The sequence below is a fragment of the Vanessa atalanta genome, chromosome 28 (assembly GCF_905147765.1).
Source record: "Vanessa atalanta chromosome 28, ilVanAtal1.2, whole genome shotgun sequence".
NCBI lineage: Eukaryota > Metazoa > Arthropoda > Insecta > Lepidoptera > Nymphalidae > Vanessa > Vanessa atalanta.
Genome location: NC_061898.1, coordinates 959,103 through 1,080,998, shown reverse-complemented (window position 1 = coordinate 1,080,998; position 121,896 = coordinate 959,103). Strand labels below are relative to the sequence as shown.

At 33.4% G+C, this 121,896-nt stretch overlaps 5 protein-coding genes across 8 annotated transcripts; 3 read left to right on the top strand and 2 right to left on the bottom strand.

Annotated features, from left to right (window-relative positions):
- Window positions 1-1,324: 1,324 nt before the first annotated feature.
- Window positions 1,325-25,814, top strand: LOC125074577. The gene is made up of 14 exons (XM_047685917.1): window positions 1,325-1,402; window positions 1,696-1,868; window positions 3,922-4,147; window positions 6,458-6,599; window positions 7,407-7,525; window positions 7,956-9,914; window positions 10,394-11,152; window positions 14,728-14,946; window positions 17,919-18,061; window positions 22,207-22,348; window positions 22,786-22,977; window positions 23,304-23,506; window positions 24,179-24,334; window positions 24,993-25,814. Exons 2-14 carry the CDS (start codon window positions 1,804-1,806, stop codon window positions 25,036-25,038), a joined length of 4,371 nt encoding a protein of 1,456 aa, XP_047541873.1. The 5' UTR covers window positions 1,325-1,402; window positions 1,696-1,803; the 3' UTR covers window positions 25,039-25,814.
- A 1,421-nt stretch (window positions 25,815-27,235) lies between these two features.
- Window positions 27,236-37,207, bottom strand: LOC125074590 (uncharacterized protein PF3D7_1120000-like). The gene is made up of 9 exons (XM_047685941.1): window positions 36,976-37,207; window positions 36,171-36,338; window positions 35,538-35,637; window positions 32,348-32,470; window positions 31,368-31,463; window positions 30,338-30,458; window positions 28,808-30,025; window positions 27,903-27,989; window positions 27,236-27,605 (listed from the first exon to the last, which is right to left on the bottom strand). The coding sequence occupies exons 1-9, from the start codon at window positions 37,113-37,115 to the stop codon at window positions 27,562-27,564; spliced, it is 2,097 nt and encodes a 698-aa protein (XP_047541897.1). The 5' UTR covers window positions 37,116-37,207; the 3' UTR covers window positions 27,236-27,561.
- Window positions 37,208-37,496: 289 nt separating this feature from the next.
- Window positions 37,497-78,232, top strand: LOC125074597 (protein neuralized). 4 transcript variants are annotated; one of them, XM_047685952.1, is made up of 4 exons: window positions 37,497-37,856; window positions 75,152-75,324; window positions 75,748-76,860; window positions 76,973-78,232. In XM_047685952.1, exons 1-4 carry the CDS (start codon window positions 37,829-37,831, stop codon window positions 77,423-77,425), a joined length of 1,767 nt encoding a protein of 588 aa, XP_047541908.1. In that variant the 5' UTR covers window positions 37,497-37,828; the 3' UTR covers window positions 77,426-78,232. The 4 variants fall into 4 exon arrangements, with proteins under 4 accessions (XP_047541908.1, XP_047541904.1, XP_047541907.1 ...); XM_047685948.1 differs by lacking the exon at window positions 37,497-37,856 and adding an exon at window positions 54,888-55,305; XM_047685951.1 differs by lacking the exon at window positions 37,497-37,856 and adding an exon at window positions 55,642-55,774.
- A 3,304-nt stretch (window positions 78,233-81,536) lies between these two features.
- LOC125074630 lies at window positions 81,537-88,059 on the top strand. Its single transcript, XM_047686003.1, has 6 exons — window positions 81,537-81,869; window positions 82,206-82,697; window positions 83,549-83,660; window positions 84,503-84,633; window positions 85,773-85,959; window positions 87,368-88,059. Exons 2-6 carry the CDS (start codon window positions 82,206-82,208, stop codon window positions 87,544-87,546), a joined length of 1,101 nt encoding a protein of 366 aa, XP_047541959.1. The 5' UTR covers window positions 81,537-81,869; the 3' UTR covers window positions 87,547-88,059.
- Window positions 88,060-93,066: 5,007 nt separating this feature from the next.
- On the bottom strand, window positions 93,067-119,640 carry LOC125074657. The gene is made up of 6 exons (XM_047686036.1): window positions 119,619-119,640; window positions 119,362-119,420; window positions 97,048-97,140; window positions 95,710-95,798; window positions 94,941-95,068; window positions 93,067-94,180 (listed from the first exon to the last, which is right to left on the bottom strand). Exons 3-6 carry the CDS (start codon window positions 97,075-97,077, stop codon window positions 94,041-94,043), a joined length of 387 nt encoding a protein of 128 aa, XP_047541992.1. The 5' UTR covers window positions 97,078-97,140; window positions 119,362-119,420; window positions 119,619-119,640; the 3' UTR covers window positions 93,067-94,040.
- Between the last annotated feature and the right edge of the window lie 2,256 nt (window positions 119,641-121,896).

The following is a 121,896-nucleotide window of genomic DNA, read 5'->3' as shown; positions in this document are numbered from 1 at the left end:
TTTTAAAACGTTTCGTTTGACATTAGGGTTGACAACCGAGAAAGAAAATGACACAGAGTATATAATAAATCATAGGTAACGCTTTCGTTATAATTATATTATGTATAAAACAATGAAATAAATTAACAATCTTTCAAATTGTACTTGAAAATTCCGTGAGAATTGTAAATATTATTTAAAAACCATAACGGCCTTTACGTGACGTGATTTCTGCCACTTCACTATACTGTAATTCTGAGACAACACGAAAAAGAAACAATTCGCACGTGACATTGGCGAAATGGCCCAGTGGCTAGAACGCGTGCATCTTAACCGATGATTTCGGGTTCAAACCCAGGCAGGCACCACTGAAATTTCATGTGCTTAATTTGTGTTTATAATTCATCTCGTGCTCGACGGTGAAGGAAAACATCGTGAGGAAACCTGCATGTGTCTAATTTTAACGAAATTCTGCCACATGTGTATTCCGCCAACCCGCATTGGAGCAGCGTGGTGGAATATGCTCCAAACATTCTCCTCAAAGGGAGAGGAGGCCTTTATCCCAGCAGTGGGACATTTACGGGCTGCTAATGCTAATTGGCGAAATAATCTGTGCCCTCTTGGCACAAATAAAAGCCAGAATAAAAAAAAAACAATTGAAGTGAGATCTTCCTCCTTTTTTTTGAAGTCGGTTAACAAATACCACCCCGTTTCAAAGTCCGAACAGAGAGGTTGATTTATTTTTCGTCCGATCAGAATTACGATTCAACGGCGAAAGGCATTCACGCCATTCCACGCGGTCATGCTTTGTGCACTAAATATTTTTAATTTTCGTTTGTATATATTTCATGTAATCAATTTGTATGTTTATTACTATTAATTTTTGACGTGAACGGGCGCGATGAGATCATAATTTCTTGGTTGATTTCGAGCGCTACGTTTTCGCGACACCAGTCACAAATTTTGTCGTTTTTTTTTTAAATTTCTGTTAACACTTTATTAATCTACATACCTAATTAAATAAACACAATAAAAAATAAAAAAAATTACACTTATAAAAATGGCGCCAGAAAGTGACATTTAAAAAAAAAAGTTAATATTTTAACAAAAAAAAATACATGTATAAGTCTTCTGTGTGGAACCAAATGTTTGTAAAAAAATATTAACGGATAAAAATATCGTTAAGAAGGAAATAATCCGTTTTAATCCATTGCATTACACGGAAAACGGTATCATTTTTGTTTTTTTTTATCGCTAATCAATAATTATCAAGCATTATCTGTGCTGTTTTTGATAAGGTTGAAATGTATTCCTCAGTTTCTTTACTATTTTCATTCAAACGTGATGTGTTATTGTTCCTAATTATTCAATTTAATTGTACAAATTTCTCTTAAATCAAAAGTGATAGACTCGTTAAATAGATGTGAGTGCTTTTTTTTTCAATATACATCAAAGCAAACGCAGTTTTTAATTTTTAATTTATGTTTTTTAGAATACTATACGTACATTTAATATATTTAAAATAAAAGATTTTGGAACAAAATTTACGTGTACACTAAAAAAAAATAATGAGTTTAAGATAAATGCAAGATTTATTTCATTTTTGACGTTTGTTGTTGTTTTTTTTTTTATTACAAACATTTTTCTATAAGGTCATGGTATAATTATAAACATCTTTTTTCGTTTAGAAATAAAAAAAATTGAATTACATAACAGATATTATCCGAACGGTCACTCAACAGTCCAGCCATCGTTACCATTTATAGTGATGCAAAATTTAAACAATGCATATGAATTGATAATATCGACAGCGTAATCTTATCGATGATAAGAGGTAATTATATGGCTGAAATTGGTCATAGCACGTTACTGAAGTACTTCACAGACACGTAAGTAAATTTTTATTTAATTTTTAATATTATAATTAATTTTACTATACTTGCAACACCATCTAGGTCAGGATATCTCAACCTTTATGCAACCTTTATTTAATAGATAGGGGGAGGGGTAAATGGACCACCTGATGTTAAGTGGTTACCACCGCCCATAGACGTTGCCTCATTGCTGTCCACCAACCTTGGGAACTAAAATGATGGCTCACTCACGCACCTACTGTTTGGTGGCAGATTACCTTAAATGAGTGGGTGGTACAAATATCTACCACCATGTAATCGTGAGGTTCCTTTATGGTGAATCTTATTCTAAATCAAAATATACTTTTTTCGAGTAGAGTCTTACAAGAAATTTAGTACCGTCATTCAGCAAGGTTTTAATATCAAGCTACCACAATTCGGAATGTCGAAACTCAGTAGTTACGATTTTTTAATCAAAAACAATGTACGACTTATAATTAAATTCAGTTATATATTATAGTACAATGTCACTTATTTGGTTTTTTTTATTGTTTTTAATTACTTTAGGCAAATGTCGAATGTTCTGCGGCATTTGATTACAGAATCGAACATTCTGCCACAGAAAGTGCTGACCTTGTCAAGTCGAAATGTCGTTGTTAATAACTTAGGGTTATTACAAATTGCTCTGAAACTATTCAGTTGTTCAAGGCATATTAAAATTTAGCATTAATACTTAAATATACATTATTTAAGTAGAGGGGCTTAAGACCATTTTTAAATAGTTACGTCACATCACTTCAATTTAAAGCTACCGGAACACGGTAACTACAAGAAACTAAGTAATTATTCTTTTTCATTATGGTAGCGCTTTGTCCAAACCCGTATACAGCCTATTCCAATGTTAATAGGAATAAAAATAAACAAACCTTAAATTTACGTATTTAATACGATTTGCTACTAGCTCAGCTACATCGTGCACTACTAAGAGTTTATGATTAATATATCTCTATTTATAATACAACACTACTACACTTAACTACCTATTTCCACTTTAATTTTACTTCCGAAATTCGGATAACAGTTTCGTCGACGTTCAAAATGCCTTCTTTTCGCGAAGTGAATATCATAGATCAATCAAGCTCTCGACCAATGATATCGCGTCAATTTGCTGTCAAATGTTTTTTATTTGGCTTCTCTCCTCTTATGGTTGGAATAGAGTATAGGTACCACCGACTTATCAACCATTGTACCGCCAAACAGTATTGTTGTGTTCTTGTTTGAAGGTTGAATGAGATTGATTGTTTTCCGAAGGTTGGTAGCGCAATGGCGATATTTGTTTGCAAGTTGTGGGACATTTTGGAAGTGTCAATGAGGGTTACCGTTAGACCTATGTCTTAAAAGATGTTTTAGTATAAGTTTCTGATACGTTTGACGACCTCCGTGGTCGAGTAGTGTGTACACCGGTTTTCATGGGTACGCCACTCCGAGGTCCCGGGATCGATGTAGACAAAGTTCATTCGTTTTCTATGTTGTCTTGGGTCTGGGTGTTGGTACCGTCGTTACTTCTGATTTTCCATAACACGAGTGCGTTAACTACTTACATTGGGATCAGAGTAATGTATGTGATGTTGTCCGATATAAAGAATAGTTTTCTAAAAATTTTCCAAACTTTAGTTCAGGCCAATAAAAAGTTCTGACGATCATAGTCCTACATAGGTTTTGTTACTCAGCCGAATTCCAAGTGTAGTGAAGTTCTTGATGGCTGTATAACAAATTCTGTAATACATGATTTTGCGGGATTTTAACAGTTTACGCAACGCGCACAACGGAAGCTCTAGAAAGGAATGATTTTCTCTCGTTTTTGCAACATTTTTCATTGATACTCCGCTCATTATTGGTCGTAGCTTGATACTAATCAGACCAGGAGTTCCTGAGATTACCGCGTTCAATCAAACAAACAAACTCTCAAACTACATACATATATAAAGCTCAAGAGTTTGTTTGCAGAGCATATATATACATACATACAGATATATTTTACATGCTTATATTAAAAACTGTTTTCAAAAATAACGTTCTTAAATTACAGATCAAAAATGTCAGACTTAACAAGCGACGCTATCAAGTCGAATGTACCAGGAGAACAGAAGTTACGAGGAGTTGTATCAGCGACTGCAACTGACGTCGAACCTAATGACGATAGCAATAAAGTTGATTTCGTTCTGACGCCAGTCATGAGTACAGCAAAAGAAGAATTGACTTGGACGAAAGGGGGAATGAAATTGCAGAAGGTCGTCGTGAGTGGCGAAACATCGGTAAGATTTCAGCACCTGCTTAAGAAAACGCCGACGGTCGAAATAAAAATGGAGAAAGATGATTTTAAGAAATGAATATTTAAATTAAATTCAAATGATTGATTTTTATTTTGTTTTTTTTTTTTTTTAACGAAGTCTTTTACGCGGTTCGTAGTGGAACTGGCAGAAATCTTCACGTAACGGAAAAACGTTCATCCCCCCTTCAGGCCATTCCCTCTCTATCTCTTTCTGGTAACGGTTTTTTACAATACTAGCTGAACTTGCGTCTTTACCCGTGCGAAATTCTGCCAAACTCCGTTTTATCCCCTTAGGGGTGGAGTTTCGTAAAATCCGTTCTTAGTGGATATCTACACCCCCCATAAGGAACGTGCCAAATTTTAAGTTTGTAGATTTATAGTTTCTGAAATTACACGATTAATCAGTGAGTAGTATTTCGCTTTTATATATGCACACAGATTATTTTAAGTTAATCTTTAAATTTATTCAACTTCCACCCAAGCAAAACCGAGGGCAACAGCTAGTATTTATATATAATTTAATCCTGTAAAATGAAGATTCTAACTTTGCATGAACTTTAATCACAAAAGCCGAGTACGACCTTATCAACTTAGTTATTAAAAAGACGAAATAATCTTAAAAAAAAAAAAAAAACTATTGTGTATACATTGAGTTTAAACTTACCTGATTAAGTCATCCTTCTTTTGGCACCTTTAATTTAATTTAAATCACTTTGAATCGCACTAAAATATTCTACTGATACTATAATCGTTTCAATAACAAAACAACATCTACATATATTTGTGGACTCTTAAATATCCATTACGTTCACGACGATTTAAATTAACCCAATTCATTTTTATCAGTTGAAGGTCTCAGACATTATCTGATCATATCCCACCACGATCAAATGCATTTACAAACATCTGTATCTTACATTGACAAAAATCTTACACAATTAAGAATTATTACACTTACGTATTGACTTTCAAGGAAATAAAAACTACCCTCGGTTCGGTGACACCTCAGACTTGAGAAGAACCGACGAATGAAACTCAGTGGGGGTTTTTTTAAAAATTGTATTTCTTGTTTAAATGGTAACAATGCCGGTAACAATGCCCCATTATAAGGAATTACTGATATTCCTATTTACCCTCAAATTAAGCTTAAAGCTTGTACTAGGAGTGGGGACGACAAAAGCCCAATGGGTCGACATAGCAATAAGTCTTCGCTCTAGAAGTCGGCGACATCTTTAATCGAAGTTCGCCCTCACAGGAGGCGCCCTCAAGAAGCGGGCACTTTGAGCCTTAAGTGTTTGCCAGCATCCGTCAGTGTCTTCTATAACCCACACAGCTACAGTCAACTCAAAAAAAAAAAAAAATGTTGTAAAGCGATCAAAATTATAATTGTATTGAAAGCACTTTCATTCACTATTTGATCTCTCAAAATCAAAATCAAAATCACAATATAACTTTACCTACTTTATTCAATTAGGCCTTTAAAAGTACTTTTAAATCGTACAACACTTTTAAAGCGATATCATTGGTCGAGAGCTTTAATAATCTATAATATTCACTATGGATTTGCGAAAAAATGGCGTTTTGAACGTCGACGGAACTGTTATCGGAATATCAGAAGTAAAATTAAAGTGGATATAGGCAGTTAAGTGAAGTTCTTTTGTATTATAAATAAAGATATATTAATCATAAACTCTCAGTAGTGCACAATGTAGCCGAGTTATTAGCGAATCGCATGAAAAACGTAAATCTAAGGTTTGTTTATCTTCATTCCATTTTCAATTGGAATAGACTATAGAATAAATCATAAATAATATGGATTATAAAAGAAAATACAAAGAGTAATCTCACAATTATTAAACAACTAAAGTACAGAATCAATTAATTTAAATAATTACTTTTACACCTTGTGTGAAGAAGGCTTGGAGTGTTAACGCCGAAGCTCTGTTGAAGATATCATTCATTACAAGATTATATAGATGATAAAAAAGCGTGGAGCTAATCTTGTTGACTTCCAGGCAGGATGTATTATATACATATATAATTGTATTTAACCAACATAACTTTCCTAGAGTTTCTAGAATATACATTCCGAACCGGTGGAAGTTTCACATTATATAGTTTGTTAAATGACGATTCAAAAGTGCTCGTAAAAGCCTATTTGAATAAAGTATATTTTGATTTTGATTCAAACCACAACATGACAATACTAAGTATTGCTGTTTGGTGGTAGAATATAGGATGAGGTGGTACCTACCCAAACGTGCAAAAAGCTCTACAAATATTATTATTTCAGAACGAATCAACAACAGTAAACACAACAATGAGCGTAACGGAATCAACAGATATCAACACAGTTCGTACAGAAACAACGGAAGTTCATGTTACTTTGTCGTCAAAGGATTTAAATGACAAAAGCGATCAAGCTAAAGAGGAAGGTATGGAATACTTTTCAATTATATCAGCAAGGGCTCTTAGATCATCACTATTCTCACCCCACAACATGTATATGTATGTCCGCTAACACAGGTGCACTCTTTATGTCACGGTAGCATGCGTAAGCGATCCCGTGGCGCTCGCCGAAAGACGGAGAGGGTACCGCTGGTTTTTTAGTGGGTAAACCCGGCGTACCTAGGCGCACTCGGCGTCCAGAGCTCCGGGGAATCCCACAATCCCCCCCCCCCCACTTACCATCACGTGGTAGCGGGAAGCGCGTAAAGGATTTTTCCAGTGAGAAAAAGAAAAGTGCACTCTTTATTCTGTCACTCTTATGATCCGATGGGACGGTAAATCCGATACGAGCGGAAAGAGTTCAAATCAAATTAATTAAACAAATCAAATCTATATCTTTGAATTTTTTGCCTAATGATGTCCTAAGCTAATATTGTAAATAATTCGTATAGCTCTTTTCTGTAGAATAAATACTATTTAAATATCTACTGCATTACCCCATAACAATATTCCATGTGTTTAGCAGTAATAACTACTGTCCGTGAGTTTTCTAATTGTTTTTATTGCATAAATGGCACTAGTTAGTTTCCCTGCTAGGGCATACAGGCGCAAGACCAGCGGCTTTACGCGCTTTCCGAGGTACGCGAGAACACACGCTTTCAACTTCCAGACTTCGGTGTGTTACTGAGAATATTTCGACAGAAAAACCCAATAACACTTTATCGGTCTGAACCCAGAATCTATAATGAAATAAAAAAAGTAAACTAATTTCTTTATTTGTAATGCAAAAACAGGTGACAAAGAACACGACGATTCGAAGAAATCAACAAAAATACCGAAATTCAAATTAAGACGAGCGTTTGATAAGATCAGACGAGAAGAACAAATGCCGCAAGAGAAAATAGCCCACGAGGTATACAGGAACATACATGTTATATTAAACTATTTTTATCTATAATTGTAAATTATGTCATTGTAACGCTTGTAGTCAGCTTTGAACGATAACGTAAAAAAAACTAAACACTTTTAAAAGAAAGTAGTGCCGTGTAAATATCCCTGCTGGGCTAAAGTCTCGTCTCCGTTTTTTTTTTGTTTTGAGTGTATTCAAATACGCTTATTCAATGCGAGTTGGTGGATACTCGTGTGGTAGAATTTCATCGAAATTATACACATGGTTATATCCTCACGATGTTTTTTAGTCGTGCTTGTCTTGGTTTAAATCCGCAAGCATCGCTTAAGATGGCTCTCGGCTCATAATTATAAAACATCAAAAGAATACTGATCTTATACAACTAATTGAAGATACAACGTATTACTACTAAATATTAGTTTATCCTTTTCAGCCAAATCTTGGAATGAAAGTGCGATCTGCTATCCCTCGCTTGAAGGATGTCAAACATCAGCAAAACGCTCAAGAAAACTTGACAAAAAATGAAGAAGTACAAAATGAAAATTCACCAAAGTTAGACGACGAATTCGACAAACTATATGAAGAAACTATAGAAATGGATCCGTTTAATAATAACAGACCGGTGTCAGAACAATTTGATGAACTGTCCACAATGGAAACCAAATTTGAAGAAATAATTCACTCGTATGATGTTAACAAAGTTCAACACAACACAACAACGTCACAAGTTGTCACAGAGAAAGTCAAAAGTAAAATACCATTGCTTAAACGTAAAAGCGAGCAAGAAATTGAAGTTCGACCGCAAAACAGAAGAAGCTCACTCAAAAAGAGCCTTTCTATCGACGATCCTAAAGGTAAAATCCCTGTGGCCACAACAAAGGAGAAAACAATGAAAGCAGATGTTGAAAAATCCAAGATTATAAAAAGCAAAGCGTCGTCGGAAAGTTCTACATTAACGAAATCAGAAATTGTTTCCGCGACAAAACATAAAGCGGAAAGTGTTACGAAATCTTTCACGACACAATTAAGTACAACCACAAAAGAACTAAGTGTCTCATCAAAGGATAAAGTTGAAATAGAACGAAACACCAACACTACACCTAAAGACGTCCCTAAATGTAACATTCCTGTTTCACAGCATACAAAGGAAAAACATGAAACAAAAATATCTAATAACACTGAAAAGGTATCAGAACAAGTTATAATTGAAACAGGAACAGTTGTAATTGATGGCAAAAGCGTTAAAAATGATGGAGACGATATTAAATCTATAGAGAAAAATGAAACTCAATCAGAAGTGAAAACAACGGAAAACGTTAGCTCAAAAGTGTCTACTTCATTAAGCGAAAGTAAATCCTTTGATCAATCTTCATATACATCAGAAAACATCGCTGTTAAAGAAACTATTGACGCCATTAATGTAACAGAAATTTCAAAAATAAATGTTGAAATTCAAAACCTTGGTACAACTGAAGTAAAAGAAACAATCAAAGTGGCAACTCTGAAATATGACAATTCCCTTGGTGCTGAATCCGAATCATTATTAAACAATACTAAAAAAATACCTTCGAACGAAAGCACTGATGAAAAAAGTATTATTAATGAAAATTGCGATATTACAATAACGGAAGTTAAGAAAGTAACAACTATATCATCAAATACAACTGAACTAGCATCTAAGACAGAAAACGCAACATTAATTGAAAATAACGAAGCCCAAAAGTATTTAGATTCAAATCAAACTGTCACAAATCTAAAAAATGACATAAAAATAGAACAAAACAATCTTAACGAAGAAAAAGTAATCACTACTAAAATAGAAACTGAAAGTGTAAAAACATCCAAAAATCATTTAAGTGAAGGTTTCACAGAAAGCAATGATCAGCTACAGCGTGATTTCACTTTAACCAGCTCGAAACTTGTTAAATCGTTAAACACTAATGACAACATAAACATAGCTAAACACACTACTAAAGAAACGACAACAGAAATAATCCAAGTTCAAAACACGCAAGAAGAACAAGATGCTGTGGTTATTATTAAACAAGAAAATGCTGATAAACTAGACAAGAATCAAATTCCCGTAAAAGAAACAGAAGAAAAACAAACAATAAATGTTTCAGAGGGCGATCATATAAATACTAAAGAAACTAACTCGGTTAAAAATGGAGTTGTAACAGAAGAGAATGGAAATGATAAGAAATCTCTAACAAATCTGTCGTCTCAGATTAAAAATATTGACGATTTGGAAGAGGAAGATATTATAATCCTGAAAGGAAAAGTTAATCGAATAATAAGTAGATTAGACTCACGGGAACAACAAATAATCAAAACGGAAGTAGACGACATACCGAAAGATGTATGTGTGACATCGAAAATAGCTAATTTCGAAGTAAGTATTAGTTCGTAATAGTTTTAGTTTATATAAAGTCCTTCCTTGGAGATTAAGTTTGCTTCATCCCAAATTTCTTCGAAATCAGTTTGTGGTTTAGCTGTGAAAGCGTAGGCAGTGTTACTTCAACATTTTTATTATAGATTGTTGTGTTATTTTTTATATTAAAACTATAAGTATACTCACACATAGACATTAGCACGACATAAGCATTCTCTATTGCCATTGTACTGTCTGCGATTAGATGATATCACCTTATATTAAAATGTTCTGTAACCGCAAAACGCGCTTTACAAACACAGCAATACAGTTGACGTTAGCTCATCAAATAACTAAAGCGTATCTCGTTTAAGCCAGATAGACTAGAGCTTATAATAAAATTAATAGTTAATGCAATCACATAACTTATAAAGTCATTAATTTTCATCAGGAACTCATCTTTGACAAGTAATAACTTAATAACAATACATATTTTCCAGAAACCCAGACAAACAGACACCCTCCACGAAGATAATACAAATAATTTAGACGAAAAAACAAACGACAGAAGAGATAAACCAAAGATTGTTGACGAAATATTGAAATCTGATACTGGATTGGATATCAATCACAATAAATATAATACTAGCATAGTCGACAATAACATTGACGCTATAAAATATAATGACAATACATCCAAACACATAACAAACGATTTAGATAACAGCAATCCTTTCGACTACACTAATGCCATAGATAATAATAAATTTCAAAGTAATTATTACGCAGTTTACAACAAAGTTCACGCCTCAGTTGTAAACCGTCTAAACAGTATCGAGAAGAAATTCAAAGACACTGAATTTAGTGAAAAAACTGAAAACAAAATCGAAACAATAAACGAAAACGGAGATTATTGTAAAAATAGTACTAATAATTTAAAGGAAACTAAAAGCTTATCCGAACCGAATTTCTTCAGAAATAAAAAACCAAACGACACTGATGATGACGTGCTTACTGAGAAGGAACCAGTTCCAAAAGTTGATATGTACAAAGAATACAGGGTTAAAGATCTTGATGCAGACCAACGAGCTAAATCTCTAGCAGAATTAGATCTAGGTGATGCTGTGAGAGGGAGAGTTAGGCAGATGGTGTACAGGATGAATTCAATGGAGAGGATGCGGCTGATGAGGAGTGATACTGTTGAAAGGAAGGAGAAATTAAGAAAGATATCAATCACCGATAGAGTGGCTTTGTTCGAGGTAAGTTTTAGTTTCTTAACTAGTTCCTTGCTCCGACTTTGCGTGGATTACATTACAATCAAAAACCAGTAAGTCCTTAAATATATACAAATCTATACATATAATAAAATTGGAGTGTCTGTTTGTAATATTAAAATAACCCAATTTTTAATAAATGCATATGTATGTATACCCGGTACATATACCAAAATAACATTTTTTATACAATATTTGTCTGTCTGTCTGTTTGTTCTGTCTGTTTGTTTGGCTAATCCCTGGAACGGCTGAACCGTTTTCGACGGGACTTTCACTGGCAAATAGCGGATGTAATAAGGAGTAACTTAGGCTACTTTTATTTTAGAATTATATATAGAATAAAAATAAAATCACGCTGCAATATCCAAATAACTTAAATTCAAACAATGCGCACGAAGTCGCGGGCATAGCTAGTATTAAATAAAAATAGTACTGTATAAATCTTGAATCTCGAATGGTGAAAAAAATGCTAGTAGAATATCCCCGTTGAATCGCAATTCTGTTCCTCTGCACAAAAAACGAACCAGCCCTGTCACCATTGGAGGCAAAAAGGCGAGGTGTTATACTTTTAATGAAGCTTTTGCACTACTACTCCAAAGGCCAAGTTTTAAAGAAACAGCGATTGAAATACGCGATTCCAAGCCGATAATTGTAGGCTTTTGTTTTTATCGATATATGATATTCATAAGCAATATGAATTTATGCAAATTAGTCGTGGATTTTCGATGAAAAAAAAAAGATGTAGAGTTTGTTTATAATTTTTCTTTAGAGTACTATTTGAAGCCTAGTTTTTTTGTTGTTAAAATGATACATCATTTAGACAGATAGCTCATTTAATTTTCTTTATTTAAACTGAATCAACGTGGAGTAAAGTTTTAACTTAGGCAGTTTCCCTACCAATTAGTACGAGTAACAATTTTATAATAACATAAAATTGGTAGTTACCACACTCATCAGATATTCTAACCCCTAACTTAGTATTGTTGTGTGTGTGTTGAAGGGTGAGTGATCTAGTGTAGCTATAGGCACAAGGGACATAACATTTTAGTTCCCAAGGTAGTTAAACCTCCAGTGTCTATGGACGGTGATGACCACTTACCGTGAGTTGGGTCAACCTAACTTTTTAATAAAATTAAAACTCGTGTAATTTCGGTTCACTACGCTAAACGGCAAAATCTGTACTAAAAGTAAACATACACAAACCTTAAATTTAAGTATTCCTGTCGATTTGCGAATTGCAGTATTGTACAATCAGCTCCTGTTTAATATATCTTTATTTATAATACAACACTAATTCTCCTAAATACTGTCACCGTGAAATCGTAAATACCCTTAGACTATAATCTATCTCGCGAGATAGTGAACTGTCGAAATAATATGAACCGGAACATACTGATTACAGTTTAACGCATTTTTATTCGGTAGTTTATAATCTATCAAAGTAAATTTCAGTTACATTTTAACTCTAATCTAACCGAAATATTATTTAGTATAATAACTATCGAAAATGTATTATTATTATTAAATAACCGTTCACAAACTTTCGACAGTTAACAATTGCGCGAGATAGATTATAATCTAACGGTATTTACAATTTTATGATATTTATCTACTTTTATTTTACTTCCAAAGATCCAATAACAGCGCCATCTGTGGACTGTTGACGAGCTCCTCATGTGGGTGCGTTAGTTGTCGCGCGTTGCCCATAGATGGCGTTAATAAATTATAATCTTAATTAAAATATAATAATTGTATTACGTGGTATTAGTAAATATTTACAATAAAATATATATTCATTATATATTTTCTAAAATTCAAAGTTGGAATAAAATGTATGAAAAACATTAATATCAAATACTATTATTAATTTTAAGTACAGACTCAAGGGACCTAACATCTTACCTCATACTTCCCGAGGCGGTAGTGACCACTTACCATTTCTTATCAGCTTCACATTCAAATATTAATTGCTTATAGAGACAAGCATTAAATATTTTGGTAAAAAAAAATTCAAACCTCTACTTAGAAATCCTCTAAAATTTGATGACGTAACTTTAAAAAAAATATATATGAGACCAGTTTTTACCCGCAGCTTGTGCTACGATTTAGTAAGGAAAGGGAAGGGGGAGAGGTCGTAGTTTCAATTCTTAGATTATTTATTCTATCTAGATATAGTGTTGCACTACAAAAGAACCAAAACAAACGAGCCAACTTTATTATCTTGGTGTGCGTGATAGCTAATCTTGACAGTCGTCAAACGTCATTCTACTTTACTAGTGTGCGTGCACTTAGTGGCCAACCGTTGGACAGTATTTTCGACGCGTTCTCAGCTTTGACGATCTATATAGACATATATATAATCAAAGATTTTAGGTACAAATAGATTTTTGTACATCTTATCGTTGGGGTTTAAACTTCATAAAAAAATTTCATCAAATTCGGTTTAGCCGTAAAAGCGTAACAGACAGACATATTTTCACGTTAATAATATTAGTACAGATAGACATTTAAAAATTACTTTTGTATCTTAATAACTTCCAGACATTAAAAAAATCAAATCACATACAGACAATTCGATTTAATTTATACGTACACAGGTATAAGGAAAATCTGTATGTGACAACAGATACAACGCCCTTGTACTCGTTATGAATAATATACATGCAAAGATATATATATATATGTCTGCGACCATTACACGCGGTCGTAATACGCTTAGTAATTATCCAGTATATCTCCAATTAGATTACATTTGCTTTAAAACGATATACTCGTAAGCCTTTTTAAATTATATTTTCTGTCATATTTACAAAGTGACGGATAATAAATTAAAAAAAAAAAACCTTTTTTATCTATTAATAAATTTAAAAACTTAAATAATAAATGTTATTAAATAAATCGTTAATCGTTTTTTAAAGATTTGATTTTTTTAATTCTACGATGAAAGTTTTTTTTTTTTAATGTTTTCATTGTGGAATATTGTATGAAATACTTAGCTAAAAGGAAAATCATAGATCTAATTATATACACACATAATCGTTAATGACAACATTTTACATGCAGATTAAAAAAGAGGGTAGAATGCTATTATATAAAAGCAAGAACATATCTTAAGCATTTTTAAGCTAGAAGTATTTCGAACGAAACGGTTCCTTGGAGTGGATTTATTAAAAAAGAAAAAAAAAAAAAGAATTGTGTCCAAAATGAAATTCAAGTGTATATTATTTCTATTCATATTATTCGTAAGTAATGTAATTTAACGTTATTTAAATGTATTATTTTTTAATTTTTACATTAAATAAGTTGTTTTTTTTTTTTATAATTGTACTAGGAAAGCAAATGTTACATTCTTCCAAAGAATTTCATAGATTACTACAAACATTTTTAATTACAAAAAATATGATTATGAATTAGATTTGAAATCAGATGAGTCATTGTGGTAAAAATAAATCACATTCGACTAGGAGGGCAGGACTTCTCTCATTAGAAGAAGTCTTAGAGCGTATACCATCACAAGACCTCAGAAAATTCCCTCTAAATCACCAATATCTATTTTTCAGAAAAAAGTCGTGCCAATTTACACAGACGAGACATCCACGCATCGAACAGCACCGAAACCCACCACCGCCGCCGTCGTAGTCCTCAGCGAGGAGAAGTTACAGGAGAAGATCGCAGAACTCACGAATGCTAAAATTAAATATGGGAAGTTCGATAATATGACGTCAATCGAGCTCCGAGATGGATCGACCATGCCTGTCATTGCCCTTGGAACAGCCATGGTAAGCTTTTTATGATGTTGATGTCGTGCAAGAAAGACCAGTTAACCACACAGGACATATGTCTCTATACCAGGTTTCGAAAAAATCCGATTTTATTAATAAATATCAAAAATCCGATTTTTTTATATATATCCGATATATATCCAGGCTAAGAAAACGAAGCGAATTTCATTCTGTAAGCACTTAAAAATGTGAAAGGTATTTGTAAAATAATACAAGTGTCGAAATACCACATTTTTTATTAAAAAAAGTAACAAAGGAATTAGTGTCTATCTATTTTTTTATGGTATTGGTTGGCGGACGAGCATATGGGCCACCTGATGGTAAGTGGTCACCACCGCCCATAGACAAAGGCACTGTAAGAAATATTAACCATTCCTTACATCACCTATGCGCCACCAACCTTGGGAACTAAGTTGTTAAGTCCCTTGTGCCTGTGATTACACTGGCTCACTCACCCTTCTAACCGGAATACAACAATACAGTATACTGTTATTTGGCGGTAGAATATCTGATGAGTGGGTGGTACCTACCCAGACGGGATTGCACAAAACCCTACCACCAAGAAAATTTTTTTGAGAAATAATTTTTTAATGAACACTTAAAGAACAAGTACCTTTTATTATTATGTCTTCATTTGTTTGTGAGATAAATCAACTAATTTTATTTTAATATTAATTTGTAATCGACTAATCATAAAAAGTAATCAATCAGAGTCAGGCCTTAAGCATAGACCTATGAGTGTTGTTCAGAAGATAGGATAAAAATCAATTAATCAAGATACAAAAAACAATTGATATATATCCGCGAACCCTGCTCTATACCCTCACTCTTATGATCTGATGGAACGGCAAATCTAACACCGGAGATTTCAGGCGTACGACCAACGGCCTCACGTGCGCACCGAGGCACGGTAGTGTTCACACTTCCAAGTTCCAGCCTCTGGTCTTTTAATGAGAATTTTTCGATACAAAAGCCCAATAACTTTTTAATAAATTTTCGGCCTGACCTGACTGACCACAATATTATAAATGTCGTAAATTAGCATTAGCAGCCTGTAAATTTTCCCACTGCTGGGCTAAAGGCCTCCTCTCCCTTTGAGGAGAAGGTTTGGAGCATATTTCACCACGCTGCTCCAATGCGAGTTGGCGGTATACACATGTGGCAGAATTTCGTTGAAATTGGACACATGCAGGTTTCCTCGAGATGTTTTCCTTCACCGCCGAGCACGAGATGAATTATAAACACATGAAAATTCAGTGGTGCCTGCCTGGGTTTGAACCCGAAATCATCGGTTAAGATGCACGTGTTCTAACCACTGGGCCATCTCAGCAGTCGTAGATTACGAATAATTAATTAGTAATTCAGTTCATTTTGTTGTATCTGTGGGGTGTGAACGCCGTGACGTAATGAGGCACGTGATCGGATTCGTTTGAAGGGACGACTGTCATATTTTAAATTCTTTTCGAGTCGGAAGCTAAATGTTATTATAAAGTGCGTTACAGTTCGGGCCTTCCAAACGGGACCGTTGGTTCCCACAACTCTGATAGTTATAATATACCTACTTTATAATTTGTGATTGCTGAATACCTACATAAAATACAAGAATTGTCATACTTACTTACTTACATGGTGGTAAGGCTTTGTGCAAGCTTTGGGTAGGTACCACCCACTAATCAGATATTCTACCGCCAAGTAGCAGTACTCTGAATTGTTGTGTTCCGGTTAAAAGGGTAAGTGAGCCAGTGTAATCACAGGCATCAGGACATAACATCTTAGTGCCCAAGGTTGGTGGCGCATAGTGATGTAAGGAATGTTTAATATTTCTTACAGCGCCTTTGTCTATGTGCGGTGGTGACCACTTACCATCATGTGGCACATATGCTCGTCCGCCAACCAATGCCAAAAAAAAACGTTGTGCTTAATTGCCATACAGAGACATACGCTATGAACCCTGTACCAGAAGTCCCTACCAATGACGGTCGTGCTGCTATTCTATCGCAGTCACCGTCATATAGATGATTAAAAAGCGTTCAATTAATACTATTTAACTATCAGACAAGATATATTACATAAATTTACACATATTTGAGTGACTTTATGTTTGAAATGTTGGAAAAATGTAACTACTGAGTTTCTTGGCGGTTCTTCGCAGTAATCAACATTCCGAACCGGTGGTAGATTTACGTTTAATGTAATTCTTTGATATGACGATTCAAAAGATCTTTTGTAAGTAGATTTTGATTGGCAAACTTCGTCGAAAACTTCTCGGTAACAGCCCATAGTTGAGAAGATGGTAGATGGATCGTCTTTTCGAGTTACACGTTTGTAGATTTAACAATTATTATGTTAATATTCACGAAAGTACAGCCAAACTTCATTATTGTGAGTAACTAAAACCCTAGCATATTACCTCGAGGTCAAAGTTCGATTAGAGATAATTATTGGGGTGTCTGCGATAAATCCTCAGCAGCCATGAATATCCGAATTGGCAGTACTGATAGTACCGTGTATATGTTATAACGCCTTGGACCCTGCACTCATTCACTCTGGATCTTTCCGATTGTCACCTCATCTGGCTATGAGCTTGAAGAAATGGAGGCTATATCCAGATTTGTTGATGCTAGTCTATAGGCAATAATTACGGCGTTGTTGAGAAGAACATCCTGACACAAAATCAAAATATACTTTATTCAAGTTGACTGTTAAAAGCACTTTTAAGCCGTCATTGCAAACTATATTAAGTAAATATACCACCGGATTGTAGATTCTACCGTGAAGAACTGGCAAGGAACTCGGTTGACGGTACGGCCTACGTATGTTATTGAAAAAAAAAACATTTGAAAACGAGGCTTCTAAGTCTGAATCTTTATAATCTTACTAGTTTGTCTGACCTACTCTACACAATAGATGCAAACGATTTTTATTTATATATATATATATATGTATATATGTGTGATTTTTATCTGCAGCTGGATCCGAGGTTGGTCAAACATATAATATGCGCCGCGATCGACCTCGGCTACCGCGCCATAGATGCCGCTTACATCTATGGAAACGAGAAATATGTGGGCGAGGCGATTCAGGCTAAAATAGACGACGGCACTGTTACGCGGTAAGTTTCATTGTCTATGCTGTAAGTGATATTTGTAACGTCATACGCTGTAAGAATATTATTCAAAAATATATTATGATTTATTTACGTCATTCGTTGTAAGAATATCTCTTTGTTGATAGACCGTCTGGGTAGGTAGATAAACAGCAATACCCTGTATTTTTGTGTTCCGGTTTGAAGGCGGAGCAGTGTAACTACAGGCACAAACTCAAACTCAAACTCAAATTCCTTTATTCAATATAGAAGTATTACACTTTCTTATTGATTGTCAAGTTAAACACTACCACCGGTTCGGAAAAGAAAACACCCTGACCTGAGAAGAACCGGCGAAAGAAACTCAGCGGGACTTTTTTTTTTTTTTACGTCAAATTAATTATATACATAATTATATATGAGTAGAAACAGCCAGGAGGCGATCGTTTCATTCCCAAGGTGTGCTATCAAACATAAACTCACTAATTGTATAGTAACCTTTCGCACACAAGCGTTCCTTAACAATTTTTTTAAATTTCGCAACAGAAGCATTTTGAACGCTTTCTGGGATCCTGTTGTAGAAGCGTATACATTGCCCCACAAAAGAGTTACTGACTCTATGCAGTCGAGTAACAGGAGTAACAAGATTGTGTTTGTTCCTTGTACCAACGTTATGAGAATCACATTTTCTCATAAAAACATTAATATTTTTCCGTACATACAAAACATTACAGAATATATATTGAGAAGCAACAGTCAATATCTTAATTTCTTTAAATTTATACCTCAAAGATTCCTTGGCTCCCAGGTTATAGATTGCGCGAATAGCCCACTTCTGCAGCACAAATATAGTATGGATAGCGGCTGCGTTACCCCAAAGCATAATACCGTACGACATTATACTGTGAAAGTAACTGAAATAAACTAGGCGAGCCGTATCAACATCGGTAAATAATCTAATTTTTTTGACCGCAAATGCCGCAGAACTCAGTCTATCCGCCAATCCGTTTATATGGGGGAGCCACTGTAATTTGGCATCAAGAGTAAGGCCAAGAAATTCAGTTGTTTCAACTGGATCCATCGATTCCCCATTGATAAGTACATCGGGTTTTACATTTTGCACGTTTGGTGTGCTAAATTTTACAATTTTAGTTTTTTTATTATTCAGCCTAAGATTATTTACGCTAAACCAGTGTACTATATCAGACATAGCATTGTTTACATCGTCATACTGTACCTGTTTCCTATTAATTTTAAAAACCAAAGAGGTATCATCAGCAAACAATACTATATCATGTTTGTTCCCAACAAGAAAGGGCAAGTCATTAATATATATGAGGAATAGAAAAGGTCCAAGAATTGATCCTTGTGGGACCCCCATACCAACTGAGACCCCAGGAGACCTTGTCCCTTTAACGTCAACCCTCTGAATTCTATTGTTAAGATAAGAAGTCAGAAGGTCGAGTGCACATTCTCTAATTCCATAGTTATATAGTTTCCTGACCAGAGTTTCATGTTGAACACAATCAAAGGCTTTGGATAAGTCGCAGAAAATCCCTAAGGCATCCTGCGACCTCTCCCAGGCTTCATAGATATTTCTTATTAGTTCGATACCTGCGTCGGTAGTCGAGCGACCCCTCGTAAATCCAAATTGTTTTCTATGAAGCAGATTGTATCTATTGAAATATGCTAATAATTGATTTAAAATAATTTTTTCAAATATTTTGCTGAGGGTTGGTAGTATCGAGATTGGCCTATAGTTGTTAGGATCTGAAGAGCTACCAGATTTAAATATTGGAATGACTTTACTATGTTTCATCAGGTCAGGAAATACACCACGTTGAACACAATCATTGAATATTATTGCAAGATAAGGTGCAATTAGATCAATAATTGAATTAATCACCTTTACAGAAATACCCCATAGATCAGCAGTTTTCTTAATGTCTAATGACCTAAATGTACAAATTATGTCATTGGTGTTTACAGGGGTAAAATTAAATTTTGATTTGCATTCACGTACATTTTCTTTCATTAATGATTCGGCAACTGCTGGAGAAGAAATAAGTAACTTAGTTGTAGAAACTGGTATGTCAGCAAAAAATTGTTCAAAAACTGAAGCAACTTCCCGTTCACTATTTATGACTTTATTATTATAATTTAAGTTCAATTCGGAGCTGCGACTGCCACCTCTACCAGTTTCACAATTAATAATTTTCCAAGTCATTTTTATTTTGTCATATGCATTCTTAATTCTATTTTTTATAGTTAAAGACTTTGCCAAAAAGCACACTTTTCTAAATAATTTTGAATAGTTACTTACATAGTTGGCAAAAGTGGCACTGTGATTGTACGTCCTTTCATTGTAAAGCTCGTACATTCGTTGCCTACTTTTATGAATTCCAATAGTAGCCCAATCATTGAATTTTAAAAAGTTTTTTGTATTAACTGTTTTAGAAGTGAATATTGCATCAAACTTGTTTCTAATTAATTTAAATAGATTATTATACAAAGCATTGGGGTTATCACTAAAAGATAAGTGTGGTAGATTAGCCAAAATATTACTTCTAAACTTCTCAATACGACTAGTGGTCAAAGGAACAAACATTATTTTTTCGGAATTGCTTATTTTTTTAACATGGAAGTTAAATAAAGCTTGTTGTCCACAATGATCTGAATTTAGTTTATTAATTATAATTTTATTTTGTGGAATATGGGTTGCAAATATGTTATCTATGCAAGTTGCTGTGGAATCTGTTATTCTAGTTGGTTCTAAGAACAGATTTACCAGATTATATGAACTTAACAATGATCTGAATCTAATACTTGTGGTTGTATTATGCAGTAAATTTATATTAAAATCTCCACATACAATAATTTCTTTATTAGATTCAGATAATTTCGATAAAACATTTTCCAGTACATTTTCAAACAATTCATATAATCCACTAGGGGGCCTGTATACGCATACAACAATGACACGCTCAAGCTCTGCACAGGCTATTTCTATAGTTTGCTCAATAGAAAGGCTCACAATATCTTTACGTTCCTTAAATTTAAAATTTTTACTCATAAGTATTAAAGAGCCACCGCGTATAGCTTTATTCCTACTGAACAAACTAGCCATCTGGTGCCCACTAAAGTTAAACATGACCTGATAATTCAGAAGCCAATGTTCGGTTAAACACATAATATCAATATCATTACAGGTCAAAAATAATTCAATTTCTAGGTCCTTCCCTAACATTCCTTGAATATTTTGGTGCACCAGGTTTACAATTTTATTATTAGCTATTTTCTTTTTTTTTTATTGGCTTCTATGGAAACTATACTATTGGTGCCAGAGACTACCTCTATTGTCTTAGAATTTAATTTAAATTATTTGGAACATGTTCCAAAATGTATGGTCTTGTGTTATACTGCTCAATAGAAGCAGTTGTCTGGTCAACCAAACAATTGGTTGATTTTGTAAGAATAAAATATGATAGCATGCTTGCTATCTGTCTCTTGTAAAAATTGGATAGGTGACACCTATCACATGTCAATAAACATAAATTATTATTAATTATATTATTGATATCAATTAATTCTATTTTATTATTGATGTCATTTTTTGATACATAATTACAATTGGTCATTATATGTAACATATTATTTAATTTAAACCTAATTGCATTTTCCTGTGGCATTTCTTTAATATAAGGAAATTCTGGGGTACGGTCAAATATAAATACTAATAGTATAAATGCGAAAGTAACTCTGTCTGTTTATCTCGCTGAGTTTCTGTCGCCGGTTCTTCTTAGGTCCGAGTGCTTATGCCTAATACTAAACGACCAATCCCTAAAATGTGAACGATGCCGGGGTCGACAAATAGTTATCAATCAAAAGATCACGTTGTGATCAAAAAGACAACGACATTTAGACACTAGCAATTATATTTTTTAGGAAAAGTTATATTCTTGACAGAGAACTTTGTTCTTAATAGTGCGGGTCTGTATTTGACCCGCAGATAGTTTACCCACTGAGACTATTTTGACTCCGAAAGTATTCAAGCAAATCTAAGAAAAGTCTGGTGTTATTTTAGTTATGAGATCTTCATAGACCAAGGATACCGTGAGCAAGTTAGCTTCTTAGTTTTTTCTATTGTTTATTTTTAATTGTTTTCTTTTCAGTGACGAGTTATACATAATATCGAAGCTATGGAGTACGTTCCATCGACGTGACCTGGTGGCGAAGGCCTGCAAGCAGTCTTTAGAGACAATGGGCTTGGAATACTTCGACCTGTACCTCATACACAATCCTATGTCCTTTAAGGTATGTTTAGGAGAGAGTTAATAAGCTTAAAAAGCAAAAATTCAAACGTTAAAAAAATTATATCATTGATTCTCATCTTTGACATGACGTGCGTTGTGACGTGAACTATGAATGTTTCATCTTAGCGTGTGTCATATATTTTTTTTTAAATATATTTTAATGTATTTCTAATGAATATTTTATAAATACTACTATTTCTACACTCCTCCAATTAAACTTTAATAGTGCCGAATTTCGTGCACTTCCGTCCGCGTCGTTTTGATAAAAAAGGGGTACAAAATTATTGCCTCACGTATTAATATGTAGATAAGGGATGACTAATATTACTTACTTTTCAATGGGCTGTGGTGACCATCTATCATCAGCTGACCCATCAGGAGTTCAGAGACTTCTTCATGTCACGTAAATAAGTATTGGTTACAAATGATTGATTACAGGAAGGTGCCAACCCTATACCAAAAATCGCGAATGTTCTCCAATACTCCGAGCACGATTACCTTGAAGCCTGGTACGGCATCGAGGACTTGATACGCAAGGGTCTCGTGAAAAGGGGAGGTGTTAGCAACTTCAACTCTGTGCAAGTCGAGAGGGTTGTGGATAAAGGGAAGATCAAGCCAGTCGTTAACCAGGTAAATAATGATGAAGGTTTTCGTAAAAGAAATTACATCATAAAAATGGCCCTCGAAACTCGAAACTCACAGCAGAACTTGAGCGTATAATTTCAAAATGTGTTATGCGACAATAATAAGTTTAGGATTATCAAAATACAAATTTCAAAATGGTCTCGTTAGTTGTCGACATATCACGAGGAGATACGAAATTAATTCTCACAGAATCGCACTGCAGGCGTGTAACCAATGGGTTAATGTGCTCTGCTAGGAATGAGATCGCACAGTTGACTTAAGATCGTTGACTACCTTATTCGCAACAATAAAACCTCGTTTTTTCCCCACAGGTTGAATGTCATCCCTACTTAACTCAACAACGTTTAGACGACTTCTGCACGACCCGCAATGTTAAGCTTAGTTGTTTTGGCGTTTTGGGCTCTAAGGGGACGCCACTGGAACTCAAGAGTGGTCTCCCACCAGCTATAGATGATCCTCTGGTGAAGGTCATGTCTGCGGGACTGGGGGTCAAACCAGGACAGCTGCTAATAGCGTAAGTCGTCATGGATTCATGTTGCCTTACCAATTTTAAATTTATCCCTTTCTTTTTTCAGTATAGTAACTTACCATAGCCTATTACAATGGAAGTCAGAAAAAAGATCATCACACTTTAGATTTAAGTATTTCATGCGATTTGTTAATAACTCAACTATATAGTGCACTACTAAGAGTGTATGATTAATATATCTCTATTTATAATACAACACTATTACACTTAACTACTTATATCCACTTTAATTTGATTTCCAAAATTCCGATAACAGTTTTGCCGACATTTAAAACGGCATTCGCAATCGAATATAACAGATCAATCAAGCTCTCGACCAATGATATCGCGTCAATTTGCTGTCAAATGTTGTTTATTTGGCTTTTTCCTGTTATGGTTGGAATATAGTATAGATAATTAAGTCTACCAAAATCTCCTCCAACACCTTGCTATAAAGCGCTATATCGCCTATTTCCTCAGAGGTCAATGTGAGGATGAACACTACACTGTTAACAGATCACCCCCCTTAAAGTTAAAGTTCGTTGGGCCCTAATATGTCGACTTCCTCAACTCTAAGCATCATCAGCCTACATGCCCGCTTAGAAGCGACTCTTCTATGACCTCCTTAAATACGAATACAAATTACACGTAACGTTAAAAATATGTTAATATTTTCAGATATCAAATCCAGACAGGCCGCAATGTCGTCGTTAAGACAACTAACGCTGATCACATGTGGGATAACTTACAAGCGCTGAACGTCAAACTGGATCAATCTCATATTTCCGCTCTGAACGCACTCAACAGGAATAAACGTACATTCACATTTGAGGGGTGAGTTTAACTTTATAATAATAATATTTCGTTAAAAATTGAAGAACGACTTTATGATCATGCTAATGGCTATAGTCCATTAGATATTAAAGGTACAGATTTTGGTCCTTCGAGCCGGATAAATATTAACAATTCGATTCTTATTTAAAATAATTACAACAATATAGAAATAAAATTTACCCCTGATCATATTATTGTTTATCTTATTTTTGCCAATGCTTTGGCAACCATTGAAACCAAGATGGTTTATCCGGTGTGCACATTTTGCTGTTTGATATTTAGCCGATAAGTTTATAAAGCCTACACAGTGCTTGGAGCAATACTTGTAGTGTTTAATTGGTGGTAGGTCTTTGTGCAAGCTTGGGTAGGTAGCTTGTCTGATATTCTAGCACCGAATAACAATACTTAGGATTTTAGTTCCCAATGTTGGTAGTGAATTGTGAATTTGTTGATATAAGATATAAGGCTTATATCTAGAGCAGTGGCATTGTTATCTGTGTGGTGCCACCTTGCTTATAATTATTCTGACTCACTCGACCTTTATACTTTCGGTTGAATCGGTGACTAAAAGGGTCTCGTATATCAATGCTGATTTTACCAAGTGTCATTTACCTTAAATATGCATTTTTTATAAAACAATAACAATTTTTTTTTTCAGAATGGGAGACACTCACAGGAACTATCCATTTAAAATAGCCTTTTAAATGATATTTTATGACAGCACTGACAGGAACTTTTTCGCGTCATTTGATACGTCATTTTGACATTTTATTTTTTTTTCTATTTTAAGGTTTTTTGACACTAGTTAAGTGATAATGTGACGTATAATTTTAATTGAAATAAATGTGTATTTTTTTTTTAATTTCTATTTGTCGATTTTTTATGTTTAATCTTAAGTGAATTTGAGCAAATTTTAATGAACAAAATTTTAAAAAGTAACTGTCTGGATTAGAACTACATATTGCTCTCTATGTATTACGAATGTTAAAAACGATGGCACTTTTTTCTGTAAGCTGAAAAAATAGCAGCATATGCCATAAAAAAGTACTTTATTTTAGTTTGGTGATTGTGTGAAAATATCATTCTTTTTAATGGTAATGATAAGAATTATGACAATAAGCGCATTGCAACACTTGAATTTTCGTCGTTTTGACATTTAAATTTTTTAGATTTAAGTTCTTTCAACAGTTACCGTGTGAGATGAATTATTACGTAATATTTTGTAACAGTCTTTTTTTTTAATGTTCATTATTATACGAGACAAGAATAATTCTATGTGATTAGAAATTATTTTGTGTTTATTTTAAGCTGAATGATATTTTTAATGAAATTGAATTAATAACGCTAGTGTAGGTTTTTTTTTATTATGATTCGTGTATTTGATTTATATCAAACGAACTTTTGTATGGATTTTTGACATTGTTTTCCAATGTGTGTGTACTCGCTATTAATAATTTGTAATTGATGAATTAAATGACATTTTTAATATATTTGTTTTATTTATGAAAGCGACGCTCACCTCGATTTCGGATTTAATAAAAGTGTCACCCAAAAAACGCAGCCAAAATTTCAAATTTCAATTGTTTATTCCTATTAAAGTAAGAATGAAGTTAAACAAACCTTAAATTTACGATTCCATTCAATTTGCTATACCCTGTTCAAGTTAGCTTGATCTTTTTGACAGACGGGCTAGTGATGGGAAACAGAAAATATAACATATATAACAGTCGATGGAACGATGGAATGCTTTGTTCAAATTAGATTTAAAAAAAAAATTACCTTATTTTTCTAAAGAGACCCCAACCAAAAGGACCCGTTCGTAACAATAACTTAACAATGATCTTTAATAAGGATTTTTTGTTATCGATATTTGTAACAGTTACTGCCTGTTATTCGTGTCCCTAGCATCCGACCGATGTAACATCGTACAAACATCTATTATTTTCAGTGTTTCTATTTAAATTTTACTTTGAAGCAATAAAAAGTCTAATAAAATTCGGATAACGCTCAAATCTTTAGAGACTTGTATTATACGTATTTTGTTTTAATATTTTTACAATTATTAAATTAAGAAAATAATATGTTCGTCATTGCAAAGTTATGTCGATCAGAAAAAATTACATCTGTCAAAAAGATCAAGGCATCTTGTACTGGGTATAATAGCTCAGCTATATTCTACACTACTAACAGTTATTGATTGATATATTTATAATTTTTTTTTTATTGTACGATTTTAGTTCCTTTAAATAAATTATAAATTACCGTCAGTTAACATCAATACATTATTTGACTCTTTTTATTTTATTTCATACTTCCTGAGATATTCATTGTTTGATTTAAAATCTTCCTGCGTTAACCTTTAACTTCAACTGTTCGTTGAATTAGCCTCTTTGGTCTCCCTTCGCCAACTAAAGAGACGCGGAAAACGATGTTTTAAATATAGTCGTGTTTTTCTCAAGTTTTTAATAATTATTATAGTGTTATTACGACAATGGGCGAACACTAGAATATAGAAACTTTTATATAACTCAAAATTAACTTTGTAGAGTACTTATACGAACAACGCGTTACAAATAACTATTTTTTTTTTAATTTAATCTCAACGAATAGCAGCAACAGTATTTTATTAACTCCAGAAGGCGCGTCCCTACATAAAATTTATTATCGGCTTGCATTAGTGACGTACGATCGTATCAGATGTCTTAAGGTGCACGACTAAGAGTACCGACAGCAAAAAAAAAAGGAAATTGAATTATATTTAAGTTACATTTATTAAAAAAAAAAAAAACTTTTAAGTGAAAAAGCGTGCCTTCCTTAGTAAATATATCTGTAAGTACTTAAATATTGTACCAGAATCTTCCAAGTGCTTATAAAAAACAACTATGATAATAAAACAACAAATACAACTGACAATTTATTAAAAAAAATCATTAAAATTAAACATTCAAGCAAATCAAGTCACCCTGCAACACAATATTATTTATAAAATACTTAATTATATCATACAGCCGTCTCTTTTAATATATCTGTCTCTTTCACACACATAATACAATCACTGGAGAGAGAAGGACAAAGCAACAAAGTAACTTCACAGTAAAATTTCAATCGAACCTACTAAAGCCCAGTCAAATTCATATCCTCTACAAGATACCATAGTTTCTCTCTTTCACTCGAATTATATATTTACACGAGAGACAAGGACAAAAATCATATTATTTGACATATTTTCATGTAACTGTCTTCGGTTTCGATATAGGTTTCTTAAGTAATCCTGAAACAATAATATTACTATTAATACATTAATTTCACCATTAATTTAAAATTGAAACGATTATTTGAGCCGGTGTGGCCTAGTGGTTAGAACGCATGCATCTTAAACAATGATTGCGGGTTCAACCTAGGCAAGCCCTGCTGAATTTTCATGCTTGGTAAAGGAAAACATCGTAAGCGAACTGTATTTAATTTCAAATTCTGCTACATATGAACCCACCACATAAGATTTACGCGTTCTAACCACTGGGCCATCTCGGTTCGAATGGAAATTACACAATAATTGTACACTACTCACTCGGTATATTTGTAACGGGTTTCTGCAAACTTTTCACAGACGATTTCGAACTGTCTTGTCCAATCGCCATATTGGATTGAGGTTTTCCTGAAAAATAATACAGTCAAAAATCATAATCAAAATATACTTTATTCAAGTTGGCTTTCACAAGCGCTTTTGAATCGTCATTTAGCAAACTGTATTAATTGAAGCTACCACCGGCTCGGAATGCAGATTCTACCTAGAAGAACCGGCTAAAAAATCAGTAGTTACTCTTTCGTTTTAAATTAATTTAGATGTATATGATATATAAAAATTCTGCCACTACGTGTTCTTCCACTATGTGGGGAGTGCCTGAGTCCCGGCGTTATCAGTTTTCAAGTGAGGAACTAAAGAATTAACTTAGGATCTATTATTGTCTACTAGTACTAATCCTGTGCTGTGCAAATTAATGAGCAAAATAATAATTGGGGGCGTCCACTTCCCTATTGCCCCCAGGGCCTCCAGATCCGGCTCTGCCAAGTTGGATAAATAACGAGTTGGAACAATGATTGACAATTAATTCAAAACTTGCTGCAGTTTATCCTGACAATATTTAATGTTATATATGAAAAATTTTGAAGATATTATTTTAAAAGCAGTTCTACTTCTGCTACTTAGTAAATAATAGTAATTGCAAGCAAATAATTACTCACAATCAAATAATAATAATCTAAATAACAATAAAATAATTATTATAAAGTTTAATGTAACACTTGCTCACAAATCTAAACATTCACAATTTGAATTTGTAATCAAATAAACATTGTAAAACAAGATGGCGTGAGGCGTGAAGTTGTCTTTTTCGACTTGACACTTGATTGGTTTAGCGAGCAACTTCACTCTGTAGTGCGCGCGTCTCATAAAGGTATATAAATGTAACTTACTTGGACTTATTCTTAAGGGGTTCTTCTTTACATTTTCAGAAGACGGTCTCTTCTGCGGTATCTTTGAATTCTCGACTGCTTTCTTAACAACAGCCTTATTTAAATTGCTCGTTGATTTGCTTTTCTTATTTTCTAAACTTATTTTATTATTTGTTTTTTCGATAACATTTTTATTCGTTCGTTCAACATTCGTTTTGGTCTTGGAAAAACGTTCTGCTAAAGTTTTTTCGGTGATTTTCTCTGTATTTGTCGACTCCAAGTTTTTTCCTTCACTGTTCGTCTTAGTATTAGAATCTTGTACCTTTTTCTTGTTTTTCGTATTTCCACCTGAATCTGTGTTCTCTTTTTCTGTTAGTTTAGCTTTTTTAACTTGTAAATCGTCTTGTGTTTTCGATTTAACTTTGACAGCTTTTATTTTATTTAAAGTTTTCTTATTAACATCAGCTTTATGTTCTGTCTTATCAACAGTTTCCATATTTTTAACTCTGTCAACTTTCTTTGTTTTATTATCGTTGCTTTGATCTGAATTATCGTTTTTATTGTTTTTTGTACTGACAACATTGACGTTAGACTTTTTAGGATCGGCGACAATTTTCGCATCTTTTTTGGCGTTCGTAGAATTACTTTTTGATTTGAAAACTTCGTTCGAAGTTTTTGGATCTGTATTTACAAGTTCAGGATTCGCTTTTTGGTCGTTTGATGACTTGTCACCGTTTTTAACATCAGAAGACTTATTTATTTGCACATCATTCGATTTCTTAGCGGTTGGTTCATTTGTTTCTTTGGGATTAACTTTGTTAGATTGTTTATTGAGTTTATTTTTCGACGTTGAAGCTTTAGCGATATTATCGGTATCTATTTTAGGTTTTTTAACGCTCGCTTCATGATTACTCTCACTGGGTCGTTTCTTATCTTTTGCATTAACGACCGTATTCTCTTTGCCTTTAGGTTTAATTTTCTTCGGTGGATATTTCGGTGGCGCCATTATTTCGCTGTCTTTAGACTTAACAGCTGGAACATCTGGTTCCTCGTCAAGCGTCTGCCGTCTCTCCCTGAGACTCTCCGCTTCGAAGCTCTCGTGTAATTCTTGGGTCGGTTTCTCTGCTTCGAGGCAAGTGTTGATTATCTTCGCCATGAGGAGAGTTCGTTCATCTGTGTCTATAGCTGGATCTGAGAGCTGTCTGTGCGCTTGCGTTATTATTTTTATGTACGATTCATCTGTAAAATGAATTATAATAATTATTGTTGGTATTTTTTTATGGTATATGTAGGCGGACAACCAAATAGGCTACCACCGGCCATAGTCAATACGCCACCAGCCTTGGGAACTCAGATGTAATGTCCCTTGTGCCTGTAGTTACACAGGCTCGCACAAACCGGAACACAATTGAACTACACACAGCTCTACCACTAAGTAAGTTTTTTTCATTTACAATAAGCCTAAAACATACTGGTTTTTAAAGAAACCTAAGTCTGGTTTCCACGGTATGATTGTGGGGATCTTTGAGTTTATATATTTTATAAACATACCCATATACTCCACGTCAAACTTCAGTCGGTGATGGAAATGCGCGATCGGAGACCATTTGTTCTGTAACGTCCATGATACTTCTAGAATGTTCGCACATTTCAACAAGTAACCACCGTCGGCCTGGAATAGACATCATGGAATAAATGATTGAGTTAAATTTGTGTGTCCCTTCCCCCTTTTTTTTGTTGTTATTATAGGTCATATAATAACAACAAAAAAAAGGGGGAAGGTTGCTTGAATAGTCTGTGACATCCACTATAGTCCAGTCATTATATACATTTGGAAAGTTTAATCGAGAGTGCCTCGATTTCCTATGAATTAATTATAAGAACTATGAATTTGCGTTAAAATGGCGTTTTGAACGTCAACGAAGCTGTTATCTGAACTTTGGAAGTTAAATTAAAGTGAATATAAGTAGTTAAGTGGAACAGTCTTGTATTATAAACATAGATATATTAATCAAGGACTGTTAATAGTGCACAATATAGATGAGCAAAGAGCGTGTCATAGCATTAGCATTAGCAGCCCGTAAATGTCCCACTGCTGGGATAAAGGCCTTCTCTCCCTTTAAGGAGAAGGTTTGGAGCACATTCCACCACGCTGCTCCAATGCGGGTTGGCGGAATACACATGTGGCAGAATTTCGTTGAAATTGACACATGCAGGTTTCCTCACGATGTTTTCCTTCACCGCCGAGCACGAGATGAATTATAAACACAAATTAAGCACATGAAATTTCAGTGGTGCCTGCCTGGGTTTGAACCAGAAATCATCGGTTAAGATGCACGCGTTCTAACCACTGGGCCATCTCGGCTCTCATCTCATCGTGACATATCATTGATATTATTCAAAACATCATAAAAGTCATATACAATAAATACATACTTCATTCAAATAGACTTATACGAGCAATTTTGAATCGTCATTTAACAGAAGTGTATTAGACATAGATCTATCATAAGGTTTAAGTATACCATCGATATATACGACACTTATATGAAAGTAACAATGACATCTGAAACAACTTTACCATCGGCTCCATGTAGAGTGAGTCGCCGTACGTCTCTGCGAGTCGCGCCAACGAACAGCGTCGCGAGCGATGCGCGCGCGCGTAGTTACGGAACACCTGGAACGGTTAGAAAAACCATAAGGAAGTTTAAATGAACACATGTGGTAGCTGTTATTGACCACCATTTAATTTTCATCACAGTTGGCTCTCAGTAACAGCCTGTAAATTCCCCGCTGCTGGGCTAAGACCTCCTCTCCCTTTGAGGGGAAGGTTAAGAGTTTATTTCACCACGCTTCCCCAATGTGGGCTGGTGGATACACATGCAGTTTTCCTCACGATGCTTTCCTTCACCGAGCACAAGATGAATTATAAACACAAATTAAGCACATGAAAATTCAGTAGTGCCCGCCTGGGTTTGAAGCCGTAATCATCAATTACGCGTTCTAACCACTGGGCCATCTCGGCTCAATTTGCTCTCGCTAGCTCCCAATAGGATTTTTATACTTGCATTAACCTTCCGTTTTGAAGATTTCAGAAGATAAATGTTACACACTTCCAACGAAACGAAATTATGTCGAATTATCCGATTGCTTCGGATAGTTTCATTTACTAATATTAAGAAATTAAAAAAGGGCAAATTACAAGGTTTGACTTAATTTGTAGGCTATTATTAGGTATAATCACAGATGTAACAATAGCTTTACAACAATTAGATAATCTTTATAATTATTTCTTATGATATAGGTAGGCGGACGAGCAAATGGGCCACCTGATGGTTAATGGTCACCACCGGCCATAGAAACATTAACCATTTCTTAGTGGTTACTGCTGTTTGGCGGTGGAATATAATCAGATCGGCTTGCACAAAGCTCTACCATCAAGTAAATTATAAGTTATCTTTAAAAGTATATCACTATGAAAAAACTAAATTATAATAAAGAATGTTTTTATCGGTTAATTAATTAAATAATTAGGTTAATCCCTAATTAACAGTACATTACCTCGACAGCATCACTCGGCGTCGTCACAGCTGATAACACAGACTTTGCCAGCTCCCGCTTGTGTGCAACCTTCACGGGGGAGACGTTCAAGTTTCTGTACGAAACCGGCGCGAAGAGACGGTTCTGAAATATCATACGTCTAATTAGATTTTCAAGTTATCAATAGCTATACAGTTGAAAACATATAACATTAATAATAGCTTATATAGAAATGAACGTAAGCGGCGAGGCTGACCGTGATTAAAGCGTACAAATTCCATTGCTAAATTTATTTGATGCAACCCACTCATCAGACATTTCAGCAAACAGAAATACTCTATTCAGGTTTCTGTAAACTGTAACTATAGGCACAGGGGATAAAAACAAAAGCAAAATAAACTTTATTCAAGTAGGATTTTACAAGCAGTTTTGAATCGTCATTCAACGAACTATATTAAGTGAAGCTACCACCGTTTCGGAATGCAGATTCTTCCGAGAAGAACCGGCAATAAATGCAGTAGTTACTCTTTTTCATCATCTAAAAATACAAAGTTATGTTATAATACAATTATATATGTATTCTATGTACTCCACGTTTTTTCATTATCAATATAATCTTGTATCGAATAATATGCCTTCTTTACCAAAGTATTTTTTACAAATGATTTGAATTTATGAAACGCCAAAGTTAAATAACATCTGAGTTACATATTGGTGTTTCAAGTAACCTATACTAATATTATGAAAAAAGACGAAAGTAACGAAAGTAACTCTGTCTGTCTGTTGCTCTTTCACAACCAAACTACTGAACCGCTTCTGATGACATTTGGTTTGAAGCAACCTCGAACTTCCAACGAAATAAAGACTACTTTGTATGTCTTATGCCTGACAACCAACCCCTATAACGCGAGCAAGGCCGCGGGAGATAATTCGTTGTTAATATTTCTAACGACGTCGATGTTTACGAACATTGGTGACTACTTACCATCAGTTTTATTAGTATCAGTGAGTTCATTGCTGATAACACATTGGGAATTAATCGATCCAGTATCGTTCATTATTTTATTGAAAATTTGTAAACAAAACCATCACGAGAGAAGAAAAGCCAAATAAACAACATTCGACAGCAAATTGAAGCGATATCATCGATCGAGAGCTTGAATAATCAATGATATTCACGATGGTACGTAACGTGCGCGTCAGTGGCATTTTGCCCTCCTATAGTTGGAACTGATCTATAGATGCAACTCTAAGCGAAAAACAGGTTGCAACTTGTCTCGCTATGCGTGATGCGAGTGGGGGTGTATTGTTACCCCAGTCACCTCAATCGTGTTGCGACATGCATTCAAATTTTTACAACCGCGGCTGTGACGTGTTTTTCAAAACAATTACTTAAATATTATTCTATTTATTATATTTAATAGTGTTATAAGATTCAAAGTGAAAATGGATGTATATTCGTTCAACATTTAAGCGTGAAGGTAAGGACAATCAAAACAAGATCATTTAAGAGATAACTATTACCCCCAACTGACTTAATTTTATAATACATGTGATTATTGAAACAATATCCTTTCAACCGATGCTTAGTCTCAATTGCCTCTTTGGTCTAGTGGCCGCAGATCGCGAGTTCTGAGTTCAAGCCCCAGTTTGGACAGATAAAGAATTTATTGGCCAATAACCGGGTACTCCCGTGCCTCGAAAATGACGCGAAGAAGTTAAACCACTGAAACGATTTGTTGAAATTTGGGATGAAGCAAATTTGTTTGAAATCCATTCCTGATGACCAATCAATCACCTGACGACATTCCCCTTAAACCCGAGCCAAGCCGCAAGCCACAACTAGTATGATATATTCCTAACAAATATGATTACACTATAAATTATTAAACAAAGGTATGTCATGTATTTTGAATATGGATACAGATTTAATACGGACGTTATTATTTCGGATTATCCGATTATTTCGGTTACGGATATTACATTATTGAAATATTATGAAAGAAAAATATATAATATATTAAATTGTAGGCTTTATTTTTATATTTTTTTTTTTGTATTGTATTTATGTATAATCACAGAAAAAAAAGCTTTAAAATACAATTAACTATTCTCTTTAAGAACACTACTACACTACAATATGCAAAAAAAATATTGTAATAAATTATTTTTCAGTCGTTTTCGGTTACGGATACATTTTTATTTCGGATAACCGAATTCCGGTTACTTTTACAGAGTTCCATAACATCCCATACATGATTTAGATATGGTTACGGATACGAAATTATATCGGATTATCCGATTGCTTCGGATAGTTTCATTTACGTATATTAGGTTATTTAGAAATTGTCAGAGAAAATTACGTAATATTTTGACTTTGTTTATTTATTATTTGTTATTAGGTATAATCACGAAGTAAAACTAACAGCCTTAAAAAACAATTTTAGCTTCTATCTTTAAGTATAACACTGTTTATAAATAATATTACAATTTCGGATATCCGATAGTTTCGGTAACGTTTACGGACCAAACATCGCTGGTGTTATAAATGACAGTTACAGAAAAACTCAGGCTTACTTCTTCTCTCTGTTTAAGGAGGCTTGGAGCTTAATCCACACTTCATCACGAATTTGTGGATACAAATGTGACAGATATTTCATTCGAATATATCCATGTGAGTTTTTCCTTCACCGTCACATAAGAGAACAGACAAGATGGCCTAGGGGTTAGAACGCGTGCATTTTAACCGATGATTACGAATTCAAACCCAGGCAGGCACTACTGAATTTATTATTCATCTCGTGATCGGTGAAGGAAAACACCGTGAGGAAACCTCCATGTCTTATTTCAAAGAAATTCGCTTATATGTGTATCCACCAAATATTGAAACAACATTGTGGAATTAGCTCCAACCGTTCTCCTCAAAGAGAGATGTTTGCCTGCACTTTAATCCTTAATCATTGTTTAAGTTTAACTCGTTTGAACCAGTCTTTATCACTCTCACAGTTCACTATTAATTTATATCACAACTCGCTGAACCCCCGGCTTTAATGTAGATACAAAACTTTACCAATAGCACACAAACCATCACCCCCATTTACCCCCTCGAGGATTAAATTAAAAAAAAGAAACCTATGTTCTTCCCTGGGACTTAAAACTCCATAGTATAGTTTATCTAAATCACTAATTATAATAATAGATATATACTCACAGGCTTATGCATGTAATAACTCATCGAGAATGGTACAAGATCGACTCGGCATTCCACAATTATTTCCTTCCAAGTACCCTCGTCCGTTATTTGAGTTTCACTAAAACATACAAAACAATAACAAATTATTATAAACGTAATTATGTACTCCTTCTTTCACCAGTTATATAACACTCACAAATTTAAACATTCCTAATATATATTTAGGTGTGAAGTTGTCTATTTTCAGTGATTCAATCACACTGAGCCGAGATGGCCCAGTGGTTAGAACGCATGCATCTTAACCGATGATTATATAATAATTCATCTTGTGCTTGGCGGTGAAGGAAAATATTGTGAGAAAACCTGCATGTGTCTAATTTCAACGAAATTCTGCCACATGTGCATTCCACCAACATGCATTGAAGCAGCATGGTGGAATATGCTCCAAACCTTCTCCTCAAAGGAAAAGGAGGCCTTATTTCAGCAGTGGGAAATTTACAGGCTGTTAATGTACTTAGACCATAAAAAACGACTCTATCTCCAAGCTGTACCTAAAATACTTCTTCACAGTAAACCTCAGACATCATATTCTACAATCAATCAGTTCCCAAACTAATATAGTTGTACAAAGACATTTTAAATGAAACATACCCTTCGTAAACTGGATCCTCAACCAAGATATTGACTTCTGACTGCAGGACCTGAACACTAGTGAGTTCCTGAGTAGCATGAAGACACGTCTTCAACATGCTTTGTTGCAATTTGAGCTCGGCTATTGACGGAGATATTTCAATAGAAATCTCTTGTTCCGAATCTGAGCTATGAAATAAATAACAAAGTACTTGTTGAATATATGGTTTTTAACTAGAGATCATCGGTGCTTATCTGAGCATGTGGTGCTGAGTTTTCATGTGATTCATTAATTTATATAAATTTGAGTCTACGTAGGGGCTCCTAGTCTTGGCCCGTAGGCAGTTACCTACTCAGCCTAATGGAAATTCCAACTTTGGTTAAAGGTGAAGGAAGACTGTAATCTGTATTGTGTGTATCCTACTTAGCCACACTAAAGCAGTTTTGAGTTTTTTAATTTAATTTTATACTTAATTTTATTGAAGAATCTAAGTATGTATCTATAGGATATATAATAAAGGCCTATAATATATATCAGATAATACCCTTTCCTGATGATTAGGTGGTGTTTTAATTGACTTCCATTAGTATTTTGGTAATTTAAAAAGTTTAGACCTTTGTGATGAAGATACCAATAAATAGTTCATATTTGTTTTTGGATTGTCCCTAAAAATACTTTTTTTCGGTTGTTCAGTTTGCTGAGACAAGTATACAAGTAAGAAAAATATTCAAACTTTTGTAATAACTATAACTTTAAACAAAATTACCACAATAGCTGTAACACCAATAAATTAGAATACTACTAACACAAAATCCAAATATTTACCTGTTGTTTTCATTATGACTGGAGTTTTGTTTCGTGTTTCGAGCTTCATCAATTCTTTTTTCATAATATCGTAACTCACGTAACAGCTCCTCTTTACGTACAAGTAGAGCTTGTTTTTTATTAACTATTCTGTTTGCCATTATGCTTAAATTGTATTTTATTATTTCTCATTTATACAGTTAATATTTTAGTACGAATTTAAACAAACTTTTTAAAATCAAAATAACGTTTAAAAGCATAAGTAATTTAATACTGCTTGACAGCTATGTTAATGTTGCCATTACAATAAATTATAAAAATTGGTAAAATTATTAAGCTTTAAAAACTGGAAACGAATAATATTTTAATTATATGGTTTTAATCGCATTTCAATTACTAAAACACTATTTTTTGATTTTTTTATCTTAAGATGGTAGTATACTTGCAAGATATCCGAGCGTACATTTTATTATCTATTATTTCATTAATATAATGTCATACGTCAATTTGAAGAATATTTTGCAGGTTCTTGTGTGAATGTTGAAAAACATTAAAAATATTTGCAATCATGTAATAAAATAACGTGCAATCATTTTTATAACGAATTAATTGTTCCTTCGTAGTTTACAAAACTTAGTACTTAAGTTACCAGATTCTTATAAGAAATATAAGTTTTATATTAATAATGTTTAGACAATGTAATTTATAATCTATTACGTTAATTAAACAATAAATTTTAAGTACATTAATAGGGATCATAGTTCAGTTTATTGTGTAATGAACGGACGCCGACTCGCACACAGGACGTAACGTGTTTATACAAATAATTTATGGTGATTCAAGTGTTTGAAAAGTGCAAGAATTTCGAGGAAAAATGGGTCAAACTGGGAGCGCTATGCCGGGTAAGTGGTTATAATTGTTTCGTAAATATAAATTTTGAGTATCTAACAAGATTCTAACAAGACACGAATAGTTCCTGTTAATATAACCTATATTTCTTAAATAAACAGTTACGAAAATTAACTTGATGTTTGTGTTATGATATTGTTATCAAATAATTGTTTAAACATTTCAGTTTGGTCTATAAATTTATATGATTTTTGTTTATTTTAATTTACTTCACAATGTTATCTTTATTTAACATAAATAATAACAGAGGGATCAGTTTGTGGTCATTAGGTCCAAGGTTCGATTAAACTAATCTTTGTTACGACGTTAAATATTAAATTGACATAACATCCAAGTAGTTGATTAAAAAAGGTATATTTATTTATAAAAAGAATCAATTCTTAAACAATTTTAAGAAATAAATACTTAATACAGAGGCCTGTCTGTAAAATAAATTAAAATTTAAGTCTGTATAATAAATTAAAATTTAAAAACCTACTATTCAATATTTAAAAAATAAAATATATAGACTGTATGTCTAAGCTTATCAGTTAACAAAAGTTTCTATGAAGTATGTGTATATGTGATTTACTTTTAATAGTAAAATATTTTAATGTTTTTTTAATAGCCTTAATTTTTTTTTCACCACTATGCCACTATTTTCCACAATAAATACTAGAAATCTCTTACTTAGGCAAAATTGTGCTATTGTTGAGTGGCTCTATATCTAAGATCTCTGTTAACAACACTTTTTATAATTAAATGGATATTTAAGTGACTTAAAGTTTAGAAATTATCTATTCAATTAAATATTTTTTTATCTCCAAATTAACTCAATTAGATAAATAATATTGGACTCTTCACAATATTCTATTTCTTTTGTTGTTTTCTTTGTTCCCCTTTCCCCTTATGTTGTCGACATTATATGCTTCATTTATTCACATAATACAAATAAACTATGAAATTCATTTTATATACAAATTAAAAAAGTAATCTATACTTTGGTAATCTTTGGTAGTAAATACTTTTTGCATATGAAGATGTTTTTTTTTTCTTTTAATTCAGGATTTAATTAATATTTAAAATATAAATTATATGGTAGGTTTTCAGTATAAATATGTAGCTCAAGTCCTTCCTTGTGGTTTTAAGCTCATCGTATTTAGTACAGTTGTTTAGCCATGAAAGACAGACAGACAGACGGAATTACTTTTCTCATTTTCCTCAGTACGGTATTTTTTCTTTGTTATCTTAATTTCAAATATTATTTAGTTTTAAAAATTTAGTTTTATATTTTATATAGGTTAGTTTGGCTTATGTAGTTTACTGCCAAAAATATTCTTGAAGGTCAATGTTGTTTACACCTTTAAAGACATATCAGTTTGTAAGTTACCCAAGTCAGATATTAATTTTAAGTGCTTAGTGATAAGTTGATGGTGTAACTTTTCCAATAAATAAAATAAATAATATTAGTAAAGAGTATTTATTGACCAATTTGATCTATTTAGTTATTTAATATTAGTTAGTTATTTCATTATCAAAGATATTTGATTTAAAAAAAACGACCAGCCGTTATGACATCCAGAGATTCTTTTATTATTTCAACACAAGGGCTCTGTACTGTGCATTTGGTATTAGAACATACATTTCACTGGATTATTAAGGGCTTACTTGGTTGGTGAAAATATTTGAACACTGGTAATGAATAGCAAGTAGGAGTGCTGATGATGTATTATGTATTAATGTTGATCCGTGTCTTTGTTGTCATCTGATCTATGTCTTACTTGGTGGTAAGTTTTCATCCAGGCGTGTCTTGGTAGATATCACCCATTCGTCAAATATTTTCTACTATATAAGCAATATATTTTATTTTATATCTTTATTTGGGAAACAAACAATAATAATTATACTTAAGAGTAAAAAACAAATATAAGAAAAACATAAATCAACCAAGTCAAAGAATTTCAATCGGCTTAAAATTATTAGATCAATATTAGGGTAGGATTTACGTGACCAGAGGCCTCCACAAGAGAGGGGACCCCTTCATAGAAATTTTTAAAACAAAAATCATTCAATTTCCGATGATTGTATGTAGTACTTTTATGTATATGTAGTTAAATACAAGTACATAAAGTACTTTACTGTATACACATATATTTGTTAAATTTTTCTTTTATAAAGAATTAAAAAAAACATTTAATAATTCAATTTATTTGGAAAATAATATATATTTGTAGTTTCAACTTTAAACGCAGTTCCTCTTTCTAACATCAGAGATTTAACATTAGAACGAACAAGACAGCACTATTTTAATCAACAAACCTTACAGTACGTATTGTTGTACCCGTTATTGAACAACACTTCGAGTGGGTCTCCCCTTTTTTCGAGGGGAGATCTGGAGCTTTCTTTAAATTGTTTTCCTTTACATCCGAGCACGAGATGAATCTGTATAGTATGAAACAAAGTCCTATTGGTCTGTACGCTTAGATCTTTTAAAGAACGCAATGGATTTCAATGCGGCTTCCATCAATAAACAGAGCGATTCAAGAGGAAGGTTTACATGTATAATACATGCATGTTATAGTAGAGAAAAGTCGAGGATTTGAACTTGCCTAGTTTTGAACAAGAATTTTTCTTTCTATGTTTGTTATTCAATTTAAAAGATGTATATAGAGCCTTATCTTACGCGATGGCCCAGTGGTTAGAACGCGTGCATCTCAACCGATGATTTCGGAGTCGAAGAGAAGCACTACTGAACTTCCATGTGCTTAATTTGTGTTTATAATTCATCTCGTGCTCGGCGATAAATTCTGCGACATGTGAATCCACCGGAATTGGAGCAGCGTGGTGGAATATGCTCTCTTCAAATTGAGAGGAGGCCTTAGCCCAGCGGTGGGAAATTTACAGGCTGTTAATGTGTGTAATGTAATGTTAGCTGTATTAATAAAGCGTGATCTCGTGTTAATTGGAAATGAACAACTGCTATATTTGAAATTCACTGATGAAAACAAGGAATTTGTTTTAAAAGTAATAACTGCTACAAATAATAAGTACGATTAAATTGTACAACGTGATGGAGATGGGTTCATATCATTTTACTTGACCTACGGTGTATTCCGATCGAAGGAATAAAGATAAACAAACCTAAGATTTACGTATTTCATGCGATTCGCTAATAACTCGGCTATGTTGTGCACTACTAAGAGTTTATGATTAATATATCTTTATTTATAATACAATACTTTAATTTTATTTCCAGGGCTCCAATAATAGCTCCGATACGTTCAAAACGGATTCTTTTTTTTATGGCATTGGTTGGCGGACGAGCATATGGGCCATCTGATGGTAAGTGGTCACCACCACATAGACAAAGGTGCTGTAAGAAATATTAACCATTCCTTACGTCACCAATGCGCCACCAACGTTGGGAACTAAGATGTTATGCCCCTTGTGCCTGTAGTTACACTGGCTCACTCACCCTTCTAACCGGAACACAACGATACAGAGTACTGTATTTGGCGGTAGAATATCTGATGAGTGGCAGGTACCTACCCAGACGGGCTCCATCTCGTATATTTAACTTGGTGGTAGGGATTTTTGCAAACCCTTGGCAACACCTAGTCATTAGATATTCTATCGCCTAGCAACAATACTTGGTATTGTGGTGTTCCGGTATGAAAGATGAGTGAGCCAGTTCAAAGGCACAAGGGATATAACGTCTTAGTTCCCAAGGTAGGTGCGTTTGCGATGTGAGGAATTAATAATAATTCCTACAGTGTCCATGTCTATAGGCGGTTGTGTCTTACCATCAGGACCGTTTGTCTGTCCATCTAAAAATACGACATAAAACAATATAAAAAAATCCACATTAAAATTCAAAATTTTTCTTAAGTTTGTTATTACTTCTCAGAATTAAATCGTTATTAGCGACACTATCGAATTCCGAAATCAACAAGGATTCGATTCCTTGTTAGGAATATGAATTAAATGAGTTTTAGTTTTATGAATATCAGACTGGCATTACCGTCTTTACCATAGGGCACATGGGGCACGTGCCCAAGGCCCCCATCCTGGGAGGGCCCGAAGAACCAACAATTTCATTCACACGTTTGTGCTCACGTTGCTTTGTATATGTTCGAAAGCCTGGCCACATATTTGTACATGATAGTAAATATCTACCAAAAGGGCCCCAAATTCATGGATGCCCAAGGGCCCCAGCATAGCTTGAGACAGCTCTGCAGACTGGAGTACTTTATGCTATTCCTCATAGTATCGGAATTGGCTATGCACATCCAGTCGAGGAATTCACCATGTATAGAGAATTTTACATGTATATAATTTTTTTTTTTTAATTCACTAATGTAGGTTACATTTCAATTTACGCTTAACGAAACGGGAGGTTGATTTAATGTTTGTTTTAATAGTTCTCATTAGTTTCGGAGAATATGAAATCAACGTCAATTATGCAAATGAATTTCAGTAATTCGAATGTGTACAATTTATCTAAAATATTCTTTTCCATCTCCTTTTCGTTTAAAAAAATATATCTTTGAATAGCTGAATAGTGCCCAGTTTAAAAAAAAAACTTGTCGTCTAATTTCTTACAAAGAAGATGAAACCTCCTTGCAGTTCCCATGGATCTTTAACTATAAATCAAATCTTAGAAAAAAAAATTAAAATAAAATCCTTCAATTAAATATATAACTTATTCCTTTGAATTTTAAATCGGTATTCCTTAAACTTTTAAACGTGGAACGAAAATTTAAATTTTGGACTGATAATTTTCTACTTTCAAAAAAGTTCCATAATATATTTACTGAAATGAAAAATCGACTTTAATAGGTACTAGATTAAGTATATTTTTGTCTAATACAAAATACGTACATAGAATAAAATAATAAACCATTTGTAACTAATTTCGAAATTTCAATTTCGAATTGTTCGATAATCACTCGATGCCATTAGGTTGTATGACATTTCGACCGTACACAAAAACAGCTCTTATTAATATTCAGTTAAATGTCAATTTCTCCTGTTTATAATTGCGTACGTAGTGGTAAATTATTCTGGTATGTGTTTCCAAACAGCTGACGATCAGCTGTAGCGTCTACCTGTTATTCTTTTATTTTTTTTTAAGAGCGCACGTGTTTTTCGCGACATAAAAGGCAAGTACGAAATGGACGTTGAATTTTTATACGAAAATGCGCTTTGTTCTAAGGTAGTAAAGTTCATTTTCTATTGAACGAAATTTGCGTTCTTTATACAATGAACTTGAAATAAAGAGTTCGGTTATGCAAAGAGTTTTTGTTATTTTTTTTTTTTTTCGATCAGCTGATGCAATGCAAAATGGTAAAAGTAAGAAAGGTTCTATTTTTGAAATCATATGGTCTCGCAGTCAGCTGATTTGCTTGACAATGGAGGTTTGCGCAAGGAAATAAAAAAAAAGTTTAAGGAATAATTCCGATGTGTTTTATTTAACAGGATTTTAGTATTTAATTTATTTTAATTAATACGTAGTTAATACTCTTTCGTGTAAAATATTATGTATATATATGTATTTGAATTAGGCTAGCGTAGTCCTGATATCAAAAATATTAATTAGTAACATAAATAACATAAAATTAACGATTAAGATTAAGCCACCTGATGGTAAGTGGTCACCACCGCTCATAGATATTGGCTCTGTGAAAAAGATTAACCATTCCTTACATCGCCGATGCGCCACCAACCATGGGAACTAAGATGTTACGTCCCTTGTACCTGTAGTTACACTGGCTCGGTCAGCCTTCCAACCGGAACACAACAATACTGATGAGTAGGAAAGAAATAAATGTCAAAACTTAAAGCGAAAATCCAAAACGCGCTCTATCTCCTAGTATAAGTTTTATGTATATTGGTTTAGTAGTTTTTTTCAAACCGGCATTACAAAAATACCTCTCGTAAATTCTTATCAAAATTGGCCAAACAAAATCGAACCTAAATGTTACAATATTGAATGCAATGTTAAGTTACCACTGTACCGGAATGTACTTATTTCTACTAGTTTATATTTTTTGCTTTTTCTTTGATTTCGTAAATATAATTTTCAACCCAATTTAAACTGGTCCGCGTTGGTACAGTGTGCAGAGCCGAGCTGTTTTGAAATAGGCACATAACCTTTTTCCTTGGGGGGTCTGTGTATTGTACTGCATATAATTTAATGTTATATATTTATTAGAGACAAGGATTTAGAGGTTTTGAGGCCCTGGAGCAAGGGAATGGACGCTGTTAATAATAATTATATAGTTTTTAAACAGTATTTATATAAAAGTGAAGTTCTTAGAATTGTCTTTTCATTTAATCTCTCGCATGGACGCCATTTTCCTTCCCTAAATCTGATATTTTAGACCTATACAGATATTCTCATCGTCTAGGACTAGTGATAGGACTTGTAGCGGGATTTGGGGCTTACTGTGCAGTCCAAATGCCCTTAAACACAGCACTTTATATTTCCTTGCTGGTATAGTTTCTTCAGGAGATAAGCCCAGATACGATTACTTGGTGGTAGCAAAACAGCCATAATAAGTATTTTTGTGTTCCAGTTTGAAGGGTGAGTGAGTCAGGGTAACTACAGGCACAAGAGAAATAACATCTTAGTTCCCAAGGTTGGTGGAACATTGAATATGTAAGGAATTATTACTATTTCTTATATCATGAATGTCTATGGCCAGACGTGACCACCACCATCGAGTTTCTGATATATTTTTTTATTCGTTTACCTGCCCGTCTACCTATAAGACTGTTGCAGTGATTGTTTGTACGTTAAAATTGCCACTGATATAGGAATGTCTCGACGGAAAATACAATTCGGTACTTTTATTTACCTGACGCAGGATTGCGAAAGATCTATAGGCCATTTCAACCACAAGGAGAGAATCCAAATAAACAACATTTGACAGCAAATTGACGCGACATCATTGGTCGAGAGCTTGATTTGTCTATGATATTCGCTGTGGATTTGCGAAAATATGGCGTTTTGAATGTCGACGAAACTGTTATCGGAATTTTGGAAGTAAAATTAAAGTGGATATAAGAAGTTAAGTGTAATAGTGTTGTATATTAATCATAAACTCTTAGTAGTGCACAATATAGCTGAGCTATTAGCAAATCTCTTGTAGTACGTAAATCTAAGATTTGTTTCTAAAAGTCTAGACCAGCTTCACCTCGACATCGTATAGGCACTTGTTAAATACTTCTCCCTTGTACTGAACGTACGAACGACAGTTCGATTGACCCACCCTTAATTATGCGCCTTTGTCTTAAACTCCAGCTGTCACAGACCCCCCCCCCCCTCCTTTGTAGTGGGTCGAAAACCGCAAGAAAAAAACGATTACACAGGTAGAAATTTCTCTTCGTAATTTAATTTAATTTCAACTATATCGTATTAAAAATAAAGTCGACTTTGTGTTGATTTTTTTTTTTAAATTGACAGCTGATTGTCAGCTGTTTGTGATGAACTTTACGCTCCGTATACGGTTTTAAACGTTTCGAACTTTAAACGTATAGATATAAAGTTGTTAATTGATCGTTTACGATTTTTTGATTAAATGTATTCGTTTGAAATTTAGATTTTAATTTTTATATGTAAGTAATAGAGTTTTTAATGCGTTGTCGCTTATTTCGTTTCGGAGTTACGGTATGTACACCTTTTTATCCGATTACGGGGCTAAGAAATGTAATGGACGTATATTTTTAGATTACTTACTTTCTAAGAATATTTATGGATATAGAAAATATTTATCTATTGCACTGCCATGTAGTTTAATTACTTTTTTAATTAATAGCCTAGCCATTTTTCTGAAAGGCTTTTTATTCAGCGACCCGAATAACAATCAGCTGACACATCTTCTACCCATAGACTCTTACGCAATCATGACCTAAAATTAAAAAAATAATAATGATCTTTTAAGTTAACTTACGACAGCGGTTAATTTTTTTTTTTTAAATTCGTTGGCATAACTTTTTTCGATCTTCGTCTCAATTTTTTATTAAAAAAAAAAAAACAACTTAAAGCCTATAAACAAGAAAGCCGTACAGACACTGTACACATGTTGGTTTTAAATATTTTCATTATCGCTCAATACTCTATAGCCACGCGACCCTCGCGTGCCACCGCGGCAGATGCGCGGGATGATTTTTTTTTTTGCAAATGGCCACGACCGTCCTTGCGCGCGATGAATTCTCGTGACTCCTTTATTTTCTATATTGTAATCTTAAAGTGAATATAATTTATTGATATAATTTAATTTTGAATATTAACTGTTTTCTTTTTTAAGTTATTAGCATTAGCAGCCTGTAAATTTCCCACTGCTGGGCTAAAGGCCTCCCGTCCCTTTGAGGTTTGGAGCATATTCCACCACGCTGCTCCAATGCGGGTTGGTGGAATACACATGTGCCAGAATTTCGTTGAAATTAGACACATGCAGTTTCCTCACGATGTTTTCCTTCACCGACGAGCACGAGATGAATTATAAACACAAATTAAGCACATGAAAATTCAGTGGTGCTTGCCTGGGTTTGAACCCGAAATCATCTGTCAATCACTGTGCCATCTCTGTTATTTTTTTAAGTTACACTTGGTTATATTTTTACGATGCACGCGTAATGAAAACTACGCGGTGAAGTCGCTCGCTAAACCGCCAATCAACTTCACGCCTCATCTTATTTTACAATGTTTATTTTATTACAAGTTTATATTGTGAATGTTTACGTTTGTGTACGAGTATTACATTTATCGTAATAATAATAATTATTATTTTATTGTAATTAATTATTTGCAATTAACAAATGCCCAAGCGGTAGAACTATTGCGGACTTAAGTGGACGCGCCTTTTTGTATTTTTAGCGTGTAATATTAGGTGTAACTTTTCATAGATAATTTCAAGGCAGTAAATATTGAATTAATTAATATAAATCATTTCAAACATCGCCTGCATCCTCTATTTCAGATAAGACAGGCAATTTATACTTTAATTGTTCAAAATCAAAATGTACTTTATTCAAGTAGGCTTTAACGAGCACTTTTGAATCGTCATTTAACAACCTATATTAAGTAAAGCTACCACCGCTTCGGAATGTAGATTCAACCGAGAAGAACCGGCAAGAGACTAAGTAGTTATTCTTTTTCAACATCTAAAAGTACAGTCATGTTAGTTAAATACAATTATATATGTATGGTATGTCTTGTCTCTTGTTCGCGTTTTAGGAGTTTATCGGCAGGTGTTAGGTATAAAAAGTAGCCTAAGTCCTCTCTTAGAATACGAGCTTCGTTCATTAGAAATTTCATCAAAAACGATTCAGCGGTTGGGCCGTAATAGAGCAACAGACAGAGTTACTTTCGCACTTTCTTTAAAAAAGATTTAATTTTTTTTATGTAAAATAGTTTACATATAAATATATGGTCTAAGATATATATATAAATCAGGCAAGTAAATGTGTTGTTCTTATTTTTGATTAGTTCAGAACATATTATCAGATCAATCATAAGAATATGCTAGGATGTTCCTGGAATTCTATTTAATAGATATAAATAACAATGTTTAAACAAAAGGAAGGAATGTCAACGGGACTGCAGTTACTGTGTCGGACAAAAGTACCAAATTAAAAAAAAAAAAAGTACTGTATACTTCTGTATTTTCGTGTTCTTAATTTGTGTAATAAGCAGGGTTCATATCAATTGATGTTTATAATTATTGCTAGAAAAATAACCAACCCGTTGTAACGCTGGCAACATTGGCCCCAAGTAGCAATCTTACTTACTATAGAAATTTCGGGTATTCCCCGTAATATGAACGCGAAGAGCCGAAGTGTTTTTTTATTTGTTTTTTAATTATTTTATTATAAATAAACGAATATTAAATCTATCAATCTCAATCTTTAAAGCCATTAGCAGCTTGAAAATATAAATCGGATATATATTAAATATTTTGATATTTATTATAAATATCGGATTTTTGTGAGCAGCTTGGTATGACAAGCTCCAAACGGGAGGAGAGGTTTTTGCCCAGCAATGGGACGTTCACAAGATGTTTTCTTTATAGAATATTGAACACATGATATCGAAGCCCACTGAAAGGTGGTACGTCTAATGGATGTATTGTATTTGCACTTGAATTAAGATGCAAAGGTGTCGTGCGCACGCGCAGAAAACGGAATCGCAACACATGTTTGTTTTTTTTTTTCACGTGAAAGTCCCAAAAGGGCTTCCGGCATTTGGCGCGTGCGCATCTGGCATTGATGTTTAGATCGAGGTATGATTTGATATTTTATTTCTATTGATCTTGTTTGGTTTTATTTATTTTTTTATATGTATACAGCATAAATATATAAATATCGTTGGATACTGATTATCTAAGTTTCAGTTATATATCAACAGAAGAGAGCCGAGATGGCCCAGTGGTTAGAACGCGTGCATCTTAACCGATGATTTCGTGTTCAAACCCAGGCAAGAACCACTGATTTTTCATGTGCTTAATTTGTGTTTATAATTCATCTCGTGCTCGGCGGTGAAAGAAAACATCGTGAGGAAACCTCATGTGTCTAATTTCAACGAAATTCTGCCACATGTGTATTCCACCAACCCGCATTGGAGCTGCGTGGTGGGATATGCTCCAAACCTTCTCCTCAAAGGGAGAGGAGGTCTTAACCCAGCAGTGGGAAATTTACAGGCTGTTTATGTTATGTTTATGTTTATGTATCAACAGAAATATTATGAAATTCATCAAGAATGCAACTGTCAGAGTTACAAACTTGTTACCACCATGACAACCCAAGATGGATGCCCCTTTCCTTTACTACGTCTCAAAGGTGACGTCACATCCTTGATCACGTCACTCAGTTTTCGTTCTACAGTAATAGTACAATATATGTCCGTCAATAACTCTCAGCTTTGTCTTTCTATACAAATAAATAACCGAAGGCTTTACGATTGCCAGCTGACGTTTTTACGAAATAGTCGAAAATTAATAGTTATATTTCGAGAGTTAGAATTGCGTAAGTCTACAGGTGCTATGTATATATATTTATGGCATAGGTTGGCGGACGAGCATATGGGCCACCTGATGGTAAGTGGTTACCGCCGCTCATAGACAATGGCGCTGTAAATATAAACCATTCCTTACACCGCCAATGCGCCACCAACCTTGGGAACCAAGATGTTATGTCCCTTGTGCCTGTTACACTGGCTCATTCTCCCTTCAAACCGGACACAACAATACTGACTGCTGTTGTTTAGCGGTAGAATATCTGATGGGTGGGTGGTACCTACCTAGACGGATTTGCACAACCTACCGCAAAGAGAGTTACATATATAATTTGCTGTCAATGGTTGCGAGATAGCCATCTGATTTTGTTTTAGGAAAAATCGGAATGTCGCAAGCGCACCGGGTCAGTGGCAACTCCCTATCTAGTATTTAATTATTAAAAATTGATTTCATTTGAATGTATGTGATGTTGTCCAATATTTATTTATTATTATTATTATTATATTTCGTTAATTACTTTTACTTTGGATGTTGTGAAAAAATAGAGAGCCGAGATAGCCCAGTGGTTAGAACGCGTGCATCTTTACCGATAGGCAAGTACCACCGAATTTTCATGTGCTTAATTTGTGTTTATAATTTATCTCGTGCTCGGTGAAGGAAAACATCGTCGGGAAAACTGCATGTGTCTAATTTCAACCAAATTCTGTCTCATGTGAATCCACTCGAATTGGAGCAGCGTGGAGGAATATGCTTCTAACTTTCAAAGGGAGATGAGGCCTTAGCCCAGCAGTGAAAACTTTACAGGCCTGTTAATTAGACATTTTTATTAATTGTTCACACAAATACCAACATGCCTTATATAAAAATAAATATTTTTTTTAAGAGTGAACAGTTAAATAATGCTATCTTTTTCTTTCGTATAACAAATCATTGATGTCAGAAAGAGACAGCTCGTTTTTAAGTAGGTCGAGTATACAGTTTTCTGTTTCGATTAGCAACCAAAGTCTCGGCTAGCAACGAGTATAATTGCTAATAATCCATGATTTCGTACACGAAAGGTGGTTTAGGATAAGTTCATTTGTCGCCTTTTATCAGTAGGTCAGTGAACTGACGCAGATGGGCCACGCTCCGCAAGGTGCAATTTACATCTGGCTGAGCTAAAACGAATGGCTTTGATGCGTTCAAACGTACCTCTTAAAACTAAACCCTTTAGAATATGCCAGTTGCTCCGTGGATTATGTATATTTCCATGAAGGAAATTACGTAAAGTAAATGGCCGAGAGCTGGCTGCAATGTGTCGGGTCTTTGTATTTTGTTTTTTTTTTTTGTTTTTTTTTAATTTTGACGGATAATAAGAACTAGTGGGTCTGCCGCGAAATTTCGCGTTTATTCGAAATATTTGTTTTGATTTCATTTTCATTGTAAACTGCAAGTCACTCAACAAATCTTATTTGAATGAAATCTTTAATGTCAAATAGTACACATTAGTTCACTTAGAATTGGAGTTTGTCGATAAAAAAATAGTTTAATTTTTATTTTCTTATACAACCGTAGTACCTATTTGTTAAATAGTAACATTTCAGTAAATAACAATCAAGAATCGTCTTTAATTTTCTGCACGTCTACGGCTGGAGCTCTTCAGAATGAGACCGTAACTGATTCTTTTATATTTAGCGTTCCTAATCACTGGGACAAAAATCGGCTCACGCTATAAATTTTTTTTCCTTTTATTTGTGGCTTTTATACGCTTAATTTTCTCTCGTGACATTGACAGTTGACATATTCTCGTTTGAATTGTCAGTTAAACGTCATTGTATTATAGTTGCAGAGTTATGGGATATGATATTTGCCTACCATTCTTTATTTATTTATTTATGTCACCCTAAAATTGTAAATTACTTTAGATTATAATCTAGTGCTCGAAGGAAAACATCGCAAGGACACCTGCATGTGTCTAATTTCTAATTGAAATGATAGGTTTTTTTTTTTGCCTATCTGACGCCACACCCTGGCGAGTCGCGTGATATACAGACTAAAAATTACGACTTTTAATTTTGACCTTCGTGGTCGAGTAGTGTGTACACTGGTTTTCATGGGTACGCCACTCCGAGGTCCCGGGTTCGAGGTCGAGTAATTTAAGTAGTTCGGGATGGCAAAATAAAATTATGTTGTACAATGATGTTTCAATCTCTCTCTATATGTTCGGTATTTAGGCAGGTTAAAGAAAACTTCTTTGGTTTTGCTAAATACCTTTACTGAAGATACAGGTGTTGCAAAGTCAAGAAATCGTAGCGGAATGAATTGTCAAATTTGAGTGTAAAGGAACTAACGCTTGTTCATAGACAAAAAAAGGATTACAAATTATGTAGATTACTGTAAGTAACATACACAATATGTCATATAAAATAAATGTAGTGCAGGTCCACACGTAGGCGCCAACACTATATTTTTTACAATGATCACCATCATCCGATTGTTTCCCTTATGACAGCTCGATCACTTTTAAAATAAGAAATAGTGTTACATGTCAGTATTAAATGTTATTCCATGTAAAATAATATTAAGTAAAGTTTTACAAATTATTGATCAATTAATTACAATAATAATTGTATACTTACTTTACTTGGTGGTAGGGCTTTGTGCAAGCCCGTCTGGGTAGGTACCACCCGCTCATCAGATATTCTACCGCCAAAAAACAGTACACTGTATTGTTGTGTTCCGGTTAGGAAGGTGAGTGAGCCAGTGAAATCACAGGCACAAGGGACATAACATCTTAGTTCCCAAGGTTGGTGGCGCATAGGTGATGTAAGGAATGGTTAATAATTCTTACACCGCCTTTGCCTATGGGCGGTGGTGACCACTTACCATCAGGTGGCCCATATGCTCGACCGCCAACAAATGCCATAAAAAAAATATATATTTATAATATGTAATAATAATAATAATGTGATATTATTAATGATATAATTAATTATGATATCCTATGACGCAGCACCGTATTGGAGGCTAGGGCTAGTCTCTAACAGTATAGTATATTTCTACATATATTTTAATTTTTATCAAATAACCTAATTAATTTTTCGCCACCGAAAATACCCTTTTGAGTAACGTAGTTTCGTGCCAGTTCTTATAAGTTGAACTTTTCGCTGTAATAACACTGACTCACCCTCGAAACCGAAACGCAATACGACGTTATGGTTTTAGAGATTATTACAGAGGCAGGCAGGCTTCCCCGAAATTGTACACAATACACGACTTACGTAATCGGTTAAACAGGGCCGGATCTACCATATGGCTTTTTGGGCTTCGGCCCAGGGCCACGTGGATTCAAGAAGGCCCCAGCTAAGTCAATAAGCAGCCTGTAAATTTTCCACTGCTGGGCTAAGGCCTCCTCTCCTTTTGAGGATAAGGTTTTGGAGCATATTGCTCCAATGCGGGTTGGTGGAATACACATGTGGCAGAATTTCGTTGAAATTAGACACACGCAGGTTTCCTCACGATGTTTTCCTTCACCGCCGAGCACGAGATGAATTATAAACACAATTTAAGCACGTGAAAATTTAGTGGTGCCTGCCTGGGCTTGAACCTGATCATCGGTTAAGATGCACGCGTTCTAACCACTAGGCCATCTCGTCTCTAGCTAGCTAAGTCAAGTCAAAGTCAAATATAGACGATAATGCAAAAGATTTCATAACTTTATTAAATTAAACAGATCGTATGGTTTGCAGCGCCGCGAGTCCTGCAATTAATCAAACCCATTTAATTAATTTAATTCAAGTCTACGTTCAGATATGTCTTAGGTGGGCCCATAAGTAGTGTTAGCCAAGGGCCCCCTAAATTTACGATCCGGCTCTGCGGTTAACTGATAATTTACTAGGAAAGTTAGATTTAGGTCTGTTAATTACTTAATTGGTTTGATTAGCTTATTGCTCGACTTAAGTCATGACTTCCTCGGTGACGAATCAGGGGTCAAGAGTTAATGAGTGATGGGATGGGGGGGCATTTTTGTGCGACTTTTTGTGTTTCTTTTTTTATATGATGGGAGGATGAGGGAATGGACCTGATAATTAGTCGCCACCGCCAATAAACAATGGCGGTAAGAAGACCATTCCGTACATGGCGAATTCACCACCAGCCTTCGAACTTAAAATGTTATGTCCCCTGTGTAGTTATACTGGCTAACTCACGCTTCAAACCGGAACAAAGTGACACTGAGTCCAATGGTTGCGGTGGATTGATGAGTAAGCCGATTTCCTTTCCCTGTACTGAAACTATCCCCCATACCGAATTTCATCTAAATCGGCTCAGCGGCTTAAGCGTGAACAGACAGAGTTACTTTCGCATCTCCTTCTGTGCGTATAATAAAATTGGAGTGTCTGTTTGTAATATTAAGATACACGGTACATATACCAAAATTACATTTTTTACAATTTTTGTTTGTCTGTTTATTCCGGCTAATCTTTGGAATGGCTGGACCGATTTAGACGGGACTTTCACGGGCAGATAGCTGATGTAATAAGGAGTAACTAAGGCTTTTATTTTAGTATTATATATAAAATAATAACATAGTCACGCTGCAATGTCCAAATACTGTCCATTACGTCATCGTCGCCATCACGTCGGGTGTCTCCCACCAACGACTTAGTATCACAAAAGCTGCCTAATACAGAATTAATAATTTATAGTAAAATTCAAACGCGCACGAAGTCGCGGACACAGTTTGTTTATCATATATGTAGGGACTAGATTTTCAAATTTTACAAACGGTGCCTGGTGTAAGTTTAATATATATGGTCGTTCCGTGCCACAGTTTATGAATGGGGGTGACCAGGTCACATTCGCTCATATTTCGGCATTAATATCTGAATCATTTTACAAAGATGTGATATTAAATTCCGTAACGGAACCCAATTCGTAACAAAGAATCTAAAATTAGCATAAATGGCCATCGCTCATGGATGCTGAAACAATGAAAATGTTAATATTGAACCGTTTACGGGGAAGAGGTTCCGTATAACTTGGTAGGTACCAACCTCCCATCGTATATTCGAGTTCTAAACAATGCTTAGTATTGTTCTGTTCCGGTTTGAAGGGAGGGGTAAAGTTTCCTATCCCTTTGAGGTCCAATGTGTCATATGTTGATTTCCTCGTGATTTTTTCCCTTCACCTCCGTCAGGTTAGGACTGTTATAATTCATCTTGTGCTTGGCGGTGAAGGAAAACATCATCCAACAAATACAGGTTGTTTTTATTGGATGGACCAACCAATGAAGCTTTAGCCGATCAGTAAATATATGTACAGGTTCTTAAATATTTATATATGTATTGGGGCTTCGTGCAAGAGCGTCTGGGCTGGTACCAAACGCTCATTAGATATTCTACCACCAAACAGCGGTACTCAGAATTGTTGTTTGAAGGGTGATTGAGCCAGAGTAACTACAGGCACAAGGGACATAATTTAGTTCCCAAGTTTGGTGGCGCTTTGTTGATGTAAAGAATGGTTAATATTTCTTACAGCGCCATTGCCAATGTGCAGTGGTGACCAATCACCATCAGGTGCCCATTTGGTGCCCATATTAAAATAAATATTTTTTGTTATAAATAAACTGTATTGATTATTAACTTTAAGTGCTTTTTAAATATTTATTGATACACTTTAATCGACGGAACCGTTGACAGGACAGTGGAGTGTTGAAAAAAGTCTTATAAAAAATTACACTGGCTCTTCAACAAAGGATCCCTAAATATCTAACCCTCGAACAAGATGTTCCGCTGAAATTAATCCATCCCTTTCACTTGTATGCCAATGAAAAGAGACAGCTGGCTTAAGGGCTGCTATGCGTGCGCATCTGCTGTCGAATGCTAAAATGACTTTTTTGTAGTACGAACGGTTAATTCAATATCAGCTCTTTTACAATAGTATTAAAGCTCAATTTCTCTTGGTTAAGCGAGTAAGTGCAGCTGTTACCAATGTTTATAACGTTCCCGGCTCTTGGTGGTTCGCGTTCAGCGTCGTATCGTCACTCCGCCGGTAGGCCCCGTCGTGTGCGGACGTCTTTCGCGTCTCGTCGTAAATAATCGTGTCCAATTGAACGTAAATAAAGCGTGAAGTGCTAACGTGACTGAATAAAATCGTGTATCTAAGTTTCGTGACTTGTGGAAATGTTCTGATATGAATTAAGGATTAAATAATATTAATATATTTTAATTCGTTTTGATTTAAACCGTATAAATGATGGGTGTAAGCAGTTGTATGAGTCTGAGGCAGGCGAGAGGGTCGTGCCATTGCCCAGCCTGTCCTCGGGCTTCGGGACACGGGGTGTCGATGCCGCCTCAGACTCTGGTTCTGCCACCAATGGCCCTGGAACCGGAAACTACTCCGGTTAAGGACAAGAAAGGATCGAAAATGAAGGTCCTGAAAAAGATTAAGAAGAAAATAGGACTAGGTAAGAATTAAAATACAATAAACTTTTATAAGTAATATGTATGAATAAGTTCATATTTTCAAAATAATCAATTGGTTTTTTTTTTTTCTATGATGCGTAAAGAAATGTCAGTTGTAGACCGTTTTTAACGGTTTGATTTAATCTACATCACTATTAGTAAAGCGTTACGTTAAAATCTGGCTTATACAATAAATAATAAAATTAAATAAGTTTTTTAATGTGCAATTTAATATTTAAATTTTCAACTTAAATGTTGCAAGTATTAAAAATTTAATAGTTTGACGTGATTTATAATTTTGAAGATACCCGTTTTCGTGTTTATATTTTTTCCGTCGTGAACTGTTCAATTGTAAGGTTAGTTAATTTAAATAAATTAAATTAGTGTCGTAAAACGTTTGTTAATTATTAAAATAGTGATGTTATAGTTTAAATGATATGGAATTGTATGTTTTGAAAAGAAAAACTAGCGGTGAGTTCATTTTTTTTTAAAGTGTATTGTAATTACACTTCAGATTTGCATCCATGCCTTTGAGTTATCTCATTTAATCTCTAATAATAATGTATAGCGGTCAAATATGTTAGTTTGTATGTAGATATATCGGAAACTAATGAACAATTTCAATGATCTCACTAGTAGGAAGGTATACATGTGAGTATGAAAAGCCGGGTTGAAATAGTTGTTTATAATTTTAGTAACGAAATCAATAGTATATAATATTATTTTATTCAATATACGTTAAAAGTAATTCTTGATTGTCGAATTAAGAACTAACACGGGCTTAGAAAAGTTAATACCCTTATCTGAAGATCCGGCGTAACTGTTAGGTTGGTATACTGTACCCCCATGTGCTTTCTGAAGCCCTGGTAACATTGTATAGGTTAAGACGCAAACGCGTGACAAACTAACTCACTAAATCATGATACGAGTTACGGCATTTCGTCTTTAACTAAATAGTAACCTATCGCGTTTCAGCGGTACCCTATGAATTTTGTTAAAGGGATGATTATTTAAACAATGCTTGTTTTTGTCTTTCATATGACAAAACGATCGCGATAGACAGAGACGGAATTATTTTTATTTCATAACTGTTCTTTATTGCTATCGCGTGAAGTTACAAAGCGTATCGCCTTCCTCGATACAAAGCTCGTAACGCATTTTATTGTATCAAATTTTTAACGTAGATTTTTCTTCAGTATTATAATATATGTATATATGTGATGCAGTACATACATATAGTACGTTGATAGTGAATATGTTGTCTTTAAGAGTATGTATAGTCTGTTCCAACCACAAGACAAAAGCCAAATAAACAACATTTAAAGTCGAATTCACGCGACGTCATTGGTCGAGATCCTAACTTAAATATTCTTTTACATCTATTATGGATTTGCGAAAATTAAAGTAGATATTATTAGCTTAAATATTTAATATGGACGAATGCATTCATAAACTTAGTAAATACAGCAATCGTAAGCGATTTAAAGTGTTTTATTGATATAATAAATAAAAAATAGTACCTAAACGTAAGGCGTTATGTACAGGCGAAACGTTCAAAATATAAACTGTGGAGTTGGCCGTCGAAAATGTGTTTTTTTTTTTCGTTTAGGCGAAGGTATTTGTAAAAAAAGATTAAAACTCCTTACCGAAGAGGGAATATTATAATACAGTATTGGTATTTCGCATTTATACAAGACTTGTATAGCAATGAAGTTTTGACATCACGACGCGTGCCACCTGCCTTTGTTTTTTAATTTTTTTTCAAACAGCTGCTCCACACCTTGCTCGTTTATATATTTTACTTTTTAATTATGTATTAAGAAAAGAGGCCTAATACAAATGTTTTCTTGGACTTAAATCGTAATAATAATTTGTTAATTGACGATTTTTGTTAATTATTATATTATTTAATGGATGCCTTAGTGCGTCATTTGACTAATTGTTAAATTAATAATAGAAATTCTAAAAAGGTTTTATGTGTAGGTATAAAAGTCTTTGTGTGTTTTAAATATAAAGAAAACGTGACGTTGGCATGGAAAAAAAAGGAGAAATGCGAAATAATAAAAATCAGCCAGATGGCGAGGAAATACAACCGGAAGTCGCCTACACCAGATGTACTTTGGAATTGTTTAATTACTGAGTTTCGGGTATTAAGGGCTTAGACGTATGTTCGCTTTAGTCTGAAGTCGGTTTAATAGCTTAGATGACTCAGTGGCTGGAATGAAATCTTAACGAAGATCGCGGGTACATGATTCGATTGTTGATAATTCATTTAATGTATGCAGTAATTAAACTAGTTTACGCTTAGTGTTTTAGGATTTGATTCATCAAATTCGATTCAGTGGTTTGGTTATGAAAGCATAATAGCCAGATTTCCTTTTTCTAATATAGTATCAATCCGTATTGATCAGCGTGGTGGAATTATCTCTTAACCTTATACGACGCAGCCTTTGCCCATTGCTGGGACCTTTAAAATGGCTATTTATGTTTGTGTTATTATTATTACTTGATATATTTTTCTCACGTATTCATTAAGTGTTTAGTTGTAACAAAATTAGCGTGGTTTGGTGCAATAGAATCTGTGGTAATTTCGTAAATGAACGGACGCTGATTGGCTAATGTTTTCGTACTGTAATTTAATTGGTGTTCTCGCACATTTGACAGCTCTAGTTGTGGAATGAGAATTTAAATGATAATATGTCTAGATTCCTTTTTTAAATTGCTTAACGAGTAATTTTGAAAATAGTTTGGGAGTTCCTTTTTTAAATTATATAGAAGCACTCTTTAATTTTGTTGATGGAATGTATACGTGTATTTAATCTGTATAATTTTTGACGTTCTTAATTTAAATTTTGTTTTTCTATTCATATTATTATTTCTAATACTCATGTGTAGGTGATGCTTGTCGTGTCGTGATATTTTCTTCTTTTTGAACTGTTTCTGTTCGACATTAAGTCGTGAAAGAGTCATTAGTACGCTTTGTTAGTGAATGTTAAGGGGAAATCGTAATGTCTTCTACATTTGTTACGGTTCAAGCTTAGACAATTTATGTTCGTATGGCACACGTTTTTTTTTTACATACCTAATCGAAGGAGATTTTTATTCGGCTTTTGATTTTAGGTTATAATTATTATATGGATATTTGATAACGTATGTTTGGTATATATATACGAATATCATGTTCATGCACTTTTTTTTACTTAATATTGTATCCATAAAGTTTTTTTTTTTGAACCCGCATTCGGCCTTATGCGGGCTTTAGCCTCGAGAAGGTCGTCTTGAAAAAATTTAAAAGCTAAAGACAGCTGTGCTCGGCTTTTGAAAATCGAACGGTGTGTGAGCAGCTGACTGTGTTAGGGTTGTCGATATGAATTTAATAATATAATTTGACTTGTAATATATTTATAGTAAATAGGTGAACGAATGTTGTATATAATATATATTATGTACCGACATGTACTATTATATATTGTTAATAAAAATAATTACGTTAGTTACTTTATTTCTTCGCATATGACTATTTTTTATAAAACTACTTCTGCTGATGTTATATTTAAAAATATATTTAAAATATAAAATTGATAAGACGTGTTGAAAATTATTAAAAATAAAAAGAAATAAACTTCTGTTCGTCTCGTTTGACGACCCTGTCCATCTGCGCAAGCGCACGCCCCTGGTGTCCCGTTGCAAAACAGCTGGCATTTGAAAATGAGAGTGAGCGAGATGCAAGTAAACTTTACCATATAAACGAATGAAACAGAATATCTGTGATAAGCTCCTGTACACTGATAACGAGCATTAATTTTAACGAAACTACTTAAAACGGGGAGCGAGTTCAAAATGGAACTTGTTAAACCTTCAAATGCCCCCTCCTCTAGCACGTGTCTATACATCAATGTAACTATTGTTCAAATTGTTTCTAAGCATCCATCTGTATTCATACCTAAAATTCTGCGTCTAATATGTCTGTACAATGATTTCGGTTTTGCTTTCATCTTTAATATAAATTGCATACGGCGTCATATACTATGTTACGTAACAACTTGATCAGGCGGTCACACATATAGTGAAGTTTGTCCGTCGGAGTTTGAAAAGCCTTTAAAGCGGGCGCACAATTTTAAACCAGTCATCTACTTCTGCGTTCCTGGTATTTCTTGGTTAGGGAATCTTTGTAATTCGTATCCTCATTTAACATGCCCGAAAATACTTTACTTTCTCTCAATCATCTGCTTTGAAGCAAACCCATTGAAGATACCTTAAAATACTTGGGGTTTTCTCGCTGATGGAAGTCATGGTCTTATACCGAAATGAGTTGGTAAATGTAAATATTTGTTATAATGAGACGACTTTTTCGGACTTTTACCATTCCAACCTAACCTACCAAGTGAATGATGGTAAAAGTTCGAATTCTAAAGTTTTATGGACATTTACCATTCATAATCCTTAAATCTTAGGTTTTACTGGAAAATCTTAATATTTACCGTAGTTCGAGCTTTTACAGTAACATATATATTATTTTTGTTTATTAGAAATTACAACCAAATAATGTACATGAATGTATCACACCTTGGGAACAATATTACAATCTGTACGTACAATTTATCCCTTGAGTAGAAGCGCCTGGACTAGGCCGAGCCTGCGTCTCAGACGCTAGTCTATATATATATATACACATACATGAAATAGACAGGTACTCTTCGCCTTGAATACTAGGATCGCATAAATCATTAGATGTCAAATGAATAATTCATATAAAAAATTATTGATATGCGAACATATAGGTCGAAACACTCAGGATTCTAAAATTATTTATAGCACAAAAACAGACGCGTAATTAATTCAAAGATGACGTATATACATTTCGATAATGTTAAACTTTACAAAACATCCTCATAACAAGTATTATTTGGATCGTCATTTAATCCGGTTGTGGGAATGATCGTAGTATATTATATCCAGGTACATCGTACAGCGCTGTACGACAAGCCATCGGTCGTACGAATCGTACATTGTTAGCCCTCTGCTAATACCCTCGAGCTAAATTCCTACACCGTTACGTAGAACTCGGATGATCATTTTGTTATAAACTAGTTACCGCTCACGGTTTCGCACGCAAGTGAGGGGGTTAGCAAGTGTTGGGTATCCGACGTCCTTTTCTGTATCCCTGAATGTTTATGCAATTATGATGATCGGTTTTTTAGTTAAGGTGTAACAAAAAAACTCCCTTAAGGATCTATTATTATATAACATTTTTCCTTGTTCTTTTATTTGAATTAGGATATATATTAGGTGTTAAATCGATATATCTGTAGTAATATTGTAAAGATGTAACGTGTGTAGGTTGTAGGGGGGTAATCTCCGGAATTAATAATCCAGTTCTAAAGGGTAAAAACTGTTCTTATATCATAAAATTTTCTTTATTTTAAATTGCACCGTACGAAGCCGGGTGGTTCGCTAGTGCTTATATATAAAAAATGTATCGATGTAAGTTTGGAACGTGTTTCGTTCGTGGTGTAATTTATTAGAAAAAAAATTATCGATATCAGCTGGCGTACTAAACTTTTCTTAAATTATTCGTCCTTTTCTTCCACGGATACTTTCCTATCTTCCATCCCTTGTAAAGGTTACTATTATTACAGACAGCTGCCCGATACGTACAGTGTCTCGATCTATTTCTATATATATGAAAGAGATGGACGCAGCAGATGGATACATTCGACATGAATTAAGTTTATCGCCTTGAAATTTATTGAAAAAATCTTTGACATTTTGCGAAGTTAGATAACAGCTGAATCGTAATTTTGTAGCGGCCATCTTTTATTCTTATTTTGAATTTTAACGTGGAATGTATGGAATCAATACATAATTCAAATATAGAACATTTATTTTATAATGAGTACTTCAAAAATTCGTTGAAAACTGGTAACATTTAAAGGGACGTTCGAATTTCGAAATTTTTGGAACGCCGAGAATTCTTCGACCGTTTCTCACGATCATTAGCGCTGGATCGGTCTTCGAAATTCGAATCGTGCGTGATCTACGGTTGTTGCTGTCTTGTCTTTGTAATTGCTTGAAGATAGGCCTAACGCTCACTGGCATATAATACCATTCTCACTACGCATCTCTCTGCCCTTTCTAAATAAGTATTATAGAAAGAGTACGCGATACTATTATATGATAATTATGTAGAAACTGTTTTATGGGTTGTAGTAAAGATTTATGGATAAGCTTTAAAAACAAAGCGCCGAAGCTCAGTGTGTACAGGGCTTAAATTTTGATAGGCCGTAGTTACCGACAGTTTATTGGCCACGATATTTTCGAACGTATTATAACGGAATATTACAAGCGTAATAAAAGTTTCATCTTTTAAACTAATTATTTTTCTTAACAACCGTCATTACTGTGTGCTATTTTTATTAAAACTTTAACTAATCGGAATCTCATACTTCGAGCGGGAAAAGGGTAACCGTTATAATAAATTAACTGACCGAATTTTCACGGTCTGTCACGAAATTTGTCGAGACTTAGTTGTTTATTTTTTTTTATCCGACTTTGTGAAGAAGGTTCTAGATTTAATGTAATTCGTATGGTCCTCGATGACTCTCTGATTTCATTCAGGTATGAAGAGACACAAGCAACGTATGTAGGTATGTAGTCTATCCTTGTTGTGGTAAAATTTCGTTGTAAAAATTATCTAGTTCTTTTACACGTAAGGCAATGTACCAGGAAATCAGAAGGCCCTAGCAGGTTTTGCGTTCGGCGAGAGGTCACGGGGTCGTGGGATGAGTTTACGAGAATGGTCGTTACGGGATGGGCTGTTACGTAATGTTGCCATTTTACTTAGTGTATGACGTTACGTGGCTAATAAAGGAGTGTTTGCCTTAGATCGCTATCACGGGAAATTCACTTAGGCAAATTAAAGATTTATTTTAAATTTGGAAGGAAATAAGAATGTTACCGATTTTTTTTCTCATCGTTTCCTTTTTTAAATATCGAATGGACTTTGTTGGCTGAATATTACAGTGACAACTTTTTTAACGTTTAAGAATAAGTTGATAGTATTTTTTTTTTATATTTATAAATAAAGAATGAGAATATAATCGCGTAGGCATACGCTTTGTAATCGCTTTTATTTAATATTCATGATATTATAATGTATATTTTATTAACACATTTATTTTACATAATCTATTTCTGTTATTATCTATCTATTATTGCAGATTAAAATATGTATATAAAAAAACGTGTTAAAACAAATATATTAATGTATTAGATTGTATTATTATCTGTGACCTTATTTACTACATATTTACTAAAACATGTTTTCTCATCGTGAACAAGTTTAACTCGTTACCACTTTTTTTTTTTAAATAACAAAATACTTCAAATATTGAAACAAATTTATTATATGGCAAACATCGGTTCTTTGTATTTAAAAACAAGTTATACATTTTCCCACAATAAAAGACAATTTAAAGGAATAATAGAAACTTTTTTTTTTTTCTTAAAATGATCTGGTAACCAGATGTTTATGGTAACCCTTTGAAAAATTTTTCAAAATTCGAACTTCCCCGAAACGGCGCGTGGGAATGGAGACGTCAGTATGGTATTGCAAAAGTGAATATGCATTTGTTTTAATCCTTAAGCCTAAAGGAATAAAGTTGTAAATTGTATTTTCATATAATTTACATAAATTGTCATTTGTATACAAGTTTTGAATCGCTAATTCTTTTGTATTACAATTGCAAGATGTTCTGCTTCCGGCACATTGCTTGAATGTCCATTTCACCTGTTGCTATGTTATGAGCGCCTGGTACCTGAGTGAACAAATTAAAAAAAAACATTTGCAACTCAAATTCGAAATTAGAATTTGGCCTAGGAACGTTCTCATGTAACAAGTTTTGTTTACTCTAGTCGCGCAGGTATAACGAAAAACAATTACTTGAATTTATTGCTAAATATAATTTTACTAGTTAAGTTTCACTCCGTAAAGGTTTTAATGAAAGCGTGTGAACGTAATAAAGGTATTTCACGTATTGGACGGAAAGTGGTTTAGTGCGGGAAAATGTAGAAGGAAGCGTTCTATGAATGTCTCTCCGGTTCATAATCTCCTGGTACTTAGGGTTGTATGACCGTGATTTTGTTTTTTTTTTTTCAAGGAACTTTTAATTAAATGATTTTATTAGCTATTTATTTAATAAGAAGTTTTACTAAAAAAAATATCTTCAAAATAAAAAAAATAAAAAAAGTAATTTTGGGAAGATCCTGTTAATTAAACACTAATTTAAATGCACTGATTTAAGTGAAGTCCCGAATTAAAATCGGCTTACTATGACAGAATAAATCGATACATCGCACTGAAAGGTGAGGTTCCCACGATCCGTGAGAGCGTTAGAGCGTGACGCGAGATGTGACCACAGGTGAGAGCAGGGGAGATGGCTATAGTTCCAGCGTTCTAATTACGTAAACAGTTACTGTCAAAATGCGGTACACTATTTTCGACACAATACTAATGCACTTAAAGCGTGTAATTCATTGTAATTAACAATTGACAGGCTTCTTATAAAAGGTTGCAAGTGACTTTTTAGTAAAAATGTTACTTATATTTTTTACGTGTATACATTTTTAAATCTATAAATAATTTCTTAATACAATTAACATAGGAAAACAATGATATACTAATGAAAGTGGTTATGCTTAATGTAAACAAAAATATAGGACGAGCGTAATATAGACTTTAAGTTCTTTGAGTAAAGTTCGATTTAGTTTAATCGTTTTAATGTGTAAGGATGCCTCTGGGAAAGGCGATTGTGAAACAAAACACGTCGTGATATCATCTATGTGTGATGGAATTGTTAGATATTCTTTACGTACACAAAATATTTCTCTTTGATTTAATGCGACTATTTATACATTCATTTTTACCATATACAATGTGCCACAGATTATAAATGTGTCAGGATATGTCTGAAATAGGTTTTATGTTAAGTGATCTAACCTTGTTTGGTAAGAACGGGCTAAACGTTTTGTTAAATTGTTTTTGTAACTGTATATACAAAATAAAAACAACATCGTATAATGAAAGTGAGACTGTTTCCCACGGCATTAATAATTAAAAATAAAGGATAACCCGTCCTAACCAGTAGTAACTAGTAAGTATTTGTTTGGCTTTTATTACAATAGCAATAAGAACTACATTTACTATGAATTATACGATTTGATATTTATAATTCTATGCTACTAAGACTATGAATATTTGTAATAGTAGTCAATTAAATATTTCACTGAATTTAAAACAATAAATAAAAGTATTGTTTAAAAATAAACAAAATGGCCGGCCATGTAAAGAGAGTACGGTGTACAAGTGACAATTACGCCGTGGGAAACGGATGCTTAACCGTTATGCCTCTTCGTTGACTATTTTTTTTTTCTTTACTTGTTTCGTGTTTATGTTATCCTGGTACTGTTTAATCGTGATCTTGGAGGCATTATACTACTTTTTTATAGTTAGTATAGTATAGTTTTATAGGTAGATAGGTAATTTAATGGAGGTTAATGATTAGTAACAGTGCGTTTATCTGTGTGGTTATATTATAGAGTTTAAACACCTGTTTTAATGTCGTTTAATATAAATTAGACGGTTCACATAGTAAAGCCTTTGTGCAAGCCCGTCTGGGTAGATACGACCCACTGATCATAAATTCTACTGACAAGTAAAGAAAAGCAATACAAATACTTAGTATTTGTGTGTTCCGGTTTTAAAGATGAGTAAGCCAGTGTAACAACAGGCGCATAATAACTTAGTTTACAAAGTTGGTTGAGCATTGTTGATGTAAGTATGTACGGAACACTTCTAAATTTATTGTATTACTCTGTATGTCTGTTTAGTTTTTATAATTACTCTTGTGTAATTGCAATTTTGTTAAAATTGCGTGTTTCTGTCTTTTTAAAACATGTATACGAATGAATAAATCATCCGAAACTATTAAAACTATTAATAACATAAAATTCTTCTATATCATTACCTTATACAAATTATATTGCGTCGAAAGTTAAATGGTATATTTAAACAATTACGCCTTTAAAAAAGCTCCAAGTTCGTCCATCGCCATGAATGTGATTACACAATTCTCAACCTTAATATCAAACGCATAAGAACGTTACAGATAAAATTGATCCCTTTCAAATCGTTTCCCACGGCTGATGAATCATTAAAGCGTATGTGTTGTGTTAACATTATAAAGTAAGATTTCGTTCGAAAATACTCAATGACTTTCGTGTTTTAAATGTTTGAATTGATTATAGAATTATTAAACATATATAATTTATTATAATAAGGTTAGATTTATGAGAGTTTTGAGTTAGTCTTAAAAAAATATGGAATTATATTTTTGTACCTTTGCTTTTATATAGTCTTTTTTAATATGAGATCTTACTCATTTATTGTGACAGTGTTGCCAGCCCTATTATCTAATATAAAGTCAATCTTTTGTGTGTGACTTACTCTTTGTTCCGGGCAGAGTATTACAGAGCTTTGCTCTTTGGTATTAGAATAGCTTGCGAATGAGTAGTCAGTACCTTCCATGCGAGTTTGAACTTGGTCACCTCTCACTTTGCGTCAAGGATGGATTTTACCGGTGGGGGCTTTGTGCATACACGTCTGGGTGAGTGTTATGTAGTTGTAAAGTATTGTTTACGGTTCTGACAGTGAAAATAATTAGGCAGTCCATAAGTTTTCATTGCCTTATATAAAGTGACATATTAAATAAAAAAAAAAAACGAACAGTTAATACGTTAAAATTCTAAAAGAATAATACTTTACCACGAACCATGACAACGCATATAACTTTCTCCGAAATAAATTTAACTTCAATCGCCGTATATTTTAATCTGAAGTTTATTTTGACAGAGATATGGGCAGTGATAACTTTTCGAGTTTTCGAACGCTCGCTCGATCGATTCCCACGATGTGTGTACTACGAATACTTGGCAATTGTAACAAAATGTTCACATAGATTCTTTTTAAGATATATTTTGTAATTTTTGGAATGATATGAATTCAAACTAATCATATTTATTTGTAAATTATATTTATAATTGAATGTAAGTATTGTCTAAATAAACGATGTTCTTATATAGTCTATCTATTCATTCGTTATCATTCATTTAATACGCAACAATAGAAATTATTCAGCCTTTCAAAATCATAGCAGCATCATTCTTTTTAATGAGCGTAATTATTAACATTGTTTAGGGTATGTATTAAAAGAGACTAATCGTAGTAATTATTTACTCGTGGGAAGTATATGGACCCGCTTTGAGACCGTAAAATGTTTTAAAAATGAAAAATATATGTCTATGGTAATTTTTATTTCGGAGCTCTTCAATAATATATGACTTGTCATATATCATTCAGAACATCATCAACATCCCTGTTCCGGTTCGAGTTTGTGGATACACGTGTGGCAGAATGTTATCCAAAAATGCAGGTTTTACGATGTTTTCTTTCACGAAGTTAAGAAAATGAAAACTCAGTGGTACTTTTCTGGATTCGACCCCTGTTTTGTCGTCTTTATAGGGGATTCTTACCCACCGAAACAACTGCGATTCTAGCCCCAATCTCAGCATCATAATAATATATCATACGAACCTATATCTGCTTCCTTCCTGTGTTAAGTAATTTTAATTCGAAGTTTCATAATATTGCTTGTACAGGATGTAGATGCAAAAAAACCAACTACATAAAAACCTAAAACAAACTAATTGGTAACAAAACTATTTTTTATTTTTAAATAAAACATCGCAAAGGAATTTCATATTCTGCCACAACATTACTATAATTTAAAAATTGAAATATTTAATTTATTTATTACATTAAATGTATTGTTTATTGAGAAGAAAGTTTATTAAATTGTTATGAATAAACTTGTTGGAACGTGTTACGTTTCACATCCTATGACCATCACAAGATACCAGCATCCGTTTCCCGTGGTTGCGGTTATCTCGGATGCTGGACTGATTTCTACATACAAACTTTGTTAAACCAGAAATAAAAAAAATATAACCTATTTATTTGATTACAAAATTCAATTACGTCCTTTTTATTAAACATCCTCATTTCAAAATGTTCTTATTTTAAATATTCTTTTTTCGTTTAAGAATTAAATATGTTGATATGACAATGTTAACTGTTATATGTGATTTTAAAGAGGGAAATCAAAGATGGAGTTTCCCGCCTAAAATACAACAAAGCGGGAGCCATCTTTGAACGCGGGGGCGTCACAGATAATGAACAAATGTCCCACACATGGCGTTGGCCCACGGGGATTCAGAGTTAATAATGCACGTCTCAGTTTGGAAATGCATTCGTTTTTAATAATAGCATCATAGAAATAAAACGAATTATTATTTTTTAACACATTTGCTTATTCGATAGATTTAAATTTTTTTTTTTTTTTTCGAGTATTATCCGTGATCTTGTTTTAAGTTTTGGACAAATATTATATGGTTATCCTTAAAAATATTCTGTTTTTTAATATAAACATTTCTCGGAAACCACGTGACCTCGGGATCGTATTGAAATTCAGCATGGCGATCGGTTATATAAAGTATCTGTTTGATTACTTTACCCATATTTTTTTTGTATATTATGACGTCGCACACTATTCTTTTCAGTACAATTTCTCAATATATCATATGTCATTATGTTGTCTCGCTCTGTTATATGTATATATCATCTCAGCGTCTCTTTCATTTAGCGTGTGCAATTGTATCACGCGTGTTGGCTTTTTAGAGCGTCACGCTTCGATTAACCGTCTACTTTCAGTTGTATATGAAGTACTTTTGTCTTATACGGCGTCGCTTCTAAAAAAAAATGTTTTTTTTTTATTATTATGATGGCAAAGGTGCAATTTTCTATGTAATAAATATATTGTTGGTTTGTTTTTTATAATAAATAACTGATATTATAGTGTGTGATTGAGTTATATATTATATAACAATGATAATGATTACAATTTCCTAATAAGATACTTAAATTTCAAGGATTTAGATAATTATTTGATTACAAATTAAATAAATAGTTTACATAAAAGAGGTTTTATATGTATAATATACAGTATAAATATACATTCCTTTGTTAAATAATATTCATATTGTAACATATAAATGTAATAATGTTCATTTCTATTAGTTAAAATAGGAAATAAGTATTTCTAATTTGTATAAAAGTAATCTCCCAAAGATTTGAGCGTTTAAAATAATGTTTTTCAATTTTCTTTATTGTTCTAGAAAATTCTCAGCGTCTGTGACTCATGCGTTTAAAATAGATCTCTTTGTACAAGCCCTTTAAGGGTTCGTTTTTCTTTGTTAGTCATAAATTTAGCTTTAAGACGAAGAATGTTTTTATTTGAGACAATAACTGTCTGTGAAAAGTCCTTGGACTTGCTGAGTCGTGTTAATTTAAAAAAAACAGCGCTTTTGTTTTTACTTATTATAAAAATACAAAAAATAAAATGAGTATTATGTATTTTTGATAAAATATTAATTGATTTCTTTTGAAGTGTGTTCAAACAAAAAGTTCTATGGTAGTTTCCATTCCACTGATCAGGCAACACTGGAAGGTCATAGACCCGTTCAGAAACCGTGACCGATGTGAGCCGTAGAGTTTTACGCCAGATTAAAAATAATTCAGCGTTTTTTTTTTTTAAACTATTTTATCCGATGCGCTTAAAATTGGACTGTAGTTATAGAGTGCTATTTTTGAAATGTAACTCTTTTCATAATTGATTTACTAAAATTACAATAAAAATATAATTCATTATTTTTAAAATTATTTTAAATAAAAATTTGTAAATTATTTGGCCTCTTGCATCGTGGCAGTGTAAAGTTGTGCCTTAGCTTCCCTAAAAAAAAAAAACGTCAAATTGATTTTGCAACGCGCTTATCTGTGCTTTAATGCTTTTATAGTTTGTTTTATTTTAATAGAAAAGTTAGAACGGACATAATTTCCCGTTGTATTTGATAAATACGTCCGTCCATCTTATACGTAACATTTATATCCTCATTTTAAATAATGTAGAAAAAAATGTACTCGTTATAAAGAGTACCTTAATAACTTCCTCGTCAGATCTTGGAAGAATCTAGAAGGATTTAATCTTGGAATATGAAAATTCAAAAGTAATTTTCTTTGATATATTTTAATGATAGATTTTGTTTATTTCTTTACTTTAGAATTATTATAACCACTGACATATTTATACAGCCCTGGGGGCCCAGATTTCATTAGGCAGATGGCGCCCTTAAACGTAAGCTATTTCACGGTCCGGTTCGTTTCGAGGATAACTTGGTTGAGATATTATATCAACATATTAGACATTATGTATTAAACACGAATGCCTAATATACAAAAATCAATGAATTTACGTATTGTCTGTGTGATCGAATTGATTTATTTAAGTCGTATTTGCTTAATATTGTCGATGGTTTAGGGCCTTCATAGTTGGCGCTATGTTGATCATAGACAAAAACTTGAGTGTAATAGCGAATCGAATATCCTTTCCTTGTACTGATTATTTATTTATTTATAAAATCATCCGATAAATAAGTAAATATATATACATGTATTGATCGACAAAAAAAAACGAAGAAACGAGTGAAAAAGGTAACATGTAAATGTAATGTAACATGTAACATTTCGTTGAGAACTAATTTTACGTCATAAGTCAAGGTGTTATTACATAAAATTAAACGTGTACGTAATCTAATCAAGTCTTAAAATGACACAAAAGTAACCCCCATTTAAAGGTCGGCTAAAACTCGAAATACCTAGAGACACCCCCGCATCCCACAGCTGCGGTTATGTCGTCAAAATCTCATGGGGATCGAACTAATAAAGTGTGTATTGTTAACACTCTCGAGGGTAGGGAAAATAAATAAAAAAAATAAGGGAGCCACATAATCGTATCAATATAGTTTTAATTTTCTTCGATTGAAGAGTTTCGATCGTTGAGTGCTTTCAGTAAGCCAGACTCGGGTTTTTAAAGTCTACATATATCTCACAGTAACACTTATGACAATAGTAATTTGTTGAATCGGTTGTGTCATGTGTGGAATCGGTTTAAAATTCAAAAGTAAGATGTGGTTCACAAATACTAACAATTTTTTTTTTATAGCATCGGTTGGCGGGCGAGCATATGGGCCACCTGATGGTAAGTGGTCACCACCGCCCATAGACAAAGGCGCTGTAAGAAATATTAACCATTCCTTACATCACCTATGCGCCACGAACCTCGGGAACTAAGATGTTATGTCCCTTGTGCCTGTGATTACACTGGCTCACTCACCCTTCTAGCCGGAACACAACAATACAGAGTACTGTTATTTGGCGGTGGAATATCTGATGAGTGGGTGTTACCTACCCAGCCGGGCTTGCGCAAAGCCCTACCACCAAGTTAATAAAAGCTTAATAATTATAAAGATATACGAAAGTTATTAATAATAATGTCTAAATATAAAACACTGCAACACATCTTTCAAAAATATTACAATTTTGTTAACAACGATCTGTATATGGATAACGATTTAATAACAAACAAATCTTTTGTCTGTCCGTCTATATCGGTACGTAAACAAAAATCCTCACAAGACAATTTAAAGATTTCATCGTTCGAACTTACAGTTACTGAAACGCTCATCGGTAACGGATTAATTAATTTGACATATACATAATATCTACTGTCATTGGTTGATCGCATTCGATGACGTAATACGACCAATGATAGGACAGCATTCAGCCGGATCAGTCGATTATATGATCAACGTTTTAAAAAGTGATAGAAAAATTATCAAGTATATATGTTACTGTAACCTTAGATATTACTGGAAAATCTTTAAATTTTCCGTAGTTCGAGCTCCTACAGTAACATGCATACATAGTTAAACGTTTATATGTTATCTGTTAGTTTCTAAATTAAAATGACATTAATGTTCTTAAGTGTTGATTTGTATTTGGAATATAAATCGGATGTCATGATAAAACTTGTTTTTATACAAAAAAATAAATAAAATGATATTATGAAAAGTAAGGAGACACGCATCGTCGCAGGCGCATCCTGCTGGGTAAGGGTGGGCAGCGAGGAGGAAGAGTCTGTCAAGCGTTTCAAATAACATTAGTTTAACATTCAAGACTATTTTGTAATGTTTTCTAGCGTAGGTCGAGTCTAATCTACCTTTAATAACATTGCTCAATGTTCTTAAGTCGAGCTAGGGGACGGGAAGCCATATTAATTTCTCGATTGGCATATTTTCTCAACTTAAAGTACATTTACGTATAATAAATTAGGTTTAACTCACTTAAAGTAACTTAGTTTCCGTATCGTAAGGCCTTTGGTAGTATGCTAAGTACACACGTAAAACAATGGGACGTAGCTCCCCCAAGATCGTGTAATAAATAAAAACTATATAAAAAGCAAAGGCGATAAATTTAATGCCAAGTTGACTTTGTGTTTTAAGGCCTGGCAACACAAATAATAACAGTTCAATTCGACGAAAATTGAGCTGTATTAATAATGATCATAATTTAAAATTTAAATTCAGTATTCTTATAGTACCCTATTAACGGTTCTTCCCCGTCAAGTGACAAATCTCATTCTTTTTTCAAATATGAGACACACAGTCTGGTAAACGATTAGTTAATACACATTTGTCAATCAATACACGCTTCTGTTATAGTTGGATGGCTTGCGACACTTGTCTATTACTAAATCTAGATCAAGATTGACGTCATTAGCGTCTAAGATTAGGTGGCGCGGCATCAGGAAGAGCCCGTGACGCAAAGCGTGGCATTTTCAATGCGCGCGCATCCAAGTTTCGCTTTGACAGATGTTATTTACTATTTGGTAGTTGTTGTTTTTTTTGTAACTGGCAACATTGCTATATAAAGGTTATTGTACAGTATTCAGAAATGATTTAAAATTGTATATCTCGGGTAATTTTTCCCTTTAACGTCGATAACTTAAAAGTTAGATTTAATTCAATAAGTTTGAACGTACATATGGGAAGTAACTTTTATAAATGTGTTTATTATATACTTATGTAAATAAAAGCGCTGTTTGGGATATTATTTATAGTAAAAATGTGATTTAATCATACATATAGCTGTCTCGTTCTCGAAAGTATTAATTATATTTATACTTGCCAATATTCTCCATTTCTGAGTGGACCAGTAGAAAGAGATAAAAGTATTTTTGAGCCAATCACGTAAGTTAGATGGTATTCAATGTTTTGAGTAATTTTAAGTTTTCTTTTTAATGGCACGTGCTCCATATAAATTTCTGTGACCCAAATAGATGGTAAACGAATCGAAGATGTCGCTTGTATTGTTTAGCACACATGGCGAGGGGTTGATCCCCCTAAGGATTTCGGAGAGGCATTACTTGTTACTCTCGCGAGCCCTTTGTATATTTATTTGTGGGTTAATAGGAATGTTGTTCTCGAAACTTCTATTTGAAATTTAATGTTTCATAATTTCGTAGTATATTTATAATAAGGATCAAGAAATATAAAAAAAAAAAACATATTATCGGTAATATTTATTTATAATACAACATTTTCACTTAACTACTTATATCCACTGTAATTTTACAGCCAAAGTTCCTATAACAGCTTCGTTGATGTTGAAAACGCATTTTTTTTCGCAAATCCATAATGAATATCATAGATCGCGTTAATCCGATGTCAAATGTTGTTTATTTTGCTTTTGTCTTCTTGTGATTGGAATCGATTAGTTAAAAAGTTAGGTATCGACTGTTTCGCACACGAATAAAGGCACGGAAACGGATATAGTCTTGATTCGTTTTTATGTGCGTGTGTCTGTGCGAGAGTATTGCGTTTATTATTACAAAGTAACGAGCATTGTGTATTATCTTACACGATATATTAGATATCCGATTTCCTCCCCCGAACGGGCCGATTTCGGAAGGAACGTTCAATCTATCGCTGCTTCCGCCGGATATGATCCCCCTCAAATTTAAAACCACCCTCCACGTAACCACCTGGCACTTAAAAAGTACCCATGTGAAGTGAAATGGCTCTTTGAGATTGGTAATGATTTTGATGATAAAAAATGTACTTTAAGATAATATTTTTCTTATATAAAAAATTATTATGTTTAAAACAATATAATTTTTTTAAATTTGATATTGTTAAATGCGTTGATTATCGTGTAGGATATATACTAAATTTAATATAAATCTAAATTTTTACAAGTCATTGCGTAGATATAAGGCTTAACTGTAATAATACTAAGTTTCAAGCTATGTACTTATTAAATTTTAATCATGTTTTAGGCCTATTTTATATGGTCGTTGAACAGTAAGTTTCTAAAAGTAGAATATCATTCTCAAATATTATATCACATAATGTTTTGAATAAAAATGTAATTGCTACCAAAATGGTAGAAATTGTTGAGAAATCGATGTCTATTGAAATGTCATTTTGCGCGCGAATATGAAAGAACAAAATGACGGCTATCGTTGTGATCTATGAATGCGCTCGCGTTACACTTCCGTACTTAACGCCATTAAGCACGAAGGACACGTGCGGTTCCGCTTGGCTGGTAGTGGGTGGTATTTAAATGGTGGTACATAGACGAGGGGCACCAACTGCGTGTAAAACTAAACTTTTTCTGATGAATATAATCTGAATAATTTCGTTCAGGTAGGCTCTGGTCGCTGTCAAGCACTATTAAATGTCATTTTATATTGCATTAAACTTTAAACCACAATAGGAATGTCTAGAACTCATTTACGCAGAGTCTAATGCTGAAACAAAGATGGCGTCTCTTTTAAAATATATTCTAATGTGTATTCGTAAATAGAACACTTAATTTGAATGTGTTTCGAAATTTGAAATTCGTACAAATTAATTTCGCATCTGTCGTCGGAGTTATATTCCAATTTCAAAATTACGATACTTTCCCGCAAGATGTTTAAATAATACGTACATAGAAGTTCTTAATAAGAATCTATTGAAAGAGCAAATGCTGGGGCAAGCTGTCACACATCTGCCGCGCAGGTGGACGTAAATGCAACAGGGGGACACCTGTAGCCCTTAACTACTTGACTTAAGGACTAATATCGTTTGTATCATACGACGAAATTATCAAACCTTAACTCTATGGTCTTAAGGTATATAATATTATGTGTTTCTGTGTGTTATAAGTTTGACTTACTTGTATTTTTTTTTTAAAGTTTTGACGTTTAATTTATTGGGGAATGGAATCGTGTTAATTGCCTCACATTGCCGATTGTGTATTTTACTTAATGTAAGATTTTAAGATTAGAGCAGCGGTCAAACCAACTGTCTTCTCTAAGTCGTAGATCTGTCAAAGTTTCAAGAATAAATTTCACTTTTTAAATATCAAAATCAAAGTATTCTATGTTCAAGTAGTTTCATGAAAGCACTCTTGTTTCGTCAAGTTACAGTGTTGAATTAAATGTAAAGTTCTATACACGAGAACCGGCAAGAAACTCAGTAGTTACTCTTTTCAACGATTTTAATTAGATTTTATAAATAAAGTACATTTAAATTTATATATATATATATATATATATATATATATATCCTTTCTGGAAAACAACAAATACTAAGTCCACGCTTTTTATTATTATTATAATCTTGTTTCGAGAAATATGCCTTATTTATTTTTGTGTATTTTTTAAATTAGTGTTACCAGAATATATTTATTTAAAAATAACTACAATATTAGTTCAAGGGATCAGGAAGAAATGTGTTTTTTTTTTCTTTATGAATTTATAATTTAACTAAGAAATGTATCTCTTGTTCCAGCGCCCCGCACCTCCTGCACCGGTGGTACTCCTAACAACCTACCACCGCTCAGCTTCCACGCTGTCCACGGCGAAAACGTCCGTGTTTCACGCGATGGTGCGACTGCGAGACGTGTCGAATCGTTTTGCAAGGGCGTCGTGTTCAGCGCTCGACCCGTTAGGGTAAATGAAAAAGTAAGTGTGAATCGTCGACAACTTTTTTTTTATGTATATCCTGTAGTGAGTCATAAAATATACAGCCGGAGACATACTGATCAATATAATATTATTTCTTCGTCGTTAATAAGATACACTAGTAAGAGCCATAAGTATTTCTGAATATATCGGACATTTAAATATTAACATGAGGGGATTACAAAATTTCCACATAGTATTAACTAATTTCGCTTCCCGTCTGTGCGCTTAGATCTTTTAAACTATGCAACGGATTTCAATGCTGTTCCTATCAATAAACAGAGTTATTCAAGAAGAAATTATCCTAGTCACATAGAAACAATAATTTTTCTTTTCATATACCCGCTTCGAAAACGCGTAGCTAGTTTAAATATATAAAATATTTAATCTAATCAAAAACTAACCATCTAATTATCTTTCCAGGTGTGCCTCCGCTTTCTGGAAATGTCAAACAGCTGGAGCGGTGTCCTACGTTTCGGATTCACCACCCACGATCCCACGACCCTAGCGCACGCACTCCCGAAGTACGCCTGCCCAGACCTAACAAATAAGCCCGGTAACTGGGCAAAGGCACTCGGCGAAAGGTTCTGCGAGAAGGACAATATTTTGTATTATTACGTCAATTCGGCTGGTGATGTCCACTTCGGTATCAATGGGGAGGACAAGGGCATGTTTTTCTCGGGCGTCGATACACGCAGCCCGCTCTGGGCATTAGTCGACGTGTATGGCAATTGCACAGCCGTCCAACTGGCTGATCCCCGAGCCCCCAGTCAAGTAAGAAGATGTACGCAGAGTCCAATTTCTGAGGAAGATAGAATAATCAGTGGTATGCGCTCCATGACAGTTGAAGAAGCTTTACCAGCTCCTCGATACCAAAACCCGCTGGTTCCACTGAGCCTTCATAGGACAAAAGGCAGGAATGTCCAGTTCATCAACGATAGAGGTATAGCCGCTAGGATCGAAGCGGAATTCTGCCAAGGATACGTGTTCACAGCACGACCGATGCGCCCAGGACAAACTATTGTTGTCCAAATTTTAGCAACGGAAACAGCATACGCTGGAAGCTTAGCGATCGGTTTGACGTCCTGCGACCCTGCAACCCTCAGACCCAGCGATTTACCAGATGATGCGGAACAGCTGTTAGATCGTCCAGAATACTGGGTGGTTCGACGTGATGCAGCCAACGGTCTCCGGAGAGGTGACGAATTAGCCGTCACCTTGACCTTAGATGGAGAAGTTCGTGTCAGCAGAAACGGTTCCAATCCTGTGACAGTAATGCACGTGGACCACACGCTGAGACTTTGGGCGTTCGTAGATATTTATGGAGCTACGCAAAAAGTGAGGATGTTGAGCTCTCAAGCGATGCAAGCACAGACTCCGCCGCAACAATTGAGAGTACTGGCAAGTTCTGCAGCGCCGATAAACGCTGGAGCGGGTGGAACAGTACTAGTCGTCAGTCTTCCACCGCAGAATGGAGCTCAGAATGCAGCGAACCACCAGCAGGGATTGACGTTGGCTAGTGCGCACTATATTGAGGTGAGTTGGGGCTTATACCAAAAATAAAAATTCTATTATGGACTGAGCAACTTTAATAGTATCTAATTGAAACTTGTTACATAGTTTTAATAAGTTATTTTCTTCTTTACAGCCAATCCAAACGACTTCCCAACTCTGCTTGGCGGGTCTTCAGTCAATCTCAACCCAAGCTCCATCATGCTCAGTGCCTCAACCGTACCGTCCCCGGACAGAAGGCCAATGCTCTTCTACCAGCCAAAACAACTCCAACGAGCAACTACAAATGCCCAACGGACTCTCGGAACCATTAAGACTCGACAGGATTCCCAATGGACCTTCCACTAGCCGACCCATACCATCTACCTCACACCATCAACCAATTTACTCTGTCATCGGGGAAGGAAACCTCACAGGCACAGAATGCACAATTTGTTATGAAAATCCAATAGACAGCGTGCTTTATATGTGTGGTCATATGTGTATGTGTTACCGCTGTGCAGTTCAGCAATGGAGAGGGAAGGGTGGCGGCCAATGCCCACTGTGCAGAGCACAAATTAAGGACGTTATCCGCACATACAAATCTTGATGTGTTTGTAATTCGTGTTGTCTAAAAGATGTCGGTATGATTTTCGCGCGTTTTTCGCTGTCAAACTGACGTTGATACGCGACTAGCGTCCTGATTGAATGGTATGAATGATTGAACGGTTAGATTTGGATGAGTGTCGTTAGTATAAGGTGAAAATAATATGCCAAAAATACGTTCGGATACTCGACACGATATGATTTGACAATTTTAATATATTCGCTAAGGTAGCTACTCCAAAAAGTATGTATATAATAATGTAACGTATTTATGTGTACAAAAACACTGACATTAATTAATTATAATTTGACATATAGAAAGGTTTTGAGAGTAATTTGGCTGTTATCATGATATGTATTGTAATCATAAAGGAATATATGTTAAAATAATATATACATTTAAATAATTTAGTTACATAAACGATTTTTTTAACATAACCTAAAAATTTAATACGAAATAGGTTATTTTAAACAAATTAAAAAAAAAATATTTTTCATGTAACCATGACTTTTTAACCGTAACGTTTATTTCAAGGATATTTTTATTGTTTTAGCAATACGTCAATATTTATAATAATATTCATGTATTTTTGAAACAATAATTTAAAAAAAAAAAGACTTGTAACAAAACGTCACATATGTCTCTTGTATACGTCACCTTGACATTATAAGTAATCATTAAAAATATATACTATCTATAATTTGCGCAGATAATATAATACGTTGAGTTTAAATACGCGAGGCTAAATTATTTGTGTATGACGGTAGTTTTGCTAGGTATTAATAAATAATAGGGTTCCTAAGTTAGAGTTTGTAGGGCACGCGTAGATATATAGATAAGACAGTGCTTATATTCCATCTCTCTCTAAATGTAACACGAGTGAAAGAGATGAAGATATGCTATTAAAGTAGATAACGTTAGAATTTGTACCAGGGAGACATAAACGCAATGGACGTATTTTTTTGTATTTCTTTTTTTTATTTCGCTGTCTTTGTTTCCGTAAATTTATGCAGTAAACTCCCGATTATCGTCGAATCAGAGTCAATCGCAGATGCTCTTGAAGTGTTTTATATACATTATAATGGCAATATATGCGGTTACAAAATTATAAATAATAATTATTATCTTAATCTAAGAACAGTTTGATGTCTTTTTTCTTTCGTATTTTATTGTTAACGACATAAGATGGTCGAGAGTTAACTGTAGTTAGTTTTGTCTATGCGCTGTCTTGTCTATTCATCTATGACAGTAGGCTGTAATCGTACGTCCACAGATTATAAATAGTCGGTGATAGATTTAAAAAGCATTTAATAATTTATATCATATCGTAATTATAATTTTTCTACTTGATAATGTTACCAGACCTCGGGAGTTCCTATTTGAACGATTTTCTTTCAAGAGGTTATGCGATTTTTTAAATTTAAATATGGAATCTTGGTGTTCTATTTTATTATTTATAATAATCGCATGATCATACAACACTTACAACAACAATGGAGTGTAGAAGGAGGATTTACTCTATCTCTCTTTAATAAGATTTGTTTTTAGGTCTTGTGACCTATATAAAGGCCAAATATATAATTATTGATTTACTTTAACATTCTTTATTAAATTTCAAATACTTTGTATTCAGGAATTCCAGACCTCTACCCTCCATAGTTTAGTTAAAACATTCTATAACCGTTAAATAATCGTGCATTTGAGTTAAATTATACTTATGTCATGTATTTAAAATGTTTTGTAAAATCAAAATATCATAGATATAGGAAACGAACGGAAAAATGTGTCACTACAGATGTCTAGATATAAAATATAAGCTACATACATACTTGTCATAATTTCTAGAGAGTTCTCTATTTTAAGAGGCTATTACTCAGATCAACTTGTAATATCACATAGATATTTTTTGTTTCCAATATCTGTCATGTCATGTTTCACAGTTTAACAAAAACGATCTGATATTTAGCGGATATCGGCCCGTAGATAAAGCGCTATGGCGCTGTGTTGCCAGTGCTAAATATCGAGCATCAAAACGAAAATCGTTCAATGCGAATAAGTTCGTTCAGCTTTAAAATTTTAAAAATAAACTCGGAATTTTATCGAATACTACCATTCCTTACTTGCTCAACCTTCTCAATTCTAATATAATATACATATCGTAGCTTACGTAGCGATGACGTCATTTTGGCGGGAAAGAGAGGACAAGAGATCTCTTCGTGTTTGTGGCGTTATGTCTATGTAATTGTGTCCTTAACATATCTCTACCAATAAAATGGCATTTTCTTTTTTTTTAAATCATTCCTATTTAGATCTTTTTCTTTTGTAATAATTACCAATTTTATCGTACCAAACATTTGCAGCCAGTTATGTCTGTAACAATTTGTTTAAGTGTCATTGTAAATTGTTTCCGTACGGTTCTAAATTTGAAAAAGACTTTTCAAATATAGAATAGTATGGTTATATTATTAAATGTAACGTATTTATTTAATATATTAAGGACAGTTTTAAGCACTTTTATACCAAAACAGTGTGACCAGTTTATTGATTTTTTTTATTAAATAATACTAATTAAAAACTCGACTATGTTTAAGTGAAATATAATTAATTTGTAAATAATTATAATCGATGGATCAATATCGGTACATGTTTGTAAAAATAATTTTGTATTCAAACTTGGATTTTTAATACTGATTTTGTCTCTTTCTCGTTTATAAGATTCAAAGTGTACGAGCGAGACAGCATGTTTGGTTCACAAAATTAGTTATAAACGTGTATCAACATGGTTCTTATGTGATAATCGTAATTTTTCGACATTTTTTTTTTTTGTTTCCTTTCGTCTTGTGTATAGCGTTGTCATCTAGTCGTTAATTTATTATATTTTGAATTTAGAAAAAACTTTCATTTGATTAAGATGTTGGAATTTAGATAAGTTTTCAATTAAAATGGTTATTGAAATTTTGTAGTGTTTCTGTTCATCCCATCCTTTAAAACACACTGATTTGCCATATACAAAAAAAAAATCATAATACATGATTAAAAAAAATATTAATTCCTATTTTGAATTTCCTTAAAAAATTGCGATTTACTTTCTGAAAATTTTATTTAATATCTAAAAAATGTGTAAATTCGAACACATTTGCAATATAACTTTAGAACCCTGGCAATACTTTAATAAATTAATAACTATTGAACTTCACTTAGACTGGAGCTTATTTAGCCGATTCAATGTTGCCTGATAAAAAAACATTTCTATACATATGCTAATTTCGTCACAATGTTTTCCCTCACTGCTGAACATAAGATAATTATAAACTAAGATATTAAAAATACTTGCCTGAATTTTAATAATATTTTTAGCGTTTATATATATTCTACAAATGGTCAGTTCGTAGTGACTTTATGCAAAAAAAAACCGGCTAAGTGCGAGTAGGACTCGCGCACAAAGGTTCTGTACCATTGACTACGTAAACAACAATAGGTACACAATTTTCATAATGGGTACGGATAAAAAATGCGTAAAGCGACACACTAAATAAAAGTAAAATAATAATTATCTGTAAAATATTTAATAATTGAAGAAAACCAAATATTTTGTTACCATTTCAAGCGTTTACCTAGTACAGCATTTTAATATTGGGCAAACAATGGCAAAAAAAACATTTTTGTTGTATGAGAGCCCTCACTAAATATTTTTAATTTAAATTTTTTTATTATAGTGAATCTTTCAAGAATTTTATTCATTTCTAAATTATAATAATTTTAATCAATTCCATCAACTCTAAGTTAGTTAAACGATGAAGTTAATAAAATATAATAATATTTTTAACATACAGTGTTAAAAAAAGCTAGAGGTTTTTTTATAACGCCATAACGATAAAAGTATTCAAATTTCCCGCTAAGATTATGATTTACATCTTTCACTTTCTAACAATTGGCGCTAGTAGCGTAGAATTATTCAACGAAGCTAACCTTAAATACACCTTAACCTAGTTTTAATAAAGTTTAAAGTGCATTAATATAATGTTGAAAAATTTAGTACGCGTATCCGATCGCAGCGTGATTTATTTTGTAGAGCGTCAGGATGGATGTACTTTTGCCTTGTTATTATTGAAATAGTGTATAACCTTTTATTTTTATGTTTCGCGTCTATTTTACAACATATACAATCAAATTAACCGTAATCATGTATTAAATTAACGTTTTTGTGTGTAAATTTGTGCATCAAAGTGAAATATAAGCAAAACATCGGTTTGTTCATTCAAAACAATACGAAACGAAAAATTAAATTAGTTCAATGTACCGAACTTACTTAATAGTGGCATGTGCTGTTATTTCATGAGATACGATTAATTGTGTGGTTTCTTTTATGAATTCAACGCCATTTTGATTCGTTTTATAAGTTAATATTGGTGTGCTTAACAATTATTTCGGAGTTATATTTTGAACAGTAAGTATACAAATGATTATATATTTAATTTATAACTGTTCTATGTGTGAATGCCCTCAATGTTATTTTAACCAGTTCATTGTTAAGTATGTATTGTTTTTCTATCACTTATATCTATTTCTATGAAACCGTGAAATTTAAACGATTTTATGTTTTTTTTTTTGCAATAACTACTCTATGATCATAAACTTAGCAGCTTGCTTAAAAGTATTATTACTTACTAACTCACTTATAGGTAAATAAGTTAAGTATTTAGATGACGCTAATATTAGTTCTATTTTAAACGATTATGTTATAACAATGTTAAATGTAAGATCATATTTTTTTAATTCACAGATGTTTTGTGTCCAAGAAAAGGAGTCACCTCACTCGGAACCGTTCAGAAATTCAGATAAAGATCCTCTGAACACACAATCAGAATCAAGTGATGATGAACCAGACCCAAAACGACTCAAATTCACGAGTCCTGACCTCAATCTCCAAGTTTATCAGATACCAGCATTCAATGCACCAAAGTCGTTATCTATATATCCAACCACACCTACCAGTACTCTACCAAAATTCGTCAACAACCCTTTAAACTTAGCAAACCCTTTAGCCTTTGCAACGAGTAACCTGCACAGTAATAACATTGTAAAAAATTTGCAAAATCGTTACTCATTACCTGCTAAATTGACGATCACCCCAGTAACGAAGGGTGTTTGCGAGGGGGAAATCGTTAGATATAAAAAGAACGGTGAAATAGCTAAAAAGCGAGGTCCTCCGAAGGGCTACAAGAGGAAACCAAAGGATTTATCACAGAGTTTTTCTAACGGAGCTTTATTACAGGTAAGAGTCTTAAATACTCGCAAAAGACATGTACAGCACTGCTTTACATGTACTATATTCCGATGGCAGGACTAATGTTAAATAAACATAAGTTTAACATATTCTATGTTAAGCTAAATACTCTTATATGTTGCATCATAAACAGTTCATGATTAATATATCTTTATTTATAACAAAACTACTTATATACACTTTAATTTTAATTTCTAAGTTCCAGTTCAATTATTCCAGTTAATTATTAGTAATGAACAACATATATTATTTTATTTATCTTAAATCGTCCACACATTGATATAAGATATATATGCTTGGCCAGGGAATGGCATAGTAGAGTTAAGAACAATTTCACTAACACACATGGTACGGATTTTCACTTTGAGAGATAACCCGTAACAGACTCCTCACATAAGAATAGTGTGTGTGTATATTAAACTAGTTGTCTTGAATGGCTTTGTGGAATTGAATCCTCAGGTTTTGTGCATACAGAAGTAGTAATGTCCTTCAGTCGCATTCCAGCTTAATTCAAACCAAATTTCACCAAATTTGGTTAAGTGGTTTGCCCGTGAAAGATTAGCAGAGAGACAGTACAATACAATAACCCTCTGATCTAGGTGCTGTTGCATCACACTGACAAGTCTTGAATGAATCTACTTTTATATGCTGATAGTGTTATTAAAATGGCGATAGCCAAGAATAAAGGGCTTAACTTTAGCATCCTTTGTCTTGAGTCTTAGGGCCATGAATTTGCTCTTAACTCTAGACAGGATACAGAGTGCCTATTGTGGTCATGGTCATCTTGACATGGTTATCAGAAGCATCTGGTGATTTTAAAATCATATTTATAATTACAGGCACAAAACACAATCCTAACGAGTTTGCTAGCAGCGACAAACACAACACTGACAACAGTGACCGCCCCACCGACTCCGCCAGAACCTGCTCCTGAAATAATACTACCACCAGGTAAGGTATTCAATGGTTCATTCATCTTTTGATTTATCACTTTAATCCATAGCTTTTTGTAAGTTGCTCAGCACAGATCTTATGAATATGAAATGTATAAACTTCATTGTTCATTCACAGCGTTTGTGTGTGTATATTTCTTCATTTATTATATGAGTACGTAATGAATCACAGAGGTATACTTCTTCCTAACATGCCATGCACCATAAAAGACCATTAGTTGGAATTCTAAATTCTAAAAACATTTTGTAAGATATTTTAAAGTTCCATTTTTAAATTAAGTCTTTAAAAAAAGTAATAGTGGAAAAACCACAAGTTTTCACGTGATTGAACAAGGAAAAACAATTTCATAGTATATATAAAAATACCACCTGAAGCTGCGGCTACCAACTGAAACAAACCCAATTTTACCTCAATAAGTGAATTTATTAAAGCCGAGATGGCCCAGAGGTTAAAACGCTTGCATCTTAACCGATGATTTCGGGTTCAAACCCAGGCAAGCACCATTGAATTTTCACGTGCTTAATTTGTGATTAAAATTCATCTCGTGCTCTGCGGTGAAGGGAAACATCATAAGGAAACCTGCATGTGTTTAATATCAACAAAATTCTGCCACATGTGTATTCCACCAACTCGCAACTCGAGGCCTAAGCCCAGCAGTGGGAAATTTACAGGCTGCTAATGTAAAATGTAATGTAAATGTAAGTCGAATTAAACAAAATTGGAGATAGATCTCCACACTAAACCTTATTTAAATTGGTTCATCGGTTTACTACATGGAGAGCTAACGATCTTGACCATGATAATAAAATTGTCTAAAACAAAGAATTTCATGATTTCAGGCACAGAATTAATTGAGACCCTCCTAGATCCCGAAGACTGGTTTCCAACGGAACCGTATCGAATGGTTTTCAGCAGAAAAAAGAATCCCAAGTGGAAAAATTTTCCGTACCGCTGCGAACATTGTTTTAAGGTATGTCTTTAAATTTATAATGTAAATATATTGATTTACACCTAAAAACTTTTAAAAGGTGACTAATCTCAGAACATTCGAGAAACTATTCAGATGACTAAATACTTGCGAAATAATAGAGTTTGAATTAAAATATACTTTATTCAAGTAGGCTTTTGAATCATCATTTAAGTAACTATTTAAAGTAAAGCTACCACCGGTTCGGAATGAAGTTTCTACCTAGAATAACCAGCAAGAAACTCAGTACTTACTCTTTTTCAACGTCTAAAAATACAGTCATGTTAGTTAAATACAATTATATATGTATGTTATGTCTCCTGCCTGGAAGTCAACAAGCGTTAACTCCAAGCTTTTTTATCATCTATATAATCTCGTATCGAATAATATGCCTTCTTTACCGATGTATTTTTTACAAATGACTGGAATCTATAAAACGGCAAAGTTAAAAATATCAGCGGAATTTTATTATAGAAACGGATACTTTGCCCCAAGAATGATTTATTGACTTTGCGGAGTCAAAACTTGGCGTTAGGAGCTCATCCTTACTTCGTGTTTTAACGTAACCAGTTTAATTATGTAATTGATAATTAAATGTTATATCCTGAAATAAACATCAATCCAAGCCACTTTCAAGGGATACCAGTCAACTACACAGGATATATTAAAAAGCATCTGTTTGTAAACACAGGTGCTCTCTATTAATTCACTCTTATAATCCAATGGCTTTACGTGCCCACGGTACGACAGTGGACTCATTTCTAGACTTCTGTTTCTGAGAATTCTTTGGCAGAAAAAGTCGAATAAGTTTTTCAGTCCTTATCGGCACAGCTTGGGGTTTGAACTCGGAACCTCGGGATCTGCAGCCTTATATCTAGAAACTAGACCAACAAGACAGTCAAATTTTGTAGGTATAATGCAGTGGAATAATTCATAATAGTGCCCAGAAGTCTAAAATTCATATAATTTTTATAACTTTCAGGTGAAATGTATGTGTTGTCTCACTCGCACATTATCTCTGCTATATACTATATATATATATATATATAATTAATGTTGTTTATGTTGTGTGAAAGTAGTGTAATTTGCTCAATAAATGTTTATTATTATTATTATTATATAATTTTGTATGTAATTTTCAGGGTTACAGAGTAGTTTCGACCCTCGTGAGTCACTCGGCGGAGCGTCATGGCTGCGTGCCCAAGGATCTCGCGATACCCTGCCCTTGTTGCCCTCACGTGTCTCTCCGGAGGAAACAGCACAAGAAACACTTGGAGACCCATGAGGGCAAACGGCATAGGATATTCTGTCCCTACTGTCTTCCTCCATGTAAGTATATTTTTATAAACTTGTGGCTTAAAAAATGTCATGAGGAATATTTCCATACCACAAAGAATATAACATCATAGCTCCCAAGCTTGGTAACACATTGGTGATGTAAGGAATAATTAATATTTCTTACATTCTAAGCCAATGACCTCCGTGGTCGAGTAGTGTGAACACCGGTTTTCATGGGTACACCACTCCGAGGTCACGGGTTCGATTTCCGGTCGAGTTGATGTAGAAAAAGTTCATTAGTTTTCTATGTTGTCCTGGGTCTGGGTGTTTGCGGTGCCGTCGTTACTTCTGATTTTCCATAACACAAGTGCTTTAGCTACTTACATCGGGATCAGAGTAATGTATGTGAAGTTGTCCAATATTTATATTTATTAAAAATATCTATGAGCGGTGCCCACAATAAGGACGCCTATTTGTTTGTCCACCCTACCTATATCATAAATTGAAACAAATCCAGAGTTCTTGTAGTTCTATATGAACAAACAAGATCTATTTTAGTTTGCAAACTAACTCACAACGACGCACCCCTCCACATTTACTCCACTAATCACTATCGGCGTGCATTAGTTGACTTAGTGACGCTCATGCTTACAAGATGTCTTAGTGTGTGTAACGACTACAAGTAACGTCAGCAGAAACATACACATTAGTTTATAATTGTTAAGTTAATTTAACAATGATAAGGTAATTAAATAAAATGTGATCTGTTGTTTCATCGGATATTGAGAGTAAGGGAATACATATCGCACATGTGTTAACACTTGACCACTCTAATAGCTCCTGAGAATAAACAGTCCGGGGACATCATCACCATCTTCTATAGACGACATTGATCACTTAACGCTTGGCCTTCAGTCCATTGAAAGCTGAAAGCTCATCTATTATAAGAATACTAGCAACCCACCCAGATTCGCAACACTGATACTAAATATACGACAGAATGTCTTTATATACAATGCTCAAAGCTTTTTCAGTCAGTTCAATTAACCATTATATCTCGTAAAAAATTAAGAATTAAAAATTGTTACTGTGGGTTATCCCTGAGAGATAGACATTTGCCGTCGAGGACGTTTTTGTAGACATTTTTAAGGTGTAATATTATACTGTTTTGATCTATCTCGTAGGGATCTGCCTGTGTTTACAATGTAAGCGCACAATATGTGTTTATTTATCAAATATCAACATCACATTAGAAACCAGATTAGATATCAGTGTTTCTTTTCTATCTATAAAAAAAACGCATCAGAATCCCTTGCGCAGTTTTAAAGATGTAAGCATTTACGGGGATAGACAGACAGCGGGAAGCGACTTTTATACTATGAACTGATTAGCAAGAAACTACGTTGTATACTTTCTTATGCTTACTCAAGTCATTACATAGTTACTTTATTCTTTACAGCTGATAAATCGGAGCCCTACGTAAAGGAGTCAGTGAAATATCCTTTCGATAAATTCCCTCAATACTGGTACGCATCAGAGGAGTCCCTCCGTCTCCACAAGAAGAGGAAACATCCCTACGCCGCCATGTTTAATTACAACTGGTTCTACACGTGGGGTGAGATTGCGCCGAACAGCTAAAACTCGGTGGTATAATACTAAAGTGGTAGCTTCCGACTGGCAACGGTAGATAATCGGTACAAAACGGTAGCTTTTTATAATTTTAAGGTGCGTTAGTTGTACATTGTATCACAATTTTTAATATTTCTTTCCGTCAAGAGATTACGTGTTTATTAAGGCCAGTAGGTTTAATTAAAACGCCTGAATAGTATTAGTATTTTTTGACGTAATTTATACATGTGGCAACACTAGCCTTTTTAGTACTTATGATTAGGTTTAAACTTAGCGTAAGTAGTCCGATCAGACGTCCCAGTGTTGCAATATGAAAAAAAAAGGACTAAACGGTCAATATTGTCACAATGTATAATGTGTGTATATTTTTGTACGATCGATTTTTTAAAGAAATCAGCTAAAATGTGCCTTCAACGGTTAAGACCAGATATTTCGACATTCCATTTTTTATATATATTATTATTGACACGGAGTTGTGAAGTATGTTTAACCTAAATAACCTCCTGAAAGTCTTGATTCATTGTTTTTTTTTTTTTTTTTTAAATATTAAATTATATGTTAGTATAGGTATCCAAGTTTAAACGAAAATGTTGATTGATTTCAAGCTGTGCTTCTTCCTCATTGGATAGAATTTGTTTTTGTTAGGAATACCTCAGGTCTGCGACCTGCAAAACACGGTCACTTTTTAACCTCTTGGATATTTAAAAAGTGCGTGTGAGAAGTTCTTTGGTAATTAAAATTATTTAATTATTTTAATTGCACGCAAATGATTAATAGTTATTATGATAAATGTATTTCTGTCTTTTTTCATCTCTAATATAAAACTCGCTAACAAATTTAAACATTCGCAATTGGAACAAAGAAGATGAGGCGTGAAGTTGTCTATTTCGAGCGACTTGACACTTGATCGGCGGTTTCGTGAGCAACTTCATTGTGTATTTTTCATGTCTGTACGCACGTATCACAAAAATACACTAATTATTTTTTCATAACGCGCCGAGAACAAATACAGGTTTTTAATAACGTAATTACTATATCTGTTGATCAAACTTTGACTAGGCAATATAGAAAACCTAATTCTAAACCTAATGTTAAATGTTATTAAAATTTAAATCACATATACTCTATTCCAACCATAAGAGGAGAAAAGCTAAATAAACAACATTTGACAGCAAATTGACGCGATATCATTGGTCGAGAGCTTGATTAATCTATGATATTCGCTATGGATTTGAGTTAAAATTGCGTTTTGAACGTCGAAACTGTTATCGGAATTTTGGAAGTAAGATTAAGGTGGAAATAAGTAGTTAAGTGTAATAGTGTTGTGTTATAAATAAACATTTATTAATGATAAACTCTTAGTTGAACACAATATAGCTGAGTTATTAACAAATCGCATGAAATACATAAATCTAAGGTTTGTTTATCTTTTTTCCTACTTCCATTGGAATAGACTATACAAAGATTAACTATAATTAAAATCATTCATTCGATCAGTCCATTCAATATCGCTTCGTTTAAAACATATTTCTCAATTTCCGTGTCAGTAATGTATTGTACACTGTTACGCCAATTTAGTCTTTAAGAACGTATCATTTAAGATTGATTTTAAGTTAATTCCCTAGTGTATATATATTCTTAGATGTTAAGCTTGGTCTGCGTTATGTTCAATTCATAAATGAATTAAAACCCCTTGTGGACATGAGACTTTCAATGAAAAAAATAAATAACGAATCTTTTTTAAATCAATAATTCTGATTCATATGTCAGACTTGTCGTTTAAAAAAAAAACTACCGGTTCGGAATGTAGATTCTACGGCACTATCAACGAACATCAATTCGCTTTCTGTCATCTATATGATCTTGCGTTGAGTAATGCCTTATGAATTATACATTTAATTAATGCATTAATTTAGTTATTGGCAAAGACCTTGAAATCCGACTTCCCCCGTCCAATTAAATACTTCAAATATATTAGACATACAGTGTTGTATACGAATTCGTCTCATTTTGAAAAGGTCCTATCGTAATAGGATCTCCAGGGGAAATATCATATAACGCAGACTACGCTACACGTCTATGTTCCACGAACAAATGTACAAATAAAGAAACCAGTATTTTTTTATATGAATATTGATGCATTTAATGAACTTAACTATATAGTATTAATACAGTTTAGTTTGATATGTAATTTTTCAATTTCGAATAATTCTCACGAATTGCATTTCGAATTAAAAGAATATTTCTTAAAATTAAAAAAAAAATAGCAATCAAATTCAATTTGACAACTTTGACAGGACCGTTTTTGACGCGAAAAAGCGCGGGAAATCGATGTCGTGTTTTTCTAATGATTGCTTAAATTGTCGAACTAAACTGTTAATATATTATCAGTAACAGTAATATAACCAAAACAATTCAGTATTATATAAATAAGTATATTATTTTCCAATAAAGAAATCGATAAACTATCAAGCGGGTAACTGTATTTCAACGTAAGTTTTTTTTTTTTTTATATAAGGTACTTTCCATACTGTCACAATATTTTTTCAATTGAATACAAAAAGTATGTTAGAGCTTTATATGTAGTGAAGTCCTGCCGCTGAAATAATGCGTTCCTATCGTGTGTATAGATTATAAAAAAATAATGGCGCATAGTTTTGCTTGAGGGTAGAGCTATGAAACGACCTTGATAGGCACCACTCTGTTCTTATTCTACCAAACAGCAATAATCGATATTGTTTTTCGGTTTGAATGACTAACTACATAAGGGACATCTTAGTCATCGGGGTTGGTGTATGTAAAGGTTGGTTAATATTTCTCAGTGCCGATGTCTGTGGTCATTGGTGACAACTCACCACCAGGTGGTCAATCCTGTCCGCCTACAGTTTTTAAATAAAGTTAAAATAATGATGTTTATATTCTTATCGTAAATTCGCGCCATTTTAAAGTTACAGAAACCATTCAATCACGAACGTGACAGGAACAGATTATCTCAACGGCTGGATTTAAAAATCTTATCATATTTCTCATGTGCCTGTACACTCATTCACCATTCAAACAGTTTGTCGGTGTAATGTTTGATGAATAGTATTTAAAACCAAATCGATTATCGGTTTCAGACAAAGTTTGGCTGTTTACACAAGGCATTATAAGTAAGTGTCATCGTTCAACTTTGTGAAACGAAATAAACTCAATTTATCTTTTGTCGTGTGTAAACAGCCTTGCAGCTGTAGTTAGGTTAAAGAATCAATAATCTTCCTTGCTTTAAGAATGTATTTAATTATTTTTTTTACTAATCTATGATTGCAAACAGTATATTTGTCTATGATACACATTTAATATCGCCATTATGAAAAACTTTTTAATTTTATATTGAGGCTAATAATAAATGATAATAAACAAGTCTAATACATTATATTTTTAATAAAAAAAATACAATTAATAATTTAAAATAAGAATCTTGATCTTTGTGTTGATTCGTTGTTTTAAAAAATACGCTTTGGATTGAAACGTTTAACAAAAAAAAAAAATACACGATGTCGAAAAAAGGTCGATGTAGATAATGAATCATTATAATGAAAAAGCGCGGGAAATTGAAATAATTACGTAATAAATTGACACAGATAAATAATTTTATTGACGTAAAAAAGCGCGGGAAATACCTAAGATATGTTTTGAGTAGTATTATTTTGGGCAGCTGTAGTATTTTATAAGAACTCACGTCGTATCTCGTGTTGTAACCTAAAGCGATACGATCGATTTATTCGGTGAGTTTTGAATTTCTTACGGAATAGTTTACCGGTAAAATGTCGCGAATTTGATTGTTATATATTCATGGGTATTATGTTTGGAAACTTTTGAGTACATATCTTATCTATCTCCAAGTGGACATCTTTATTGTGTTTCGATCTTAAAATATCATTTAATTTATTTTGTATTGTATTTTGAAATGAAATAAATAATAATGAGACTTATTTTGTAATACTCGTATTGAGAGGACGATTATTAATTAAAAATGAATTTGTAATGACTTTTGTAAATAAATATTTTTTTTTTGTAATATTATCTGGTTTTATTTCTTTTTTTTTCCTTTGAAGTTGATTTCGTCAATTATAATAAAAATATTCTAATAATATTCTATGATAGATGAGAACGTACGTAAATAATTTGTTCAATGCTGGTTTGTTGGAAGAGTAAGAACTAAAGTTTGCTGCAGCGAACTTTATTGTGTCATCTAATCAGAGTATTAAAATATACAGCGCTAGAGCGCTTTAATAATATAATATTTTTTCAATATTGGACAACATCACATACATTACTCTGATCCCAATGTTAGTAGCTAAAGCACTTGTGTTATGGAAATCAGAAGTAACGACGGTACCACAAACACCCAGACCCAAGACAACATAGAAAACTAATGATTTTTTCTACATCGACTCGGCCGGGAATCGAACCCGGGACCTCGGAGTGGCGTACCCATGAAAACCGGTGTACACACTACTCGACCACGGAGGTCGTCTAAGAGAATAGTTTTCTCGCGACCAAAACGTCGTAAGCGCCGCCGCCGGTTAATGGCGCTTACGCTTTTCATTCAATGTAGTGGAACGACATGGCGTTCCTTTAGATTTGACAGATAGTAGGATGTTTTCGACTTAAAATAAATATATATATTTTTACTATTGTGATGTTACGACATAATTAGCTAAGTATTTATAATTTTACTTACTTGTCTACTGAATTGTTATTTTAGTCGAAGATGGTACTGATCTTCGATTTAGCCGTTGCGTGCTCTACACTGAATGAATGGCAACGCTCAAATCTAATGTCAGATGAACTGTCTGAAATTCGTTTCAGTCACAGAATGAGAGTTACTATGATTTCGGTAGTGTTTTTTTATGCACTACAAACGATATTATTTCCTTTTTTTTGCTTTTTAAGTTTTATATGAAAATATTATAATTATTCAGAACTTTCTTGGCTTGGCTTAGATAGATATCACTCATCAGATACTCAACGGCCAAACAGTAATATTTATTGTTGTGTTCCGGTTTGAAAGGTGATTGGGCCCGTGTAATTACATGCACAAGGGACGTAACATCATAGTTCCCATGGATGGCGCATTGGTGACAAGACGAATGATAGGCATTTTATTGGCAACATCAGAATTGTTCATGACAAGCGGGCGTATATTCAAATTATTGTTCACAAATTCAATAGGTTTTTTAATCTAACAAATCAATTATACAAATAAATATAGGAATAGGCTTGATATAACAGTTCCACATATTCGTTTTTAAAAATATACTTCAAAATAGGTAAATGAATACACGTCATAAATTATTAATATTTAATTTATATAAACTTATAAATAAGGTACACATAACACTTATAATAGATAAAAATTGTTTTTTTTTTTTTATAAGTAACATCTAGCATTGATCGACTAACATTTAACTTTTTTTTTTTAAATTAAAATAATTGTTTTCGTTTTCAATTTACACAAGCATATTTTTTATTCTTTATAATATTATCAATAAATTATAATATAATTTTTTGTCTTAGCCCATGATAAATTAAGGTTTCGTTTAATAAAAGAGCTGAGATGGCAGAGTGGATTAAAGGCGTTGCCTTTATTTATAAAATTGCAAGTTAAGGCACGCATCAATACATTTAAATTTTTTATTTTACGTGAAAACTAAGTGATGCTTGCTTAGCATAATTCATTTCTTGTTTTTCGATTTAGGAAATTATTGTGAAGGATTGCATTTTGCAAAAATATATTCTGATAAAAGTTTATCCAGCAATTCGTATTGGAATCCAGCAATTCCTTTATAGGGAAGGAGGCCAGCTGTGAAACAAATTCGGGCTGTTACATGACATCAATTTATAATATTCATTTAAGATAAATCATTCACTAATATTAATGGATTTATAATAAATAATAATGCCTTAAATAAATACCGCTTTATGAACATGTACCACATAACCTACATTGTACAGTTGACTGTATTTTAAATAATAACTAGGTAACTAAGATATAACAAAAACTAAAAATTATGAATGTAAAGTCTATATAGTATCTTTTCGAAAGTCAATACTCAGTTTAATAAGACGCGAAAGTATTCTGTCAATTAAGTCGGAGGAGGAGAAATGATATTTATTTCGCTAATTCAACTGTTCGTTATCTGTTCTTCACTGCTCATGAATTGCTTTTTTAACTAACTAAAGTGTAACATTAAGACTATGGATGTAAACGTCTTTATGGTGACTTTTTGAAAGTCACTACTAACAATAATAGAAGCGAAAATATTCTGTCAGTTAAGATGGAGGGGGAGATAATTTTTTTTTACATATTTTTCGCGAATTCATATTAAATATTTATATATAGATATATATAATTTAAATAAATCCTAAAATAAATAGGTAAGTGGTAAAATGTTCATGGCATATTCTTAAAATTAGGAAGAAAAAAAAGACATTATTTTTATTAGGCACTAAAGTAATTAGGAGGTGGCCATCTTGGCAGCGGCTGCCGCGGCGACGGCGGCTGCCTTCTTCTTGACAGCGAGCGCTGTTCGCTGTTTCGCGGCAATTTTCGCCTTTTGACTCTTCGATAATTTTCGTTTTTTCTCATTCGCGACGGCTATTTATTGACCAAAAATAATAATGTTTAAAATTATATGAAAATATATTTGTACAGATGTTAAGTAATAATGTTATATTGATGATAATGTGTTAAAATTGAGATCGAAATCAAAATATACTTTGTTCAAGTACTTGAGACTTTACAAGACTTTATAGAACTATGAGTATACTAAATTTAAAACTACCGGTGCGGAATGTAGATTCTACCGAGAAGAAACGGTAAGAAACTCAGTATTTATACTTCTTCGACATTTGTAATAACTTATTTGTTAGTTAAATACAATTGTATTTAATATACTAGCTATGCCCACGACTTCGTGTGCGCTAGAATTTAATAAAAAAGGTTATATTTGTAGCCTAAGTTAGTCCTTATTACAACAACTATCTGCCAGCGAAAGTCCCGTCAAAATCGGTCGAGCCGTTACAGAGATTAACCGGAACAAACCGACAGACAGACAAATATTTAACAATAATATTATTTTGGTATATGTACCGCGTACCAAACGGACACTCCAATTTTATTATACGTATAAATAGATATAGATATCCTGCCTGTAATTCAACAAGTTATTAAAAAAATGAATTACCTTGCAATTGAGATCGAAATAATTAAAAAATAAAACTAAGGGCATCCAATATAATATAATATTTTACAAATAATGAGTGTAAGGTTGGATCTTGCATTAAATTAACCTAATTATTATAGATATACCTTTTTAAAGATTTAAAATGTGTCCGGGAAGGAAGACATATCTTACCGGCGGCCAGTACTTGTCTGTTGGAGGCGGTGCGTGCGAGTTCCCCGAACGTGTTCGCGAGTGCGGCGCCGAAGCGCGCGCAGTCCGTGCGGGACACGGAGTGCACACGCAGCGCTAGTGTTGCTAGCCTGAACAATTAATACAATTTAAAATTAATAAAAAATAAATGCAGTCTTGTAAGTCTCTTCTCTGACGTTAAAATTACGTTATTTCTTATGACCATTGTTTCTGAGCATAAAAGTAAGGCAACTAAATATAGGTTCTCCCCCCTCCTTCTCAGCTCAGCTCATTTCTGTTTTTTAATATTTATACAATTTTTATACGTATAAATATTAAAAATAGCATATACAATGAATAGTTTACTTAATAGGTTACTCAATTCGTGATAACCACGTTAGCACGAAAGAGCTGCCCCATATTTTACCGGCTCTATATAAACTTACTATGTGGTCCTCAAAAGTAAATACAAACCTACAACGTAACTATATACAAATAAAAATTTAAAATACTTCTGTCGTGACCGCGTAGTTTGGTGTTATAATTATTAATATTTAATAATAATAAGTAATATTTAAAAGTGCTGTTAGTTTTATAACCTGGCAAAGTTCAATATATAATTAACTAGTTTTGTATTTATTCGATCGTTACACTGGCTCACTCACCCACTAATCAATAAAACAGTGATTTAATTTATTATCATTGACTAACAGTACAAATACCCTCTCCCCAAGTTGTAGCTAACAGTTTTTTGATAAAAAGGTGATGTTACCTGCCAGCAAGGTCCTGCTGATCAGCATCGAGGTCACATGTTGGGGTGGTGCTGTTCTTCTTGCTGCCCACCATCTGCGACCAACGCGACTGTTACAACACAAACAATTTTAAATATCACAGAATATAAATATAGTTTTTTTTTAATATTCAAAAGCTGTCGGACTGGTCATCTGATGGTAAGTGGTATCCACCACCCATAGAGATTGGTGATATATGAAATAATAGCCATTTCTGACATCTACCACCAAACTTGGGAACTAAGATGTTATCTCCCTTGTGACTTTAGTTACACTGGCTAACTCCTCCATCCAACCGGAACACGACAATACTGAGGAGTGGGTGGTACCTACCCAGACATGGTTGCACGAAGCCCTACCACCAAGTAAATATAGTCAATATTTAATACAATTTATTGCATATAAGTAAAAGTGACTGAACGAAACGAAATTGTATGAATCAATGAACCAATCTTGAGAACGGGAATCAAGCGAAATTACTTATCATTTTCCTTGACTTACATTTGTAGGGGGGATAAACAGCTTACAGTTAAAAATATTGTATGTATTACTACATTATTGTTTCGAGTGTTGCCATTGACAAAAAATTAAATAAAAGCAATCTCTTTGAAAAAATCACGAAGCGACTAATTTTAAATTTTGTACTGTATATTCTATTTATAAAATACTAGTTGGCGCTCGCGGCTTTACTCGCGTATTAGGGACTGACTGGTGTTAGACATAAAAACGTAACCTACGTCCGATGCATTTTTTTCATACTAATATTATAAATGCGAAAGTAACTCCGTCTGTTGGTCTTTCACGGCTGAAACACTGATCCGAACTTGATATAAGTACGTATGAAGCAAGCTCCAACTTCAAAGAAGGCTTTGTAACTCTTTATGCCTAACACACGAACGATAAGTTACAATTGGTATTGTATAAAACAATAGTATATTTAAAATACGAGCGAAGGCGCGGGTGACAACTAGTTGACGATACTCTATTCCAACCATAACAGGAAAAAAAGCCAAATAAACAACATTTGACAGCAAATTGACGCGATATCATTGGTCGAGAGTTTGATTGATCTATGATATTCGCTATGGATTTGCGAAAAAGTGGTGTCGGAATTTTGGAAGTAAAATTAAAGTGGAAATAAGTATTTAAGTATATAAGTGTTGTATTATAAATAAAGATATATTAATCATAAACTATTAGTAGTGCACAAAATAGCTGAGTTATTAGCAAACCGCATGAAATACGTAAATCTAAGGTTTGTTTACTTTTTTTCCTATTTCTATTGGCGTAAGCTATATATAAATAAAGGTAAGTTCTACCTTGTATGGCTGAGGACATATTCCGAACATGTACTTCTCGATGACTTGCTTCAGCTCGTCAGCAAATAGCAACGCCGCACCATCGCTGTGAATCTGTAAATACAATTTTTGAACGTGATGTCAGTAGATCTGTACATAAATATTTAATTGTCTATGGGTTTATGTTAGTACCTATAAAGGTCAAAATTTATTTTATTTGACTATTGAATCATCATTTTACAGAACATTATTCAACATAGATCTACCACTGGTTCGGAATGTTAATTCTACCGAGAAGAACCGGCAAGAAACTCAGTAATTACTCTATTTCAACATCTAAAAATACAGTCATGTTAGTTAAATACAATTATATATGTATGTCATGTCTCCTGCCTGGAAGTCAACAAGCGTTAACTCCACGCTTTTTTATTAACAATATAATCTTGTATCGAATAATATGCCTTATTTATTAAGGCTTTAACAAATGGGTACTTTGAATTTAGGAAACGGCAAAGTTAAAAATATCTTCGGAACTTTATTATTTGTCATCCAATTCTGTTTTAGTCCAGGTCGCAGAGTGTGCAAAAAACTGCTGTGCGTTTGTATTGATGGCGCTACGCGGATAATGTTTAAGTCTTGAACTATTGGTCTGGTATCTTACAAATCTTCAGTTGTTCTGAAAATCGTTAGGTACATTGAAAATCACTAGAAAACAGCACGTGGGCGCCTATCGTGCTTAAACGTGATGATATCTTCACGCCCGGTTTAATAAATCAGATATCTGTACAATTGATTCCTTGGTGTAGTCTTTAAAAAACCGAAGATCTCGAGTTCTTGCGTTCAAACAATGGTTATTGTGTTTTCTATCGAGAAATAACTAACTGTTGCCCTAACTGTTTCCGGTCGTGACTCTTATCGGGTCGCCCGCCCCATGAAATAATGAGGGTAGAATTAGTTTGTGCAATGTATACATTTCTTATTTATCTTTGCATAATAATATAATTGCCCATTATAAGTCCATTATTAGGAATAAACCTTCCGCAATAAACCGACAATTAAAGCACCGACTTATGATGAACCATTATGTATTCCCCATGGAAGGATCAAATTTGGACTACCCTGAAGGTGCCTTCTTGCGGTAAGTCGGTTTAAGAGAGCTTAAGCCGTGATTTAGACGTGTAGGTTTCTACACGACGGTAAACGGTAGACATTATATTAATTTCTTTATATATAATATAGACGGGCGGGAAAATGTCACCATTGATAACACCAGCCGTAGATATTGCCGTTAAAATATTCACTATTTCTTACATCACCACCGAACTTGGGAACTAAGATGTTATCTCCCTCGTGACTGAAGTTACACTGGCTTACTCACCCTTCAAACCGGTACACGACAATACTAAATGTTGTTGTTTTGAGCTACAAGATCTGAGGAGTGGGTGGTACCTACCCAGACGGGCTTGCACAAAGCCCTCACACAAATAAAACTCCACGTAACAACGGTATGTTCACAAATATAATGTAATCGAAAATTCAAAGTAAAAACATAACTATAAATTTTGTATACGTAATTAATGTACATATATATATTTCAACTTATAAACACTAGATGGCGTTATGTCAAATTGTAGATAATTCTAAATCGCGATGGCAAGATTCGCTAATTGTTTGCATATAGCATTTAGGATTTTATTTTTAATAAACATGAGTATTCGCAACGTTGACCTTAAGCCTCCAGATCGCCGGAGGCTCGATCGCTCTGTGGCGTGAATCCCACCCGGTTCAGACATCACGGATAATAATCCACCCAGTGACCCGTCTGTAGTTGCAGACGGCGTTGCCACCACTGTAGGGGGCCATCGCCCCGACCAGTTACCCCGGGGCCCATGCAGGCCTGCGTGGATATCTCAATTTTAATAAACATGGTTACCAGTGGCTCCGAATAGTTTTATTAGTAAAACGTTAGTGTTGTGGAGCATCCTTAGGATCGACTGAGCTAGTTGTTCAAATTTAAATAAACGAGTAATACTCTTAATCTTAAATTAATTAATAAATCTTAAACAAAAATAAATATATTAAATTAAGTTAAAGTCTCTTCGTGAGGGTAAATTCAGATATTATTCCAACAAGCTCCAAGTTCATCTGAAACTAACCTTACAATGTTTTCCCGTACGTATTACTAACGATTGATTACATGAATAACCATTTGTGCTTGTCAGTTGAAACGACTCGGTTCTATGTATTTGTAACGTTATATAATAATCTTGTTATGTGCATATAAACGTATTTTGATTAATTTAAAATTTCCAAACATTTCAAATTTATAATAATACCGAAAACAAATAATTATAAATTGTCATAAAAAAAGGTTGAGCCTATTCCAATCGAAGTAGGAGTAAAGATAAACAAACCTTAGATTTACGTATTTCATGAGATTTGCTATATAGTACACTACTGAGAGTTTATGATGAATATATCTCTATTTATAATACAACACTATTACACTTAACTACTTATTTCCACTTTAATTTTACTTCCAAAATTCCGATAACAGTTTCGTCGACGTTCAAAACGCCACTTTTTCGTAATTCCATAGTGAATATCATAGATTAATCGAGCTCTCGACCAATGATAACGCGTCAATTTCATTGGAAAAATATACGTGTACTTATATAGTAAAATATTAATAATAAAATATTAATAATAAAATATTAATAATAAGTATGATAAATGTATGTTTTTTTATAACGCGCCGAATGCAAAACAAACATAACCTCAAAAAAACTTAAACTAAACAATTGTTACATTTGAACGCATCCAATATTAATTGAATTCGTGTCCAAAATAAACACAACTATGACGGTATGGACTGCCAGCATTAAATATAATGCGAGAACATCACGGCCGTATATTTTATCAATTCAGAAATAATCTAAACAGCTTTCAAGTTTTCGTGGCACTTGTGGAATTATTATATACATTGTATTGGCTGACCGCCAGGTGTGTTCGGTCTGTGGGATGAGTAAAATCATTTACGATACCAACCATTTTACGATAGATCCAATAACTGTACCCTAGAACAAAATATTTACATAGTGTTACGAGACTAGCCCTAGCCTCCAACACGGTGCTACGTCATAGGATATCATAATTAATAATATCATTAATAATGTCACATTATTATTATTATTACATATTATTACAATTATTATTGTAATTAATGGATAAATAATTTGTACAACTTTAGTTGGTATTATTTTATAACATTTAAAACTGGCATGTAACACTATTTCTTATTTTAAAAGTGATTGAGCTGTCATAAGGAAAACAATTGGATGATTGGGATATTGTAAAAATATAGAGAGAGATTGAAACATCACGGTACAACATAATTTTATTTTTCCATCCCGAACTACCTGAAATTACACTAGCCTCTGTACTTGGTTAGGAAATTGCGTGGCATTTTGTCGATGGAGCTCGAATTTAAACTCCAATTGCGTATTCTTTGGGTACGGTGTTCCTTTGCTTATATTCAAAAGTTATTTTGAACTTAGCTTATTAAAAAATATAATGCTCATGTCGAAAAAACATTGATAAACAAGTTATATTACATGGTAATATAGCATGGATTTAGTACTTTTGAATTTATAGGCAGGGTATATAAATTTTTTTTTTTCTTAACTGACGTATACATAAATGACAAAACCATAAGAGAACTTGGCTTTATTTAACTTTAAGAATCGTAAATAATAAAGTATGACAATACATTTGACAAGATAATCGAACACTATAATTTCTTCATAAATTATACGTCACTGACATACTTTGTAAATTGGTGGTAAAGAGTAACTACTGAGTTACTTGCCGGTTCTTCTTGAAATAATCTACTCTGTGAATCGGTAGCTTTACATTAATTCCACACTGTAACATGACAATTCAAGAGTGCTTTTATGAGCCTATTCGAATAATTCGTTTAAATCGTCGACCAAGATTTACTAAAAAGCTATTTACCGTAAAATAGTTTCAATAATCAGTTTATTTTAAAGGGTCAAGGTTATGCGCAAACTCGCCTTAGTCATATTACAAAAATATGATGAAACATTTCCGTGTGTATTTTTTTATCGATAGAGAAAACGAATTACGACTTGATAGTTGAAAAAATTTATGAGCTTAATTTCATGCCGTGAAGTCATTGTGCAAAAAAATCAGAATCTTTTAGGAAAATATCTCAATAAAGGTTTACCGTAAGCAGAAACTCGAAACATACATCAAAATGACGAGAATCTCACTGCAGTTTAGTAAGATAAGTATCATTCGTTTACAATTTGACGACCTCCGTGGACGAGTAGTGTGTACACCGGTTTTCATGGGTACGCCATTCCTAGGTCTCGGGTTCGATTCCCGGCCGAGTCGATGTAGAAAAAGTTTGTAAGTTTTCTATGTTGTCTGGGGTCTGGGTGTTTGTGATACCGTCGTTACTTCTGATTATCCATAACACAAGTGCTTTAGCTACTTACATTGGGATCAGAGTAATGTATGTGATGTTGTCCAATATTTATTATTATTTATTATTATTATTATTCGTTTACAATCAAAAGCCACAGAAACGATTTAAATATTCGTTTCAAGCTGGTCCGGTCCTAGTGGTATGTGAGCCAGAGGGCGCCCTACAGAAAGATACTGGAATAAACTGGATGAAGAAAGCACAGGTAAGGAAAACCTGGAAACTGTTGGAGGAACCTTATACCCGCTAGGGACCTTAACAGAAGAAATGTATGTCTTATGTATTTTTTTTACTTTTCTATGTATGTTAAGGAAATAAATAAAAAGGGCTCTATTATTATTATCTTATTTCAATTTTTCCCAATTGCAATTGAAACACTAACCTTGGAGTAGTACTGCAAACACCTTCATTAAAAGTATAACGCCTCGCCTTATTGCCTGCACTTGGACGGTTCGTTTTTTGCGCAGAGTATCGGAATTGAGTTTCAACGGAGAAATGCAGCTCTATTGCGACCGATCATATGTAATAGTTAAGGGTTAATACTTCTTATATAAAATCCTATATCATTTATATATATCACCGTAGAAGTATAAATATCGTTAGATTGTAATCTATCTCGCGAGATTGTAAACTGGCGAAATGTTGCGAACGGTGATTTAAGACAAAATAAATCGTCAAAAATTTCTATAGTTTAATTAACTTCGGTAGGTTATAATCTACTGAAAAGTAAAGCGTTAAATTGTAAGCAGTGTGTTACAGTTCACAATCACAAATCTCGCGAGATAGATTATAATCTAACGGCATTTACAATTTTAAGGTGACAGATAGGTACCTATACAAAAAAAATCTTATTATCCTTGGTCACGGCATCACGCGTGAACGACTGGAACAATTTCGCTACTTTAAATTTTTGTTACTTCTGTTAATGTCACGAGATGGTTCTTGTAAAAGATTTAGATTAGGAAATTTAAGTAAAGTTAACAATGATATCAATTATTCTTATATAAACTTATGCAACGGTTGATGTAAACGTTTGATTTAACTGTCTGTTGGTGTAGTTGATATAATAAGCTAAGCAAGAGAATAAGAATAAGAATAATTATTTAGGACAAAACAGTACAGAGCAGACAATAAAAAAATAAAAAAATAGAGTAACATTACAACATTATAAAACTATATACAACTAAAGGAACAAAAACAATTGAACAGGAAAAAAAACAAAAAAAAAATAATAAAAATTATTATTTAAATTTTGTTTTTGTTAAAGCAAGAATTGTTTAAAACATGCATCGGTTTGAATTTTAGTAATAAAATTATTAATTTATCGTTTCTTGGTGTACATTTCAAGTACGGCTAGCATTTGCAATTTCAATAAATAAATCAGCAGCAGGGCAGCAGCAGGGCAGTCGGTAAGTGTTCGTGGCATCAATCCTGGAAATCCGTGTTTTTCGCAGTCGTTTGTCGCCGTGTTACACCAACAAAATTATTCATATACGCGTCAAAAAATTAAACCGAGAATGTTTTGTATCTTAAAGCATAATAATAATAAACAATACTTATTTGAAATTCAATTTGAATATTCATAGCAAAGGATAAGGTCTGTTTGGTCAGCTAGATCTTATATATTAACTAGCGACCCGCCCCGGCTTCGCACGGGACCAATGTGGGTAATCCCTAAGAGATAGACATATACCATCGCGGACTTTTTTGAAGACCGTTTTAAGGTGTACAATACTGAAGTACATTATTTTGATCTATCTCGTAGGGTTCAGCCAGCGTTTACAATGTAAGCGCAAAAAATGTATAAATTTACGACATCACATTAGAAACTTATAAAATTATCAGTGTTACTTAACTATATTGTCTATGTATTATATACAAAAACCTTCCTCTCGAATCACTCCATCTATTAAAAAAAAACCGCATCAAAATCCGTTGCGTTGTTTTAAAGATTTAAGCATACTAAGGGACATAGGGACAGAAAAAGCGACTTTGTTTTATACTATGTAAAGAAGATAGCGTATTTTTGACGTAATTTTGAAGAGCTCCAGCCGTAGACGTGCAGAAAAACAAAGAGGGTTCTTGATTGCAATTTACTAAATTGTTACGATTTAAGAAAAAAATAATTTTAGAGAGCGGAAAACTTACTGGGCTGTTTGAGAGCGGTCCTACGGCTGTATACGAAAAAAAATGAGTAACGTAAACAAAACTAAAGTAATTTGTTATCGATAAACTCCAATTCTAATAAACTAATATATTAATACTATTTGACATTTAAAATGTCATTTCTATGAAAGGTTTCATCGTTTTGGCGCCAAATGTAGATGAGGGACTTGCAGAAATTCCCAAAAAAAAACGTTTGAATAAACACGAAGTTTCGCGGGCAAAACACGTAAGTTTTATTTTGTTTTATGGAGACTGGTAGAGCAAATACCTGTTGGTTAATACTCGATGCGATACACACATACAGAATTACACGTTAATATTTAGCCGCCGCCAAACATGGGTTGTAAAATGTTATGTTCCTTGTAAATCAATCCTCCAGTAAACTGGAACGCATTACCCAGCCGTACAAATTATAGCTGTTAGTAGACTTGGTAAGTTGGTCTTGACAAAGTGCATTCAACTATAGACATGTCAAGATAGTCGCCCTCGATTTAATCGAAAAATAAAGAATTTTATTAGTGCTCAATTCTAATCATATGGTTAGTCTTATTAATTAATTATTATTTATTATATAATAGTTTAAAAAATGTATTATATTTTTTATTTTTAATTATTAGCTTATGTTTAATTGATATTTTCAATAATTACATTGTGTAATATGATAATGCACGGTGAGACTACCTGTACGTAGTAGGTACTTTTGCCTTGATAATTTTGATATGTAATTTTTTATTATTTATTTTGGATGTGACTGTATCTTCTGTTGGTTGTCCTAATGAAAATAAAATAAACAATTGTCAAAGATTTTATTACAAATGTAGAAATTATTTTGAACTTAGTTTCAGCTATTTCACAACAATATTCGACAACGTATAAACTGTTCCAATCGAAGTAGGAATAAAGATAAACAAAGCTTATATTCAGAGCCGTCTCAAGCTATGCTGGGGCCCTTGTGCACTTGGGGCCCTTTCTTTAGATATATACTACCATGTACAAATACGGCCTTAAGTATAGTCTCAAATAAACGGCGCGGTAATTTTCGTATATTCGTAGGAATCTGATTGGTTGTAGAATTTTATGGCTATTTTATAGCCTTTTTTGATAAATATGTTACGTTATTTCTTACAAATATAACACTTTAGGCAATATGCAGCAGTCAAAGTGAGAACAAACGTGTGAAAGAAATTGTTGGTTCTACGGGGCCCTCTCAGGGCGGGGCCACGTGCCCCATGGCATGGTAAAGACGGTAACAACCTCCAAATATAATGTCAGTCATACCACCTCTTAGTCTTAGTATTTATCATATTAATTTGTCATTTGTTTTTTTTTCGGGTAAGTTCCTAAGTTCCTATGATGGTTTCTTCTTGTCAAATACAGTATAATATGATTTTTTTTTTCTTTTTTCTTAAAAAAAAGTGTTGTTTATTTTTTGTTTTCTTATACTTTAATTTCATTTATTTTAATTTTCGTGTGCGCGTGTATTGTGTTATTGTTCACTCAATAGTCAGGGGCCATCTGAAAATCAGTGTTGTGCATTAGCACAGCGTATACTGAGATGAACCCCTTGCTACTTACACTGTTTTATTATATTTAATTGTTTTTCTTGATTTTAATTATTTTCCTGTGTACTATCGTTGTAATGTATTTGTATGAGTAGCAAAAATAAATGGTTTAAATGGTAATGCTTATATTTAGATCAACTTTTCGATTTTCTAATAGCTCTACTAAGTATATTGGACTATACAGAGTTCTTGATATATATATCTTCTTGATTAATATATCTTTATGTAAAATACACTAATATTTCGCCTAAATTGTTATATGTACTTTGATTTTACTTTAAAAGTTTCGATAACGTTAGCGATAGAGCTTTGAACGTCGCCATTTATCGCAAAAGTTGAAAATAATAATTAAATTATTCAAAAATCCATAAATAAAAATGGATTTTTAAACGTTTGTCACGTGATACAAACCGCTTATTAACCTCGTTTGCCTACTGTATGTAGATTATATGTGCCACAGATTAAAATACAGGCAAGTGACGTCACCGACCCCATTGCAGCGCCATATTGCCAAAGTAGCGTTTTCGCGCGCTATTTAAATATGGATTTTTTATTTTGATATTTTTCAGCAAATATATACTAAAATTAAAAAAATAAAATAAAACTTTTACTGGGTTCCTTAACCTCTACTAAATGATATAAACTGCATTTTAAAAACCAGTCAAAAAGCCCATTGTTGTTTTTGATTGAAAAAGATTAACCACTGAGTTTCTTGCCGGTTTTTCTCGATAAAATCAATATTCCGAACCGGTGGTGGCTTAATATTAAAATTAACCTTGTGAAATCACGTTCACGTTCATGTCGAAAAAAGTTCCTATATGAGAACACTGAATAAAAAACACTTTGATTTGGACGCTAAGAATTTATTGACAGAAAACCTTTTTTTTAATTTAACCGACTCAGGACTTAAATATTGGTTTTAGAGGGCAGTCAATAGACCGACTAAATCGTCTGGATAAATATATTAACCAATAAATCATATGTAACTTCCATACAAATATCAAAATTAAACGCTGCTGTATTAGAGGTCCCCTGCAAACATTTCGGTTTCATGATACTTTATTAAAACAAGACAGACTTAAATATAATCTCTTAACCTATTTCCCGCCTTCTTTCATTGTACAAAAAGTTTATTATGTCTTAAAATTTTAACGCAGGTGTTAAAGCGAACACGTATTTTACATTTGAAACATGACTAATCGTAATAATTGACGCCATTTTGACGCGCGAAACGAGTGGGCGGGAAAGATAAATAATGATTATATATAGCGTTGCTTTTAAATTTACCGTTACAAATAAATTATGACAACACTTGAAGATGTCTATGTATCTTTATTAATTTCTATATATTTTGTCGGAGTTTCGGACAATTTAAATCATTATCAATGACAAATTCTATTGTGGAATATATATTCTTTTTTATGGCAATTGTAGTTTTGGATTTTTTTTTTATTTATGTAGGCGAACGTGCATGTGGGTCACCTGATGATAAATGGACCACGGCTTATAAACATTGGCACTGTGGTAAATATGGGCCACCAATGTCTGATGTTGTATCCCTTGTATCTGTAGTTACACGGGCTCACTCAGTCTTGAAACCGGAACACTAATAAGGTTTGGAGATTATATTTTAGTATATTATATTTGAATAAAGAACCATGAAACCGATACATGTGCAGGGGGCTCAAAATCCAATGGCGTTTAACGATTATACGTATTTTATAGACATCTTCAATAATTTACGAAACTTCACCCCTAAGGGGGTAAAATAGGAATTGGACGTTGTGTTATACAGATTTCGCGCAGGTAAAGCCGTAGGTTCAGCTAGTTATTTATTTCTAATTCAATTAATTAAGATCGTCATAAAATAATTTCTATCTACGACGATTCTTTCATAATTTCAACATTTTACTAAATCGAACATTTTTTTTCTTACTCTCTCCTATTATAAACGTATCATTCTATTCCTTTCTTTAAACTAAGACTTTTCATGACGATTTGCCCGTATGCAACGCCAGCGGTAACAAGCGAGTATTATATCAAAACGAGTGCTTTTAGCCAAGAAGGTATGACTATTTATGTGTTAAATGATTGATTTGTGGGTCTCGTGTGTCCATTTCCCTTAATATACGGTATTATTTACAGTAAATGGACCAGTTTCCTGTGACGTAATTAGATGCGCAGACTTGTCATCCTTGATCAGTCGAATGTACTTCAACGAGCAGTGTGATTTATGACTCTGCTCAAAACTAGCACTCTTTTGGCAAATTTAAATCAAACCAAAAAAAAATTGTATTCAAGTATACTTTACAACTTTGAGCCGAGATGGCCCAGTGGTTAGAACGCGTGCATCTTAACCGATGATTTCGGGTTCAAACCCAGGCACGCATCTCTGAATTTGCATATGCTTAATTATAAAATACATCTCGTGTTCGACGGTGAAGGAAAACATCGTGAGGAAACCTGCATGTGTCTAATTTCAACGAAATTCTGACACATGTGTATCCACCAACACGGATTGGAGCAGCGTGGTGGAATATGCTCCAAACCTTCTCCTCAAAGGGAGAGGAGGCCTTTATCCCAGCAGTGGGACATTTACGGGCTGCTAATGTAATGTATGTATGTAAACTTTGCAATGGAGCTTTTTTGAATTGTCGATATTAAAATACTACCACCGTTTCGGTAAGCAGCCTCCAGCGAGAAGAAACGGCAAGAAACTCGCTTAGTTGCTCTTTTCAAATAAACAAATTTACAATACTGTCCTGTGATAGAACCCGAGCTTAAATCCGGGCGTTTTTTTCTAAAAAGTATTCTTTCAATGAATAATAAGATATATTTATTAATTTAGTCTTAATGAACTTTTTAAATTGACTATTTAAGTATTAATTTGGCTATAGTAAATCTGGAGAATTGTAATCCTCCCTGTGAGCCATCGTGTCAATGCGTCGCAGGGACTGGACGTGGTTAACTACCATATCATTCTTCTGCGAGACTGTGGTCATGATCAAGGAGACGGTGGTAACCCCTCGGGTCGTTTTAACTCTCGGCCAACACATAAGGTGACCTTATGGATACTGTTTCAGGTGGCCCAGAGATCCACTGAGCTACGAGTGGGACTCGTACCGTTTTAACTGACTAACAAAGTGAGCTAACATACATCGATTGAGGAATTACGCTATTTACGTTAGCGCTTTAAGGAATTACTTTTTCTTTTATGTTATCGGTAGGCGAACGAGCAAATGGGCCTGATGGTAAGTGGTCACCACCGCCCATAGACAATGGCGCTGTAAGAAATATTAACCATTCCTTACATCACCAATGCGCCAAGCAGCACAAATAAGTGTTAGTAATATTTTTATTGTAAATTCCAATCTAAATTGCAACGTTCATTCGAATACGCATGAATAAAACTCTCGTTCCCAAGACAAAGACAGTTAATTAAACTTACATAAGATATCCACGCAGGCCCGCATGGCCACCTAAAGTGGTGGCAACACCGTCTGCAACTACCGTCTAATGGTAAGTGGTCACCGCCACCCATAGACAATGGCACTGTCAAAAATTTTAACCATTCCTTACATCGCCAGTGCGCCACAAACTTTGGGTACTTAGATGTTATATCCCTTGTGCCAGTTACACTGACTCACTCACCCTTCAAACCAATAATAAAAAAATAATGAAAGATACCAGACATAACATTTAAGATGGCCGGATTTGCGTGACGGCGTCTGAAATGTTTAATACTTCTCGTAGAATGTGGTCACGTTGAGGTCCCTGGACTTAAATATTTCTGAACATATTGAAACTTTTTCGAAACGTAATCTTCGACGTTTTCCGTTTTACTATTCATCCAATACAAGGATCCAATCAAAGTGTGATATCAATAAATTAAAATATACTTTATTCAAGTAGTCTTTTACAAGCACTTTTGAATCGTCATTTAACAAACTATTTAAAGTAAAGCTACCACCGGTTCGGAATGTAGATTCGACCGAGAAGAATCGGCAAGAGACTCAGTAGTTACTTTTTCAACATCAAAAAATACAATTATATATTGTAATTTCAGTAGTTCGGGATGGCAAAATAAATTTACGTTTTACAATGATGGTTCTTTTTCTTATGACAGCTCAATCATTAAAAAAAAAAACAAGTAGATATGTATTTGTATAAGTGTCAGTCTTAAATAGTGTGCCAATTAACAAAGTATTAATTAAAGCTTAACAAATTATTAAACAATTAATTATAACAATAATTGTACAAGTACATAATAATTTAAAATAAACAGCTTCGATTATAATCGTTGTATATAATAATGTGATATAATTAATTTTGACATTATGACGTAACACCGTATTGGAGGCTTCCTGCCTGGAAATCAACAAGCAGTCATCACTTACGATAGAGTTGAGGTTAATTTTTACGAGGTATAGTCGGATCTTTAATATGATTACCCTTATAATAACGCATGTTAAAAACATGGCTACGACCAACGCGTATATAATTTAGTATTTACACTTAGAACCTTAGATTTATTTAAGTTAACTCGATTATAAATTTCGTTTCAATGTTATTTAATTTCGTGAAATGATTTTTACATCTAACGACTGTGGCACATATAATCCACATACAGACAAACGAGGTTAAGAAGCAAGTGACGTCATCATAAACTTGACCAATCAGGAGCGTTTTGTGTCACGTGACAAACGTTTAAAAAAATTCAATTTTATTTATGGATTTTTGAATAAATTAATTATTATTTTCAACTTTCGTTGATAAATAATCATTTTTAAGCTCATAATATATACTGATTACAATAAGTAACACTTTATTTGATTACTTTAATTGATTAGTATTTGAATTTTATATATATAGCGATGTATTTACAATGAATACTAATTATTGTTGAACTTGAGCAGAGTGGTTACTGTTTATAACAATACAACAATACTTTCGCTGCCCTGGACCACCTTCCGTTTCACGTAGAATGGTTTAGGTCGCTCGATCGACAGCCTTTGTTACTATCAATTAAAAAAAAAAAACAGACAATGTAAGTATTATTTCGTTCTTAATAAAATTATTTTAACATATATTCCTAGACCCGAAAAACATATTTAATGTAAACCTTGAAATTCATATTATAAAATTTTATGTTACAATATATTTGGCGCACGTGTCGGTCATATTTTATACTCTTGAAATTGTATTTTTGTCACACGTCGAAAGATATACGCTCTATACGCGTATACGCGTTAGTACGCGTGACCGTGTCTTTGGGTCACTGTTTTTTTTTTTTTGAACCCAATAAAAGTTGTTTTTTTTTTAAATTCTAATACATATTTGCTGAAAAATATCAAATTAAAAACTCCATATTTAAATAGCGCGCGAAATAGCTACTTTGTCAATATGGCGCTGCAATGGGGTCGGTGCCGTCACTTGCCTGTATTGTAATCTGTGGCACATATAATCCACATACAGACAAACGAGGTTAAGAAGCAAGTGACATCATCATAAACCCGACCAATCAGGAGCGTTTTGTGTCACGTGACAAACGATTAAAAAAATGCATTTTTATTTATGGATTTTTGAATAGATTAATGATTATTTTCAACTTTCGTTGATAAATAAGCATTTTTAAACTCATAATATATACTGATTACAATAATTAACACTTTATTTTTCAAGTAGCCTATTGTTCTCATCGACTTTTTGCCAATATCATATCCGATTCTCGCTCATCGTTTGTCTTTCAAACAACGTACTCCTACATCTATTAAAATTAAATCTACACTTTAAAAAAATCATAAGAATTATTAAAATTAAGTCCTTAAATATAGACAAATATGAATTCAAAATAGTTACGATTTTTTTAAAGTGTGACACAAAACGCTCCTGATTGGTCGGGTTTATGATGATGTCACTTGTCAAAGTACCGTTTTCGCGCGCTATTAAATATGGAGTTTTAATTTGATATTTTTCAGCAAACTCTAGTACATGAATTAAAAAAAACAACGTTTACTGGGTTTCTTAACATCTCCTAAATAATTTAAAATGGACTTTAAAAAACAGTCAAATAGCCTATTATAATACTAGGTATTACTGTTTGGTGATAGAATATCTGATACATAGAAGCACATTTGAAGAATCATTTTTGAATAAACCATCGTCTTGAAATACGGAATCTATAGCAATACGAGTAAGCCGACATTAAACTCACGAGTAACGCTTACCAAACAATGAATTAACTTATATTGTTTGTATATAATGCTGGATGAAGAACAACTTAAGTACAGTCCATTCTAATCACAAGACCACAAAGCCAAATAAACAACAATGAACATCGAATATCATTGGTCGAGAGCTTGATTAATCTATGATATTCGCTATGGATTCGCGAAAAAATGCCGTTTTGAACGTCATAATAAGAAATATAAGTAGTTAAAAGTGCAATAGTTTTGTATTATAAATAAATTTGTATTATTCAAGAACTGTTATTAGAGCACAATACAGCTTAACGCCATTTTTTTCTCAAATCCATAGTGAATATCATGGATTAATTAAGCTCTCGACCGATGATATCGCGTCAATTTGCTGTCAAATGTTGTTTATTTGGCTTTTCTCGTCTTATAGTTGGAATAGATATATGAATTTATTTCATAGAAAGCCAACGTGATACACAAAAAACTAAAAAATAAGTTTGTTTATAGTTGCGTACCTTCTATTACGGGACTAACTCAACCTGCGTAACATTATGTTTAAATCTTATTATTAACAATTTGTAATTACAATAAAAAATAAATGTAAAATTAAAACTACCGAAATATTATATATTTTTATTGTATATCTTAAATTAAAATTCAATGGACAGTCAAATGAGCTACCTGATGGTGAGTTGTCGCCACCACCCTGGTGACATTGACCTGGCTCTGTAAGACATTGACCATTTTACATCATCAATGCGCCGCCAACCTTGGAAACTATGATGTCCATTGTGCTTGGAGTTACACTGGCTCACGCACTTTTCAAACCGGAACATAACAACTAGTTTCCCAGAAGGACTCGCACAAAACCCTCCCACAAAGAAAAGATATATCGTCATTCAAAGCCATAAAATTTAAAAATACAAATATGACAAAACAGACGTATAAATATAAACTCAAAAATCTACATGCAATGGAGGGAATTAAAAAAAAAAAAACACACCATGTTGCCAGATACGTAAAAATAATTCCCGCTAGTTTATGATCTAGATTTTATTTAATAACTTGGCAGACAGCGATACGTTTTTACAAAAACAATCATTTTAAAAGTTACAAGAGTTTTTCACGTAACATTTTATAAAGTCATAAATAATTTGTTATCTAAATACTCTTTTGTTGAGTATGCTGTTAGATTTTTGTTTACATTCCGTTTTAAAAAAAAAAACATTTAGGATTTAGGCTGTGATGCGTAATGACATTTTTATTGTGCTCGAACATAGATAAAACATACAATCCGAAAAACGTTTTCGAGGCACGAGTGTTAACATCAGCAAAAAAAGTATTTAATATAAAATTTTATATTCTTAAAAACGAATTTGTAAATAACGAACTCATAGAATTACTTTCGTAGTTTTTTTTATTTTATTTATAGAACTTTAGAAGTACAAAAATTAGTTTTTATTCGTTTTACAACTTGTTCCCGGTTTTTTTTTTCAGAATAATACGTTCTAGTTACTCCCTTTTTGACAGTTTTTGACAGTTGACAGTTACGTATATATATATATATATATATATATATATATATATACACGTTTTTTTTCTTCTAAATCAAGTGTTTCTGTGGGTTTATCAATGAATACATAAATACCTAATGATTTTGAATCGTTACTATGAGATAACAGGCTTTTTTTTCGTTTAAAAATAATTATTAACGAAGGTATACCTTAACCAACAACAAGTAAGATAACTACGTTGTTTTTTTAAAAGTTTGAAACGTTTTAAAATTGAGTAATCATAATTGAAAATACAATCTACAATTTTAGTATGAGTTACAATTTTCTTTTTTAATTTCAAATTTCATAATTAAATCAGATCGTTGCCTTACAGAACTATTTAATTAAAAAAAAACACACACACAATCGCTTACTATTTAAAAGAGTGTTTACATAATCACGATATTGATGGATGTTCTCATGTCAAAGATGAAAGCCACGTGTGATCTATTAAAAGTTAAATGAATTGATGTCTTAACACGTTGTATATTACTAGGAAATTTTGCGTTTGGTGTTCATCACAGTCATAGAAAATGACGTTCATTGTAACGTAAATGTTAACATTAAACGAATAATAATATTTTTTAATCCCGAAACCCACGCCTTATGATATTGCCTCCTTCGTCTTCCAATTTGTAACTAGAAGCCTTTTTTTGTTTTTGCTGAAAAAAAAGAATTTACGCGTTTCTCCTACATTAAGGGGGGAGGGGTGTTAATGTGCAACTAAACAGTACCAACTGCGCCGGAATAGCCACTAAAAAACCAGCGGTACCCACTCCGTCTTTTGTGTGAGGTGTCTCATGGGATCGCTCGTCCATGTAATCGTGTTGACCCGACGCTTGGCCTACCTAAACAGGTTTCCACTCTCAGAGAGGTTCCTCAGTACAGTGAAACAGATATAGTACGACACAATTTAAATGTAATATCGAAAAATAAAAACCATAAACGTGAATTTGTCGAATGTATTTCGTTATATGACATTAGACATTAATTACGTTTGCGTAAAGATCATTTTCGCATAAGTAATAAATAAAGATTGATGATTTTAAAGTCACTTAATTCGAATGTGATTCGTTTTACGACTTATGCCTTGTCGTACTATATGATTACGAAGAGAAGGTGCCCAAGGCACCATCAGGAAATCATGCTGTGAGGTATACGCGCATAAAACGCAAATTATAAGATTATTATATTAATGAATGGTTTATTTAAAATGTGTTACATTTAAATATTTAATTTGAATTTTAATCATTTAATAATATTTAATCTAATTTCTTACAGAACAACATATAAAAATAAAACATTGAAATAATATCGTTTTCCGTCTCGCATTTTTACATTTGGACCGAAAATTATTGTTCTAATATTGGCAAATAACCAGCGTTTAAGCGTTTTTATAAATTATAAGAAAAAAATAGATTTTAATTGATCCTTTTATTTAAATAAATTTTTGAAGTTGCAATTATGGCTCATTTTGAAAAAAGCTAAAAAACGTGATAACTCAAAAATGGTTCACTTTTGCATCATGCACATGGGGGTTAAAATTATCGCAAATAGACACCCTATCACCTCCTCACGGGAATACGTCGAATTATTAATAACACTATTTATATTTAACTATAAAATAGTGAATATTAAGTTTAAAAGTGAACTGCGCGAGCATTTGACATGGGACATTTATATGGAAATCATTACAATTAAATTCACTTTGTATTTAAATTTTCCGGCGGGCTGGTTCAATTTTTACAAGGAGGATCGGAATTGCGATTCAACGGCTGCTAGCATTCTTGCCACCATTTCACGCGGTCATGATTTGTAGAGTAAGTATTATTAATTTTTGTACTTGACGGCGCATTATGCGCCATCTTGTTTATTCATACTGGTTGGTAAAGAGTGTAAATGGGAGTTGAACGGCGCTCTAGTGAAGCGTCGCGTCGTTGGTAGCGCCATCTTGGATCAACATTCTACAGCTACGAGCTACATTCAAGATTTCCCGCACACCACGTTTGCGACGAATCGCTAATTTCCAAGATTATCTTTATTCTTTTGTAATAGAACCAGTGAATTATGCGTGTTTTTGTAAATGATTTATTAACGAATCGATATTGATGACTATTGTGAATATATCTGTGTAATTGATTTGTTTAATTAAAAAATAACTAAATTTGTGGATCGTTCATATAAAATCGTTTGAATATACGCCAACCAATCTCGAATAATCCTGATATTGCCAGTAAAATGTCTATATATATAAATATATTGTAAATAATGTATATTTACAAATAAACCTATCCAAATACTTTGATATCGTTCAGAAGATCACCAACTAAACAAACTAACGGCCGAATACTGACACGTCACTTAAATATTTAACTCCAACTATTTAAGACGCCGTTAAATTAAAATTTCGCATACACAAACGTCAATTTTGTGCATCACTCAAATTTGAGAGTGACTCAAATTAAGCAAGTACTAAAACGCCATTTAACGAATGACAAACGACAAATTGCCCACTCAAATTATTTGAGACGCCGTTGAATTTGAGAGCGGTCGCTAGCTAACTTAAATCCTTTTTAAGTGTTTTATAAGTGTTAAAATTGTCTTTGTGTTCACTTTCTTCACTTTCGGACGACGTAACGACATCCAGTATCAGTCGTAAGAATGAAAGAAAAACTGTACGAAAAATATCGAGGCAGGTGGGTCAGGCAGGCTCTCTGAGTGATTAAATTCATGAATCACTGTTAATTGTGCGTTTTTCAGTAACAAAACTGTAGTTATACAGCAACGCGATTTTGGCTGTATCGTGTCATACAGTCGTACACACTACACGAATGACGGAGAAGACGCTAAGAGACTGATCATTTAAAGAACCAAGTCAGTTAAACAAGTGAACTATGACACGTGGACTGTGATAGGTCAAGCCGGTCCTGCGTCTGAACTCTTTCAGGTCGTGTTGGATAGCCGTGCCGGATTATGAGGGTAAGGTGAAGTGCGTCTGTGTTTGGCTGTCATTAATAAATATTTTTTATAGCACTCAGGAATATTGTATACCAGTGAAGACATTTTCAGAATTGGATTATAGTTGCGGAGACTACAACATACAAACAAACAAAGTTTAACTATTTATAATATTATACCCAGTACAAGATAGCTTGATCTTTTTGACAGATGTAATTTTTTCTGATCGACATAACTTTGTAATGACGAACATATTATTTTCTAAATTCAATGATTTAAAAAATTGTAAAAATATTTAAAAAATACATATAATGCAAAAGTTCCTAAAGATTCAAGCGTTATTATTAATTATAAATAAATTTTAAGACTTTTTCTATTATATATAATTGCTTTAAAGTAAAATTTAAATAGAAACACTGAAAGTAATAGACGCTTGTACAATGTTACTTCGGTCGGACGGTAGGGACGCGAATAACAGGCAGTAACTGCTACAAATATCGATTACAAAAATCCTAAAGATCATTGTTAAGTTATTGTTACGAACGGGGGTCCTTTTGGTTGGGGTCTCTTTAGCTGGTATAAATCTTTTTAGTTAACTAAGTTAAAAAAAAAATTAATTCTAATTTGAATTACGCATTCCATCGTACCGTCGACTGTTATATATGTTATATTTTCTGTTTCCCATCACTAGCCCGTCTGTCAAAAAGATCAAGCTAACTGGTACAGGGTATAGTATAAAAGCGTAAGAATTGTTTTTTTTTTTTTTAATTTTAATTAATATAGCAAATATAAAAAGGTCTTGGCCTTTTGTTTTTTTATAACTTGTACTTTAATTTCTTTTCGTTTTTAATGTTTCATATACATTCTTAAAATGACGTATTTCTACGTCCGTTTGTATTTATGTGATATACATACCTATATGTGTTTTTGTATCTTCAAATGTATTATTTATCTCTTTAACGATAACCGTATATCTTCCTTCTATCTTTAATAATAAACAATGTCTGCGAGATTTTATGAGTAAAGATTTACCATGTTTTTTATTTTTATTTGATGGAGCTCGATATTCCGAAATGTCAACGAATGTCTTGTCAAGATAGTCTCGTGTACAAGACAAATAAATATCCCGTTTCAAATACTTATAGTAATAAAAATAAATATGGTAATTAAAAAAAAATATATATTCATTATTTATTTATATTTGTACATATTTAAGCACATAATGTGATTAATTCAAATTGAATAATTATTTAAATAAGAATTTATAAACATTACCGCACCAACTATGTACACTCGGAGTAAGAAAAGGTTCGTCACCTTAAGGTCTATTTTCGTGTGCTCAGTATGAGCGATAATCTGCTTTACCGATTGATCATGACATATTGCGTCGCAATGTACACAATTTTGAACCTAGTTATCATACTGTGTTAGTTTAATTTTATGTGCGGTTTTCTGTTTAATGCTTTAGTTTCAAAACGTGCTAAGAGTTTACGGCTTGATAAAGGAATGAATTGGATAACTGACGAAGGTTTTCTTACTCTGACTGTACAAATAACATTTTTATTTTATTACTGTCACGATACATCGTCACGGTGCGCAAGCGATCCTTGAGCAATCCACCGAAGAAACGGAGCGGTACCGTTGGGGTTTTTAGTGGGTATTCCTGTGAGCTGGCGTTCTTAGCTCCGGCGAGACAAAGACGACCCCTTCACGCGGGAGAAACGGGTAAGAGTATTTTTCCAGCGAGAAAAAAATAAAACAGCGTGGAATACAATCCTCTGGGCAAAAAATTAACCAGTCCCGTCACCGGTGAAGGTATAACGAGGTCTTATAGTTTTAATGAAGGTTATTGCACTATTACTCCAATTGGCTAATTAAAGATAAAAATATATATTATGTGTTTGCAGATAACGGTGTCATTTGTGAGATATTTTAAGATGTTAAAGAAAGTATTTAAAAAGAAAACTGGAGCACGCGATCAATAAATTGTAGTCGCTTTGAGTAATCTCGAACTAGATCGGTCTGAACGGAGACAGAACTATTGTGGGAGCCAAGAGGGGTTTTGGGATTTACTATAACGCGGCTGGTGTTCAAGGACACAACTGAAAGGTCTTATGTCAGCCCTGATCCAATAAAGGCTCTAATTACTATCCAAATAAATATACCGTTTCAATTACTAACACAAAATTAATTATTTTAACTCCAAATATATTGTATATGTACTTTATGATAATATACTATATTATAAATATATTTCTTATGTAATAATTAGACGGACTGGCAAATGGGCCACCTGATGGTAAGTGGTCACCACCGCCCATAGACATTGGCGCTGTAAGAAATATTAACCATTCCTTACATCGCCAATGCGCCACCAGCCTTTAGAACTTAGATGTTATGTCCCTTGTGCCTGTAGTGTAGTTGTAGTACTCTTCGGAATTGGGATGATTTTGAAGTTATACTACTAGGACGTTCTTATGATTGAGGAAGACGTGAAAACTACATGATGAAGTTACTCGCTAAGCCGTCAATGATTGATAAAATTATATATGGAGCTTGAACCCCAAGGAAAGATAGGATACTTTTCATGCCTGACGACAGACCGCTTAATCGCGAGCGACAACGGCAGTCCTCCAAGACAATGATACTTAGACATATTTTTATTTGTATTCATAGCAAAACTCTGATTGTCCCTTTCTAACATAATTGATTTTGCATACGAAAGAAAAAGACGCGGCATTGTTCACCCCCTAAACATCTTATTAATAATTCATGCAAAAGTTTGTATGGAGGTTTGTTATACAGTCACGCCAGAACGGCTGAACTTATCCGAATGAATTTTGGCACAGAGATAGATAGTATATAACAGTCTCGAATAGCACGTAGGTTAATTTTTACCTCCCCGTTCCCCAGACACACTCACGGTTGAAATTGCGCGGCAATTTGTAATTTATACGTAAAGTACGATATATGGAATATTTAAGTTGTACTTAAGATATTTTGTTAGATATATGGGAACAATTTGTTAGTTAACTTCAATAAAATGGTAAAACTAATGCCGGTTAAAATAAGACATAAGTAAAACTAATAATTATGCTATTCTGTATGTTAATTTAGACAGATTAACCTTAAAAAAATGGCTTAAGCCGCAGGAAATGTGTCAATCCCGTTATATTTAATTCTTTTGTTTTTTACTTTTAATTTAATTTATATATATATGAAATATTTTTAGCAGAACGATATTGCGTAGACCTAATAGAATTCTTAATATTTATAATATTGTACGTATACTCTAAAAAAACAATTTTTATTTCATACCTATATATTAACAACAATAACTATAAAAATAAATATAAAATTATAATAAAACATAAATAATATTAAAAAAATACCAATTTATTCGTAGATTTCACTTCGGCACTGACGTTACTTTTTTCATCCGACTTTGCTTCTATTTTGGCACACACAAAAAAGAAGAACATCACTAATAGTTTACAACGCATTTTTGCAGACATATTTTTTATATATTACCAAAATAATATTTTACGATAAAATTAATTGTTAATTTGCTGTCAATCACTCAACAGATAAAATAAAATCGAATGTCCAATGTGTCAAAAAAATAGCGGGAAAGCGTCGCCTGTCAAACCGGCAAGGCGTTCTCCAGAGCACTGGAGTTCTGCGGGTAGACAGCGGGACGGATTATTTTAAGACTTTATCGAAGACGTTTTATTGACTTGAGTGAGATACCGTCGTGATTTAAAGATTATGACACCCGTTATAAACTTTCATTTATAGAATCCGTAGAATTTGTCTGGGTGTGATTTCGTCTACAAATTACAACTATTTTAAAATTTTAAAAAAATGTATTTTTAATCGCAGTGTTCGATATTATTGCAATTATATACTCGCGTTCGTAATTAATAAGATCGTCTTCGCGGCAGCTTACCATTTTTATAGAAAATTATGTTATGTCTATTTCCATACAATGTTAGTCTGAAATAAATAATTCAAATTAATATTTAAATTCGTTTGCTAAATAAACATTACATTAATAATAAAATTAAATTAATCATACTAAAAAAAATACATTTAATAAAGTAAATTGCTTTTTCGATTGAATCTACATTCTTGTAATGGCGATTCAAAATTGATTAAAATACATTTTTAATAATAATTTTATTTATCGTAGTTGTTCCTTATTCCGGAATAGTCCATCATTACCGGAGTTTAATTTCAGCATTCGAAAATGTAAATTAATTTAATGTCGTTCTTATTTTTCAATGTTAGATACACAGGCACATTACGATCGAGGGGAAATCAATGACGTGGATCACGGCTCAGCATGCGTTGCCAGAACTTTTTTATTTTTTTCTTGAATGATGTAGTGCTTTTGGCCCTACTGGCCTTTACAGCGGACGTTGGGGCGAGTGCAAGACTCAGCCTTAAACACTGGAATTGAACCCTGATTGATTCTAATTGACGTCTCCGTGACGCCACTAGCCTGGGTCCTGGTTCCGTCGTCGGAAACGCTATGAGTGTGAGTTGTATAGTGTATTTTTCCCTACTATTGGCGCGTTTGCGATAGTCAAGCTATTATAATAAAACAACTCACATTATCTTAACTTCCATTATATTAAAACCATTCGATACATATATTACTTATAACTTTAACAACAAAGTCAGCAAATATCCGACCTTCCTAGTTTGTCCTCCATCTTTCTCTCCAGTTAAAAATCCCGCGCTTCTCCGTGCCAGGCAGTGCCAGCTCGCCTCACCGCGCCACGAGACCGAAGAGGCGGGAGTGCAACAACACGGTGTCGATAATTGAATCAATAATCATACTTCATACATGTTATTTCAATTTAAAAAAAAAACTTATTTAAAAGTCAAAGCAGTACTAAATATTATTATTTCAATTAAAATTATATAAGTATATTTAAAAAATTATGACACTATCGCCTTCGTCGTTCAGTACGTGCATAGTACGCCTGAGTCTATCTGGTTTGCCAGAACTAAAATTATATGATATATCTAGATAGACTTAAAAAACAAGTCAAAAATATTGAATCCAACGGTTGGCCACTAAGTACACGCACGCTAAAGTACTATGACGGTTGACGACTGTCAAGATTAGCTGTCACGCACACCAAGATAATAAAGTTGGCTTGTTTGTGTTAGTTCTTTTGTAATATGATCTATATCAATATATAAATAATTTGAGCTAACTTATTAGTTTTGAACACTATTTACTGATGCTTGTTTACTTCAAGGCAGGATATATAACATACATATATAATTGAATTTAACTAACATGTCTGTATTTTCAAATGTTGAAAAAGACTTTCTTGTCGGTTCTTCTCGGTAGAATCTACATTCCGAACCGGTGGTAGCTTCATTTAAAATAGTTGGTTCAAAAGTGCAAAAAGCCTACTTCAATAAGGAATATTTTGATTTGATTTTATTTGAAATAATAAAAAAAAAACAATATAAAATTAACCCTAATTAACAATATATTTATTTACAAAATAATTATTAACATTAAAGCCTTGATTATATACAAATAAAAATGTCTAATAGTTAGTGTTCAAAGCAAGACACAAGAAAAAATCGCAATTCCGATCGTCTGGACAAAAAATTAACCGGATCCGTCAACAGCGGGGGCAAAACGTTGTTATATTCTTAATAAAGGTTAGGCACTATTTCGTCAAGATCCAAGTATTTCAACTGCAAAAGGAACAAAGGCGAAATCTTTTTTTTTTTTTAATACTTGAAGTACACAACAAAGGTATAATTCTAACATACATCACATAAAGATGTTGTTAAAACTTATACGTACAAACGAATAAAAACTAATATTGTAAAAATAGATTTAAATATAAATCAAACAATCATCAAAGGCAGATTAGCTTGGCCCTCGATTTTAT

Excerpts from the sequence above, each read along its gene's own strand:
- LOC125074577 (XM_047685917.1), top strand. The coding sequence starts at position 1,804 with ATGATAAGAGGTAATTATATGGCTGAAATTGGTCATAGCACGTTACTG. Across the intron at positions 4,148-6,457 it reads TCGTGAGTGGCGAAACATCG|AACGAATCAACAACAGTAAA; the intron begins GTAAGATTTCAG and ends TTATTATTTCAG. Across the intron at positions 11,153-14,727 it reads ATAGAGTGGCTTTGTTCGAG|AAAAAAGTCGTGCCAATTTA; the intron begins GTAAGTTTTAGT and ends TCTATTTTTCAG.
- LOC125074590 (XM_047685941.1), bottom strand. The coding sequence starts at position 37,115 with ATGGCAAACAGAATAGTTAATAAAAAACAAGCTCTACTTGTACGTAAA. Across the intron at positions 36,339-36,975 it reads AGTCATAATGAAAACAACAG|CTCAGATTCGGAACAAGAGA; the intron begins GTAAATATTTGG and ends TTTATTTCATAG. Across the intron at positions 32,471-35,537 it reads GTTATTACATGCATAAGCCT|AACCGTCTCTTCGCGCCGGT; the intron begins GTGAGTATATAT and ends ATGATATTTCAG.
- LOC125074597 (XM_047685948.1), top strand. The coding sequence starts at position 55,092 with ATGATGGGTGTAAGCAGTTGTATGAGTCTGAGGCAGGCGAGAGGGTCG. Across the intron at positions 55,306-75,151 it reads TAAGAAGAAAATAGGACTAG|CGCCCCGCACCTCCTGCACC; the intron begins GTAAGAATTAAA and ends CTCTTGTTCCAG. Across the intron at positions 76,861-76,972 it reads CTAGTGCGCACTATATTGAG|CCAATCCAAACGACTTCCCA; the intron begins GTGAGTTGGGGC and ends TCTTCTTTACAG.
- LOC125074630 (XM_047686003.1), top strand. The coding sequence starts at position 82,206 with ATGTTTTGTGTCCAAGAAAAGGAGTCACCTCACTCGGAACCGTTCAGA. Across the intron at positions 83,661-84,502 it reads TGAAATAATACTACCACCAG|GCACAGAATTAATTGAGACC; the intron begins GTAAGGTATTCA and ends TCATGATTTCAG. Across the intron at positions 84,634-85,772 it reads GCTGCGAACATTGTTTTAAG|GGTTACAGAGTAGTTTCGAC; the intron begins GTATGTCTTTAA and ends TGTAATTTTCAG.
- LOC125074657 (XM_047686036.1), bottom strand. The coding sequence starts at position 97,077 with ATGTTCGGAATATGTCCTCAGCCATACAAG. Across the intron at positions 95,069-95,709 it reads CAGCAGGACCTTGCTGGCAG|GCTAGCAACACTAGCGCTGC; the intron begins GTAACATCACCT and ends TTAATTGTTCAG. Across the intron at positions 94,181-94,940 it reads CAGACAAGTACTGGCCGCCG|CCGTCGCGAATGAGAAAAAA; the intron begins GTAAGATATGTC and ends GTCAATAAATAG.